The following is a 138,061-nucleotide window of genomic DNA, read 5'->3' on the forward strand; positions in this document are numbered from 1 at the left end:
TGATGCAAAGTCCAAGCTTCCTTCGGTCAAACTACCTTGCTTTAATGGTTCTAGTGATCCAAATGTGTATTTAGATTGGGAGGCTAAGTGTGAACAAATTTTTGAGATCCATGAGATCCAAGATGAGCATAAGCTCAAGCTAGCCACCCTAGAGTTTAGTGATTATGCCATGAAATGGTGGCATGGGATTGTAAAGGACATTATCTATCACAAGGGTCCTCCCGTGGACTCTTGGAACTCTTTAAAGGATCATATGCGCGCTAGGTTTGTGCCCCCACATTTTAGGAAAGACCTCATGTTGAGACTCCAACGGTTTCAACAAGGCACGCTAAATGTGGATGAATATTATAAGGAGCTTGAGACGCTTGTGCTTAAAATTGAATTAGAAGAAAGTGAAGAAGCCATGGTTGCTAGGTTTGTGAGTGGTCTTAGGAAGGATATCCAAGACATTGTTGAGTTACAAGAGTATTCATCATTGGGCTCTTTAGTTCATCTTGCAATGAAGGTGGAAGCCCAACTTGCTAAGAAAAACTCTTTTAAAAATGCTTCCAATAATGGATACTACTCCAAGTCTTGGAGAAACAAAACTTCTTTTTCAAAACATCCTTCCAAAGATTCTTCTTTCAAACCCAAGGAATCTAAGCCATCAACATCTAGACCTAAGTCTCCCACTAGAACATCTAACACTAAATGCTTTAAATGTATGGGTTATGGTCATATTGCTGCAAATTGTCCTTCAAAACGAAGTATGTACATGCATGAGGGCATTGTAGTTAGTGAGCATGATTCGGATTCTTCAAAGCATTCATTGCATTCTCATGCATCTAGTGAGGAAGAGAGTGAATGTCCACTTGAAGGGGACTTGTTAGTTGTGAGAAGACTTCTTGGACAAGTTTCACAACCTTTTGATGAAAGTCAAAGGGAAAATATTTTCCATACAAGATGTCTTATTCAAAACAACATTTGTTCCTTGATAGTGGATGGGGGTAGTTGTGCAAATGTGGCTAGTACAAGAGTAGTAGATAAGCTTGGATTGCCTACTATCTCTCATACAAAGCCCTACAAATTACAATGGCTTAGTGAAGTAGGAGAAATAATTGTTAATAAACAAGTCCTCATCCATTTCTCCATTGGAAAATACAAAGATGAGGTATTATGTGATGTTGTGCCCATGGAAGCCACTCATGTTCTTTTGGGAAGGCCTTGGCAATTTGATAGAAAAGTTTTACATGATGGCTTTACCAACAAATTATCTTTTGAATTCCATGGTCACAAGGTTACTTTAAAATCTCTCTCTCCAAGAGAAGTCCATGAGGACCAAGTTATCATGAAGAAAAAGAGGGAGAGTGAAAAAGATAAAAAAGATAAAAAAGATAAGAGTTCTAAGCCTACACTCCTTGTGTCTAGGCGTGACATTGAAAGGGAAATAGTGGCTCATCATCCTCTTTTTTTAGCCATCCCTAGAACTCTTAGCATAGAAACACTTGTTGATAGTCCTCATTGCTTGGAAAATTTGGTAGAAGAGTTCAAAGATGTGTTTCAAGATCCTCCAAATGGACTTCCACCTTTGAGAGGGATTGAGCACCAAATTGATTTGATACCGGGCTCTTCTTTACCAAATCGTCCCGCATATAGGACCAATCCAAGTGAAACCAAGGAAATTCGCCAACAAGTTGAGGCTTTGATTGAAAAAGGGTGGGTGCAAGATAGCATGAGTCCTTGTGCTATGCCTATCATCTTAGTGCCAAAAAAGGATGGCACATGGCGAATGTGTTCGGATTGTAGGGCCATAAATAACATAACCATTAAGTATAGGCATCCCATACCTAGACTAGATGATTTGTTGGATGAATTACATGGTTCAAAAATCTTTTCAAAGATTGATCTTAAAAGCGGCTACAATCAAATCCGTATCAAACCGGGTGATGAATGGAAGACGGCTTTTAAGACCAACTTTGGTTTATATGAGTGGTTAGTTATGCCTTTTGGTTTAACTAATGCACCAAGTACCTTCATGCGCCTCATGCATCATGTTCTTAGACCTTTCATTGGTAAGTTTGTTGTGGTTTACTTTGATGACATTCTCATTTATAGCTTATCTTTGAATGACCATAGATTGCATGTTAGGCAAGTTTTGGAAACCCTTAGGAAGGAACATTTGTATGCTAACCTTGCTAAATGTATGTTTGCTCTTGATCATATAGAATTCCTAGGGTTTGTTGTGAGTTGTAAAGGGGTCCATGTGGACAAAACCAAGGTGGTGGCCATTCAAAATTGGCCTACACCGAAATCTTTGAATGAGGTCCGAAGTTTTCATGGGCTTGCTTCTTTCTATAGAAGATTTGTCCCAAACTTTGGTACCATTGCCGCACCACTCAATGACATAGTGAAAAAGGATGTGGTCTTTCATTGGGGAGAAGCACAACAAAATGCTTTTGATACTTTGAAAGAAAAATTGACTAATGCTCCCATCTTGGCCCTTCCTAATTTCACTAAGACATTTGAGATTGAGTGTGATGCTTCAAGCATAGGTATTGGGGCTGTTCTCCTTCAAGAGGGCCACCCCATAGCCTATTTTAGTGAGAAATTAAAGGGAAGTCATCTCAACTATTCCACCTATGATAAGGAATTATATGCACTTGTTAGGGCTTTGTTTACTTGGCAACACTATCTTTTTCCCAAAGAGTTTGTGATACATAGTGATCATGAATCTCTTAAATATTTGAAAAGCCAAAACAAACTTAACAAGAGGCATGCTAAGTGGGTGGAATTCATTGAGCAATTTCCTTATGTGATCAAACACAAGCAAGGCAAAATAAATATTGTGGCGGATGCTCTTTCTAGAAGATACACCTTGCTAAATCTTTTAACCTCTCAATATCTTGGTTTTGATCACATTAAGGAACTTTATCATGATGACCTTGATTTTTCTCTCCTCTATCAAGAGTGTCTTAAGGGAGGACACAAAGATTTTTTTATTCAAGATGGCTTTCTTTTTAAAGGAAAACGTCTTTGTGTTCCCCAATGCTCTATTAGATTATCTCTTGTTAGAGAAGCTCATGAGGGGGGCTTAATGGGACATTTTGGGGTTGCTAAAACTTTGGATGTGTTGCATGAACATTTCTTTTGGCCTCATATGCATAAACATGTTCATAGTTTGTGTGATAAATGCATAGCTTGCCGCAAAGCTAAATCTAAAATGCATCCCCATGGTCTTTATACTCCTCTTCCTATCCCTTCAATGCCTTGGGTAGATATATCTATGGATTTCATCTTAGGCTTACCCAAGACATCAAAGGGAAAGGACTCCATTTTTGTGGTAGTGGATCGTTTTTCAAAAATGGCTCACTTTATTCCTTGCCACAAAGTGGATGATGCATGCCACATTGCAAACCTCTTCTTCCAAGAAGTGGTTCGCTTGCATGGGATTCCTAGGTCTATAGTGTCCGATAGAGATCCTAAGTTCTTGAGTCACTTTTGGAAGACCTTGTGGGGCAAGCTTGGAACTAAGCTTTTATTTTCTACCACTTGCCACCCACAAACCGATGGTCAAACCGAGGTGGTAAATAGAACTTTGGGACAACTATTGAGATGCTTTATTTCGGGGAATCCTAGAGTGTGGGAGAATTTACTACCCCATGTTGAGTTTGCATATAACCGAGTAGTAAATTCTACCACCTCCCATTCTCCTTTTGAGGTGGTCTATGGGTTTAATCCCCTAACACCTCTTGATCTTCTTCCTATTCCCCTTCTTGACGATGTCTTGTGCAAAGATGGGGATGAAAAGGCTTCTTTTGTGAAAACTTTGCATAAAGACATCAAGAAGAGAATTGAGAAGAAGGTTGGCAAGTATGCTGAACTTGCCAATAAGAGGAGAAAAGCATTGTTGTTTGATGAGGGCGATTGGGTTTGGCTTCACTTGAGGAAGGATCGTTTTCCTACTCAAAGGAAGTCCAAACTAATGCCTCGAGGGGATGGACCTTTCCAAGTCCTCAAGAGGATTAATGACAATGCTTATGAGTTAGATATGCCTGATACATTCTTAGGTAGTCATACTTTTAATGTCAGCGATCTAACTCCTTTTTCTGTAGGTCTCCAGAATTCGTGGTCGAATTCTCTCCAACTCGGGGAGTATGATGGAGATCAAGCCCAAGAGAACATGGAGGCCACTCATCAAGCTCAAGAAGAGGTGGAGGCACAAATGGAGGATGCCCATGGAGGTCAAAGTCCACCTCAAAGGATTACAAGAAGCATGTTCAAAGCCTTGGGAGCAAGAGGACATTTATTTTCTCTTTTTGTAGTGTCTTTAGTTGAAGGTGCTTAGAGGGAAACCTTAGAAACCTCTTTTGTTATAGCATCTTTTAGGTTTTAAATAGGACCTTTAGGGGGGTGTATTAGTAGATAGGTGTAGGTGTAGTTTTTGGGAGGTGTCATAGTAGAAAAAAGGTCACACCTCCCATGTGACTTGTTTTTGGTGGGAATTTCAAATGAGTTTATTTGAAATTTCCCACCTATTTTTCAGCACCTTAGGCTATAAATAGAGGTGCTTCCTTTGTAAAATTCAGATTTGAATTTTATCTAAAGAAACTATACTCAAAATTGGAGTGAGCATTTGGAGAGCTTTGAGCTTCTTCTCTAGTCTTATCTTGAAGGACCATGGTTTCCTCAAGTGGCGGCTTCCACACTCATCTAGGAGCATCCATTCTTCTAGTGGCGTGATCATCCAACCATTCCTCCATCTTCATGAGCATTCTCTTCTCCTTCCTTTCTTCTTCTTCAATTTGTTCATGTTATCTTGTGTTTTGAGTTGTCTAGCTTTCGGTTTTTCTATTTTCAGCACCTATATTCTGTTTTGTTTTTAAATTCTGTTCGGCTCTTTTGTTTTAAGTTCAATTCTGTTCGGTTTCTTCTTTTCCTTCTCCTTTGTTGATTCAATTTGACAATATTTGGTTCATCCAAATGAGTTTGAGAATTGGTACTTGTTTTGGTGAGTTCTTGATTTTAGAACCATGATCCAACTTCTAAGAAAGTGCCTCTATATTTTCCAGCTCAAGGTGATTCCTCAAAGTGTCAAGAATCTTGTTCTAAGTGGCTATTGGAATCACATCACGAGGTGTGAGGGTGGTTCAAAAAGACCAACATGAAGTTCTCCAAGGACATTTGTATATTTTGAATAACACCAATGATGTTCTTCCTTATATAGATGCACATAAGATGTTGTTAAAGTCAATGAACCCTCGTGGAAATGAGAAATGGTTGTTGACTGAGCACAATAAGACTTTCTTGAAATGGTTTAAAGATAAAATTGGTCAAGAAGATTTTGATATTGAGGAATATAAATGGTTAGCACGAGGACCTAACTTTGATGTGATAACGTGGACTGAGTATGATATTAATATGATGTCTTTTTATAAAAAAAGCTGAAGATGAGAAAAGTACTATGCAGATTGCGGTGTTACCCTTGAGGCAGAGTCTATGCACTTTGCTAGCTCAAAAGACAATAATCCTATGGTGGCTACTCTAAATTACTTTGGAGTAATTGAAGAAATCTAGGAGGTTGACTACATCAAATTCATAGTGCATGTATTTAAGTGTAAATGGGTTGATTGTAACATAGGAGTGCATGTAGATAACTTGGGTTTTACTTGTAGAACATGGAAGCTTTTGATGATCCAAATCTGTGTTGAAGGGTTGATGTTTTGTTGTTTTGGTTGGGGCTTAGTTCTAGGGTATTTAAAATTCTTGTAAAGATCATTCTTAGTCCTGTGCACAAGCTAGATCAATCTGTTTTAAAAGATAAAAAAAATTCAAAGCAAAGAGAAAAACAACCTGTTGAAATCACGATATAATTGGTTGTTTTACACTTAGCTTATTTGAAGGTTTTCAAAACTGTTTTTGACTTGGTTGACTAACTGTCATAACTAATTCAACCGGTTAAAACGACATTTCAACAGCTTTTCAAAAAGCTTATTAAATCTGTTTTCAGTTGAATTAAAATTGATTTGGCTCGTGATTAACTACCTAGAACGGCTAGTTTTAAGAGCTATAAATATGATTTCTCTTTGTATTCAAATATATACAGAAAGTGAGATTGAAATTGTTTTTGAGAAGAGATTTGATACAAAGTTTTACAAGATTGCTAAGTAGTTGTGCATTGGTTCAAGATCTGATCTTAGGAGCTATGTGATTCCTGAATTGCCAATTGTAATTTGTTCCTTTTTTAATCTTGTAATAGTTCTTTTCTATACTTGTAAAAGGTGTGTAAACCTGTATTGTCAGAGGGTGTTCTGACTAAGGTTGTGTGAAAGGCAAGGAGAGTGAGTGTTCTTGTGGTATCAAGATCACCTCTTTGTGGTGTTGTATTGTGTAATTTGTGATTGATTGCTACTGGAAAACCCAATGGTTGTCTTGGGGACTGGATGTAGCTCAGGGTTGAGTGAACCAGTATAAATTGGTTGTGTAATCTCTCTTTCTCTCTCTCTCTCTCACTCATTATAAATTGTTTTATTTGAATTTGTATTGTTGCTGCTATAAACAACCGGTTAAAATGAAGTTTCAACTAATTGATTTTCTGCAAATAGTTTTAATTACTTTGATTGTTTGGCTTCCTTGATTGTTTCTTCTGTGGTTGTTGATAAAATTTCATTTCTATCCAATCTTTGTGAAAATATTTTGTCAAACAATTCACCTTCATCTTGTTTAGGTCATTAATTCTAACATTACTTTGGTTGATCTTACAAAGATAGTGTGGAAGGAAGATCCTTTCACTATGTCTTACCAAGCAAAACAAGTTTTTTATGTGAAAGATCCTTCTAATAAAAGGTTGTCAAATTTCGTACAGGAGAGAACTGAACATGGTATTCATCTACAAGATAACTCAAGGGTCCAATTTGTAGAAAATTCTTCATTCTCAATATAATTACCTCCTTTGAATGATGAAAATGATGTAGATGAAGTACATGCTACACGCCATGATCACAATGAAGGAATATGGGAGAACATTTTAACACTTCCACAATAGAAATCAAGTATTTTTTTATTAGCTTTTCTATTTAAAAATCTGTTTTATTTAATTTAAATACATATCTTAAACATGGTTTTATTCTTTGTAGATCGATCACATGGTTGAATCATCAAGAAGACTAGGGACCTTACACGACTGAGAAACCTTCTGATTAGGCGTATGGGTAATAATAGGGTACCAGTTCAAATAGACCCTCAGACTGGCAGGGTATCAGGCCCTAATCAGACTCAATTTGTAAGTTATTTGTGAGTCTTAGCTCGATCTATGGTCTCTATCTTGATCCCTGACTAGGACCACATATTAAAAATAGACAAGAATCTCATTAGGGAGGATATTTGTGTAAGTTATTTATTTAAATGTTATTAAATAATTTGTCTATTGAATTTATATTTTAATAATTTAATTATTATAATTTGTAAACAAATTTTGAGTTTGAGATTTTGAATTTGTTTCAAAGCAAAATATTATCTTCAATAATTACAAAAGAGGCAATTCAAGATAAATCTGACAACCCATTACCTTTTTTTTAAAATATAAGGGCAAGTGTCTCGTGAAAAATATTCTATAAGACAATTTTAATAAAAAATTTAAAATTTATAACATTATTACTTAAAATTAACCATTTGAGTTTATACGAATGACCGGATAGGAAGTATAATAAAAAAGATAAAAATAGTAATGATTTATATAGTTATTTCATTTACAGGTTCAAATCTAAAGTATAAATAGTTATTTCATTCAGTGGCATAATTTGTATGTTTTGTTCCTTACACTTAGAAAATATTCTTTCTAATCCTTATATTTGCAATTTTAACTCGTGTTAGTTTCAACAAATACATTTCTAATTCGTTTGAATCCATACCATATCAGAGAACAGATACTAAAACAGATTTAAACGTCTATAAGCAGATTAGTATGAGTAATTTTAAATATAGGGACTAAATGAAAAACTGTTTGTGCATGCATAATTAAATAAAAATAATTTTAAAAATAAAACTGTATATGACACAAATTTCTGCAGCCCACGTTGGTTCGATATTATTTTACTGGAAATTTCGTTTTTTTTATGCGTGTTTTTGTTATGATACATTTCTCCATGCTAATCATTTGTGAAATTCTATAAATTCTGAACCCTGGTTATGGAGGATGCATACACACCTTAGCATACTAAATCCAAGTGACTCTAGAAGACATGGCTCTTCAAGTTGAACCATCATCCTCACTTTTAAAGCAATTACCAACCCCTTCCATAGCCATTTTGATCTTCTTCTTAAGCCTCCTTTTTGTGCTTAGTTACAAAAGAAGAAAGAACAAGTTGAATTTGCCTCCTTCCCCACCAAAACTACCCATAATTGGAAACCTTCATCAACTAGGCACTCTCCCACACCGCTCCTTCCAAGCACTCTCTCGCAAGTACGGCCCTCTGTTCTTGCTGCAATTAGGCCAAACTCCAACTCTTCTGGTTTCATCAGTTGATTTGGCCAAAGAAGTATTCAAAACCCACGATGTCGCTTTCTCCGATAAGTCTCAGACCACAGCCATGAAAATCATCATGTATGGATGCACGGACGTGGCTTTTACACACTACGGAGAAGAGTGGAGACAAAAGAGGAAGATATGTGTTCTTGATCTTCTAAGCGTAAAAAGGGTGCGATCCTTTCAGTCCATTCGAGAAGAAGAAGTTTCAGGGATGCTTGGTGCCATACGTGAAGCATGCAGCGAAAGTAAAGGGTCTTCTTGCGTCAACCTGAGTCAGATTCTGATTGAAACCTCGAACAACATAGTATCTAGATGTGTTCTTGGAAAAAGGTATGACAACCCAGATGGTGGAATCAGCTTTGGAGAGCTAGGAAGGAAGATGATGAAACACTTAGCCACTTTCACTGTGGGAGATTTCTTTCCTTTGTTAGGTTGGATTGACGTTCTTACTGGCCAAATACCAGAATTTAAGGCCACTTTCAGGGCATTAGATTCTTTCTTTGATCAGTTAATTGCTGAACGCACGAGAATAGTGAAGAGGGACGGTTACCAACCTCATAATAAAGACTTCCTGGAGACACTCCTTCAAATTCAAGATGGTGCAGGAAAGCAATATTTTCAGCTTACACATGATGACGTCAAGGCAATTCTGATGGTACATATGCTTATTTTCTGCTCTGACATGCTAAGAAAAGGTAGCATAGAGCATCTTCAAATGATGCAATCACGTCACCTAAGATTAAAATATTTCAAAATTTTCTCTTTTTAATGATACAACCTTAATGGATATTCCCACCCACCATCAATTCTTATAAATAATTGCTCTAACAGTAAAATATAATATGCTTAAAATTTATGTTTAAGAATCCATAAACACCTCTACTTAAGGGAAATTTCCATTTTGATAATTTCAGAATATATTTGCTGGAGGAAGTGACACTACTTCAACACTTCTGGAATGGGCATTTGCGGCGCTCTTGAATAGTCCTGATGCCATGAAGAGAGTTCAAGAAGAAGTAAGAAGGGTTGTTGGGTATAAATTAAAAGTGGATGAAAATGATTTAAATCAAATGAATTATCTGAAATGTGTAGTGAAAGAAACTCTGAGACTATATCCACCTGCTCCTCTTTTGACACCCCGAGAAACTTCATCTGATGTAAAAGTGAAAGGCTTTGATATTCCATCCAAAACAAGAGTGTATGTGAATGCATGGGCGATTCAGAGGGACCCTGAAATTTGGACCAGGGCCGAAGAGTTCCTTCCCGAGAGATTTGAAGATCAGCCAGAAGTTGATTTTAAAGGAAATGATTTGCAGTTTATTCCCTTTGGTTCTGGGAGAAGAGGGTGTATTGGAATTTCATTTGCACTTGCTTCCACTGAGTATATGCTTGCTAATCTCCTCTACTGGTTTGATTGGAAAATTCCTGAGACTGGTAAACCAATGCAAGATGTAGACATGAGTGAGGTATGGGGACTCACAGTCATCAAGAGAGTACCACTTCATCTTCAACCTCAACTACACTCATTTGGATATGAACCTTGACATCCATCCTGTGGATTTCTTGGTGTCTTGAATTAATGGTATTTCACTTCGTTTTCTTTTCTATTGTCATTATAAGTTTTTTTTTTCCTTTTTTTTGTTTCGAGTAATGTAATTTGACAAATAAGAAAATAAATAAGTGTAGGCATGACAACAAGTTTAAGGTCAATGTCTTATGTGTATGATATAAATAAAATAAAAATATGAATAATAATGCAGGTGTGTTTGGGTCTCTTTTTGTTGAAGCTGTGATACCGTTTATTAGATTTTGAGAAATGATTTTGTTTCTTGGTATTTTTGGTACCAAAATAAGGTGATGCATAGAGAAGTACTCAAAACATGTTTTCTGTGCTTGACTTAGTTTTTTTTTTCAAAGATATTTTACTGTATAAACATTTGTATTATACTCTTAATATAAATGTTTTTCATGCATAAGAAATAAGAAATTATAAACTTTAAAATAGATAAAATTAGTGAATGAATCAAATCTAATAAATACTATTTTTGTTGGTTATTTATTAAGTACTCTAATATATTTATTCTCTTTTAATCTATTCATTTCATGTTTCCTAAACTTTCTACACAAAGCAAAGTTGTTGTTGTTAGTGTGGTCAACTTTCTTTATTATAGTGGTGATCTATGGATTGCTATGATTTGTCCAAATTTGAGGACTTTAATGTTCAACTCTTCCTTATGAAAGGTCTTCTCAAAGACCAATGAGATGGTTTACAATATGTGTAAACTATTTATGTACATCTACAATTGTCTCTTCGTGTTACAATAATTCTAAAGAGTTCATACTCGTATGAGTGTGTGTTTTTTGGCTCATTATTTTTTGTTTCAAACTAGTCAACCCGTGCTTTTTCAATAAGTTAATTATCTGATATGCTTAGGCATAAAAAACCATTAACAATTACATCCCAAATATCCCGATCAATTGATTATATAAAAATTTTCATTAACTTTCTAGAATTGATAAACATAATGTCATTTTTGTGTAGACATTTTCAAAAGGATTGTCTGAAATGTAAGGCTTGGTTCGAAAAGAAAGGAATGTTTAATACTTATTATGTATGTTTTGAATCAAACTTAACTAAAGTTCCACATAATTCTTGGTGAATTGATTCTGGATGCACAACTCATGGTTCTAATATGATGTAGGGATTCCTTTCAACCCGAACCATAAAACCAAATGAAAAGTTTGTCTTTATGGGGAATAGAGTAAAGGTTCCCATGGAAGCTGTTGGGACTTATCGTTTAATCCTTGACATTGGATTTTATTTAGACTTGATGGATACTTTTTATGTACCTAGTATCTCTAGGAATTTAGTTTCTTTGTCTAAACTTGATGTTGTTGGATACTATTTTAAATTTGGGAATGGTTGTTTCAATTTGTATAAGACTACTTGTTTGATTGGATTTGGTACTCTTTATGATGGTTTATATAAATTGAATCTTGATAATTTATATACTGAAACTCTTATGATCTCACATCATAATGTTGGCATTAAACATAGTTTAGTGGATGAATGTCCTGCTTTCTTGTGGCATAAACGTTTGGGACATATTTCCAAAGAAATGATGCAAAGATTAGTAAAGAATGAAATACTTCCAAATTTAAATTTTACTGATCTGAATGTATGTGTGGATTGTACTAAAGGCAAACAAACAAAACATACAAAGAAGGGATCCATAAGAAGCACTCACCTTATTGAAATTATACACATTAATATGTGAGGACCTTTTGATGTAAATTCTTTCAATAAAGAAATCTATTTTATCACCTTTATTGATGTTTGTCATGTTATGGTTATGTTTATTTACTGCATGAAAAATCTCAAACAGTGAATGCCTTGGAAGTTAATATAAATGAAGTGGAAAGATTATTAGACATAAAGGTGAAAGTTGTCAGGTCAAATAGAGGTGGTGAGTATTATGGAAAGTATGATGAAATTGGACAACACCCTGGTTCATTTGCTAAGTTTCTTGAAAAATGTGGTATTTGTGCTCAATACACAATGTCAGGTACACCACAACAAAATGGTGTGTCAGAAAGGCGTAATTGAACCTTAATAGATATAGTTAGGAATTTGTTAAGTAATTCATCTTTACTTGTATCATTATGGATGTATGCTTTAAAAACTGTCATGTATTGGTTGAATAGAGTTCCTAGTAAGGTAGTTCAAAAGACACCTTTTGAATTGTGGACAGGTAAGGAACCCAGTTTGAGACATTTGCATGTTTGGGGATGTCAGACAAAAATTAGAATATACCATCCGCAAAAAAAAAAAAAAAATTGGATGCAAGAACAATCAGTGGACATTTCATTGGTTATCAACAAATTCAAAAGGGTATATGTTTTACTGTCCTACCCATGGTATAAGAATTGTTGAAACTGGAAATGCACGGTTTATTGAAAATGGTGAAACTAGTGTGAGTGAAGCTTCACAAAATGTGGAGATTAAGGAAGTTAGAGTACAAGTTCCTTTAACTAGTATCTCTAATTCAAGTTCTTGTTCCTAATGCAGTTGAACCACTTAGCGATGAAGAAGAACAACAAATTAATGATCATGGGTTTAACAATGAACTTGTAGTAGAACAACCACGAGAAATAGTATTAAGAAGATCTCAAAGAGAAATAAAGTTTGCTATTTCGAATGATTATGTGGTTTATCTACAAGAGTCAGAAAATGACTTAGGCATTGATAATGACCTAGTTTCATTTTCAGAAGCAATCAATGGTGATAATTCTGATAAGTGGTTAGATGCCATGAAAGATGAGCTTAAATCATTGGCACACAATGATGTATGGGACCTTATGGAATTTCCATAAGTATGTAAAAGAGTTGCGAGTAAATGGGTATTTAAGACTAAACATGACTCTCATGCCAATATCGAACGTTATAAGGCCCGACTTATTGTCAAAGGTTTTACTCAAAAGGATGACATTGATTATAAGGAAACATTTTCACCTATTTCTAAGAAAGATTCCTTAAGAATTATCATGGCATTAGTAGTTCATTATGATCTTAAGTTGCATCAGATGGATGTTAAAACTGCCTTTTTGAATGGGAATTTAGAAGAGGGTGTTTATATGGATCAACCAATAGGGTTCATTGAAGAAGAAAAGGAACACATGGTGTATAAACTTAAGAAATCAATATACGGGCTTATATAGACTTTCAGACAATGGTATCTTAAGTTTAATGATACTATTGTGTCCTTTGGATTTAAGGAGACATTATTGATCAGTTTATATATCTGAATGTTAGTGGGAGCAAGTTTATAATTTTGATTCTTTATGTTGATGATATCTTGCTTGTAACTAATGATTGTGGTCTATTAAGCGAGAGTATAAGAAGTTTCTCTCTAATAATTTTGAAATGAAAGATATGGGTGAGGCATACTATGTGATAGGAATAGAAATATTTTGTGATAAATCACAAGGACTGTTAGGCTTGTCTTAAACATATATTAATAAAGTTTTAGAGAGATTCAGAGTGGATAAATGGTCAACATCTCTTGTTCGAATACAAAAAGGAGACAAATTTAGTCTCATGCAATGTCCAAAGAATGATTTCAAACGGAAACAAATGGAGAATATCTCTTATGCATATGTTGTTGGAAGTTTGATGTATGCTCAAACATGTACAAGACTAGATATTAGCTTTGCAGTTGGTATGCTTGGTAGATACCAAAGTGATCTAGGATTGGATCATTGAAAAAATGCAAAGAAAGTTTTAATATACTTACAAGGGACAAAGAATCATATGCTTATGTATAGGAAATCTGATCATCTTGAGGTGATTGGATATACAAATTCAAATTTCGTTGGTTGTATGGATACAAGAAAATTCACATTTGGTTATGTGTATCTTTAAGCCGGAGGAGCGATTTCATGGAAAAGTGCGAAGTAGTAAGTCATTGTTGCATGCATCATGGAGGCTGAATTTGTGGCATGCTTTGAAGTCACAATTCAGACTAATTGGTTGCAGAATTTTATTTCAGGACATGGAATTGCTGATAGTATTACCAAGCCGCTGAGAATTTATTGTGATAATTCTAAAATTGTCTTCTTTTCTAAATATGACAAGTATTCGAAAGGTGTTAAACATATAGAGTTGAAATACTTTGTTGTTAAAGAGGAAGTTCATAAACATAGAGTATCAATAGAACATATTAGCACTGATCTTATGACTACTAACCCTTTAACAAAAGGGTTATCGTCCAAAACATTTATTGGTCATGTTGAGAATATGGCCATTATGTCTACTAGTGAATGATGAATGTTGTTATTAATGCTTATTTGACACTATGGACACTCTCATCTCATTGATATATGAAAGTTTCTGAAATCTATGTGTTCTACTTTATGTATATGCAAGCAAATTATGGTGTGGAAAACAAATTATGTTATTGTTGATGAAAATGACATTATGTTTGAACCCATTATGGAATTTTCATTATAAAGTCTTATTATAAAATACATGGAAGGAAATGTGTTGATTAAATGACATGTAACCGCCATGACTTTTATTATTTTTGTATCTTTTATTTTGATTGATGATAGAACCAATTTACGTAAGGTCTTTCAATGCGCATTATGATTTATGTAATTATTAAATTATGAAAGTATTATAGTTCATATGAGTCAAGTGGGGGAATGTTAGAAAATTATGTAAATTAATTTTATAATGTGACTTCTGAAATAGATTTTGGACTTTGGGTTTGAATATGATTTAATAAAATAAAAGGCCCATTTGTTAATGTGGGAAGTTATATATATATATATATATATATATATATATATATATATTATGATACCTAATGAAAATCTAATCTGATGAAGATTGAGAAATAATAGAAACGGGTTATATCTCTACAAATGAGGTTGTCTCACTGGTTAACCATCAAGAAAGAACGTGAGAAAAGAAAGGAATTGTAAGAGATAGATTGAGAAAAGATAAAAAGAAATTGCTCACATAGGGACTTTCATGGATCAAGGTAAGTGTCAATCTCTATTATAATTTATGTATGAAATGTGAGAATCATAGTTTTTAAGATCTTAAGATGATGATGTGCATTATTTTTCATTATTGTACGTTTTGATTTTACATATGATACTACATACTTAGCTGCTAAGTTCCACCATGGAATGTCATCCCTCACTCAACCCTCCTTGTTAGCTTCTATTACATTGACCAGTTGATTGAGAATGAATGACTTTGTTAGCAAGTTCAAGAATCAAATGAAAAAGTTGACGTAACTAAAATAGCTAACTAAACACATCAAAGGACTAAACAGTTGGAGTACATCGTTATGTTGATACAATAACTGACTATAATGACGGACAACTTGGTAACAGTTCAATAAGTTCTAGTCAAATCCACCACCAGTATGTTGAAGATTTTGATGACCAATCCTTTACTTGAAATTCATCCACATTGTAAGCTTAATTATTTCATATTTCTTTTTCATGTACTAAAACTTGTATTTATTCTAATTTTTTCCATTGTATTTATTTTGATAGTTTTCCATTGCATTTATTCTAATTGTTTCATTATTTTACAATTACTTTCAAGTCATTATTCAATCTCCTCACTATGTGTAATGAGACACTTTTTTTTGGTAATCTTGTAATTATGTTATTTTTAATTTTAAAACATTATTTGAACCTATTTCTCATGTTATAATTGAATTTAAAATATAATTCATATTGGATATTGGATAGGTTTAAAATCGGATTTAAAATGCTTTTAAATGTAAATTTATTTCTTTATCATTTATAGCATCCTTCTAATCGATGTTTTATATTTTTTTTTTCTTCCACTTAGCATACTAGACCCACTCTAAAATCAAATTGCTTTCTTTTAATAATGTGGAATACACTCGTCTAAACCTTTTACTTTTTTTAATATTTATACTGAAATAAAAATTAATTTTTAGAAATAAAAAATAATTAGTTGTTATAGTGACTAAATTAGAGACTATTTTAGAGATTAAAAAAAATGTTTCTAAATTAATTTTTATTATTGTTAAATAGTTTTTAAATTGATGTCTAATTAGTAACCAAAGTTTTTCTACCAAATTTAGAATCTAAATAATAAGTAGCAAAAACTTTGATCGTTAATTAGACACTAATTTAAAAACCATCTAATAATAATATAAACTAATTTAGAAACTAAAATTTTTTTAGTCTCTATAATAATTTTTAATTTAGTCACTGTAACAACTAATTTTTTTTTAGTGTTAGTATTTACTTAACCTATTCTAACTATATTTTTATGTGTGAACTGATCAACGTAAATCTTTTAATTTATTTTATATTTTATTTAGTTAGCATTGATTTAGCTGCTAACTATATTATTAAATATTGATCATCGATTTTGAGTTTGTTTGGCCAACGCCACTTATAATTCACAAGGAGACACAAAATTCAATAGCTTCCAACCACACAATGTGAATTTTTTAATCAACGCAAGGCAACGCTTTAGCATTGGTTTACTTTTGGTTTGTATCCGTTTTTAACCAACACTAAAATGTAATATTCTTATACTTAACAATTGTTTCCTGCTTTCAAAATAATAATAATAATAATAATAATAATAATAATAATAATAATATCAATCACAAAAGAAAAAAAAATATCTTAAACAATTATTTCTAAAATTTGAAAGAATATAATTATTTCCATAATAAAGACTAAGAAAATAAAATATTGTGTTCATATATAAGAATAGCCTAATATTATTATTTTAAATAAATATTATAAAAAAATAGAATATTTATAAGAAAATAAAAAAGATAAATGATACGTTAACACATTATATGTCGCCTTACCCTTGATTATTTTAAAACTATATAGTAACTTTGATGGAGTTTTAAAAGATACATAAAACTAAAACAAATATTTATCAGCATTCATATAATTATTTACCTTAATTTCATAAGACTAACCATCTTAGATAAATTTAAGGTTGGTTTTAATTTCAACTAGCTAATTTTCTTCCTCTTCGTTTGAAGGATTTTAATTTGTGTCCTTAAAAAAAGAGAATATGATGAACACATGGACCCTTTAAAGATGATAAGGGGAATAAAAGAGAGGTGGATGAAATCTCCTTATTTGAATTATAACTATTATTACAATAATAAAAGAAGATTTTAACGAGGTTATTTGGTGAAGGTTAATATAACCTTAGAAATTGATTTAATTAATGAAAAAAAAATTTAACCTTCGTTAAGTTTCAAAGTTTATTTAAAAATCTTCTTATTTGAATTAGAACTATTATCAATAAAGAAGGTTTTAATGGAGGTTATTTAGCGGAGGTTAATATAATTTTAAGAATTGATTTAATTAATGAAGGTTTTTTTTAACATTCATTAAGTTTCAAATGTTATTTAAAAATCTTAGCAAAATAATGGAGGTTCTTTAAACTTTTGTTAAATTTCAAAGATTTATTCTACAACCTTAGCAAAATAACGGAAGTTTTTTAATCTGCGTTAAATTCCAAAGGTTTTTCTGAAACCTCGGCAAAATAATGAAATTTTTTTAACCTTCGTTAAATTCCAAATATTTATTGTAGAACCTCAATAAAACATTCTAGATTTTTCAATAAATAATTAAAAACTACATAGTTTTAATATATTTTATAACTAAATTCTCTAAAATTTTGAAAGTGTAACTTTACATTACAAATAAGTTTCTAAAGTTTCAAAAATTTATTTTAAAAACTTAGCAAAATAACATTGGATAATAAGTATATCAACAACTAATATTGGATAATAAGTATTTCAACAGTATTTGCATATTTTTTATGATTGATGGTAGTTGGATTATATAATTTATAGTTTTTTTTTGTTACGAGTTCATACTTCAAAAAAACTTGACTTGTTTTGTTTTAGTTTTTGATGTACGTATATTTTAGTTTTAGTTATAATTGTTAATATTTAATTTTCATAATTTTGAAATATTTTAAATTAAGGTCTTTATTTTAAAATGCATCTAATAATTAATTCATTGTGAAAGTGAGAAGTTATAAAGTTAATTCCTCCTCGCAATATGTTTTTGCAATCTTTAGCCAAGAACACACATGGCTTTGAAGCCCACATATGATATATAATGCAATTATTTAGTATATATAAAACAATGATAAACACCAGTTGTTGTCGAGTTAGGTAACAATGGTTTGTGACCCAAGTTGGGACAGTAAGGTGATGGAATAAGCAATATTGGAGTAAGAAGAAGACAATGTCTTATTTAGTGTCTCTTCTCCTTAGATAATAGACATATAAGTGTCCTTGTTAGGACTGTCATTGAGCCTGTGCCAGAGAATAGTGTGTCTACGGTGGAATAGAGAAATCGGAAGGATCATTAAAGATGGTAGAAAACAGGGTTGAAGGTTATTTCAAACGACAAGTCATTTTATGAAAATTTCAAAACCCATGATATTTTATTGAGATTCTTAAACCCATAATATTTAACAGAGATTTTGAAATTTATAATATTTTAATACAAAATATTTTACGAAAATTCTTAAATTTATGATATTTAATCGACGTTCTGAAAAGCTTCTCTTACGAGGTTCTAAGAAGCTTTTCTTGATATTTAGAAAAACCTCAATTTTAATTCTTTCTTAAAAGTGATTTAACCAGAAAAAAATACTATTTAATAAAAAAATTAATTCTAGCCATAAATAATATAAAAACAAACTCCCCGTTAATATAATTTGTTCTTGTAGTATATATATCCCTCTTTTGTCACGATAACACCGAAAGAATTAAATCAGCTCTAAACCAATCTCTTTATGTGTCGGCAAGTACACCTTTCAATATTTCTACACCCTTCTAACATCTAATAAAAAAATTAATATTTTTTCTATTCATCTCAGGAAAATATTTTTTGATGACACCTATATTCACGTTTTTATAATAAAATATTATACTAAAATAATAAATAAAAAATATTATAATAAAATAATAATTTATAGAATTGTAATTTTGATATAGGAAAAAAATGATGATATCAATAAAAGTGTCCTGTAAATAGTGTGAGATTGGTAATTGAGTATGATTACCATTCTGCTGTAAGCATAAAAAAATCAATTTAATAATTTAAAATATAACATTTTAATAATATATATTTTTACTTTTAATTTAAAATTTTAATATATATTATAAAATTTTTAAAGTAATAGGTTATAATGTGGATGTTTAAGTAGTGTGAGAAGTATTCTTTTTTTTTATGATTTTTATCTGTCAATTCTAAGGTTGCTGATAACAAGCACCTCTTTTTCAATGAAACTTCAACCAATAATGTAACTTTACTATGACTTAAGCTATTACCATGTGTATTAACATAATATATGATATAAAAATACTGAAAGAAAAATCCAAAAATAATTCAGATATATATATATATATATATATATATCTATTAAAAAAATTGAAGGATAATTGTGATATGAGAAATATGCCGACTCAAGATGTACAGTTCATTTTCTTTTGGTCTGAGAATGAATATCATCATTGTTCTTGGATGAGGCAAAGTTTCAACACTAAAGATAATCACAAACTTCATTCATCATGCCTCTTTTGAGTACTGCCAAACGCAGTTCTAATCTCCTTTTCAGCTTCATCTCTGCACGCACGTTGCTTTAGAATAAGTAGACAAAAGGAAGGAAACTACATAAAAAAAACATGGCATTGCCGATGCACCGAAACACATAGAATAGTTGAGAAGCACTGTTATAACTTAATCATTCTCTTTAAACACATTTAATAATTCACTAAAAACTATAGATTAGTATATATAAATAAGATTCACATATATATAAGTCATAATTCAGTCAATAATAAAATAAGTATACAAGTATTTAAAAGATATAAACAGATCTTAATAGCATTTCTATATTTTCATAAAAATAATCAGTAATCAAGATGATAACCACTTAAGTTATGAATAAACATGTTCAGTGTAGGTATATATAGTGCTATAGTTCTGCATCAATATGAGTAAGTGATTTAACGAAAGGAAGAATGGCTCTAAATCTACCAAGGTGCGTGAAGCAAGTGACACAAGACCTAAATGCTACCCTTTTCTTGCTGTTTTCCTTCTTCATCAGCATGTTTCTGGTGTTTAAGCTCACAAGAAGAACCAAACACAATCTACCTCCATCCCCTCCAAAACTACCTATAATCGGAAACTACCACCAGTTAGGAACACTTCCCCATCGCTCTTTCCAAACCCTCTCACAAAAATACGGTCCTCTGTTGTTGTTGAAGCTGGGTCAGCTTCCCGTTTTGGTGGTTAACTCGGTAGGTTTAGCCAGAGAAGTTTTGCGAATCCAAGACGAATTTTTCGCGAGTAGGCCACATCTCACAGCCCCGAGAATCTTGCTCTACGGGTGCAAAGACGTTGCGTATTCATCCTACGGTGATGAATGGAGACAGAAAAAGAAACTCTGCGTGGTGGAATTGCTGAGCACGGAAAGGGTTAAAGCCGTTCGGTTCATAAAAGAAGAAGAAGTGGAGGCACTGGTTAGTAACATACGTAAAGCATGCACGGGCAGTGGTTCTTCTGTGAACCTCAGCGAGATGCTTGTTAGGACCCCAAACAACATAGTGTGTAGGTGTATATTCGGAAGGAAATACGATGGTGAAGGTGGAAACTGCAGATTTGGTGAGCTTGCAAGGAAAGCGATGACTCAAATTTCAGATTTCAGTTTCGGAGACATATTTCCATTGTTGAGTTGGGTTGACGTTCTGAGTGGCCAAACCAAAAAGTATAAATCAACTTTTGAAGCATTGAATGCTATCTTCGATCATCTAATTGAAGAGCGTAAGATGGAAAAGGTGGATCCTGAGAAGAAAGACTTCCTTGACACTCTCCTTCAACTTGAAGACAGTGATAGGCAAGAGTTCGAGCTCACATATGATGACGTAAAAGCCCTTATCATGGTATTTCTTTCTATGCTTCTTTCTTCTCTCTGCATGTTTTTGTGACCACAGAAAGAGTTTTGGAATGAAATAAGAAAAAAGAAAAACACAGTAAACGTGATAAGTGAAACACATTTTTCTTGAAACAACATAAGCAGCATGGCCTTAAGCATTGCCATAAAAATGGGCTATTTATTGTTTCCATAATTTCAGGATATGGTTTTGGGAGGAAGTGACACAACTTCAACAACACTAGAATGGGCAATGTCAGAGCTTATAAGAAATCCAGGCACAATGAAGAAAGTGCAGGAGGAGGTAAGAAGAATTGCGAGGGATAAATCAAAGATAGAAGACAATGATATCGATGAAATGAAGTATTTAAAATGTGTAATCAAAGAGACTCTGAGGTTACACCCACCTGCTCCACTTTTGGTCCCTAGAGAAACAACATCCAATGTGAAACTTGGAGGGTATGATATTCCTGAGAAAACAATGGTGATTGTCAACGCATGGGCAATTCAGAGGGACCCTGAATTTTGGGAAAAGCCTGAAGAATTTTTACCAGAGAGATTTGAAAAGGGTGAGTTTAATTTCAATGGTAGAGACTTTCAGTTTATCCCATTCGGTTCTGGGAAGAGAAAATGCCCTGCTATGACATTTGGGCTAGCAACAGTGGAATATGTGCTTGCTAATCTTTTATGTCACTTCGATTGGAAGCTATCTAAAAGTGGTGAGTCTGATTCAGACCTTGACCTGACTGAGAAATATGGCCTCACTACCAGTAGGAAAGAACCTCTGCATCTCGAACCAATACCGATTTCCAATTTCTAAACAACGATTACCCAACTTTATTTCATTTTGTGTTTACAAGTTGTTTTAATGCATGTCATATGTTGCAGTACTATAGTGTGATGTAGTTTCTTTTTGTTTCGTTTTATAATTTGTGTTTGAGAGTTATTGTTAAAGCAGCAGTATTTAACTTTCCTGTTGAATCATATGTCTATGAATAAAATGTCTTTTGTACCTATTTCCATTGAGATATCGAAAAACATATTATACATTTAATTATGTTATCTTCAACAAGTACCAATAGTATGCAAAAAAAAAAAAAAAACACTTAGGAATGAAATTTATACAAGTTAACTTACTAATGGTCCCATCAAGTTTCTCTATACATAAATTATTTTTCCTTATGAATCATAAATTATGATTCATGAAAATTAAATAAAAATTAATTTTAAAGATAAAAAACAATTAATTATTATATTAATTAAATTAAATATTATTTTAAAAATTAAAAGAATTATTAATATTTAAAATAATTTTTATTATTGATAAATAATTTTTAAATTAATATTTAATTTGTTATTAATATTTACATGTCAATTTAAAAATTAATTTATAAATTTCATTAACTATATAAATTATTCTCTGCGAAAACATGGAAAGAGTTGAAGATTGGAGAGGGTCGTGAAATCACTTTCTATACAATAAATTTATATATTAATAACATTTTTAAAATAATATTTAATTTATTAATAGTATAGTAATTAATTATTTTTATGTAAAATTATATTTATTTAATGATTTTTTTATAATAAAAAAATTCAAATACAATGGAAGAATGAAAGAAAGCATAAGATAAACTAAGAGATATTGGAAGACCCTCCAAATTTTGTTTAAGTAACAGCTAAAATTTTACTGAATGAACTCAATTTTATTTCATTAGTAACTACGTATTTAAAATATGATTTTGTATATTTACATCTTGTGTGCTTCTTTTTCTTTCTCATTTTCTTCTTCACAAAAAATGTGGTTTTGTGTTGTTGTCTCTAATAGTGGTCGCAACAAGTGTGTTGAAGGTTCCATGGTGACTCAGAGCGAATGGGTGGGATCTTACCTTCAATTAAGACAGAATTTCATATTACATGGTTCATGATAATGGAGTTTGTAACATGTGTAGTCATGGAGCGAAGTCGGATGAATCTACATCATAGTAGTGGAGAGTGTGAAAAAGGAGTTGATGAGTTTTTGCAATTTGCTCACCAAAACGAAAAACCTATGGGACATATTTTTATCCTTACATTTGTTGTCTAGATCAAATACGTCAAGATTTGGGAAGAATAAGTGATCATCTCGTTTTTTCAATTAAGAATGTCAAATAATAACAAAAATAACTAATAAGGTGTTCACATAAAATGTTGTAATACCTTAATATCTTGGCACGTGAAGTTCTTTTTTGTCTCTTCAACCTCATCCCATGATGGAATGACAATAGAAAAATTTTGTCGAGTTATCAATCCCAAATAGATGCTAAACTTAGCAGCAGCATATGGGTCAAACAGCTTACCCGAACGAGGATCTACGTCAACATGCATCATCTCCTTAATAATCTATCCCATAGTGATTTGAGCCAATCGGGTACATATCTACTTGGTATGTTCTTTCCGCTGCCAGGTCTTAAGTCTTTCATAATCCCAAAAATAACAATCTCAATAAATCATTTCACAAAATATTTGAAAACACTATTAAAAGAAAGGTTTAATGGCAATGGGGGACTACATTAAGAAAAAATATTGTGATAAATATTGGGATGAAAAATTGTTTTCAACCAATAATAAAAGTACGGAAATTAGTAATAGATACACACTTATTAAGAAGCTACATTTTACTATCATTATCTTTCCAATGACATGCATGTTGTTCTCTTTGTTATCTACATCGATAGAAAGTGTTCTTGGTGAGAAAGACGATGTCTTATGCATGTTGAAACAATTTTTTAATTGGTTAAAACTAACCATTTTAATTTTAGATAAAACTATGTTTTTTGTGTTTTCAATAGAACTCGAAGTTTTCAAATTTGATAAGAGAGAATTACTACTTCATGTGAGAGAAAATCTTGAAAGCTCTTGGATCACTTTTGCTGCAGCGAAAAGCTTTTTCTGAGTTTTTCATAACCTGTTTATTCTTCAACAAAACTTAGGTGTAGTTGTTTCATATTTGAATCTTTTTTGTAGTTCTGTGTGAAATTGGATAGGATTTATAATTTTTGTTAAGTATTGTATGGTTGAAAAACACTCTTGTAGGGTTCGAGATTTGTGTTCTTGAGAGTCTTGTGTTGTAAAGATCTTGTGATTTAGTAAAATCTTAATTAGTGTGGTTTGGAAACTGGATGTACCTCTTGTGAAAGAGTGAACCAGTGTAAAAATTATTGTGTGATCATCATCCTCTTCATCCAGTTGGAATTTTCTTATACATAGGTTGGAGTTGGCAGAAGCAAATGGAAGTGATGAGTCAAGGAGAGCTCCATTGGAGCCATGGATTCCTTGGAGTTGTCATGAGGTTTGGGGAGAGAAATTGGTTCAGCCAAATCACCTTGAGAATGATAGAAGACGCCAAAAGATATATATTCTAGAGAAGCTTTACAAGAGAGTGTTAGGCTTACAATTTGACAACATAACACTCATATATTTTATCTACTAATTCATGAGTCAAGCACCTCAATATATAGGAGAAAGGTTTGACCAAGCTACAAGCAATTTGGTGGAAAAAGTAATTAAGTTAGCTTTTTCAAAAAGGAACACAATCGAATCAAAGTAATTTGATTATCACATTAATAAATGAACACAATTAATCGAATGAAAGCAATTCAATTAGTACGTTAAAAAATAAATACAATTAATCGGATGAAAGTAATTCGGTTAACACCTTCGAACATAAACACAATTAATCGAAGCAAATTAATTTAGTTAATATGTTCAATCAAATTAATTCATTGTGTGCTAATGAACAATAACAAAAATTGTAACGGAACTTAGTTTGTAACGTAGTCAAGTTAGTTTTTTCGATTTTAACTTAATTAAAGCAATTTGGCCTTACTATTAACATTTGAAACTTAAGATGCATAGAACACTCATTTCATTAATTTAAAAGTTTACGATATATTTAGTCATTGACTAGTTGACTATTGACGAAATCTTTATTTAAATTAAATACATATACATTGAGAGTCGGAGTGAATTCAGAGTCTAAGTGAAGTGCACGTGTTGGCACATGACCTTCTTAAAGTCTTTCATATATAGCCTTCTAGGCTAGCTTCCGCTTGGCATTCTCAACCTTTATCTCTGATACTCTCTTCTCAATTTTTTCCTTCTCGAGAAGAATAATGCAAGCATTGACCTCCTTCAGCTTATTTATAGCTTACTTCGCACTCTCAAGGCTCCCTTTTTAGAAGCTCTACCTCGACCTCCAATGCTGAGATTTTGCCTTGGCCTTGAGCAATCTCAAATGATTTGGCGAAAAGTTCAAGCTTTGATTTTGCCTTATCCTTTAGTAACTTTTGCTCCAACTCTTGTACCTTAACAATCTTCCCAGCATTGGTTTTCTGCAATTCTTGCATTTTTCTTACCATTTCAACATTTTTAATAGTCGTGCCCTTAAATTTAAATATTAAATTTCTATATTCACAAGTATACATTCCAATTTTAATTGCAATTTCGATTTAAGTATTTTCTATTTTAAGTTTTTTTTAGATTTTGTTCTTCAGGAAATTCTTTTGTTTCTTTTCAATTTTTGTTTCAGCACTTTTACACTATTGTCTTTTATATTTCAATTAGACAGAGAGTTTTACACTAATACAATTATTAGACCAGTCTAGTAGATGATTGTCCATTAGATCTAATGGTTAGTCTTCTTATTTATAAATTCATATGTTTTACATGTTTTTAAAGTTCTAATTGTAGTTTTAATTATTTTTACATTCTCTCATTGTTTTTGTCTATTATAATTCTACTTTTATAGTCTGATACATGCTTTGTTTTTCGTTTTACTATTACAATTTCATTTTTCTGTTATTTTAATTCCAATTTTTTATTATTATTAGTTTTCAATTTCAATTTTTCAAGTTTCCGTTAAGTCCTTAACTCAATTGCATTGTTTTTTATTTCGATTTTTCTTTTCTACTCAATTGCATTATTTTTTATTTCAATTTTTCTTCTTTTTTTTGTTATGCTTTGTTTTTTGTTCTTTACGTTTATTGTTTTTGTGAATTCAATTTCTCCTTGCTTTAATTTGTTCAAAGAAAATATGAAGCAAGGAGTTGTGCAAGATGGATCTTTCGGAATTTAAGATAGGTTAGTCAATATACTACATTAAGGGAACTTAATTTTTGTTTGAAATTCCATATCCAATAATTTATGTTCACATTATAAACAACCGGAAAAAGTAAGAGAAAACAATGGTAGTTTACATACTTGCAAGTGTTTCATATAATAAAAGATACAACACGTGGTTTTCAATCGTGTGATAAGAGAAATTTTTATCTCTTCACTCTATAAGGGCGCACTGGGAGTGTCTCTAACTTCTCTCTAACCACAAGATCCACATAAAGTACATGTCTACATAAAGATAATCTATTGGATAGTTGCATCTTAGAAATTGGCCTAATGAGATTAGGGAGCATCGATCTTATGAGATCTAATGTGAAGTGTGATGTTTTTGTTAATATACCATTTTACTTATTATAACGAAACAAAACTTCTTGGATGGCACTGAGTATAAATTGGCTCTTGCTATAGCAAGTTCAGGTATATGAATTCTTTGATGTTCATTCACAACTACTCTTCTACTAGAGTGTAAGCATTTGATTTGAGATATCCACTACAAAGCAATCACTAGCTGTAGATTAGAGGAAAAATACTCACATCGACTGCTCTATAATTAAGGACCTATTTATTAATATAACTACATATTTCAACCGAGAAATCCATTCAAACACACTTCAACTGTAATGTTCTAAAAAACTAAGTGCAGATGAAGCTCAGAAACCAAGGTTCGTTAGAAGTTGAGGGCAGAAAACGAATTAATTAAAATCAAAATTATTTAAAAGAAAATCTTAATATATAAGTTGAAAAAAACATAATATGTCAAGCAAAATGTTTTCCCAAACATGGAACCGAGGATGAAAATGTATTACAATCAAAAACGATAATCTAATGCACGTAAAGTAAAAGGTAACAGAAGGTGTAAATGCACTAAAAAGACATCATTAATAGTCTAATCCTCATCTTCCTCATCTCCATCTCCACCTGCTGCCTTCTTAGCAGCAGCCCTTTGGTTCCTTCTCTTCACTCTTCCAGGGCGTCCTCCACCAAGGGGACTTGTAAGTGAAAAGTCAATGTGCTTCTGTGAGTCCACCCTCACCAAGAAAGAGGGGATGTTCACCACTTGCCTACCAACCCTGCCGATCCCAAATGACACAATAAAAAGGTCATTCTCCCAACAATATATCAATAACAAATATATCAAACAATTAGTTCTTGCAAAACATTCAGCTCATGAAAAAGAATTTTGTAACACTTGATAGTGTATGAGAGAACTTCCCAAATCGGCTCACAGTATATTCACACTAAAATTAAGATCTTACAACCTTTATAAAATAAATTCACCCTATTACATCTTCAATCATGAAAACAACTTGGTTCCATTTACATATATTACTTCACAAGCAATTATAAAAGAAAAAAAAAGTACAATGAACTATATATTTCTGCAGAGAATTAAGCTAATTTCAATTAACAAAAGAAAAATAATTCATTTTGCTTATGATTACTCAATACATCCAAATATAACCTAATTCACAAACACTAAAGCAATTACTTGTCTATATAACCTCTTCAAGAATAGGAAAGTAAAACACTATAAAAAAATATCAAGAACATTGCATTTGTTTTCCGGTATATGCATTTTTAGTGCTAATCAGAAATAAAACATACAATTTTAAAAAAACGCAAACTCAGGGAAAAATCCTAAATTCAATACTGCATAATTTCCGATAATGAGCAACAACGAAAAAAGAGTGGATTTGGAAGTGGAAAAGGACCTGATGTGCCTCTGCTTGATGAGAACCCTGGCATGGTGGATGGACTTGGCCATGCCGGACTTGAAGACGAGGGTCTGGAGGCGACGCTCTAGGAAGTTCTCGACAGTGAGTGCGAGGACGTAATCGAGTTTGTTCTGGGTCTCGTCTAGGAGACCGTAGCGGAACATGCGGCGGAGGAGAGCCTCGCCCTCAAAGATCCGGCGCGGGTTCTTCTCGTCGAGCGTGAGGAGGTTACGCGCGTTGTTACGGATGCGGCTAAGGGCGTACTGCACCCTCCAGAGCTCCCTCTTGCACCGCAGCCCGTACTCCCCCACCAGCTTCAGCTCCGCGTCCAGACGCTCCTTCTCATACGGACGACGCGGCTTCTTGAACGTCTTTCCATCTGTCATACAAAACAAAAGAGATCAATGGCGTTATTACGGTTGTTGAACATCATAAAACGGCGTTGTGAGGGAGTGTTCATCCATCTCTACTCACAGTTCCTGTAAAACGAAACGTGGACCATGACTGTTGTCTTCTACGGCGGTGCCGTTTTTCCTTCTCCGCTGCTGTCCTCTACTCGCACTTGCGCCTGGATCTTCTGTCTCCCTTTGTTTCGCCTTTTTAAATGAGAAACCCTAAATTTTACCTGCCATCTATTATTTGAGGTTCGCGAAATTAACAAATGGGACTGGGCCCAACTTCTTCACCCATACACACTTTCTTTCTTCCTGCACCCCAAGTTTTCAACCCACCATGGGTAGAAATGTCAATTTCATTCTTAATGAAAAAATTAATAAAAATCTGTTCAATTAATAATTTGAAATAATCACGGACGTGGTACAAGTATATACACATTCATATGAAGATAAAACAAAAAAATAATTATAACATGTGTAGAATGGAATAGTGAAACTCACACCTACACATCTGTTATTGTTCTTTTTATTAAAAAAAATATAATTTTATTATTTCATTACTTTTCTATTTATTAATTTTATAAACACTAAGTTCATTTTCAATGTATTATCAAATATAAATATAATGATAAAGAAAAAAAAAAATATATATATATATATTATTTTTGTAAAAAAACAATATTAGCATTATTATATTTAATTTTTTTTCACAAAGACAATATTAACAGTATTATAGTTGTGTAGAATATTTTTCTTTTAAAAATAAATTCAAACATATTTGATTTGATTGTGCTAGAATGATTATGTAAGAAAAATAAATAAAAATACATAATTTAACATTGACAATTTTTTTAAAAATGTTGTTATATGTCAAAAGTGTGGCTTAAACTTTTCACTTTCTTATGTATTTAGATGTTAGTTTACTTTTAACCTAAAACATACTTATTTTAGATATAAAAAAAATATAAGTCCTTTCTTCCTTCATTTCATAGTTTGGATCTTCTATGAGATGTTGACAAAATTTAGATTGTATATTTTTTTATTGTAATTGTATTATATCATATTCAATATTTATATTTGAATTAAATTTAAAAAGATTTATGGAGATAGAATTGCGTTATAGATTTTTGAATTACACATTATAGATCTAAAAATATATTTTTAAATTTCTGGACTATGTAAAATATATTTTAGAAGTATGTTATAAATTATATAAATTATATAAAAGTATACAATTTATAATATATTTAAATTGTATAATTTAAATATATTTAGATTTTATAATCCAAAATACATTTATGATTTATAAATTTCACAAATCAAACTATATTATAAATTATACCATTTAAGATATTTCTAATTCGATAAATATTTTATTTTATTTTTTCCCATAACTATATACAAAGTGAAACTAAGAGGATGGTGTTTAAAATATTTATAATTAATAGACAATTTGAAATTTTTTCACACAAATAAGAGGATGATTAAAGAAATTGTGTCTAATGAGAATAATGGAAATTTAAATCAATTTATTAATATTTTTACGTAATTTAGCAGTAGTTGAGGCATGAACATAAAAATATATAAAATATTAGTTATGTACTTTTAAAATAAATATTATATTTGAATATATTGTATAAAATATAAAAATAAAACATTCTACTTTTCAAATTTATCATCCCAAAATAAAGTCTTATTTTAATTAAAAAATAAAAATTTAATTAGCTTTTGTAAAAAAACTGTGTTTAGATTTTATTTTTTATTTTATTCTTATATTAATATTTATTTTATCAAATTATTTTGGATTTTTGTTATTTTATTATTATTTTTGAATTTTGATTGCAAGTATTATTGTAATAAATTAAAATATTACACATATAATTATTGTTGAATTTTAATTAACTGTTTTATATTTTATTTATTTAATAAATTTAATAAGATTTATTTTCTTAAAACAAAATTCTAATAAATATACAAATGAAAAATAGTTTTTAATAATGTATCAAATTTCAAATAATTTATGTAGAAAAAAATCTACATACACCCAAAAAAGTTTAAATAGTTTTAAAATTATATTAATTTAAATTTTATTTCTCTAAAATATGTTTTATGAAATACAATAATTATAAAAGAATATTTTTCTAACAAATTAATTTTGAATTAAATAATTATTTTTTATTTAAACATCACTTTCAAACAGAAATTCTGTTAACATATAGTATATTAATGTATATCTAATTTTTTTTTAAAAATAAGATGAACTAGTTTTTCGAAATAAAATTAAAAATGGAAAATTTTTAGTATATACTTAAATATGTCAATTTTATCTTAAATTTTTATTTTTCAAAAGATAAATAATGATAAATTAATTAATTAAAAAAATTAATTAAATAGATATATATCTATTATAACTTTAACTGTTTTGTATGTTATTTATTTAATACATTAAAAAAACAAATTAATGTGAATTTTTTATTTTTAAATATTTACAATTTTGAAATATATTTGTAAAATATAAATACCACATATATATATATATAATATTGATATTTCAAAATTTCATAAACATATTGTACATAACTATCCATTTTTTACTTCTTCATTTAAAACATTACTGATCACTGATTTAGATTGATAAGGAGAAAAAATTTTAAGAAAAAAATACGAAGAAAATAAGATTACTTGGATTGGAATATATTAGAATAAATTTATAAAAAAAAATTATTTAAATTTATGAGTGATGTGATAGAATAAAAAAAAATTAACAGATATAAAACGTAAATTTATAAATTTATCTTAATTTTTTAAAATATTTAAAAAAATAATAATAAGACGAAATTAATTTATTTATTGCAAGAAAGATTCCTATTTAGATATAGTAATATGTGAAGAAAAATAAGTCTCCAAAGGTGAAGAAATTGAAAAAGTCTTCTTCACTTTCTATGTAAGAAACATACTATATCTAAATAGGAAACAAAGGAAGCATACAAGACTTATTTTTATCAATCAAGAAGCTTTAAAGCAAAAATTGAATTCTGCTTTACTTTTTACTTACCACTTCTCAACTAGTTTCTTTATCAGATTTTGATAAAAACATAATTACTGGAACCTTAGTAGATATTTGTAGTTTACTAACACTTTACTACTGGTTGCAAAAACTTCTTTTGAAAGTGACATGATAACTTCGTAAAAAAAAATTAAAAAGTAAATAAATCACCAACCTGAGGATCATTATTAGACAAGTTTATCATAGATAAAGTTGTTATCATCCACACTCCTCACACCCTCGTCATCATCCTGTTAATTTAATTAAAACACAAAACTTCAATAAAGTGGAGAACACAAACCCTATATTCACAAATAATAATATATATGGTAATAAGTTTAACATATTTATTATATATAACACTTCTAATTTAAATCACTGGAAAAATAATCACTTTAATGATCACTTAAATCGTTTGTTAAAAGTATTTCAGTCAATCGCTAAGTACATTTGCAACTGAAATAGACACCAAATTAAAATGAAAGTAAAGTAAAAGGTGATAACGACCAATTTTTTAGATCGAATTAGCAACCAATTTTTTATACTAAATCGATCGGTGAAGTAAAAGGTGATAACGACTACCGTTTTTTGTCGCTAATAAGTTTAAATAATTAATTAAAAATAAATAAATTGTGGTGGTTAATTTAACGACTAAATTGGAGATCTATAACTACCAAATTTATTTCAATGGTTAATTTGGTGGCTAAACTAGAGATCTATAGTGACCAAATTTATTTCGGTAGCTAAATATTTTTTTTTAATTATAGGGAGCAATTCTATTCCGGTCGCTAAATAATGACAGTTTAGAATCAACAACCAAATTAGTTTTTGTGGCTATTTTTATATGTATTATTAATACCTATAACCTATTTATAAACAATTTTCAAATTTGCTTATAAATACTTAAAATTCAATCAAGTTAAACAAGAATGAACTACAATACATAATTTAAGAAAAAGTTATATACAAATTAAAAGTAAACCATATTACACAACGCAAATTATTATAAACAAGTTAAAAGTGTCAAATTTGTTATATAATTCAACAGACAAAGTAGTAGGATCTGAAGGACCTGACATGGGATTATTCATTAAATGTGTTGTAAGATGAGTTGTATCTGCTTTTGTTTTTTGCGCATGTGTTCACTTTGTTGTTCATGATTTTTCATCAATCGCTCAATCTTTTCTTCTAGTGTCCGCTCCTTGACATCTTTTGCCACAAGTTCAGCATTTAGCTTTTGAATAGTCTCATATTTGATGGACTACTGAAGCTTGGCTTCTAGCAGAGTGAGCAATTGTGGAACTATTAAACCTTTTGCTCAATACACCAAGTCCATAAACATTTCCTTTTTTATTTCCACCTCCAACAACATTAATGTATATTTCGTTGTCATCCATGGAGGCAACATGAGAGTTTTGCAAAGATAAGTCTTCAAGCATCTGCTATTCTTGGGCTTCTTCTTGGTGTTTCTTATATTTCTATTGAAAATTAAGTCAAATTGATTATTATGAAGAAAACATATAGTAAAAATTAAATTATAACTTAAAGTTTAAACATACAGCAAGGTCGCGGGTCTTAACCCATTATCCAATCTTCAATTTCTTCATTCTCTCTACAATATTCTCCTAAACAGTTGGTTGTTGTTCAAGCTCCTTAGTCTACATAGATTTAATGAAAAGATATAATTGAATAACTAAGTATAATATATTGTATTTAAATTAAATATAGAAAAACACAAAAATATAATAATATTACCATTTTTTCAAAGTGAGCTATTGTAGATATAGAACCACCACAGTAGGCTGAGGCTCCCTTCTCAACAGTCTGATTCGCGCCTTGGTAATGGCACTTTGTTCTGGAATTCTATAGAACTCCAATGTTGGTCCAAGGTTGCTCGAACAAGTGGCAGAATCCATGTCCCCTTATCTTGACCATTTCTATCTTTATTCATAGCATTCGAACAAGTGGAGGATTGTCGTTTTTTGCTCTATGTTTCATTGAGGTGCATGATGACCTAACTTTCCACCGACAAACCAATTTTCCTTTTTCTTGAAGGTGGAGTTAGTTCCATTGGAACGAGAAAATTTATTATATTTCATTTTATGATTAGGTTTTTCCTCGTATCTTTATGGAGCTAGTTTGTCTTCTACCATTGTTGCAGACAAAGTTTTGGCCTTTGCAGTAGCACACTCCTTTCTATTTGTGTCTTCAATGATGATGTGGGTGATCAGATCTGGTAGTAACATTTGTTTGTGCTTGTGTTTCAATTGTTGTTTGAAATCAGTCCAAGATTGCGAAAGCTTTTCGATCAGTAGTTTGAACACGAATTCATTTGGAAAGGCTATGCTCTCTACTTTGACATCTTCAAGCAGCTTGTGGTATTCATTTATCTGAACTTTTGTGTCCTTGTATTAAATCATCTCCCAACGATAATAGTTTTTTTATCACGAACTTTGTTTAACGACGTCTTCAACAGTGTATTTGAGGATAAGGGAATACCAAATATCTTTTGCTTCCTTGTAAGAGTAATAAACATCGAACAAATTGTTAGATAACGCACTGAGGAAGGTGTGACAACCTACATTATTTGCATGGATCCAAACATCAAATTGTTTCGTAGGCGTGCTTGAGTCGAGTTTAGAAGTCGTAAGTGCAAAAGCAACTTCGTACATGTCCAACAGGGTGGACACACGTTCTTGTCAATGTCGAAAATTCTGACCGGCGAAAACTTCAATTTTTGAGACGTCCAGAAATGGTCTCGCAAAAATGGTTTGAGTTGCAAAAATAGCGTTTGCCATCTTGGATGTAGAGTTATTGTTGTTGTCTGTATTGTCAACCTTAAGTCCTTACGATTGTAGTAAATTAAAGCTGAAAACACGAAAATATTGGTTTCCTGAGGCGTGGGTAAACACGGTTCATGAGGACTTATCCGCGATATATTGTGCAAGTCCCCAAGAATACAATAGAAACTTATCAGATAATACAAGGATCAGAACTAGAAAGTAATCACCTCTAGAGTATGAACCCAAAATACCGGAAAATTTGAAAGTAAGAGAAAAAGAATAAATGAGTGAAAAAAGAAGAGAGGAAGGCGTGAGTGGGATGATTTTGGAGCAAAGGGGACACATATTTATAGATGGAGAAAGAGCAACAAACCACTGTGAAGATATGAAACTGCTCCATATCCAACGAATAAGAAAACATAATTGTCCCAAGTTCTAACCTCCAAAAGCAGAAGAGATCACTATAAAAGTGGGGAAGACTTGCGAGAAAGTAGGAACGCAGAGAAAGGAGAGGCGTGAACCTTCCCCGCTGTGGCGGCCGCAGTCTTGAGTGGAGAAAGGCAACGTCACGCATCAACATCGGAGCATATCCAGTCTCCTCTACATGTTCCAAGATCCCCTCCAACACCACCAAAAAAATCACTCACTTCCACAAGGTTTTTTGCACACAAACTGTTTTCCTCTTGTAATATTCGTTTATATGGTTTTACAACAAAAATGAAGTACAAAAGTGAAAAAAAAAATATCTTTGCACTAGGGAATGTTGAATACAACGAATCTTCTCGCCAACCTTCTCACACATGCTCAAATAATGGAATTGTTCTCTCAAACATTGCTCAAACATTGTGATTGGAGAAAAATGAAAGTATCGTGGTTTGAAAGGACGTATGTGAGTGAAAGAAGTATTGGTGCAACTATTGGAGTTACTTAAAAGTGATTTTATACTTTATTTAGAATTATTTAAAAAATTAAAAAAAGTTAAAATTACAATTAGTATAAAAATGAAGGAAGAAGGTGAGTGAAGTTCCAATTAGGCCAAATAAACAATAAACTAAACTTATTATTTGCATTTACATTTAAAAAAAATCTACAAAATACAAGTCGATATAATAAAAATAAATAATAGTATTTTATTTTATCATACTCCTTTTAACTCTATGAAATAATATATTTCAATTCTTTTAATTCTTCCTCAATCATTGAAAATAAATATTTAATTATATAAAAACTAATTCCACATTAATATAATTTTGTTTGTTTTACTTTACCAAAATATATTTAAATAGAAAAATAGTATTTTAGTCATAACCCTTCACAAAATATATGACAAATTCATTCTTTAAGCTACTAAAAAATTTAGGGGTGACAATGCGGGCTAGCTCGCCCCGCTCTTGGTCCGCAAAAAGCGGGCCAAGGCTGGCTACGCATAGAATTTGCGAGCTGATTTTTCTAGCCCGCCCCGCAAAAGGGTTGGCTCGCTGACAAGTGTCTAATTTCAGTAATATTTCATATTAAAATATAGACACTTATGAGAATTTATTGCTAATTTACATATAAAATACCTTTTTACATTTTTATGATCTTTATTTAAATAAGAGTATTTTATTATCAAATTTGGTATTAATTGCAGATTTTTAGGGACGATTGAAGATTTGGAATAAAGGAGAATAATTTGAGCTAAAAAGATAAAGTTGGAAGGTCCCAGAATGAAAAAAGATGCAAATAAAGATTGGGTCTTTTTTTTATGTTTTATCACTTAGCCCATTAGTGCGACACACCAAGCCACCTAACCCTAGAAAATTATGATAAATAGGGGGTTAGAGGTTCAACCCTAGTGTGCCAGATTGAGAGGAAAACACCATAGAGTGAATTGTAACCCAATTGGGAGAATGGAAGGTGCTAAAAGTATGCGTGGCTAATTCTACCCTTTGGGGTTGGGAGTAATCTGCTCAAAGTCTTATGTATTGAGGTGATATCTTATATATTAATATTCAGTTCTGGGTTGATTATTGGTATTGTTGTTTTACTTTTAACTTTCTGTGACAAATTGAGAATCTTAAATCTGACCGGGAGGTATTTTTAGGGTTCAGACCTAAACAACAATACTTAAAATATTTGAGTGCTAGGAATAGACTTGAAATGTTAATTGTTATTAAACGTCTGAGCTTCGTTCTAAGTTGTTCTTATAATTATGCGAGGGATTGATAGTTAGGGGACATTCTTAAGGATTTTATATGCGAGGAATCCATATAAATGATTTTTATATGGGCATCAATTTCAATCAAAGAACTTAATATTGACATGCTAATGAAAATACTTGAGAGTTACTTGAGAGTGAGAGAGATGAAACTAATCCTTATTTTTCCAATTGTTGTTCTGTTTTTATATTTAGCGATTATTGTACTCGATAATTCACCGATCCTTGTGGGATCGATATCTGTCTCTAAAAATATGCAATTAACACCAAATTTGAGAATAAAATCTCTTATTCAAATAAATATCATAAAAATGTAAAAAAGTATAAATTCATAAATTAGGGATTATTTTATATGTAAATTAGCAATAAATTCTCAGAAGTGTCTATATTTTAATATGAAATATTACTGAAATTAGACACTTATCAGCGAGCCAACCCTTTTGCGGGGCGGACTAGAAAAATCAGCTCGCAAATTCTATGCGTGGCCAGCCTTGGCCCGCTTTTTGCGGACCAAGAACGGGGCGAGCTAGCCCGCATTGTCACCCCTAAATTTTTTAGTAGCTTAAAGAATAAATTTGTCATATATTTTGTGAAGGGTTATAAAAAATATTTATTAAAAAAATAATTTTTTTAAATAATATTTTTGAATTTTTTTTATTTAGATGCATTAAGTAAATGGTCTCATAATATTATTTTCATGAAACATGCGTAGTAAGATGTTATTAAAAAATTTCAGAATGTAAAATACGAGGCTACATGAAGAAAATATGGGGTGTAGAAAAAAAAATTTACACTTTAAAGTTATGCGGAGCCGGCCTAAGCGGGTTGAAATAAGCAACCTGTCCCGCGTTTTTTTCAATGGGCTATGGGCCGGCCCACACGGCCCGCCCCACTTTGCCACCCCTAAAAAAATTTATCTTTCAACAAAAATATGAAAATTCCTAATTATTACTATAAGAATTATTTGTCTAAGATTTCTCCTAACTTATCTTCTTAGAACATCATATTTGTGAGAGAGAAATGATAACTTTGGGGGTAACATTCGAAATAAGATTTTTTTTTTAAAGTAATTCCAAATATTAGATCATGTAAACCTACTTTTGAAAAACAAAAAATACAAAAAACCAAAAATAAGTAATTTAGTACATTTTGTCACCCTTCATATACTTGACTTTCAATATTGATTACACAACCACTAATATAAAAAGTATTTTTGAATATAACAACAATATAATTATATTTTAATGTTATGTATATTATTTTAATTTAAAAAATAAAAATACAAAAATATAAAAAAGTATAGAAAAACAAATTTATTTCATTTCAACAGTTGTAATGCGATTTACAAAAAGTTTTCAATATAACATTTTTGTTTTCTTTTTACACATTTTTTTATATATGGTCTCTTAAACGGAACCCTATCATCTTCTACACTTCTTTTTCTTTCTTATGTCTTCAAATAGGATACTGTTATTGAATATAGGTCGACTCTGCAATTACAAAACATAAATTGACATAAACATAATTTTTTCGTAAAGAAGAAAGATAAAAAATGAACTGGTCATAGAACAAAAAATACGCACAAAGATAAAAATATTTTTTTAAATTTTTTTTATTATAAATATTAATATTTTGTTGTGAGTGTAAAATGGAGGATTACCCTTTCGATAGCTAAAAAAAACAACTTAGACATTTAAAACACTACATGACGAGCATCAAATTCAATCGTGCATTACTTACCCACTTGTCAACCAACTCCTTGGCTAGTTTTCTGTTTAGCCTGGTTTCTTCGTCGGATTTTGATAAAAACATAATCACCTGTGAACACAATAAAAAAAAGTCGAAATTATTAATAGATTAGACATATTTGAGGGTATTTTATGAGGTATTAGAAAAGAAAATTACTGGCATGATAAAGAAACCCTACCCTTCCAAGGCCACTCTTCTTCAGTTGTTCTCTCCTATCGCACTGCTCTAGGTCTATAGGAAACTGCATAACAAGACAAATAAATGTTAAATCTTTCTTGGTAAAATTAATCAGCTAAAATGCTATAGGAGTGTAATCTTGTATTACCTCATTCAAAATCCTCAAGATTTCCATGCGTATATTTATATTAGGCAAACTTCCATCAGGAAGTGGCTCAAGCCAATTCTTCAACAATGTTAGAATTCCATGATCTAAAAACTCTAACTGAAGTTGTTTCCTGCCAAATTGTTGCAAAAAGCATTAAAATAAGGACAAAGTAATATAGAATATTAAAGAAATATGAATGTTAGTAAAGTAAGGACATACTTGGAAAGGACTTGTGTGAGAAGAGGTAACTGCTTGAGTTTATTAATGGCAGGTTTCCCCTGTCTATTAAGATCAGCATCCTCTTGGGCTGTAACCTCAAGCCCAGCCATGACATTCGCCACTAGTAATGCTATTTCAGCAGGACTCCTCTCGTTCTTCTTCCTTTTCTTCCCTATTTTAAAAACATCCTTCATTTCTGAATCCTCTTAACCGTCCTCTTCGCGATACCTGAAAGCAAATTGATCAAAGAAAACGAGTGAATCAAACAAAGAAAAATCCTAACGCAGGTCTAATTCAAGAAAGAAAAAAAAAACAGAAACGCACCGAATATTGTCTTCGTAACCCATGGCTGATGCAGTGTGTGTTGGAAATTGGAAAAGATTATTAGAAAAGATTTGGAGGTGAGATATGCGCGAGCGATAATCAAGGTATGAAATGCAAAAGTAACAGATTTATTTTACGGAAATGAAAAGGAACAGCTACTCAGATTTTATAGTGTGTTATTGGAGGTGATAATTTCCAAAATAAAGATAAGATAAAATATTATTACAGATAAGATAAAATAATTTCAAAAATAAAAACTACATTTACCCTAAAATATTATTACAGAAAAGATAAAATAATTTCGAAAATAAAAACTACATTTACCCTAAAATATTACTACAGAAAAGATAAAATAATTTCAATAAAAACTACATTTACCCTAAAATATTATTAGAGAAAAGATAAAATAATTTCAGAAATAAAAATTACATTTACCGTAAAATATTATTACTGAAAAGATAAAATAAAGATATGATACTTCAATCTAAAACGGAAAATTTACTAAAATAACTTTATTATTTTTCTAGAGATATGAGTGAAACTGAAATATAAAATATCAATGTATTAAAATATATAAATTTATTTGCACAGTGAATCTTAATTAATTTGTACTTAATTTTTTTTAACTGCGACAAAGTATGATGTATGTATTAACTTTATTTATTATTTATAATTAATTTTTGTAAACTATATCTTTCATTATTTTTAGTGTTTTCTTAATCTTTTTTTTTTTAAATGATGAGAGTTCAATCACTACAAGAAGAAAATTGAATTTGGCGATCAATTTTTTTATCTGCATTTTTTTTATTGTTTGCATAATTATTTTATTTTGTGTATTTAAGTTTTGTTTTCTCCTTATTAGTTTTTATTTATTTATTTATTATAATATAAAAAATAAGATATTTAGGATATTTTTTTATTTTATTTTATCTCTTTATATCTATTATCTTTATCTTTATCTTGTTTTTATTTTATTTTATTTCTTTATATTTTTTTATCTTAATTTTATTTTGATTTCCTTTATTTTATATCTTTTCTGTTTTTAATTATTATTCTTTATATCTTTTATCTTAATTTTATTTTGATTTCCTTTATTTTATATTTTGATTTCCTTTATTTTATATTTTTCAGTTTTTAATTATTATTTTTCTACAGATATGAGTGAAACTGAAATACAAAATATAAAGATATCAATGTATTTAAAGATATAAATTTATTTGCACAGTGAATCTTAATTAATTTGTACTTAATTTGTTTAACTGCTACAAAGTATGATATATGTATTAACTTTATTTATTATTTATAATTAATTTTTGCAAACTATATCTTTCATTATTTATAGTGTTTTCTTAATCTATTTTTTTTTTCTTTTTTAAATACTAAGCATTACAAGAAAAAATAGTTTTAATGACTAATATAGACTTTTTTTAACTGATTTCATAAGACTGTTTTTGTCTATAAAAAAACACACATATTACAACACAATAAAAATTGAAAATTTATAACTATTAATAAAAAATAATTATATATATATATTTTTAATATATCAGTTTTCCACAAAATCAATATCTTGATACAAAATTTTAATTATCATCAAAACAATACACCACTGTTGTTATCAATTTTCTTACAATTTTTATTTTATGTTCACAACAGTTTTTTATTCCAAAATATATCTTTATTAAATTATTTTGATTATAAAATTGTAAAAATAAGTATTTAATTTTTTTTTTACATCTTATAACTAATCTCACATATATATATTATTTATAATGTATTGTAATTTTAAGATGTATTCAAAAGTTAATTTTAGTGTTTATATTTTTTTTACTTTAAAAGTATAATAAGACTAAAATAAAAATATTATGTATATCATAGCAATAAATGTACATTATCTTATTTAAAAAAAATTCTTTCCTCTTTAAATTCCACTTTACATCCATATAACAACCATAATTATAATTTTTTCAAAAGTTTTGTTTATTCCATTAGTTATTGTTAAAATAAAGTTGGATGAAGAACCTTAAACATTTTCTTATGTAAAAGATAAATTTTTAATTTTTTATGTTTCATTGTAACCATTGTGATTAAATTTTAAATAAGAATGAAATTTGAAAATGATGATAACACTCTTCTAAAACCAATTTTTTTAATGGTTTAAATTTATTTAAAACTACATACTCGAGATAGAAAATAATTAAATAGAATTTGAGTTTCATATTTTTAATATAGTTATTATTTTTCCCGAGTTTAATAGATTACATAACCAACATAAATTTGAAGACTAAATGTTGGAAATAGAAAGGAAAAATGAATACACGAAAAAAAACTTATAGAAAAATAAAAAAACAACATTATTCATATGACAAATATTGTTTCAGAAATGAGATTGACATTTGACTGAATCAATAAAAAATGCAGTTAACAAAAATGTTATTACTTTTCCATATTATGATTTTATTTTTATTGGTGATAATCTGCATTGTAAAAATTTATTTAATTTGATTAACATTTATATTTAATCAAAATAAACTAAATTGAATTATCGGTAAATTTATCATGTATTACTATTATGTTAGCTATGAATTGATAAAATTTATAAATAAATTGATAGTATATTTTTCATCTTTTATTAATAGTTATAAATTTTCAATTTTTATTGTGTTGTAATGAGTTTTTTTATAGACAAAAAGAGTCTTAAAAATAAGTTAAAGAAAGTCTTTTATAATGTTATTATTTGCATTTAAAATTGATTAAAATTTATGTTTACATATATAAATTTTAAGATAATTACTTTCTTTACAAATAATTATATTAACATAATATATAAATATAGTTATTAATGAAAGAGATATACAAAATTATTTATAATATGTACGCTTTTTCAGATTTTTAATATTTATAAATGTAATTATCAATAATATTTATATATATTAATTATAAATTATTATTTTTTTAAGAAAAATAAATACGGTATAAGATTTGTTTTATTAAAGTGAATTAAATCATATTATATTCTTTTCGGTAATGCTTATAAATATATCAATTATAATCTTTTATTATTTAAATGTTATAATTTAAAATTAATCTTGAAAATATGATCAACAAATATACAAAACAACACTTCAATAATATTTACAGAAACAATTCCACGGTAATTTGACTATAATAATTTTCATAACATTTCAGCATAATATAAATACTGAAAATCTCTAATATTATGATTATAATGAATTATAAAAATAAAATATATAGCAACTGTATAATAGAATCTCATTCACTATTATAGAAGTAAGATATTTAAAAGTTGCAAATTAAAAAAATTATTATTCTCAAAGTCATTTCCATTTGATAACACATTTTACTTTATCCAAATCTAAAATGAAAAATGGAATCTCAAATAAGTAAATCAAACAAAATACTTTTATTCATTTCAAAATCATGTCTATAAGAAGAGCCATTAGATTTTATTTCGTGTACTCACATAAATATAATAATCACGAAAAAAACAAAAAAATATTAAAAGAAAGTACTTAAAAACATTATGTTAAAGAAATTGTACATGTATTCAGAGTATATATGTGACCCTATAATATCAAAACTTTTAAACTATTGTATATAAAATAAACACATATCACTTCCATCATTGATGTTTGACACATTATACATTTTCTTCTACGTTGGTGCAAATCATTTGCACATCTTGAACATGTTTCACATTTGCAAGACAAATACAACATGTCAACCTTTCACATTCATTTTTCCGTAATCAATAATAAAGAGAAACACTTACCATATGCCTTCAACAGCGACATCGAAAGTTATCGTGCAAGTCCTTGGTGTTATAATTTCTAATTCTATTATCCGAAAATAGCCAAGATCTTTCATGGCAATTATCAAGAATATGAATTAAAATACCTAGATCCATAGTGATGATCGTCGATTGTTGCAAAATCTCTACGACAATCAAGAACAGGAGGTTTGTGGTCTTCCTCAACCAAATAACATAATTCCTCTATGGGACCTTAGTCTTCTTGATGGGGAGAAGAACGTGTGTTTTTATTTGGTGTGTTGGAGACCATAACCAATAGCTTATATTTATATTGCTAATTAGGGTTCCCATAATCCCCTTAATTAGGCAATATTGGTATCTACTCATTTAATCCACATTAATAAGGTAAATAGGAAATATAATTGTATATTGTAACCCATTAATAGGAAATCTGTTATTTTCCTTACAATCTCCCACTTGGGTTATATATTACCCTGAACACAATTATATCACAATTCTTTAGGCGCGCATCCGTATCCTATTTATTTTAATTTTCTTTATGAACAATTTGGTCCATCTAATACAAAGATAAGGAAATTACCGTGATATTTATCACAATCAATCTGTGACAAGACCACGACAATCACCACATATCAATATACCAAACGACATAAATCTAATGTGGATGAGTAGCATGGGAATTTCGTAAAGTGTTATCTCAAAGTAACGACAATTTCCAACTGATCCTACTTTATTCTTTAGTGAGATCATTCCAAAATCTTTATACACAATTAAAATTGTTTAATAAAGAACATAGTGAATTCAATCATAGACATATAAATCATCAACTTTATTATGTAGAAATATAATAAGCAATAGAATATCCAAAACAAAACATAGAACAAGAACACTCCCACTAAACCAATGTATCATCATGAATAACACCCATATGAGCAGTGTGCTTATGAAAGACCTTAGGTAGCAATCCCTTGGTTAATGGATCAACTAGCATAGAATTTGTTCCTATATGTTCTATAGAAATTTGTCTATTTTGAACTCTTTCTTTCACAACTAGAAACTTAATGTCAATAAACTTTGACTTCGTTGAGCTTCTATTGTTGTTGGAATAAAGGACTGTAGAGTTGTTGTCATAATAAATCTTTAGCGGTCTTTCGATTTCGTCTACAACTCGTAATCCCGTAACAAAATTTTGAAGCCACATACCGTGGTTGGATGCCTCACAACAAGCTACAAACTCTGTTGCCATAGTTGAAGAAGCTATAAGAGTTTGTTTTACAGACTTCCACGATATGGCTCCTCCAGCTAATATGTAGACATAACCCGATGTGAGCGCTTGCTATCTTGACATCCCGCAAAATCAGAGTCAGAGTACCCAATGATCTCCAAATTCTTTGACCTCCGATAAGTGAGCACGTAGTCTTTTGTTTTCTTCAAATAACGCAACACGCGTTTGGCTGCTGTCCAATGTTGTAATCCCGGATTACTTAAGTATCTGCCCAATACTCCCACAATGAATGTTATATCAGGACGAGTACAAACTTGTGCATACATTAGACTCCCTATAACAGATGCATAAGGAATCTTCTGCATTTCTTTTTTTTCAAGATCATTTTGGGGCATTGTTTGAGACTAAATTTGTCTCCTTTAGCTACTGGTGTATCTCCTGACTTACTATCTTTCATGGGGAATCTACTCAGAATTTTATCAATATAGGTCTTTTGTGACAATCCAAGAATACCTCGAGGGCGATCTCTAAGTATTTGAATCCCCAATACAAAAGATGAATTACCAAGATCTTTCATTTCGAAATTCTTCGTAAAAAATTTATTGGTTTCATGCAATAATCCTACATCACTACTAGCAAGTAGAATATCATCGACATATAACACCAGAAAGATATATTTACTCCCACTGAACTTGTGGTACACATAATCATCAACAACATTTGCCTCGAAACCGTATGAGGTAATGACTTGATGAAACTTTTGATACCATTGACGGAAAGCTTGCTTGAGTCCGTAGATGGATTTCTTGAGCTTGCACACCATAGATTTTGGATCACCCGATACAAAATTTTCTGGTTACAACATATAAATCGTCTCATCAATGTCACCATTGAGAAACGTGGTCTTGACATCCATCTGGTGTAACTTCAAGTCAAAATGCGCTACCAATGCCATAATTATTCTAAAAGAATCTTTCGAAGAGACGGGAGAGAAAGTTTCTTTATAGTCAATATCTTTCTTTTGAGTAAAGCCTTTAGCGACTAGACGTGACTTATATCTCTCAATATTGCCATTTGAATCCCCTCGGTTTTAAATATCCATTTGCAACCAATGGGTTTCGAGCCTTTAGGCAATTCAACGAGATCCAAAACGTCGTTGTCATTCATAGACTTCATCTCTTCATTCATGGCATCGATCCATTTAGAAGCGTCTGAACTACGCATGGCTTGATAGAAGTTGATAGGATCTTCCTCTGTTAAACCAATTGCATCCTCATGTTCTTGCAGAAATACGATGTAATCATCCGAAATCACATTTCTTTTTTCTCTAATGGATCTTCTTAATGGCAATTCTTGAGGTTGTTGAGTTTGATCATTAGGTGGTCGTGAGGAAGAACTTCATTGTCGTTTTGTTGTACAAAAATGTTAGGAATAGGAGCCTCAACATCGTTGTTGAGTTATGGAGTTGTGTCATGAAAAACAACAAGTACAATGACCTTGTCATTTTGAACAACAAACTCTTCATCAAAACCGACATTCCTTAAATCTTCTTCCCTCCCAAACTCAATTCCCTCAAGAAGTCTTGCATTTTCTGTTTCAAAAATAGATCTTGATGTGGGATCAAAAAACTTGTAGCCTCGAGAGCGTTCAGCGTACCCAAAAAAATAACAGCTAACCGTTCTTGAGTCTAGTTTTGCTTTGTGCGGCTTATAAGGGCGCGCTTCAGCTGGACAACCCCAAATGTGCAAGTGCCTAATGCTAGGTTTCTTGCCTGTCCACAACTCATAAGGGGTTTTGGAAACTGCCTTACTTGGTACTCTGTTAAGGATATAAACTGCGGTCTTTAATGCTTCTCCCCAAAGTGATTCTGGTAAAGAAGAATGAGCAATCATACTCCTAACCATGTCTTTAAGAGTTCGATTTCTTCGTTCTGCAACACCATTCATACTGGGTTTGCCCGACATTGTGTATTGCGGAACGATTCCACACTCATTGAGGAAAAGAGCGAATGGCCCCGAACGTTGTTCTCCTGATCCATCATATCAACCGTAGTACTCACCACCACGATCAGATTTGATAGCCTTAATTTTCTTTCCAAGTTGAAGCTCAACTTCAGCTTTGAAAGATTTAAAAACGTTACGGGGTTGAGACTTCTCATGTATCAAATATAGGTAACTGTATCTAGAATAACCGTCTATAATCGTAATAAAATATCGTTGTCCATTCCGAGAAGTTGTAGGGAATGAGCCACATATATCAGTACGTATTAGTTCTAAGACGTTTGAAGCTCTTTCAGCACCTAATTTTCTTTTGTTTGTTCGTTTTCCTTTGATACACTCAACACAAACTTGAAATTCTATTAGATCTAAGGGTTCAAGGATTCCATCCGACACAGGTCTCTGAATTCTCTGTTTAGAGATATAACCTAAACGCTTGTGCCATAAGGTAGCAGAATCCTCATTTAATTTTCGCTTTGTACCACGCGAACTTGTTTGCAGTATTTCATTATAAAAACTAACAATATCAAACATATATAGATTATCATTCAAATAAACAGATCCAATAAGATTTGAATTTTCGTAGAGACTAACTTTATTATTTCCAAATGAACAAGAAAAACCAGATTTGTCCAAACTAGAAATTGAAATTAAATTCCGTCGAAAAGACGGTGCAACAAAAGTCTCAAATAAATCCAAATAAACTCCGATCTTTAATAATAATCTAAAATCTCCTATAGCCTCCACCGCAACTTTATTGCCATCGCCCAAAAAAATGAATCTTTCAGCATCACTTGGCGGTCGGCTCCACAGGCAACTCTGCATAGACATACTTATGTGAGTAGTAGCACCAGAATCTACCCACCAAGTATCCTTAGGTACATAAGCTAAATTAACTTCAGAAGAAACTAAAGTTAGAAGCAAACCTTTCTTTACACGCCAATCAATGTATTTGGGACATTGCCTCTTCATGTGTCCCGGCTTCTTACAGAAATGGCGAATGAATTCACCATTATGCATCTTTGGTTTCTTCTTTTGATAAGTTCCCTCCGCAGTATCCTTAGCTCTCCTTTTCATCTTATTCTTCGAGGTCGAAGCCAAATGAGCACTATCAGCCTTATCTCGTTGTTGTCTCTCTTCCTCTTGCACACAATGAGAAATAAGCTCATTTAAGGACCATTTATCCTTTTGAGTGTTATAACTCACCTTAAATTGACCAAAGTGTGCATGCAGAGAGATTAAAACCAAGTGCACAAGCAAGTCCTCAGATAGCTCTAACTTAAGTGACTTGAGTTTTGATGCGAGATTAGACATCTCCATGATGTACTCTCTTATGTTTCCTTTGCCCTGATACTTCATGGAGACGAGCTTACCCAAAAGGTTACTCGCTTCCGATTTTTCATTCTTGGCAAAGTATTGTTCAATTCCTTAAAGGAACTTTTTGGCATCCCCACTCTTAGAAATAGAGCCCCAAAACGCTTCCGGAATGGAACGTTTCATGATGATCAGACACATTCGGTTAGAGCGAGCCCACTTCTCAATTTTAACCTCATTTGGGTTATCCAAAGTAGGAGTGGGTCGTTCCACCCTAAGTGCCAGATCCAAATCCATACAACCAAGAACATTTTCCACGATTTCTTTCCAAAATTTAAAGTTTGTCCCGCTAAGTATAGGGATATTATTGGCTTGAGCAGAAAAATCCGGAGCAGTAGCAACAGAAATTGAATTTAGAACAAAAGAAAATTCAATAAAGCTCACATAAGTGTTAGAATATATGACCTTAAACGGGGTGAATTGTTTAAAGGGGGTTTTCAAAAACTTTTTAAGCTAGAACAAAATCCTTTGTATGAAACTCAATCAGAAATTTAGTTAGCCAAGATATAAAGCACAAAACAGCAAAACACCAGAAAAACAATCGGTTGTTTCTTCGAAACAATCGGTTGTTTATACCAACAAATCAATAACAACTGAATTTAAATGAGTTTAAGAGAAGAAAGAGATGCACAAACAGTTTATACTGGTTCACTCTTAAACCAAGAATTACATCCAGTCCCCAGAATCCACTGGGCAATCCACTAAGCAATCAAATACAATTACACACAAAACAACCAAAGAAGTGACCTTGAACCCTTCAAGAAACACACTTCCTTTGGCACAACACACACCAAGAATGTTGATCTTCACAACCTCAATAGCACACAACACTCCTTGGCTTACAACACCAAAAAATACAAAGTATTCAGAACGAATTACACTTGTTTACAGAATAAACTAAAATCAATACAGATGTAATCATATTTCACTCTCTCTTGAGAAAACCAAAACTGAAAAGTGAATGTTCAAAACTTGAAAACAATCTCTCACAACTGAAAAACTCAAATATGTTTTTCTTGTTTGTTATAAAACATAAACAAACTATTTATAGCTTTCAGTTGAAAATCATTTAAAGCACACTCAACTAACATAATTCTGTTAGGATTTTCAAACAAACAATCGATTGAAAACACGAAACAATCGATTGTTTTGGTTTGACAATAAGTCAACCAACCAAAACAGTTTTCAACATTTTCAAAAACACCTAAGAGTAAAACAATCGGTTGTTTCGACAAAACAACATGTTGTTTTTTTACTTAGTTTGAAAAACACTTTAATCTTAAAAGATTTAAAAAACACTTTAGCTTTAGATTCAACAAAGAGTGGATTACACAGATAAACTACCCACATCCTATGCTAAACTGCAACTTCAGCCTTGCATCAAACACTTGGATTTGGATTCTTCAAAGCCTTTGATCACTCTTGATTCAACAATAAATTTAGAAAATCATAAAATTAAATAAAGGTAACCCATCCAAAGATATCGGGGACTCCACTAACATTTTATCTTTGGACAAAATACTAATTTGTAAATGACATCTTGGTGTTGTAATCAAAATGATGACAACAATAACATGTTAAATAATAAATCTTCCTTTGGTCCGATTTAAAATTCACTTGTAAACTAAATAGTCATCACTCATTCTATCACAACAACCGTTCACGTAATTTCATTAAAATTCACCTTCTTTTGGGCCGATAAATAATTACAAAATTACATGTACGAAAACATCTATAATTCAAAACAAAATAATATCAAAAAAAGGTCACTTTGGCGACATATTGATTCAATTAAATCGTTTTAATTACAGACTTACCAATATTTAATTATAAATAATAAAACCGTAAAATTAAAAGTAAACCATATGAGAATTAAACTTATGGGATCCTTCTGCTTAATAAACCGTATGACAATCACGACAAAGTTCCACCAGTATTGATTTATAACACTGACAAATTAACAATGATTTGATGGATCCAAAGTACGTATCACAAAAATGATCAAATTTCATTAGTGATGGCCAAATGATTTAAATAATCACAATAACAACAATAAAGAATTGTCAAGCTTTAATAAAATTTATCAAAGAACTGATTATGCCATATATATCTTTTGACATGTAGATTGAATTAAAAAAAATATCAATCAAAATAAATGCACAGAGCGCATGATTTCAGGAGGAAAAAAATTTGGCGAAAGCTTTCTTTAAAGCGCATTCCACAAAAAACAAAAGCAATAGCATAATCAATAGTCCACTGGATCCACCGAAACATTAGTCCACAAAGAGTGTTATGAATTTATTTTATCAGTATATACACAACCATCAAAATACAGTGGTTGGATCCATCCACCGAGAAAAAAATAATAATAAACCAATGAAAGAATATGAGGAATTACATATTACATAATAAACCAAAAAATGGATCCATAGTCACCAAATGAGAAGACCCTTAATATTGAATGTTGATTGTAAAGAGGCATATCCATAACTCAAACCAAATAAAAAAATAATAATTAGGATTAAATATGATAAATTAAATATGTCTCTAATTCATCAAAACCATTCTTAATCCATGATGATGATCGCGATTGTTGCAGAATCTCTCGGAAATCAAGAACAAAAGATTTGTGGTATTCCTTAACCAAATAACCTAATTCCTCTCTGGGACCTTAGTCTTTCTTCTTGATGGAGAGAAAAACGTGTGTTTTTATTTGGTGTGTTGGGATCATAACCAATAACCTATATTTATATTGCTAATTAGGGTTCCCATAATTCCCTTAATTAGGCAATATTGGTATCTACTCATTTAATGCAAGTTAATAAGGTAAATAGAAAATATAATTGTATATTATAACCCATTAATAGGAAATCCGTTATTTTCCTTACACTTGGCTCAAGTCATAAACATTTAGAGTAACCATGTGACAACCAAATATTAAATTTTAAATGTTAAGGAGAAACAAAAAAGTTATGAAAACAGACACATCAAAAATACATAATGGTAAAGTTCATATATTTTAGAAAACAACTAACCCTTGCCATCTTTCTTTGTCAGTGCATCGAAAATCACCTGAGAAAAAAAAAACGTCAAATATCATCAAAATAACTAAAAATTATAAATTATTATAGTTTAAATCAACTCATTGGTTTTTTTTTGAATTTGCCTCCGTTTTAACACAAAATAAAATTAATAAAATATTATATTTACATTTATAAAATTTAAATGACACATAAAAGAAAGTAGTGAAGTATAAAATGAATTTCAGATAAGTAATATTGGTGGGTACTATAACTTTGAGAGAAGAAGTAATTTCTCGATTGACCAACAAAATAAATGAATGGTCCTAGTGAAGGAAACTAGTTATTTTTTAGTTAATAAAGAAGAAAATTAATTTAAAACAGAAAAGTAACATACCATTATCACTAGAATGTAACGTACTTATCTCTCCAACCAATTGAGTAACAGTTAAAATAAAAACTGATTTATTAACATCTAAAATTATAAAATATTCAAATAACCAAAAATAAAATATTAAATAAAGATAAAATAGATAAAAAGAAATAGAAACAGTATATATACATATATATATATATAAATATAACTCCGTTTGAATCTTTTTACAGATAGTTGAAAAACTTAAATTGTATATTTTTTATTTCGTAATTGTATTATATCAGATTCAATAATATATTTAAAAAAAAGAAAGACATGGGATACAAAAATAAATATTTTATGTTCTATCCAACCAAAAAAACAAAAATAAATATTTCATGTCAAGGTAGATAAGATATTGCTCATACTATTTCTAAAAAAATAAACTATTTAAACTTTGTACAAGACAGGTAAAGAGTTTAGAAAATTTATTTACAGTTAAAAAAATTAAAAGTATGCATTTTATCTTCAAAATCTATAACATATATAAGTATTTTACCGTAACATAAAAATATATAAAATATTAATTGTGTACTCTTAAAATAAATATTATATTTTAATATATTGTATAAAATATTAAAATAAAACATTTTACTTCTTAATTTTATCATCAGAAAAAAATATAAAATAAATTATTATTTTAATATATATATATATAATATTATAACTATAAATTATTATTATTAATACATTTTCTAATGCGATTTAAAAAATATTATAAAAATATTCAAAATTGATTTTGTTGTTTTGATGTGATTATTGATTTTTTTTTTTTTTATGTAAAATTAGTTTCCAGTTTTTTGTCACGTAATTTTCTTTTGAACAATATACTTATCATAATTATCATAATGAATATAATATTAATTTTATTATTAAAAAAAAAATTCTATATTATCATGTCACTACAGAAATATTAATTTTATTATTACAAAGTTTTTGAGTTGCAATAAAATTAGTAGGAAAATATCTATGTTTCAATGATTTTTTTGGAGTTAAATAAGTTTTTAAAATCAACAGAAAAAATATAAAAAATAAATATAAATTTAATTAAAAATATTTTGTAAATTACTATATCGGGGAGGAGAGGAGAGTTTTGTAAATCTGTATATACAAATTCCGTTTATAGATAATAAGTGTGGCCTTCCTTTTTATAATATGGGTTCAATAAAAGAATAACATAAATATGTTTTTTTCTTATCTATTCATTTCTTTATTCACGGTTTTACATGACCCAATTTTAGCTAATAATGCAAAAAAATCATAAAAGAACGTTAGGAAAATAATTTTACTCTTTGATATGCAAAAACTTGTTAATTTCAAAAGTTCCATTTTTGAGAGGTTCTTTAAATACAATGTAAAGATCTAATGCCTAAAATTAGAATAAATACAACTTATCATATTTACAAATATTTGACCATACCACGACCTTCCACACTCAGTTTTGTAGCCTGGAGCTGCCTCTTTTTTGGTGCCCTCAATTGCTGCAATTTCTTATTCATCTGCAATTACCAGTTTACATGTCAAATTAGTTCATATCTCAAGAAACTATCATCAGAGTCATAATTTTTTAACCCACAATTTTGGAAATTATAAAAGTAACAACCTTCATACGCTGTTGATCTTGGGCAGCTTGCTTTGCCCGGGCTCTAATCTCGTCGGGATCAATTTTAGATTGGGGTCGTATAACAAAATCTAAAGGTGTTGCTTCCGGCCTCGAAGCATGCTGCCTAGAAGAAGATTGTCCAGCCGTAGTAGGCCTGCATTACCGTCAGAAAAATTACAATTTAATATATTTTAGAAATTACTCAATTCAGTACTTAAAAAAGAGTTTTACAGGTCTTACTGTGAAATTTCCAAATCAAGATCACTATCTCTCGATATTCCTGCAACTTTATTAGTTGGCCTGTAAGAAATCAACAAAATTATATAAATTGCACATGATGGTAGAAGTATTGACCAAGAGAAAAGTGTAGTACTTTTTAACAGATGGTCTCCTATAAGTAACCCTATCATCTTCTACATTTCTCATGTCTTCAAATCGGGTACTCTTATTAAATATAGGCCGGCTCTGCAATTACAACACATAACATAAGCATAATTACAGAATCGGTCATTTTCAGTAAATAGTATCACAAATAGGACTAAAAACAATTTAGACATTTAAAACACTTCATGACGAGCACCAAATAGAAGTCTATGATGGAACAATAATTCAATCGTACATTACTTACCCACTTGTCAACCAACTCCTTGGCTAGTTTTCTATTTACACTGATTTCTTCGTCAGATTTTGATAAAAACATAATCACCTGTCAACACAATAAAAAAGTCCAAATTATTAATAGATTACACATATTTGAGGGTATTTTATGACCTATTAGAAAAGAAAAACCCTACCTTTCCAAGGCCACTCTTTTTCAGTTGTTCTCTCCTATCGTACTGCTCTAGGTCTATAGGAAACTGCATAACCAGACAAATAAACGTGATTCTAAATCTTTCTTTCTTGGTAAAAATAATAAATAATAAGCTAAAATGCTATATATAGTAGTGTAAACTCGTATTACCTCATTCAAAATCCTCAATATTTCCATGCGTATATTTATATTAGGCAAACTTCCATCAGGAAGTGGCTCAAGCCAATTCTTCAATAATGTTAGAACTCCATGATCTAAAAACTCTAATTGAAGTTGTTTTCTGCCAAAAAGATGCAAAAATTATTAAAACATAAAGTAACTAGACAATATTAAAGAAACATCAATGTTAGTAAAGTAACCACCACATACTTCGAGAGGACTTCTGTGAGAAGAGTCAGTTTCTTGAGTTTATTAATAGCAGGTTTCCCCTGTCTATTAAGATCAGCATCCTCTTCAGCTGTAACCTCAAGCTCAGCCATGACATTCTCCACTAGTAATGCTATTTCAGCAGGACTTCTCTCGTTCTTCTTCCTTTTCTTCCCTATTTTAAAAAGATCCTTCATTTCTGAATCCTCTTCACCTTCTTCTGCCTACAGATTCCATGTAACAGACTAAAATGTATCACAAAGACCATTTGAGAAACATGTCCTAAAATTAACTTCTCAAACTAAGGCAAAATCAACACAGCTTAATAGCTCAATTTCTTATCCTCAATAAACATTGAACATTATTATATATAGTATTTCTAGTTTACCAACACTCTAATAAGTTATCTAACACAGTGAATCTAATGGCAGGATAACTTAGTAAAAAAAAATTAAAAAAGGATAAATCACCAACCTGAGGAGCATCACCAGGAGAACGTGGTTCATCACTACCATAATAAGCAGGTTCCACTCCAGTGTCATCTATAAAGTTGTCATCATCCAGATCCCTGACACCATCGTGATCATCCTATTAATGTAAACAAAAAGTAGCGATCAGATACAATAACGACAAAATACTCGCCATTATAAAAAAGAGAGCAAACAATAATTATGATCAGTTTCACACATTTATTATCCCCAATCCCACAAACAGGAAATTTTCAACGTAAATGTTCACTTGTTTAATACAAGAATTCATTGAGTTAGGAGTTTAAGCTTTTGCGGTGGAGAACTTTTTTTATTCTAAATCCAAACATGATTCGATTTACTTCAAATTAATTATAATGAAAACAGCTTTACAAAACCAATTTCATCATTCAAAAATCAATTGTAAAAACCAGTTTCGTTCAATAAATTGTGAGAACCAGCTTCATTCAAGATTATTCAAAACCAATATCAATTTAAATCATTTCCGCCCAATCAATCAAGAAAAATCGCAAAGGCGGTATAAAAAATGCGGCAGATACCTCAGAATCTCCCCCAGCAATTGTATCCCACATCTCCTTAACTTCACCATCATGATCCTTCCCAGCCTTACCACCAAAACCTTTTTTCGAACCCCCAAATTTGGATCCATCGCCACTACCGAACCTCTGTTCCCCCTTCAGCCTTTTCTCCTTCTTCCCACTCCCAACTTCCTTTCCCTTCTTCCTCTTTCTTCCATCTTCCTCGTCAAACCTCGCCTCTGGAACATACCCCTCCTCCTCCTCATCCTCGAGCTCCGCCGCCACCGACTGCTTCCCAGCGACGCTCTTCTTGATCAGCCTCTTCCGCGGCTTCGATCGCGCTGCATCGTTGTCGTACACCGGCGTCTGCGACCGATCCCGGCCGCGCCACTCGTCGTTGACATCGTCCTCGTAATCGTCGAGCTGGTGACGCGGCTCCGGGGAGGGCTCGCGGTCGGATTGAACGTCGTCGTAGTCCATCAAGGGCTCACCGTCCTCGTCGCGATACCTGAAAGCAAATTGATAAAAGAAAACGAGTGAATCAAACAAAGAAAAATCCTAACACAGGTCTAATTCAAGAAAAAAAAAAACAAAAAAAAACAGAAACGCACGGATTGTCTTCGTAACCCATGGTTGATGCGGTGTGTGTTGGAAATTGGAAAAGATTATTAGAAAAAATTGGCGGTGAGAGGGTTAGGATTTGTATTATCAATGTATGAAATGCAAAAGGAACAGAGTTGTTTGATACTAAGGGAGAGTGTTGTACAAAAATAAAACAGACAGGGAAGAGCTACTCAGATTTTATAGTGTGTTATTGGATGTGATAATTTCGAAAATAAAGACTACAAACACATTACCGTAAAATATTATTACAGATCAGATAAAATAATTTCCATAATAAAAACTACATTTACCCTAAAATATTATTACAGAAAAGATTAAATAATTTCAAAAATAAAAAATACATTTACCGTAAAATTTTATTACAGAAAAGATAAAATAAAGATATGGTACTTCAATCTAAAACGGAAAATCTACCAAAATAACTTTATTATTTTTCTAGAGATATGAGTGAAACTGAAATATAAAGATATTAATGTATTAAAAGATATAAATTTATTTGCACAGTGAATCTTAATTAATTTGTACTTAATTTTTTTAACTGCGACAAAGTATGATATATGTATTAACTTTATTTATTATTTAGAATTAATTTTTGTAAACTACATGCTTCATTATTTTTAGTGTTTTCTTAATATTTTTTTCTTTTTAAATGCTGAGAGTTCCATCTTTAAAAGTAAATTTTTATTATTATAAAAAAAAGTGAACATCGAAACTTTAAATTCACTAATAATAAAAAAAACCTACATGGACCCAAAATGTACAATAAATAATATATGTAATTATCTTATTTTCATATAATAAATAAAATTACATAGAATTAAAATAAGTGTCTCCAGTTAAATCCAACTAGATCGCCATTTTTTTCTTAATTATTTAACTTCCTTAACATTTATGTCTTTAAAATAGATACAAATATTCGTAGATACAAAGTTTAGTTTCATTCTAATTCTAATTAATCTTCGAACTTCGTTTCCTTTTTTTTTTTTCAAGTAAATTACTTAAACACCTTGATTTTGATTTCATATTTAACTAATTCTCAAAAATTATTATTTATAACTATTTTCTTATATTCAATATTCATAGTGTTGTTCTTCTTAACTTAGACACACTAATATATCATGTCATTTATTTCCTTTTCTAACAGAAAAAGTTAAATAAAATAAAAGTTTAAAGTTTCTTAAATTAACATTATGTTTTTAAAATCGTTAGCCCTTAAACTAACAAAAGAACTAAACATATGTTGATCAATATCTTTTCAAAATTGGAGTAATTTGATCAATATCTTTTCAGAGACTTATTTACATTTTATTTAGTTCAGAAACTAATGTAACATCATTCAGTTACAATACTTATTAAACATATATTTTTTTGAATAGTTAAATTTGGAAAGAGGTAAAAAAGATGTGCTATTGTTTTTATTGAGTAGAGGTGATTACATTTCATTGAAACTATGCAAGCCTATATAACACTGTATTATTATTTCTGTAATAGTCAAACTATATATTGCTGTCAAAATTGAAAAGGGAAACCATCTATCGGTTCACCTTCAAGCTATAAATCAAAAGTACACCTTCCAGATATAAACCAAAGTTGTTCCCGTTTGTGCCACGCACCAATGATAATTCGGAGTCCAGTATTCCTGAATGTTATCTCCGTCTGTGATCTTTCAGAAAATGTTCTTTGGGTCGAGTGGACACGTTATAACTCAAACACTAGTATTTTCTCCTTCGAAACTAATCTTCATGAAAATGATGTTTCCTCCTTCTGCAGCGATCAACATACCAAGTGGCATGCTTCTGTAAGCCCATGCCAATAAGGACCTTGAGGCTTGTAAGCATAACATAGGTCATTGCTGAAAAAAGCAGAATCCAGAAAAGCCTCCATGGAAGGGGATTGTTAGGAAGGTTTGCAGAATATACTGGAGTGAGAACTCGTATAACCTAAGAATCAGTTATAAAAGTAAAAAAGTGCACAGATAAACTAAAAAAACAGAAAAACCAAATGGACATTTAAAATCTTATATACTTACCACGCATGCTGGGGCAAGGGGGACAAAAGTCAGGTTTTTCTTTGCGCCCTCAGTTTGCATATTTAAAGTCTACAGAATGGAACAGTCAATGTCAGGCGTATATTCTTTGGAAAGCTCCATCAAAGACAAGGAACAAAATATTGTCATAATATGACTTAAAGTTATACATCACTCTTGTCAAAGTCATAAGTATCTCTCAAGTATATTGCTGTAACAAAACAGCTTATCTACCTTTTCCCATCAAAGCATGTATTCCCAGGATTTCGAAAAGGCAATTATGGTAGAATCACGGAGAGTCTTTGTGCACTCAGTTGTGTTGCTCATAAATTCACTCAAGTTTTCAGCTTTAAGTTGAGATTTGAATGAAAATATATCAAAATGGTTCCAGTTTTTCACACCTTAGTAGTAAACAACCAGCATACTAAATATCCAAAAACATGAAGTCAGATGATAATACCTGTTTACAAAGATCTTCAAGGAACTCAGAGTATGCAATGGGCTTAATGTCATTGAATTTCGCAATGAATGAATGCTTGATAATATCAATAACCATTTCACATACATAAACCAAGAGGATATTCTGCACCATCCAAAATATGAGTCAGGAACAGGATTAACAAAACTTCTTTCATTAATATTATGAGCTAAAGTATTTCCAGACTTACAATGAGAAAACTTTGAAACCAAGGACCCTCTGCCTCCAGAATATTTTGAGCCAAGACGAATAAGATAAATGATGAAATGTGGAATCTCTCTACGGAATCTGCTTGTCACCATAAGGAAAGGGAGGAATACAATATAGTAAGAGGTTACAGGAAAAATGAGAAAAAAGAAATTATAAATAATGCAATTGTCAAATGCAGAACAAATATCTTGACTCTCGCTCATAATCATAAAAAGAATTGGATAAAGAATAATCAGGAGCTAATATTAGATAAACATTATTATATAGAAAATTTACACTAATATAACTTTTACAAAATTATTTTACCAACGAGCTATTTGGTCCAGGGGGTGGGGGTATCCAATCCTCCTAACAGAGGCTAAAATAAATGGAGATGTTTCTTTCCTTTCATTTTCATTTTCCTGTTCTGAACCAAACACAAGTTTTATTAAAATCCCTCTCCTCTCCTCTCTCCTCATAGCCCACACCCAACAGTAAAATAAATTGCAAAACCTACATACAAACAATATTACTTTTAATGTAGAAAGTAGAGCAAATCCCCAGAAAATAACAAAAAAATAATCATAGCTATTGCAGAAAATTGCAAAGAAAAACAAGAGCGGAAAAAAAATTGAGGTGTAAGTTACACAGATGAGAACTATAAAATATCTATTATAATTTTAAGTAACCAATAGGATGCCTTAAAGTTATGGCTTTAAATAAAATAGTTTAATTTCTATAATTTAAAAAAGTTTTTGTTACATCACATTTTAAAGAAATTCATACATTTTTTCACACGTCCAAATATGATTTTAAACCTGCTAGTGTAAACATTTAATAAGGTGATAGTGCAGCAAATCCTTGTCTAAATTCAAACTAAAAAGAACTCAAAAGATAGACAAACAAGTTTATGCACAAACCATGTTTGGTACAGGGGAATCACAACTAATTCTTTATTATGCAAAAGACTTAAACGGCATATCCATAATTTTCTAGCCGCTAGGAACTAGCAAACGATTCCATCCATATACCTCAAGTAGAAATTATATGGAGCAAAGTAAAAGGGAAAATGTGTTTTTAGTCAATATCCTTTCGGACAAAACTTGGTTTGATCCCTATACTTTCAAATAGATGAATTAGTCCTCAAAATTTAAAAAAATATGAATTTAATCCCTCCGCCAACTTTGTGGCTGTGAACAACCACCCTCTAAATGCTATATTTAAGAGTATGAAGAACTAATTTCGCATATTTTTAAAAGACAAGGACAACTTCACTGATTTGGCAAAAAATATATGGACCAACATATTTATCCTAAAGTTAAAGTTCATTCCTGTGTACAAATTTTCATTTTAATTCAAAAGACATCACATCGGACTCTTGTTTGAGTAACAAAATATCCATATCAATTAAATCAAACTATTAAAAGCAAAGCTTTCTCCTTAACATATTTATGTGGCACAGGGGTAAGGTGCCAAAGAAGGAAAAAAAGGGATACACGTACACCCTATTGATTGAAATACCACCGTTCAAAATAAAAACCACTCACTTCAAAATTCAATCATCAAAACAATTTTACTTGGTTGACATTATCAATAAAGTGAGGCATATAACCCTGAACAAATCAACTATTGTCAAAACTATCACATATAATATTCTGAAAATGAGACCATACAGGGCTGCTTCCACATGTGAATGAAGAAGTAAACAACAGCATCCCAAGTAAGCTGGAATCCAGAAGAAAAAAAAAACATTATAGGAAAGATAACTTACCAAAGTAAACTAAACTGTGAACATTATCCATGCTGTACCGCTTAAACACATTGCTTTTGATCTCAGCAAAATTATTTGACACCAGCAATGCCAACAGAGCGTTGTTGTGAGCAACTATACAGGTTGACAAAGTGATTGCCTGAGCTAGTAAGATAAAAGAATGAACAAGTAAGACCAGTCAAGGAATCAAATCACCGACCATTTCTTAATTTGCCTTCACAGAAGAAAAAAGTTAACCAAACAACTGGGGGAAAAAACAAAGATGAAGGATATTTGAAGCAACCACAGCTAAAGCTTGGTCCGAAACAAATCTCCAAATCCAGAATCTAATGCTTTCATGGGGGCAATTTGCAAGTCCTTCAGCAGAAAGAAATAATGTTTGCAACACATCCCCATTAAAACTTTGACATAGTTTATCAAATATCTGCAAGAAGTTGACAAATTAACAGTATAAGTAACATTTTCAGCATTATGATTCACAACACTTATGCAATCACTAGGGAACTAAAAAGAAAATGTTATAACATTATGTTTAAATACCAGAAGGCTACTTTCAAAAAGCTATTAAAAAATCATTTACACAACATCCATCCTACTACTTTCATCACATTTTCATTATCTCATCTAGGCCTCTGCTATTTGAGGAGATAGTAAAATTTTCAAATACAGCAATATTTTATCTCATCTGATGTCAGAGTTTCACGGTATACAAATTAACTACAAAGCAAAATTTTATCATTCCATATTCTTTGAAATTCCTTTACTTTGTCACCATACGATCTTGCTCCCACAAACCTTATATAATATATTTTTTTTATCAGCACCTTATATAATATATGATATAAATATAAATAAAACTTAATTAGAATGCACTGAGATTTTTACACTTTCATCCAACTATGGATTACTGCATATGGTAAAGATTATTTACTTCTGAAATGATTACTTTAGGGTGGTTTTTAATTAGTTGATAGTCTAAAAATTATATCCTAATAATGAATCAAAATTAAACTCAATAACACATAAATATTCACGTTGGTTGATATCTGGCAGTTTGGAGAGCTATTTATTCACCATAACCCAGACTAATAAATTTATGCTCACCTCTAAAACATTGTAGACCACATATAACTTTATTGTTCCTTGACCACGGATCATATGATATATTAAACTGATATCTGTTGCAGCACATTTGGAAAGATAAATAAAACAAATTAGCAAAATATTAAACTTGAACAATACAAAAAAGAAATGATATTACATATACTCATGGAAGCAGAAACCACTTTACCTGTCCGCTGCAAAAGAACCACTCCACAGGTCATAATAAGAAAACATCCAAAATCTGAAATTTCCATTGTTGACAACCTCTTGAACTGCCTGTCATACGCAAGATTAGTCCACATTGTAATACTACGTAAACCATGATATACTTGCACAAATTTTAAAACATTAGTTGAACTAAAAAAGATAGTACAAAGTCAAAGCACAAGAACATGTAGATTCTGTAGGAGAGATTGGTCTAACTTATTCAGCTAACTTCGAATCAGGGACTAACAGAACCCAGATACAAATTAGCAACTAAGACCTATATCACATAGAATGTCAGCTGAACCTACTGCTAATTTGGAAGGGTGTGGTTCATGTAAAATCACTTTGTTCTGTCATCAAAGATTTATGACGACATCTGAAGCACTCTAAGATTGTAGTACTATACAAGCACTGCTTTGTGCTTACATCACAAATCTAAACTAAGGAAACAGGTGCTGTAAGATTAATCTATCACCGTATTCCCCACATGCATTCCCAACGAAATTTTTATTACAAGGGAAGAAATTAAGGAAATGTGACTAACCTTGTCTTTAGAAGCCTCCAAATGGCCATCATGATCCTTGCAGGCATAACAGTTAATAATGAAAGAAATGAATCGAAGCAGACAAAGAAGCCAACATCTATAAGCTGCAATTGCGTTCCACGTTCATGATACAAAACAAATGTAGAATGCCTTAATAGAAATACACAAATAGATTGGCTACTATAAATTAGGTAGAAGGTTTAACTTTACTTTTCTTTCCCAAAAACCTGTGAACTTATACTGGTTATTTTGAAAGTAAATACAAGCAGCTCAACCTGGAGTATCCATAGATAATAACATCACAAAAATATAACCAGAGTACTTTTTATTTCTCTCCTTTTTGATAAAGAAAGGAAGTATACCAATTCACATCTCCAGGGCAGGCGGAAGATAGTATCATAAACTCTTTCTCGTTCTTTTTCATTCCCAAGAGTTGTTGTGCTCCGTAAAGAATTTCCATTGTACATTTCCTCCAAAAAGTATGTTACAGGAGACTTTTCCACTGAAAGCAGGCCTGACATCAAAACACACCACCGCAAGGTTAATTTGGCAGAAAAGAAGAAAACATGGCACAGGTAAAAAAAATGACAGGGTAAGAAAATCAGGCAACATATCACTTCAGGTCAAAAGAACTACGCAAACCGTTTACCTAGTTCTCATTCATAAATTAGCAGCTGAAGCCTAATAAGAAAAAAGATTAAACTTATATTCTTGATTAAACTGCCCATCTATTTTCACTATCAGGCAAGATTTCAAAAAACTGTCCGGCACTGCAATTTCAGCAATAATTTTAAGGTTTTTTGCATCTCCGGAATTGCAAATGTTGTCACATTTGTCTGGAATTTTCTATACTGTTAAATTTTTTAGGGTCTCTATTACTGAAATTGTGGCCGCATTTGTTCTTAAATTTCTACACTTCAGAGATTTCAACAAAGCCTAACTTAAAATCTTAATGTATGAATTATTCAGTCAACGTTTGCAGTATCCGATTAGCCATGCCACCAATTCCATAACAAGTAGGGACACAGAACCAACCCCACGTCTATTTTTCCAGCCATTTCCCCTTCGAAGTCGATGCATAATTTTGTTGCAACACATTTGGTAGCATTTTTTGTAGGGTCAATTTTTCGAAAAATTATCGCAATTATAATCATGAGATGCATGCACAGCAAGGACCATTGTACCACTCACAATTCGGATCTTCCGCCATGATACGCTTCCAGTCCAACGACTCCACGGTCTCCAATTTCGTAGCCACATTCCTATCAGGCTCGTTCGTCGGTTTCTCCACCGGACTCCCCTTCACACTACCCTCCTCCTTCTCATCGCGCACCACCGAAAACGCCAAATCATCGGAACTCCCACAACTGAAGTTCCTCTGCCTCAATTTCCCAAAATTAAACCCCTCGATGCCACCGCGCACCGCCGTCGGAACCTCGCTCTCCGACTCACGCGCCTCCACCACCGCGCACACAGTCGCCTCACGCACCTCCTCGTAGACGACGCTCCCTCCGCCAGCGCAGTACCTATCAGCGTCGAGCTCGATTCCGTTGCAGGCTCCTCCGTTTTCCAGAGGCGTCATATGCGGATCGACGCAATCCGCGCGATCAAGAAGCTTCTTCTTGCGCTTGGAAGCTCGGTGCCTGCGCTTCCTGCGGCCGTGTTCGCTTGGATCCGATTCGCCATCGACACCGAGAACCTCGAACGAAATTTTTCTGCTGCCGTTTCGCAGCGCCATGGCAGAACGAAACGGAATTCGCAAATCGAAGATTGCGAATGACAAAAATGGTTATTGTTTCTCTACATGTCACGAATTGGGTGGTGAAATTGCGTTGTTCGCCTGCGCGATTCAATCGTCTCTGCAAAAAGTGCAAACAAACCACTGTCTTTGTTTGTTTCTTGTAGTACTCCAGCTTTTGTTCGCGCTCTCATCTCACTCCACCACTGCTTCTTTTATTCATCACCCTATCACTGGCAGTTAATCTTTTCAATCACAAATATATTCACTTTTTTTTTATTCTTACTATAAAACTGCTTTCATTTATATTTACATCACATTAAATTATCTATACACTAGTATATGTAACCCTTTTCAAACGCCACTCTATTTTAATCTTTTTTTTTTCTACCCTAATAACTATTATATCAATAAATTTTTAATTCTATTAATTATTTTTTATTACCATACAAAAATGAACACACACGTGTAATAACGTCTCTGTCTCTATATATTGACCTTTCTCATTCAATTAATAAATTATAATCCTTACTTGCAGAAATGGAAGAGAGATACTACTCTGTGATGTGTTCAATTTTTAAATTGTGTACAATAAAGTTAATATAAATTTTTAAATTTTAACTTACTAAAATAAAATTAGATAAATAATTACACTATAAATGTTGTTGTGCCTCTTTTTTTTACATATCTCTACTGTAACTTGTTTCTTTTTAACTAATTTTGTTTCCTTATTATGTTAATCATTATTCTAATTAGGTAATTTACACTAATATAAAAAGAGATTAAAAAATTGTAATTTTTTTACAATTTTATCCTTACTCATTTTGATAATTACTTCTTTTCTTAAAAAACTGCTTTTTATTTATTTTGGTAACTATCTTTTCAACCTATAAAGCAAGAAACGTATCAAGGAAAACGTTCCAGAAACTACAAGTTTTGAATTTTATTTTTTTATGTTAATGGTAGCATTTACTAGGTAAACATTTAGGGTGTGTTTGGATTGAGGAGTAAATATGTGAAAATTTGAAGGAATGAATGTGTGAGGATGTGAGAAGAAAGTACGAAAAAAGTGAGATTGTTTGGATTTGGTATATTAGAATGAATGTCTGAAGAAAGTTTATAGAAGTTTTGTGAGTGATATGAAGATTATGAGAAAATTTTAATTTTTTTTTAAATTGTTAAATGTTATTTTACAAATTTCTCCCTGTCTATTAAAATTTGTTAATAATGAAATGAGTTATTTTAATTTAAAAATAAACAACTTTCACATATTTCGTGGATTTAAAAATTAAAATTAGAAAATAAATATATATTAAATATAAATATATATAATTTAAAAATTATAATAAGAAAAAAATGTATTCAACAAATTAAATAAAAACAAAACTTCAAATAATTTTTTAAAATATTAAACATGCATTATAAAATTAAAAAATAAATCAGAAAATAAATCAGATCTTATATAAATAAAAGATGATATTTTTTATTATTAAAAATCCTATAATAATGAAAATAAATAGAAATTTCTAAAAAAAATTATAACGTAACTAACAATAAAAAATAATTTAATAAAAAACTATTATCAAATAAATTACTAACTCATAAACATAATAATTATGAAAAAAATATATTAATATAAACGCAACAACAAATTAAATAAAAAGATAACTTCAAATAATTTTTTAAAAATATTAAATATATACTATAAAATTAGAAAATAAACCACATCTTATATAAATAAAAAAAAATACTATTTTTTAATATTAAAAACCCTTGCAGATGAATGAGGGTAAATTCAGAAATAACACACGATGTGGTTTTCCCTCTACATCTCTTGATTTTGAGGGAAGAGGATATTATATCCCCTCCTCTTCTTCCCTGCAAAACCTTGGATCCAAACCACTTATATTTTCTCACCTTTTTTCTTTGTGAACAGTACATTCATACAAACAAACAAAGCCTTAATGGGTAAAAAAACAATAAGTGCTCCAAAAATTTAATAATAATCTATACATATATCTATACCTATATATAAATGGGATTCCCCACTTTAACTACTCTAAATATTTTTCTATTTTATCCTTGTTTAATATTTTATTTTATTAATTTATTTTGGTTATTTAGACATTTTATAATTTTAGAAGTTAATAAAGCAATTTTTTAATTTGTTAATTTTATTTTATTTGTTCTCACTTAACTAACTGTGGAAAGATTGGTACATTAATTTTATTGTGTTGTCACCTAACTAGCAAGAGAGTGGAGAGATTCGTTACTTTTTTGTTTATTTGTGGTCACTTAACGGGACGAAGAGTGGAGAGATTGATTCTTCTATTTTAAAAGACTTACCATAAGCAATTTTGAATGTAAAACAATTTTTTAATTTTTTATCTCTTATTTTATCTCTCTCTTTCCTCAAATCTCTTGAAACTCAATAACATATCTCTCATACACATAAATTTATAACACAAATACACTTAAAATATCCATCAAACCACAACATATAAAAAATTACAAAGCATGGATTCAATATAGGATTACATCAAGTTTGTTTCCCTTCGTTATGTGGCTTCTATTGGAACCCAAGGCCATTGTTTTATATGCAACAATGGACTTTCTATTGAAGAAGAGCTTTGATGACTCCAAATCTCCATGTACTGCTTGAAGGAGTTGCTTGTAGCTTAGTTGGGTGTGTTCTGGGGTAATTTGAATTTGTTAATTCACTCTTAGTTTGAATCCAAAAGCGGGTTTAACTCAAATATTTTCAAAAGAGTGTTTTATATATGAAGAAGCAGAAAACAACCAGTTGTTTTATCATTTCAATTGATTGTTTCATACTTAAGGTTTTTTAAACTGGTTTTGGCATATTTGAACTTGGTTGACTTTGCTGTCAAACCAATTCAATCGGTTGTTTCGACAAAACAACCGACTGTTTTTTTAACTACCTTAACAAAATTTTGTTAAGTTTGTTAAATCTGCTTTAAATGTTTTCAAACTGATTTGTGTTGAATAATAAATGCTTTTAACTGCTAATTGAAAATGTATTGTTATACGCTCATAGCAAAATGTTACAATATCAGTTTTTTGAAATCAAGTTTTCTCCAAGATTGGTTAAGGCTTTGGATTTTTCTCTAAGAGTGAAGTAGGACTTGCTGGGTACTTTGATTTGATTTGTATCAGGTGTGATCAATCATATTTCTTCCTTCAATTGTATTTCTGTAAGGACTTGTGTTCACATAGTCAGAGGGTGTTCTTATATGTGGTGTGATTGTGTGTGCCAAAGGAAGTGTGTGTTCTTGAGGGGATCAAGATCACCTTTTTAGTGGTTGTGTGTTTGTAATTTGGTTTTTGATTGCTTAGTGGATACCAAAGGTTTTTGGGAACTAGATGTAACTCTTGGTATAAGAGTGAACCAGTATAAAATTAAACAACCGATTGAATCGCAAAGCAAAAACAACCGGTTGAATTTCTGGAATTCAACTAAAACTGTTTTCTACCTTGCATTCTTTGATTCCTTTGGTTGTGATTCTTCTTTGATTCTCTTCATACCTTCAAAACTTTCGAAAAATGTTCAAAAACAATTCACCCCCTTTTGTTTAAGGCCTACAATTCTAATAATTGTCATCAAGAGGTAGGTTCTTGAAAGATATTCAAGTTGATCAAATTTTCTGAATTGATGGCGGATAAACTACCTTTGGGGAATGTGCTTCTATAAACAGACAACCACTGTGTTGTGGTGTGAATTACCAATTTTGTAAGGTATGAATGAAAATCTTTGTTGAATATATTGATAAAGGCATTTGGAATGCAATTAAAAATGGACCTTTTATTCCTATGGTTGAAGATGAAAAAGTTATTTCTAAAAAAATCTTGGTCTCAATGGACTGAGCAAGAGAGTAAGAAAACTCAATATGATTGCATTGCTAAGAATATTATCACATCTGCTTTAAGTTCTGATGAGTTTTTCAGGTATCTCAATGTGAGTTTGCAAAGAAAATGTAGGACACTTTTGAGGTGACTCATGAAGGAACAAATCATGTGAAGAGAGCAAGAAAACACACATCTTATACAAGAGTATGAGATGTTTAGAATGCAGAAGGGTGAAACCATTGTTGAAGTGCAAAAACGGTTCACTCACACTCACACAGTAAATCATCTTTTGAGTCTTGGAAATTCTTTTGACAAAGAAGAATTCAACATATGAAAAGAAGAAGTCAAATCTATGTCAATGAAAACTTTAACGTAGAAATCTCTAGATATCTGCATAATGCTGTCATCCAAAGTCAAAGATGTGCCAACGCCCCTGACTCTAGATTTCTGCATAATGTTGTCATCCAAAGCCCAAGTTGTGCCAATGCCCCTGACTATAGAGAAGATGACTTTAGATTGTCAATACTCCAAAGACGGTCCATGGATCTTAACTCAAGTATGTGCTTTAGTGATCTTCGTAGTTGAAGAGACAAAATTCTTAGACCAAGCAATAACCCTTGAGAATCCAGGTGAGAATTGGCAAGAACCTACATCTAATACCCTTCTCATATCCTCAAGGAAGGCAAATTCGAATTCATAAGGGTTCATTTTCCACTATCCAAGAGAGCTTCAAGCAAGATTCAACTTCTTTCATAGATCCAAGTGAGTAATCGCCTAATCACCTTTAGCCAAGATATCCCTCCATGAAGGTGGTTATTTCAAGCTTCAAGACTAACAAAAGCAATCTCTATTAAGACCAGGTTACCCTTGATACAAGGAGATAAAAGTTGAGACAAGGGAATATCTTGGAACCCAGCAGATGCAGCAGACATCCTGTTAAAAATCAAAAATCAAGAAAAGCACATGGAAAATCATAAAACAAAAACGTGCACCCACAAAAGACACACCAGCAGCGGTGCCTTCCAACAAAAATTCACCCCAGGTCACCCAGCAAGCAGTGTCTATGCACAATAGGATGAGATAATAACTTCCATGATAATGATAAGATGATTCTGATGGTATATAGATCCATATTTGACATGATTGATATTTTTTGTTATCTATAATTTCATTAATTTTATATTTTATGTATGTTGTTTTACTTCTTTAACTATTATTATAATTATTATTTATCTTTTCCAATGTTATTGTATTTTCTAAATCGCTTTCATAATCTTATAATACACCATACCACAAATCATTGTTTTTATTATGTCCCCACAATTATTATTATTATTATTATTTTAAATATAGAGAGGTCAGGATAGCCTTTGAACATGTTTACACTAATTATATGAGGAATGAATGTATAGATTTGGTGGAGATTACTCAAATTCAATACTATTGCGTATATATTTATTTCACTTTCTATTTATTTCCATGTAAAGGGAATAATTTTAGAATTTATTTTGTGTGTGAAAGTAGGCGAGCATGTTCCAGGAGAATGAGCGAGAGTTGTGAATGTACTAACGTGCTTATTTATTATTTAATGTATAATAATAGCTTAACACCAGTTCTATATGTCGGACAACTAAGCCGGAACAACTCATTCTATTGGCGTTGCGTTTTGCAGCTTCTGCGTTTTCAACAACCACTTAATCTGTACGTCCCTCTAATCCCTCTCTCACCTTATTTCGCTGTCCCAAACCAACTTCTTCCTTCTTTCTTTCTTTCAAAAAAGCAATTCATTTTCTTAATCCAATTTGGGGCTTTTGGGTATCTCAATCTCCAAAGCTATGTCTAATAGATTATCCAGTGCTGCCTCACATTTATTCAAAGTCTAGATTGTTAAGTAAACATTCTTCTACTAAAATTTAATCCAATGCACAAAAATGGATTCAACATTATGGCTAAACCAAAATCCTTGAGGCAATGTACTCAATATAGCCATTTTTACCAGCTGGTTTTCCTGTTATAGCTGAATTGTGCTTAACTGTGGCGTTTTTTTCTTGAGACATTGCAAATAATGCTGTTAAGGTTGAACCTTAATCTAATACCATATACAATTACGGGATAACCGGAAATAAAATCCATGGTTTGATGACTTTGTTGCAGTTAGCAGATAATAAGAATTCAAAATACAATTATTCAAATTCAAATTTTTGCTTCTGCGACAATAACCTATTTTTGTTTCTTATACCGCAGTTTCTCCTGAATTATGTGGTGACGAACCCTAATTCGTTGAATTGAAAAGCTTATCTCTGTTTCCTTCGTCGTATTTTTTAGCCACTAACCTTTTTTCATCTTTCCAAAACTCAGAGTAAGTTCTGAAACTCCCCTTCCTAATCATCCTCAGGAGTTGGGACCTCAACTTTGCTTTGCATTCATGCAAATGGGAAAGAAAAGAGAGCTTGTTCATCTCATATGCCTGTTGCTTTGGCTTTCATTCATTAGAGTCATTGGCCCTATGCAAGGGGGAGGGGGATGAAACTACTCTTGTTTTGATAAGAAAATGTCAGGATTCAGATAATTTAAAACAAGCCAAGTTAGCAACCCAAAAACACGCTTGTTTTTTGTTTGTTCTGTGTATTTTCTCTCTTCTAATTCTCTGAATGATTTCTGAGGCTGAGAAGGAGATAACCTTTTCCTGTTTGTGTGACCTTAGATAAGATTGCTCTTGGAATGCCTACTTTGATCACTTTAAATGTTGAATGTATATGACAGGGTCAGGTAGAGAGACATGGTGCTTTCTTCTAATGGACTTGCTACTACACAGCCACTTTTTTCTTTTGGAGTGATTTCTGATGTCCAATATGCTGATATTCCTGATGGTCGCTCATTCCTTGGTGTTCCACGGTATTATAGGCACAGTATTCTTGTGTTGCAGAGAGCAGTTAAAGAATGGAACACTGATCAGAAGCATAAGTTTGTGATTAATTTTGGAGATATTGTTGATGGGTTTTGTCCGAAAGATCAATCTCTTAGTACTGTACAGAAAGTTGTGGACGAATTTGAGGTGTTCAGGGGGGGACCTGTTTATCATATGATTGGCAATCACTGCCTATACAATCTCCCTCGCAGCAAGTTACTTTCGTTATTGAAGATCCAAACTCTTGATGGCCGTGCATACTATGATTTCTCACCAGTGCCTGAATATAGGTTTGTAGTTCTGGATGGTTATGACATCAGTGCCATTGGTTGGCCCCAAGATCATCCAAAAGCATTGGAGGCCTTGAAAATCCTGAGGGAGAAGAATCCAAATGAAAATAAAAATAGTCCAACAGATTTGGAGGGGCTTGAAAGAAGGTTTCTCATGTTCAACGGAGCCATTGGAAATGAACAGATGGAATGGCTGGATGGTGTTCTCATGGAGGCAACAAAAAAGAAGCAGAAGGTGGTTGTTTGTTGCCATCTGCCTTTAGATCCTGGTGCAGCAAGTGAGAAGGGACTGTTGTGGAACTATGATGAAGTAATGAACTTGATACATAGATACAACTGTGTTAAGGTATGTCTTGCTGGACATTATCATAAAGGAGGGTACTCTATTGATTCTCATGGGATACACCATAGAATTCTTGAAGCTGCTTTGGAATGTCCTCCTGCTACAAATGCATTTGGAAACATGGAGGTCTATGATGACCGGATATCTCTTGTGGGAACTGACAGAATGAAAAGTACAGACATGCATTTTTGTCCTACAAGTTAGTTTCTATGACTTGATGTTTTGATGCCTTGGAAGAAGAATGATTCTAAATCATCCTTCAACATCTTTTAATTGGTCCTTCTTTGCTTATACTTTGTTTATAAAGAACTAGGAAGATTCCTAAGAAGATATAACATTACTATTGGAAGAATACATATTATCTTTTATTAATCATTGGTACAGTACCTATGATCTTGCTCTATTCTACCCAAAAGAAGTTTCAGTTTGAAGTAACTTAGTTGAGCTGGTATACTGGTGATTTGCAGGAATCAACCAGGGTTTGTGCTCAACATGTTCCTTTCTTTTGAGAGAGGCAAGGATGCAGGCTTTACATGTGGATTGTGATTGATTTTATAAAACTATTGTGTGCCTTTGCTTCATTTCCCATTTCTCTTATTTTCAACTTCTTTTTCCATTTCTATATTATTTTCAACTACATTTTTATTCTTTTTCCATAATTTCTATTACTGCATTATTAACTATTTCAAGAAAATCATGTTTTATGGAGAAATTAAAAAAAAAGGATTTAATATTTTATAGAAAATTAAGAGTGTCCCGTAATTATTTTGGTACCTTAGTGTTAACAAGATATTATAAAAAATAATTATTATATATATATATATATGATTTAGAAAGATATATAATAATGTGATTCTTTTATACATATATATATATATATATATTAAAACACTCTAAATAAATAAAAAAGTAATTCATAAAGTGAGACTCAATAAAGAATCTATCTAACAACCTCATAAATATAGATATTAAAATGTACAAAAACACATATATAACCTTTATTTTACATCTTTCCATACATGCTTTTAGACATAATTTCAAGTCTACACCTGAATATATTCGTGTACCTAATACATTAATACCAAGATATCACATAGACAATGATCACAGGTCACAGGTATACACTGTTGAAAAAATCTATAAGAAACTCATAATTCTAAATTTATGCAATTTAACAGTGAATCACATAAATCCTTCCATTCTTTGCGATATATATATATATATATATATATATATATATATATATATATATATATATATATATATATATATATATATATATATATCACAAGAATCCATGTTATCAAGATATTCATCAAGGAATAACTACAAACATCTTTTAAAACACTTATATTAGTATTTCCCTCCAGAGATTTAACACCTAACACTTTTAACACCTTAGGTATGCAACCTCGACTACATGAATAATGGTAGGTTTAAAGTATATCCTTACCTAGACCTAAACATGTGTTTCAATTCACTCCCTCATACTCCAATATGTGATATGACGATACGATAAATCCTTTTAACTTCTCACCATTAGATATCTTAGTCTATGTAATTTGGACCACTAATGAAGCTAAAGAATCTTTGTTACAATATAAATCTTTGTTTTATACACATGAACAATCATGGTTCACATATCATCCCAGATTTTTTACCTCAAAATCACACCTCATACATAAGTATGTCATTTTATGTATGTATGTATATATTTATATATGTCACCATGATTGAAGTAAAACAATAATCACCCAAACATATAATTAAACATTTCTACATAAAACACAACTATATACAAAAAATACAATCAGACAAGCCAAGTAAAGATCACTTAATTAGAGATATTAGACAATATTTTTGCTTGAGCAAAAATAGTTCCACTAAGCGAGGGTATCAAATGAAGCACTTAATAGAGTGAATTAGACTATACTTCAATTAATCACATTTGTCTTTGTTGGAGCAAGATCATCAAACATTAATCTCATCAAAGCGATTTAGACACAATTGTCTCAATATTAACACCTTGATACTTAAACGTAACTATCTCCTTACATTTTTCTAAATATACTTCGATCTCAATTCACTGCTCTTTCTTTCAAAGTTGAGAATTGATTTTACATACGTCTCAATACTCGATGGAGGTTTGGATTTAGACATATAAAGGTAAACCCTAGTTATACAAATAAAAACGAAGGTTTTAAAATTGACACGATCATGGGAAGCATCAGATGCACACGAAAATGATGTTGTTCGAATTCCACATGCTTATTGGAAACGTTAGATACACATGCAAAAGACGTTATTTAAATCTACATGCAACTGAAGAACATCAGACACATATGCAACCAATGTCCTTTAAATTCCTCAGGTTACTAGATAATGTTAGATGCAAATGCAATTGGTATTCTTCAGTTCTTCGTTGAAGAAATTTACTCTTACATGCAACCCAGAACTTCATACCCAACATGCAACTCACAAATTCAAACTTAGCAAGCAAAGAAAGATCATGCTACAATAATATTTGCATAGAAAAGACTCTATTTTTAAAAATTATTAATTAAGACTTAACTAAGGTAGCTTCCCTTACCTAAAATTTATGTTCTTGAGCTACTAAATCGGGTGAGAAAATGTCCAACGCCTAGAGGCTATATCGATGATCTTATTCAGTCAAGATGATTTCTAAAATCTTCCAACTCTTGTCAGGCTGATTCTCCCTGTACCATATTAATTCTAATGTGCACCCAACATAAAATTTAAAACTCGAAAGTGTTCTTGTCATTTTTGTTTTAAAAAAAAAGGCTGCAGAAGAGGTGTTTTACTGTGGTAGAGCATTTTAAGTGGAGGTGGTGGTGGTGTAATGGGTTGTTGTGGTGGTCGAGCGAAGTCATTACTCTTAAGTGAGGTGCAGTTATCTTCTGAGGTAAGGAAAACCATTTTCATTTTGCTTTTTCAGTTGTAAATGGTCTTTCGATCTTACCGAATATCGAGATCTGGAATGTCATTTACGTTTGCTTACAGATGAAGAAATCCATAAGTAGTTATTGTGTACTCTGAATTTCCAAATTTGGAATGAGGTCATTGGCTTCTGAATGTCGGCGTCCGGAAGGTCATTTATGTTGTCTAGCTAAGCTTCCGGATGACCTTATCTGGAAGTGACTTATATTAGTTTTGGACTTGCACATCCAGAACTCAATGATTTGGCTTACAAATATGGATATCCGGAAGACAAAGGTTGCCAATATGTGTTTTTTTTATGCAGTTGTGGCAATGGATACCATGGATTCATACATGAGAATTTCAGGGGAGATTGATCTGGAGGATGAATTAGATGATGTTGATCTCGAGTAGTCAATAACTTATAACGCGTTAGATAATGAACATAGGGCACAAGAGAGTAGTGATTCGTTTACTACAAATGAGGTAAGGTAAATTTTAAGCGTGTGAATTGTAGTTTATGAATGATATATAAGTTTGGCATATGTTATTGTAGGTATTTCGTAATCGAGATTAGTTGTTAGAGTGGGCAAGAAGGGTTGGCTATAGTTATGGATTTGTTATTGTTATATTAAGGTTAGATACATAGACGGGGCAACAAGGAAGGATGACATACGTATTATTAGGTTGTGAGAGAGAAGGTAAATACAAACAATATAAAGAAGATGTACATATCAGTTGAAGTAGAACTAGGAAATGTGAGTGTCCTTTCAAATTGTGAGGAAAATTGGTAAAAGGTGGTGAAAAGTGAATGGTTGAATTAATTTGTGGTTCTCACAATCATGATTTGATAGAGATATTGGTGGATCATCTGTATATTGCAAGGTTAAGTGTTGATGAAAAGGCTATGGTTAAGGATATGACTAAGACTTTAGTAAAACCAAGAAATATTTTACTAACCATGAAAGAGAGAAATGAGAAGAATGTGGTGACGATAAAGCAAGTTTATAATGCAATGAGTGTTCACTAAAGATCACAACGAGGTCACATAATAGAAATGCAATATTTGATGTTGTTACTGGAGCGAGACAAGTATGTGCATTGGTGTAGGTTTGAAAAGGTAACGATTTTCGTGCAAGATATATTTTGGACACACCCAGATTCAATAAAACTAGTGTCCTTTAACATTGTCATATTGATGGATAATATGTACAAAACGAACAAATACAGGATGTCGTTACTTGAGGTTGTTGGGATTACATCAATTGGTTTGACCTTTTTCGTTGCATTTTGTTTACTAGCAGCTGAAAAGGAAAACAATTTTGTGTGGGCCTTTGACAAACTTAAATGGTTGTATTTTAGAGTTGATGCATACCCTAGGGTGGTGGTTTGTGATAAAGATATTGCCTTAATCAATGCAATCAGAATTGTGTTTTCTGAAGCTTGTAATTTGCTCTATCAATTTCACATTGATAAAAATGTGAAAGCAAAATCTAAAATGTTAGTGCATCCAAGATAGGCATGAGATCAAGTAATGCAAGCTTGGGGATCTGTTGTGAATTATGATATTATTGACGCCTTTGAAATCGTGTCAATGTTTTTCAAGTTCTATGTTCTCCATGGCCTATATTTGTTGGCTATGTGATCGGTACATGGTTATGTCCACATAAAGAAAAAAATTTCAAGGCATGGGCGGATAAGGTGATGCACTTAGGAAACACAACAAGTAATAGGGTTGAAGCGACACATTGGAGCTTAAAGAGAATTCTTTAAAACTTCATGGGGGATTTATGTTTCTGTTAGGATTTGATCAACAAGATGATTATTTTACAACATAATGCAATCAAAGCTTCATTTCAAAAGAGTATGCATGTGGTCAGACATTGGTTTAAGGTTACAACATACAAAAAATTGGTAGGTTTTATGTCTAAATATGCTTTAAGCCTTATTGCCAAAGAGCTTGTTAGTGTTAAATCTATGGGTTTTGATAAAAATAGTTGTGGTGGATGTACTCATGGCCTTCCGTGTGTGTGTCAATTGACTTCATTAGGTGTAGGTAGCATGCCACTTAAATCAGTGCATGTCTTATGAACTCGATTAAGCTTTAAAGATATTATAACTCAACATTGCACATCTAAGTTATCAATTGAGAAAGAGTTTGAGGTCATCTCAAAGTGTTTTAAAGAGCTCGATATTTCATGTAAGGTTAACATCAAAACTAAATTGCAAGAGATTGCCTTTCTAGAGAAGACATCTATCTACGCACCATATGATAAGGTCAAAACAAAAGGTGCTGTAAAGGCTTATCCTACCAAATTCATGAGATCAACTAAGCGAATCCTTTCTTATTTTAAATATGTGGATTTCATACACTCACAATATAATAGTTGTGCAAGTAAAAAATGTAGTGAAAGACACATTCCACAAATTCTACCAGCACAATCCATTCATTTGCTAAACCAATTCCTTGTATACATTCTTGATGTTGTCGATGTTAAGGTTGATGATCATTGTGGATACCGTGTTATTGCTGCCGAATTGGGTATGGGAGAGGAGTTATGGACTGTTGTTTGAATGAATTTGTTAAAAGAACTAAATGAATGGAGGTAAGAATATGTTGAACTGCTAGGTGGTGATGAATGAATATTTGAAGAAGTCACTTCTTGTTGCCCACATGAGTTTATTTTATTTTTCTTATAATAATAATAATAAAATATTGCGTTACTTTTTTAGACATAGATTTATGAGTAGCTTTAGTGGTTGTATTATTAGGTATTCTTCTTCTTCTTTTGCCTGGCATGGGTTTAAAGATTGGATTCATGTTGTTTAGGATAATTTTATATGGTTTTTGGATGATGTTTAACAATCAATTTTTGAACTGATAAATGGTGCTCAGGCATCTCAAGTTGTTAATAAATTGTTGGATGATGTGTTATATTAAATCAAAGGTGATTTAGGTGTGGGATGGGAATTTGGAAGATTCCTAGTCAGGTTTTTGGATAATTTTCTGGTTTACAAGATATTTTAAAGAATTATTCTCTCAATATATTTTAATCCTTTGGCTTTGTAAATTTTCAAAAGATTGAGATTCAATTATGTTCTTCTTGTTGTTTATGTTCTTTGGGTGCACGACTCACCATCTTTTCTTTGGGTGCACGATGACGCTGCACCTTTGGAACTGGTTTCAAGACACGTTTAATTGTTTACTTGATAATAGTTTTATTGTTTTTTCTTTGCAGGTTCTTAATAGTTTTGGCACTACGCAAGTTCAAGACATTCGCTTGGCAGCTTTATTTATGTTATGGGACATTTGAAAAATAAGAAATTCTAAAATATTCAGTAAACTTTTTGTTCCGGTCGGAGTCGGATAATAACATGATGTTTCACGTGTTTCAATACAATAAAAAATATTAATAAGGTTAAATTGTATAAAAGATTATGTAAAGAGAATTGAAGGTAGTGAACAAGGAACCACGGAAGAAAATAGAGTTCGACCAAAGCGAAATACTGAATTGTTTAACCAAAGATTCTCTCAGTTCTTCTGTACAAAAAACACTTATTAATAACATGGCTGTCTCTATAAAGAATCTTATTAATAACATGGCTGAGAATGATTAAAAATACTTCTAAGAATAATATTGAAGAATTTGTGCTATTGAAGACGTGAATATTCATGTTTATACAGTTCCTAAAATTGTGATGGTTGTTTGGAAGTCTCTCTTGGTTGATTATGTTAAATATAATATGGACGGGATTGCTTATGATAATCTGATTTTGCCGATTGTGCAAGTATTTTCATAGATGGTAAGAAAAATATATGGGAGATTTTTCTTCTTATCTTGCTATCGATACAACTTTGAAGGTTGAGATTCTTGGTGCTATGCTTGCTGACAAAGGTAAGAGGTTGAAACTCTTTATGATTGGAAAGTGATTTCATATTAATGGTTTCTTCTTTTAAGAATCATAATAGTGTTCCTTGGTGTTATCCAGGTAGATAGAATTGTTGCATTGACATAAATAAATGTTTTAATTTTAAAGCTTCACATATTTAGATAAACAAAGTAAATGTGTAGACAATTTAGCCAGGATGTATATGAAGAATATTTTTTTTAATTTGATAGTTTTCCTTCTTGTTTTACTTCCAAAAATAGATTTAGATTTGGGTTGCCTGAATATAAATATTTTCTTACAGTTTTGTTTTTCTTTTAATAAATATTAATAGGAAGCATATGATTGATTGTTGAAATATAAGGTATCACTCTAATTTATGCCTTAAAAATAAATAAATAATGAGTTAAAATTTAATTTTATTATATCTTAATTTTTTAAATCATTTAAATTTATTTGATTTTTAAAATGTTATACACAATGTAAAGTGTAAATAAATTGAATTAAAAAAGTCATCCAATTTTTTTTTAAAATATAAACGTGGAGTCATATGTAACTTTAATTTCATTTTTAATTAAAATCTATATTTTTAACTAAAAATTATGATGAAAATGTTGAATTTTTTAAGAGTATTATATTTATATGTTGCAAAATAAGTTAAACAAAATATAGAAGAAAGTGATATATATATATATGATAGAATTTAGAAACAAATAATTATTAATAACAACTTTTCCAAATCTTACAATGTGTCACTTTCGTTTAATACTTTTGTTTATACTTTTGTTTAATTGTAGTGACACTATAATTGAGAACGAATGAGAGGGTGTCACTTTCGTTTAAATTCAGAGCAAAGATGAAGGTGAGGGAGAGGGGAAGAAAAAGTTGAGTGACTGAGTGACCTTCTGAAAGTTGAAGAGAAAAGAGAGATGAGTGAAGAAAAAATCACGTCATAATATATGAAATATCATTGTGCCCTCCCTTTTTCTTTACATTTTTTTGAATTAATTAATTTTATAGTGCACCAATGCCATGCAAGACACCATAGTTTTCCATTTCAGAGATTCCTGACCTTGGCACAAAAAATCTCTTTGACCACCATGAACATGATGAATGCCCAGTCTCAGAGTTGTTAGCTCATAAATAATGTTTAAACACTAACATTTCATTCAAATAGACTTTTGCACTTTTGCATTGCTTAAGTGGTTGAAAATTATATGTCTACAATTTTATTTTTTAATTAAAAATGATACCCTTTATCTATATTTTTTAAAATTATAAGAAAATATTGAAAAATGAGAGCATATTAAATAAAGTCAAGCAAACTGATAGAGAAGAGCCCAATGTCCCAAGAGTGGATGAGGGACTTCATAATGAACTAGGGTAATGCTAATAGTAAATGTTAATGGGCTCAGGTAAAAGCCAAAACCTAAACATCACTATATATTGGCTGCTTCTTCCTGCACCTCCATACCTTCTTGTGCCACCCCTATAAGACTTTTGTATTCCAAAAATACCCTTTTTAATATTCCGGATTACGTAATCCGAAAGTCTTTTCTAGATCCAGAATTAGCTTTTGGATTGTGTAATCCGGAAGTCTTTTTCGATTTGCTTCCGGATTACATAATTTGAAAGTCTTTTCTATACATAATATTAGCTTCCAGATTATGTAATTTGGAAGTCTTTTTTAAATGTGTGATTAGATTTCGGATTACATAATTCAAAAGTCTTTTCTAAATATGAGATTGACTTCTGAATTATGTAATATATCCGGATTATATAATTCATAGACTTATTTCAAATCCAAAAAGGTGACAAAAAAAAAGGATAAAACAATATTTTCACATTTAATATAAGGTGGCCGAAAAAGATACGGGATGTAGAGTCATATATATATTATATATATACATATATAAGTGATTTAAAGCAGAAAACCTTTTACCCTAATATTAATTCCCCGAGTATAGCCCTAACACAAACGGACACAGAAAAAAAATTTCCCGTTGACGCACCTGGTCATTGAAGATTATTTGTTTTAAAATGCTTTAAGATCGATGGTAGAGGTAGAGTACCGTTCCTAACCTTGACGCTATTGCTGCCCCTCTGTTTTCAACAAAATATTTTGGCGTTTCAAATTATTTAACACTGGTACGTCCCTCTATTTCACTGTTCGATTCTCTTTATGTTGCCCTGAACCCAGGCCAATTGTTTCTTTATTAGTGTTCGCCAAACGTACTTATCAAGATTCTTACCAATTTGGGCTTTTAGGAAAACTGAATTTCTGATGTGATGCCAAATAAAGTGAGGTTCTAATTAATTCAACAACTGATCTTTTTAATTCGAGTTTGCTCATCAGCTGGTGTTCTTGTTGTCATCGGCGAATTAAGCTTAAGATCTGCTAGGTTTTCAAATATGTTTCATGAGTCACAAGGCTGTCAATAATTCATATGTGATTGTGATTCGTGATGGTAGATTCTACAGGGTGTTTTTTTCTTAATGGATTGCTGGTATGTATTTTATATATCCCGTGCCTCTGATCTGCTGATAATGATTTCAAATTGCGGTTGCTGTTGGTGCACTTTAGTTCTGCGAATTTATTCTATGGTTGCACTAAATATAATTCATCATGACATCAATCATTTTGAACATTCTACATGTCTTGTCCTCCCTCCCAAATTTCACCAATCCCTTCTAGAGTCTATGTGAATAAACATTTTCAACAGAAACACTTCTAGAAAAACTAAATAAGAAGAAAAAAATAAAATATTTTTTCTATGAACTAAAGTTAACTTGTGCGTTAGTTAAAAATAATCTTTTTGGAAAAACAAGAAAGTTTTTATAAACTAACTTATATATATATATATATATATATATATATCAATTTATGAAGAAATTTTCATTTTTCTTTTTATTTTCTTCTATTACAAGTGCTTGTAATCAGGTTTATCTAATCAGAAACCTTAGATATCTAACCCTTTAATCAAAATTCCCTGTAAATCTACAAAATAAAGAAAGAGGAGGAATGAAAAACGAATTGTGTGTGAAGATGAGGAATGGAAACTGCATTTTCTAATCTTGGACTGATGAACTAGACCACATGAAGACTGTTATACAAGTGAGAGGGGTTTGGAACTACTTTTGATAAGAAAATGTTAAGAGCAGATAATTTGAACATAGGCGAAGTTAGCAACTCAACATTTTGCTTGTTTTTGTTTGCGATATGTATTCTTTACCTTCTGATTCTCTCAATAGTTGTTGAGGTGGAGAATGAGATGACGGGTTCCTGTTTATGTAAATTTAGATCAGATTTCTCTCGGAAAGTACTGCTTTGTTGAGTTTATAAATGTTTAATGTGTAATAGGGGCACGTAGAGATAGACGCCATGTTTTCTTCTAATGGACTAGCTACTACGCAACCGCTTTTTTCTTTTGGATTGATTGCGGATGTCCAATATGCTGATATTCCTGATGGTCGCTCATTCCTTGGTGTTCCACGGTATTATAGGCACAGTATTCTTGTGTTGCAGAGAGCAGTTAATGAATGGAATACTCATCAGAAGCATATGTTTGTGATTAATCTTGGAGATATTGTTGATGGGTTTTGTCCCAAAGATCAATCTCTTGGTACTGTACAGAAAGTTGTGGACGAATTTGAGATGTTCAGGGGGGGACCTGTGTATCATATGATTGGCAATCACTGCCTATACAATCTCCCTCGCAGCAAGTTACTTCCATTATTGAAGATCCAAACTCTTGATGGCCGTGCATACTATGATTTCTCACCAGTGCCTGAATATAGATTTGTAGTTCTGGATGGCTATGACATCAGTGCCATTGGTTGGCCACAAGATCATCCAAAAACTTTGGAGGCCATGAAAATCCTCAGGGAGAAGAATCCAAATGAAAATAAGAACAGTCCCGATAATTTGGAGGGGCCTGAAAGAAGGTTTGTTATGTTTAATGGAGGTCTTGGAAAGGAACAGATGGAGTGGTTAGATGGTGTTCTCCTGGATGCGACAAAATTGAAACAGAAGGTGATTGTCTGTTGCCATTTGCCTCTAGATCCTGGTGCGGCAAATATGGATACACTGTTGTGGAATTATGATGAAGTAATGAATTTGATGCATAGATACAATTGCGTTAAGGCCTGCCTTGCAGGGCATGATCATATAGGGGGATATTCCATTGATTCTCATGGGATACACCATAGAGTTTTTGAAGCCGCTTTGGAATGTCCCCCTGGTACCAATGCATTTGGATACATTGATGTGTACGATGACAGGATATCACTAATCGGAACCGACAGAATGGAAAGTACAGACATGCATTTTAGCCCCCCAAGTTAATTTGTATTACAGGATGTGTTCTTGTTTATAGAAGTGCCTATTATCTTTTATTAATAGTAGAAGAGTACCTATGATCTTGTTCTAGTCTTACCTAGAGGAGTTTGTCTTTAAAGTTGGAATAACTTAATTGAGTTGGTACTGGTAATTTGCAAGTTCATATGAATTAACCAATATGTACTTAAGATGTCCCTTTCTTTTGAGAGGCACGGATGCAACATTGCTGATGCATGATGCTTTGGGTCAGTATTGTTATTTATCTTGTTGCACAACTTCCTCAATTGCTTGACATAAATTCATTATAGTACCAACTTGCTTCATTGCTTGACATAAATTCGTTCTGATACTAACTATGAAAACAAATGAAATATCCACTCAATTAGAATTGATATGATGAGTTCATATAGTCACTCAATTGCTCTCCACAAGTTACTTAAACCCTAATCTCTTAGTATAATGAACTAAATTTCTTTATTAAGAGTTAATTCCTTGAACACTTAATAAGCAAACTTGCATTTATAGCAAGGGTTTAAGACAAGTAATGAGTCATTAGGTATTTTGTTTTGGTTCTAGATTACAAAAGATATTTTTTAATACCCAATGAATCAAATATCAAGCTATGAATGCTCAAACCACAACAAGCATTAAGCATAGAAACAAAATACTAACATTGAATAAAAAGAAACACACGTATAAATAGTACCAAATACAAGAGAGTTTAGTTGCTTACATCTAAACCTAACAAAATAAGTTTAACTCTTCATTGTCATGAAAGCCTAAAAAGAAAAGATAAACTATAGAGGAAGATGGAGAACTAAGAAGGAGAATGGGGGACTTTAAGGAAACCAACCCATCTTAAAACTAGCGAGAATCTTTTTTTCTAGGAAAAAGAAATAAGCTAAAAGTGTCATGCCATCGAAAATGTCTCCTAATGCTAGATATTCCACATTGGGCACATGCATGCAGAAGCAACAAATGTATCAAGTGACGCTAAATACAAGTCGTGTGGCACTTAGCGTGATATGAGTGGTGCTCATCTCTAGTAACAAAAAATCCTCTTTGATTTTATGGGGATGAACATGAACCAGGTGATTCCTAAGCAAGCTATCTTTTAGAGTTCTTGTATTAGACTTCCTTCTACATTTTAATGGATTTCCCTCTTAATTGGCTAGACTCAAGGGTTTCTTGTTCAATCGCTTGACAACAAATAATGGGAATTAATGGTATAATTAGATGAGAGTAATCAATATCTAATTATTTACAAAATAAAACCAAAAGGGGACTAAGTAAGTTAAAAGCTAAAGAAGAGTTGGTTTTTAATGTAAAATGACTAATAATAATGGTGAAAATTAACATTATCAACAAATGCACTATCAGGTAAGTTTTCTTAAGAATCGCGTGTGAAAAATTGTCAAATGTAACTTCAAGTAAACAGACACACTTTTTAAAATATTTTTTAAGCATGTTTTCACAAAAATCTCCTTCATAGTCAGGTTGCATATTAATAGCATGCAATATAAAAATATAAGAGTTGAGAGAGATTTACACGATACTTTTACATTGGTTCATTTGAAAACCCATAGTACATTCAATTCTTGAGCAACATGATCAAGTTCCACTAACACAATCTAACGCTGCAAGATACAAGACAAATCTTATTGGACCTAGCCACTTCTGGTTAAACATCGAGTATTATTTGGACTCAACCACTCCTGGTTAAACACAAAGTATTGTTTGCAACACAACTACTCTTGGGCTAAGATCGAGTATTATTTGGAACATAGTCAATCCTGGATAAGACTTAGTATTCTTTGGAGCACAATCACTCTTGGATAAGATCGAATATTCTTTGGAACATAGTCACTCCTTGCTAAATAACTGTATATTCTTTGAGTTCAACCACTTTTGGCTAAACACTTTATTAAAAAAAGAAGTGTGATCTAAAATATCAAAGGATTTTTTGAAAACACAAGAGCATTAAGAGTTTTTGCATTAGTGTCATCAATCTTTCTTCTTCACAAGATCTTCTTTATATAGGTGATGAAAATAAAAGAGTCGTTGAAAATTGTTTAAGAGTAGTTGTGAGATCTTGTGTTGTTCTTTTTCTTCATCTTGCGTCTATCCATGTTTAAACTCGTAGATGCATTAAATGTGTTTCATGCAACATTAAATGTGTATTGCTTCTTTATGTAACTTTCTAATACACTACATCACCTATCAAGCCTAGGCCAGGTAATTTTCTTCCAAACTTGAGTAAAGAGTGGAGCCTAACGCGATTGACTGCCTCACAGGATTGACATTTCGCCTTTTCAAAAAATTTGTTTGACTGAAGCAAATTTAGGTGTGCTCTTTTAGAAATTTTGATGTAGATACTTCAATGTGAGACCCTATTGTAAAAAATAAACATTCTCTATAAGCATAAAATAAAAATTTATGAATATTCAACATGTACCATGAAGTGCTTCAGGATACTTTAGGCTTATCTCTATTAGACGAAGTATACTTATTATCTGTCAAAACAAAAACTTATCAAACAAAGTAAGCAAACTTGTGTCTATCAAAAGCTTATCAAATGAAGTAATCATGTTTGTGTTTGTTAAAAGCTTATCAGACGAAATACACATATCGTTTGTCCAAGCAAAAACTTATTAGACGAAGTAAATAAGCAAAACAAATGTTTTTGTTCAACTAGACATGTTGGACTTGAAGAGTAAAGTCAAGTCTTAAAGAATTTATTTTGGTAATGATGTTTGAAAAAGGTGATTTGTATTTCTTGCTATAATTGTCATTTCAACTGTTGCACACAAACAATTTTAGTTTAATACACAACCTAATTTTAGCCTTAATAATAAAACTTGTTTTTAAAAGGTTAAAATATGTTGAATGCTTTTAAAGTTTTTTTTAATTGATTAAGGTTTTATGTAATTGATTAATTTGTTATTGACATGTTTCCATAAAAGGATAATCAATTATCAGTTTTGATATGGATTAAAACAAAGAACAAACAAGTGTGTTTTTAATTGATCTATAAGAATAATCGACTCATTTAAATAATAAATTAAAAATGTTTTGAATTTTTCCTGAAATGTTAAAGAACAAAATAAACGATTAATTGAGAATATAATCGACTAAAACAGATAACTTATTTATTTGAAAATCATTTTTTTTAGAATAATTGATTAAATGTATCAAAATAAGTTTTTAAATAGTTTTTGGAAAGTTCTATAAATTGAATCGTTGATGCACAACAAAATATCAAAATTTACAAAGCTTGATTAATCTTTTTAGAGATCAAACTAAGCCAACTTTATTTACTCCAAGAGTTCGTCTAAGAATTTTCAAGAAATCCTTCAAGTCTCTTTTGGTTTGTCAATGTGTTATAAATGTTGTGTACTTATATTGAATCCATCTTGTGATTATTTTTGTTGTGCATCAGGTACTAACCACTACACTAACCACAACTCGGTCTTCTTGACCGAACTGACCGAGACCTGCACAGACGGGTAGGCCGACCAACACACTTAATCCATTTAACGTTTAAACCAAGGTTAATGAAGCTAAACTACCATTAAGAATTAGGTAATACGCCCTTAAGTGTGATTCATTCCACTAATCAGACCCAATCAGGTAAACCCATTAAAATAATATAAATAACGCACATTCTAAAAAGAAAGGTATGTCATTATCACTATACACCCCGAATGTCGAATATAATTTTTTATTGACTTGAGCGTTAGAGTATCTTCTGCAGGTACCTTTCCCATTTGGCATTCACCTGATACCGACAGACCGAGGCTAGAAGGATTCCCGTAAAATCCTGACAACCTGCTTGAAAGAAAGAAGGAGATGAAACCTTCATTAATTTTCTACATCCATCTCCCTGGCACGATCAAAATCAAATAAATTTGTGAATGAAATATTTAATTTAATCTACTTTTTACCACGTATATGGAGTAACACTTTTTTGTGGAATTTACAAGCCAACTTATGATTATCTTATAATACTTTTTGAGTTTCTAAAATAATTTTAGAATTGTGTGTGGAAGTAGGTGAGCATGTTGGAGGGAGCATAAGAGAGTTGTAATTGTTCTAACGTGCTTATTTATTGTTTATTGTATAATGATAGCGTACCGCCAGTTCTGTAAGTGGGACAACTAAGCCTGAACAGCTCAATTCTATTGGCGTTGGCGTCTCGCGTTTTCCAGCTTCTCCGTTTTCAACAAGCACTACGTCCCTCTAATCCCGTTTTCTTCAGATCCTCATTTTCTCGTAGCCCTAATAGCGTGTTCTAGTCATATTTCCAATGAAGCCCTTGTCTGATGCCAACGAACTCGTATGAAGCTCTGAAGCTATAAACTCTCAGTCCCGCTGATGCACCTGTCAACACCGTTTTCCGAAACCCTATGAAGCTCTCAATCGAGGTAACCTTTCATGTTGGATTATTTTGTTCATTTGCTTTAACAATGATTTTGTTCCAAGTCTTAGACTGCAATTTTATTATCGCTGCTTGATCTCTTATTGTAATTTGTTTTGTTTATTTGGTTTTGGAATTGGATAAAACCTTTGCTGCTTTGAAATTTCTGAAATGAAATGCATCAGGTGGGGCAAGCCAAGGAAGGTTGGGGCGGAGGGAATAGCATTGTGGGGTTCATTTGTACCTCAAAATTTATGTTTCTCTGGACTGTGTGCATTGTGATGTTATGTCTGCATAATCTTGAAATTGAATTGACCCTGAACCAGATTAAACTAGTGTAGAACCCTTTATTTTTACATGTGAGTGAATGTGAACTGGTTTTAAAGTGTGCGAAGCCCATAAAATGGACTAATATAAGAATTTAATTGATGACAAGTAGAATTTAAAATGCTAAATAGTTTAGATGAGATGCATTTCATATTTTAACCTGAAGTTCTTAAAATATCACAGTTTAAGACGTTCTTAAAGTGACTTTTCATTTTCTACATTCTTTTAACAAGCAAACTACTTATTGTTGTCAAAATGGACATTGGTGGGGGACTCACCTTCTTTTGAGATTTTGGAGCAGCACATGAATTAAGTAACGAAGTCTGAGGTTGATCAGTAAAATAATACTATGAATATTAATTAAACAATAAAATGGTCATGAAGAAAAAAAGGATATCTCTCACCATATACATCAGGTTAGGAAGGTATTATCCATCTCTTTCTTTTCTGAAAAAGAAAAAAGAAAAAACATTAAAAGAAATTATCAACAAAATTGCATACTGCTATCAAAGCATCAAGCCCTTCCATTACTGGAGATTTAGTATTTTCCTTGTCAACTCATAATAAATGGAATAATTAAAGGCATTGGAAAGAATGAAAACTCAATAGTACAAAGTATTGTGAATTTAGACTAAAGGGAAACTTGTCTGTTTGAAGTATCAGGATCAGCATATTTTCTCAGGACTGCTGACTCTGTAAATATTGCATAAAATTTGGATTTGTAAGACTTGAGTAATAAAACATCAATGAAGTTTCTTTCACACACTCACACATATTAGTTAATTAATTCAACTATGCAGTCACAAGCTTTTGTACAAAATGTGCAATTTGTAAGGGTTTATGCCTGAACTATTTCGATTCCCATAATCGATTATGTCCTACACCATAATAGATTATGCAAGGAACCATAATTTGTTATGGGACTCAATCTGCATATTTTGCGCCCACAACATGCAAATTATTGCAAAAATTCTTCCCATGCAGGAGAAAAGGGGGTAAACTCCCTAACCCACCATCCAATTTCTCTCATTTCCTCACATGTGAGAGGGGCACATCTTCTCCCATCCTTGCCTTGTAGATTTTCGCTAATCAGCTATTCCATATACGAACAGTGCACCAACTTTCTCGGCTCACAATTTTACCTGCAACACTGAATGAGTCCTTCCAAACATACCGTTAGAGCTGGAGTGAGGTTATTTCCTCATTTACCAACTGCCTATGTTTTTCACGTGCTTGTTAGTTATTTTGTCCTCGCGCATGACTGGAAATTCATTCCCGAAAGTTTTACTTCATAATAAATACTGGTCTTATATCCTGCATATGTTCATCTAAGATGAGAATGGAAACTGCATTTTCTAATCTTAGATTGATGAACTTGACCACATGAAGACTGTTATACAAGTGAGAGGGGGATGAAACTACTTTGATAAGAAAATATTAGAAGCAGATAATTTGAACACAGGCTGTTAGCAACTCAACATTTTGCTTGTTTTTATTTGTGATATGTATTCTTTACCTTCTCTGAATGGTTGCTGAAGTGGAGAATGAGATGACTGGTTCCTATTTGTGTAATTTTAGATCCTATTGCTCTTGGAAAGTACTGCTTTGTTGACTTTATAAATGTTTAATGTGTGATAGGGGCATTTAGAGAGAGACGCCATGGTTTCTTCTAATGGACTAGCTACTACTACTACGCAACCACGTTTTTCTTTTGGATTGATTTCTGATGTCCAATATGCTGACATTTCTGATGGTCGCTCGTTCCTTGGTGTTCCACGGTATTATAGGCACAGTATTCTTGTGTTGCAGAGAGCAGTTAAAGAATGGAACACTTATCAGAAGCACATGTTTGTGATCAATTTTGGAGATATTGTTGATGGGTTTTGTCCCAAAGATCAATCTCTTGACAGTGTACGAAAAGTTGTGGACGAATTTGAGATGTTCAAGGGGGGACCCGTGTATCATATGATTGGCAATCACTGCCTATACAATCTCCCTCGCAGCAAGTTGCTTCCATTATTGAAGATCCAAACTCTTGATGGCCGTGCATACTATGATTTCTCACCAGTGCCTGAATATAGATTTGTAGTTCTGGATGCCTATGACATCAGTACCATTGGTTGGCCACAAGATCATCCAAAAACATTGGAGGCCATGAAAATCCTAAGGGAGAAGAATCCAAATGAAGATAAGAACAGTCCAGATAATTTGGAGGGGCCTGAAAGAAGGTTTGTCATGTTTAATGGAGCTCTTGGAAAGGAACAGATGGAATGGTTAGATGGTGTTCTCCTGGATGCAACAAAATTGAAACAGAAGGTGATTGTCTGTTGCCATTTGCCTCTAGATCCTGGTGCGGCAAGTAAAGCGACACTGTTGTGGAATTATGATGAGGTAATGAATTTGATACACAGATACAATTGCGTTAAGGCCTGTCTTGCAGGGCATGATCATAAAGGGGGATACTCCATTGACTCTCATGGGATACACCATAGAGTTTTTGAAGCTGCTTTGGAATGTCCTCCTGGTACCAATGCATTTGGATATATTGATGTCTACGACGACAGGATATCACTAGTCGGAACTGACAGAATGGAAAGTACAGACATGACTTTTGGCCCCCTAAGTTAATTTGTATGTCAGGATGTGTTCCTGTTAATAAAAAATGCCTATTATCTTTTTTATTAATAATTGATAAAGTACCTATGATCTGGTTCTCGTCCAACCGACAGGGAAGTTAGTATTTGAAGTTGGAAATAAAAGGATACTTTTACGTTTTTGGTAACACCTAAGGTAAAAGGCAGCAAGATCAAATGACCCATGTTGAAACTAGTTTTATTTATTTTTTGACAGAAATTAGTATTATTTGATTTGTACCATTGTTGACGTTTAGAAGAGAATGAAAATTAGTAACATGAATTGTGAATGTGACCCTTGAGCATGCTAAGTGGGCATCCTAAGGTGACACCACATGGTGATGGAGTTTCATTTGGAGGGATTTATTTTTTATTATATGATTGTCTCTTTTTCTTTATTAATTTTTTTACAATAAATGACACTAAATGCATTGTGATTTTAGTGCTAGGGGGTGATTTAGCCGATAGTTAAACTCTCTTTAAGTTAAACGGATTAAATCTCTTCATTTTTTATTTTTTTTTTATTTGAATTAAGTCCATTATAATTAGTTTTTGACCCTTAATTCGGCTACTCAGTTAGTTATGTCGACTGTAAATTTTGATAAGGATAAGTTGAAAATAAGTAAGTTATGACCAACAATAGGTAATCTATTTCATAGTCTACTAGGGATCGAGGGATGATATTATTGGAAACAACAACAAAATAGTAAAAAAAATCAATCTATTATTATCTACAAATACTATATAATCAGTTTTCTGAATTAATGTTCTAAAATAACACCAAACAGAGAAATAGTAAAAAAGCTAGGAGATAAAAGAATAAATGGAAGCCAATGCAAAGGAGAAATAAGCATACAGGAGAATAATGAACAAAGAATGTGTCGGTGCCTTATGAATGCTTGAATCTTGAAGCAACTAGACACCGATGATACTCATTCTAGGGCAACAATGGGAAATTTCACATACTTTAATTATAATTAATTGAAAAAAAAAAGATGTTATATATACTCACATTGTAAAACAATTTTACACCAGTCACTCACTATTATTACATATATAAATTTGTTGACTTTTTCAATAAATACTTTTAAAACTATGTCAACAAACAAGAATGATTTGTAATTACAATTATGGTGTGAAGCTATTTGACATTCTTAATATTTTACCATGATCATACAATTTCAAATGCTCACAAAATCAAACGTTGGGAGAGAATACCTTGTTCTATTTATTTGGAGGGAAAATTTTAATTTTAATTTTTATAGTCTGGTTTATTTTCTATTTTTAAGTTTTAAACAATAAATAGTGAAAATAATTATAATTTTTTACTATCTTTATAAATATTTAAAAAATACTGTAACATTTTCATAATTAAAATAAAATTAATTTTCCTAATTTAATTGATTTTTTCTATTTTGTTTCATTTGATGACTAAATTGAGTACAGTAATCGACCAATTAATGGGCGTTAAAGAAAATTTAGATTTTTTATATTATTTATTTTATTTTGTTCTATATTATTGGGTTTTTCATTTGTCCGTGGCTTGGATTAAAAGGGCCTAAAGTTTCCTTTGAAAAATTGTGAGTGAAACTCATTCTGGAACTTTGGTTCCACGCCATTGCATTCTGCACTCCCTTGGTTTGAACTTCTATCTCCATTGTTTGAAGTTGCACCCGTATGAAGTGGTAAAATATCAAAAATATTGTTGAGATTTATAAAGTAACCATATTTTGGATTGGGTGATCTAGAAAGGTTCCAAATTGTACAATGCATAACCTATTTTGAATTTCTGGAGATTCTAGAATACAATTTTGAATATGAAAATATATTGCGAAATGTAGCACATTCCAAAATGTATTTCTAAATACAAAAATATATTCTAAATATATTTTAGAATGCACAATTCAAAATATATATTTTTGAATGATAAAATTAATAATTCAATTTTTATGAGGATGCAACATTAATATGAGAGTACAATTTAAATTTTTGGGTTTTCAATTTTAAAATTGGTAGATGTTCAAATTAATCATATTTTGATCAAAATCAACCTAATAATCTAAAGTATGTTATGTGAGATTTGATTAACAATTGACTTTGACAATACAAAATTTTGGAAAAAAAAAGTAGACTTTAATAATACAAGGTTTTGTAAAAAAAGTTATGTAATGATAAAGTTGACATTTTTACCATAGAACTAGTTATGGTGAAGATTTGTGTGTTAAGTTTCGTATTTTTTTGGGTTTGTTGGAGATAACACATTAACTAGAGATAAAGACATTTCAAAGTATATGAGTTGGTGAAAATCTCACCTTATAAGCCGATTTTATAAGATTGAATTGATTTTATAGTTCATTTCTTTAATAAGGTTTGTGTTCATTCCCAAATTCAAAAAAAAATCACAAAACCATCCTGGAACCTTCCAAACCATACACTCAATTTTTTGCCTCTCTCTAAAAGGTATAAATACCTTTTTGGTCCCTACATTTGGGGTCAAAATTCAATTTAATATAATGGTTTTAAAAAAAATCAATTTGATTCCAAGGGCTTTCAAAAAGGTTCAATTTGGTTCATTATATTAAGTTTCCACCAACGACGTTAACGGTTGATGATGTGACGACAAAATGACATTGGTTTGCACATGTGACAGTACGAATTTTATGATTTGAAAATTGGGAAAAGAAGATTGAAGGAGAGGGAGGCGGAGACAGAGATGATTATGGTGGTGGAGCCAAGGGAGGGGCACGACTAGGTCTAAAAGTGTCATAATATTTTGTTTATTATTAGAATTATTTTCAGTTCAAAAGTAAAATGGTTGTTGATATATGGTCTTTGGCATTTGCCTAAAGAGAACTAAAACACTTCTTAAAGAATTGAGTACTTCATCTCATGATTCGAAAGACTTTTATTTTCCTTCAAAATACTTAACTTCCTTCTTCACCTAATGCATGTCTTGCTTATGAAAACAACATTGGACTTATTGGCGCAATTCTTAGTACACTGTCCTAAGATTTCCATTTCCACTATTGTAGTTGTTTTTCTTGGAAGCATGTTTTGAAACCTAGGCTCCAAAATGTAAGATCAAACAAGAAACAAGATATTTTCAATGCCATGGGTTGCATGTATGTTGTTGTTGTCCTTCTTGGTACTAAGAATTTTAATGCAGCACAGTAAGTAGTTGCTGTTGAGCAGACAATCTTTCGAGGAAAAAGAGCGTTCGTCCCTTGACTCCACCATGCGTCGCCTCTACCTTCCTCTCTCTCAATCTTCTTTTTCCAATTTTCAAACCCTAAAATTTCGTTTCAGTCCACGTGTGCAAACCAATGTCACTATGTGCGCCACGTCATCAATAATTAATGTCGTTGGTAAAAACATAATGAAAAGGACTAAATTGAACTTTTTTAAAATCCTAGAAACCAAATAAATTTTTTTAAAAACCACTGTATCTTGAACATTAAGTCCAAATATAAAAGAAAAAAATAATTATACCTCTCTAAAACAGTCTTGGATGGATCAAGTATGAGAGTTCCATAAAGGAGAATGGACTTCCGAAAGTGGTCTTCGAGTTAACCAACAATAGGTTCCTCAATTTCTTTGGTACCTTTGAATCCAATTTCATATGATAGGGTAAGATTACTAGAGATGTGAATTAACTTAGTTGAATTAAGTTCCCACTATATGTTTCATCCTTTGAAGGGATCTAACTTACACCAATCTCCTTTCACTGTGGTCCATACCTATCATGAAGACTGGACCTCTAGAGAGACACACGTTGCAAGTTTAACTATTGTTTTTTCTCGGAACCAACAACAACATTTTTTGGAGCAAACTTCACTATCACAATAAATTTATCTTAAACTTACTGTTTAATAATCTCTTTTTAATAATTTGTTGCAAAAGGTGGAGATATGTAGTTAAATGTCTCATAGCATAGACTTTTGAATTCCAACACATAGCATATATATTATAGCAGTGACTGTGAAGCAAGAATGGTTAGTAAGAGCGAAATTACCATGCAACCCTCACTCTCATCAAATTTTTTTACAATATCTTGGTGTGATAGCAATTAGTGGAAAAACCAATAACATTAAAAAGGTTATGGAGATATTACCATTACTGTGCATTAAAATATAAGCTCTTTTTTTTTTCAAACAATAATTTAATATTGGCTTGTGTTACCGGTAATTAATCTCTTACTCAAAATGTCCAATTCATCATATAATAATTGTGTTAAAAATTTTATACTAATTACAAATTATATTAACTTGTGTCATATAAGTAGATAAAAATATTATATTTATAAATTAATATTGTATAATTGATTTATATGTAAACCTTTAATAATAGCAACTTCGTGTTATAATATGAGTTAAAATAAAAAGCATATAAGATTCTACTGTAGAACTCTATAAAGTGAAAAAATATTAATTAAAAAATGAGAATGTTGCAACTTGGCATGAGGCTAATTTCAATGGAGAGTGATATCTGAAAAGCACCCCATAAGTTCCAAAATCAACTTAAAATGATTGGAGAGCATCCCAAAAAGAGCAACTAGTTGCTGAAAAGAGCTTCACCCCAACTTCAAATTTGTTACAACAATTGTTATTAACTCAAAAAGTAAGTTTATCTAGCTTTTCAATAATAGATGCTGGTTTTGAAAAGATAATCAAAGTTAGGATAAAATTGAAGTCAATTGGATTGCTTTGAAAAATAAAGATTTTGTATAAGAAAAAAAAACTACATATCTCTTCTTATGAAAAATATTGGTTCTCAACAAGATAATAAAAGACATTAAAAGAAGTGCCATAAATTTGATGACCAATTTGATAATGATGATAAGCTTACCCTTTAGCAAAGGATTTATAAGAAAATCAAAATTTTGGAAGACGTGAAATTGCACTTGAAAAAGATATTATAAAATAAAGCAACTAACCATAAGGAAAAAAGCCACTGGAAAAGTTTGTGGATGCATATCAACTCAACCATTTAAAAGGAAACGCTTTAGATCATTTAGGATCACAATCAACCCATGTTCCAAGACTGATCCCATCCCAAAAATTAAAAAACCCTAATTTAGGCTTCGAATTAGATTTTAATTTTTCTTTTCTTATAAAAGATCTGTGTTCGATATTTTAGATGATTGATATATTTTCCTATACTTGCTTATTGTTTAATCCTAATTATTTATAATATTGTTGCTGTTATTTTTTCTTTTTAAATCTCTCACACACACATATAATATATATATATATATATATATATATATTAAATAATGACATTATAACTCATCTTCTTCTCTCACCTATCACTTAAACTTTCTCACCTTCTCAATAGCTCTTCTAGATAAGTAGTTAATTCCATTTTTTTCTTCTATTTTATATATTTTCGAATTTTCTATTTTTCTTAAGAACTGATTAATTTATTTTTTTATAAATCAGACGATAATGGAAATCCAATTTCTAAATCAGATCAAGGATTTATAAATCCATTCTACTTATTCTTTTTTAACAATAACTTATTATCAAAACTAAACCTTTATTCAATAAAAAACTATATCCTAATTAATTAACAGTTAACAGATAACTTTCAATATGGTCAAATTCAATCTCAACTTCATAGATTTAGAAAAATAATGGTTAAAAGAAGTATGTAATTTAAATATTCATCATAATGTGAAGAGATTAGTTTGTAATTTTTTTGATTAAAACCCTAATTTGAATTGAATAAGTAGAATGATAGTAAGTTCTCCATTGGTGTAGACATGTATATGAGCATCACCAAACATCCATTGTTCACGGGAAGTGAGTCACATGCAAGAGGTTTTGATGGGTAAATAGAGACATTGAGTTGAATAATGTATTGGCTATATTTATGTTATACTTAAGGTTTACATAAGGTGCAGCTTCTCATAATTTAAAACATATACATAGCTCTGTTCTCAAGATGAGATGAAGAGAGAGAATTTGCAAAGCAGTAGATGACAGATGTAGATAGACGTGGACGCATGCAGAATTATTGGGCATGTGTCTGTGATTCAATCCATTTTGTCCATTATGCACAATTGTTCAACCCCAGCTGTAACTAAACCTCTCTCTGGCCCCACCACCCTTCTCTCTCTCTCACTCTCTCTCTTTCAACTCTCAAACCAATCTCAATCTTCATCAACATTGCATTTTTTCCACACCCTTTCCAAATCTTGGAAGTCTTTGGGTTGATGATATGAAAAAACAATAATATTACCATTATTTTGACTACTCAACCTTCCAAGCATATAGAAACAAGCAAAATTCTGATGACTCGTTCACACTAAACCCCTCCAAGGATCCAGAACTCCCCGTTTGAGTGGATAATGGTGTGGATGTGGAGGACAACGATAAAGGTGGCGAAGAGGATGAAATTGAATGCGATGATGATGACATAGACATAGACATGGACATGGATGATAAAACAGGCTTAAAAATAAACAAAGCGTGTTTCAAACCAGGACTAAAGAGCCAATCGTGCACATCCCAATACACTTCCACTCTCATCTTGTTCAGATGGATGGACTCGTTCCCTCTGAACTTCCATTGCAAGTGCTTCACGTGGATCACCACGTGCCCGTCCAATCTAATCTCCATCTCTGGCTGAACTTCAACCCCACTTGATGCCGATTCCCCTCCAATGTTGCTTTTGTTCTTGCACTCAATTGAGATCTCGTGGCACCTACCCTTCTCGTGAAACTTCGCTCTTGTTGAGAACTTTCTCTTCCCAAATATGTGCTCTTTTTTCGAAACCAGAATCGGGTCGATAAGTGCTGGTCGGCACCCGGTTCTTCTGTACGCTTCTTTTCTCAAATCACCGACCAGGAGCACCACCTCTTGCTCGCACACCACCGCAACGTAGTACTCCGAAATTGGCTCCGTCTCGCCGTTGAATTTCGCAGCCTTGAGGTCCCAGAAAACGTCAACAGCTTTGTTACCGTGTACGAGGAAGCGCTTGGAACCTTGTTTTCTCCAAAAGTACCACGGTTTGAGCTCGACCTTGCAGCTGTATTGGGCCTCTCCTTCTGGGCCTTCCACTGCGACTGAGAGGCCATGGAGCATCAGGTTTTTGCACCATGTGATGGTGATCAAGCGGCAGTGATCAGCAATCTTTGTTCTGTACACGGACATGTGAACGCTCTGGCCTGAACGGGTGACGGTCGTGTGATCATCACTTGATTTCAAGGCAGAAGAGAAGCAAGCTGGAATCCCAATTGCGTCTTGCATTGTTGTTGACGATCAACTCTTTGATCCCAGGTATCTTCTGATGAAACAATCTTGATGGAACAAGTGATAAAATGTTGGTGATGAACAATGTGAATGTGAAGGGTGAGTGGTTATTAGATAAAAAAATTGAAAAAGTGAAAGGAGGTGTTTGGTGGTGTGTGAGGAGAGATCTGAGTGAGAAAGTGTGTGAAAGGAAGGTGGTGACACAAGTGTTTAATGGAGTTTGGAAAGAAAATCATATATTCCAAACTGGCTGGCATATGGACTGGCAGTGAGTGAGAGTTAAAGGGAACAACCCTTTTAATATTCTGCACAACTGTCAATAATCTCTCTTACCTGTTTCCTCTTCAAATTTTTATTTTGCTTCCAACCTCCACAATACATACTAAACAAAATGCCTCATTCACTACTTTTAAAACATTTCAAATTTTCACATTTCATAAAACACTTCAAAATTCAAAACAAAATATACCTAAGTATTATTAATGCAGCTGATATTTGTAGTTTTCAGAGATTATAGTAAATTTTTACATCATAAAAATTCAATACCATCTAAATATTCCTCCAATATTTATTTTATTTTGTAAACCTATTTCAGCGGCGTTGTACAAATTTTAAAACCGATTAGAAAAGGAAAAGTTCAAGGACAAATTTAAATATTTTCAAAGAGTTCACCAACAAAATTAATTTTTGTTAAACCGAGGTGATTTTGATTCGTTATATTCACAGTGTTTGCTTATAGGCTGAGTTAGAAGCAAAGGTGTTTTTTTTTTTCATCATATTCAGGCTATGGATGTTTACAAACCCAGAACAGTACTTGACTATATTCATGAAAAGGGACTTTTTATTTTATTCTTACTGTTTAAATTGAATGCCTACTGAAACAAAGATTTGTTTTCCTACTTTAGAAACAGTTTGAAAAACTAAAATGCTCTGTCGTTAAGTCAAGCTCAATTTTTTATATTTAAATATACATTTTTTTTTTCTCTTCAAAAGTTTTTAATGGATAGAAAACTTAAATAACTAAAATATTTGTTAAGTATGGTTGATTTTGAAAGTCATGTTTGATATTTATATTTTTTATTTGTTTACAGTTTATGTTTTGAGCTTTTAATTTTATTATGGACTTTTTTTATGCTTTATTTGTTACGAAATTTAAGTGCTTCTTCTTCCTTGAATTCTTTATGTTGTTTTTCCTTTTTCTTTTTAAAGTCATGAAAATGGTAATAACTATCATTTGTGGAGTCGTGTGATGAAAAGGACTATGCTCTCGAAGAACAAGTTCATGTTTGTGATTTATTGGATATTGACACACAGATCGCTCGAGGAGATGCTTACACAGGTGGGACTCGAAGTCCAGTCCCTTGAAGAATGTCCATAAAAGCTTTAACCATTACACCAATCAAGTTTTGTTGTCATATTATGATTATTATTATACTTATGAGTGTGATTATCAATATTAATATAATTAATAAAATAAAAATTAATAACATTATTCATATATTTAATATCATTATTATTATTAAATATTATAAGTATTATTAAATATTATTAATATTATTAAATATTATTAATTTTATAAATATTTTTATTAATAATATTTATATTATTAATGTTATTATTACTAATATTATTAATTTTGTTATATTATTAATATCAATAATACTATTATTATTATTAATATTATTCATATTATTAACATAATACTAATTATATTATTATATTAATATTATTAATTTTATAATATTAATAATAGGTATACTTATTAGTTATGGTTATTATTATTTATGAATATTAATTATGATTTTATAATTCTTCATATTATAATAATATTTTTAATATTATGCATATAATTATTATGATAATAGTTGGTAGGTAATAGAGATTTGTGGGTGATAATTCGTTGGTAATAGAGATTCGTGAATAATAGTTGGTAGGTAGTAGAGATCCGTAGATAAAAGTTGGTAGGTAATAAGATCTGTAGGTAATAGTTGGTAGGTAATGCTGAATTTACCTACGGATTCAGAATTTGTGGGTAATGTCCGTAGGTAATATTGTTCGTAGGTAATGCTGAATTTACCTATGAACTCATATCCGTGGGTAAAAATCCGTAAATAATACTGATTTTTTTTTGTAGTGACATATTACCTTTTCCATTAAGAAAAAACACATGTAATAATTCCTTTGATCTTATACACATTGATATATATTTGGATTCCTTTTAGTATCTCCTCTATCCATGGTCACATATATTTCCTAAAAATTGTAAATGATCACTTTAGATTACTTGGGTATATTTGATTAAAAGTAAAAATGAAATGTGTAGTCTTTTATGCAATTTTGTTACCTTGGTTAAAAATCAGTTTAATAAAGGAATTAAAAATATTAAAACAGATAATGGAAAAGAGTTTCATTGGAAAGAGTTTTATGAAAAGTATGGTATTATTCACCAAACCACTTATCTTAAGACACCACAACAAAATTCCGTGGTGGAACGTAAGCATCAACATATCTTAAATGTAACCAGGTGCCTCATGTTTCTTCCAAGCTTCCTAAGGTTTTTTGGTCTTACACTATAATTCATGTTGTGTATCGTATAAATAGAATTCATTCACCAATTATTTCAAATAAGTGTCCTTATGAAAAATTATGTTTTGATGTGTCTGATATAGGTAGCCTTCGTATCTTTAGATGTTTGTGTTTTACATCTACTTTTGAAAACAACAGAAGTAAACTAGATTCTAGAGCCAGAAAATGTATCTTTCTGGTTTTAAAGCAGAGATAAAAGGCTATGTGGTTATTGATACACCAAACCAGAGATATATTCGTCTCCAAAAATGTGCTTTTCTACGAACAAAACTTTTGTCAAGTCACTAGTAAAAGTGAACAAAATGAGATAGGCTATGATGAGAATTTAGTGCATCATATGTACGACTTCCTCCCACAGGACAGTAATCACAAAGGCAATGTAGATGAAGGAATATTGAACCAAGAGATACTGAAAATCTCATAAGATCAAAAAACGACCAAAGGAGCCCTATATACTTAGAAGATTGTCATCACCAACTGCTAACATCTTCACAGAGGGTAAGAAATGTTAACAAAGCAAGGTACACACTCAACTCAATTTTATCATATAATAATTTATCTAATGAGCATTTTAACTAACTTATGAGGAAACAATTAAATCTGATAAATGGAAAGCAACCATGAGCAATGAAATTAAATCTCTTGAGATCAACAACACTTGGAAGTTGGTGGATCTTCCAAAATACAAGACTCCATCTGGTACAAGCGAGTGTATAAAATTAAAAGAAGAGCAGATGGAAATATTGAAAGGTACAAAGCACGTTAGTGGCAAAAGGCTACACACATAGAGAAGGAATTGATTTCATCAAAACATACTCTCCAGTAGAAAAATTGACAATCACTCGTATAATCCTTACCATTGTTGTGGTCAAAGAGTGGTATCTTGAACAACTAGATGTGGATAATGCATTCCTATATGGTGAGCTCACTGAAGAAGTTTACATGGAAGTTCCTCCTGAAGTCACCAATCCAAGGCAAAACCAAGTTTGTCATCTAACAAAGTCCTTGTAATGCTTGAAACAAGTCATCCAGCAGTGTTACGAAAAACTTGCTTCATATCCCTTGACCATAGGTTTCATCTAATCTCAAGCTGATCATTTTCTCTTTATCATAAAAACACAAAAATCTTTTGTTGCATTATTAGTATGCAGATGATGTAATTTAAGGTGGTGATGATTTGAATGAGATAACTTATGTCGAGAACTTGTTGAGTGCAACATTCAAAATCAAAGACCTAGGCAAATTAAAATACTTTCTTAGCTTGGAGATAGCACGAACACAAGAAGATATGCATCTTTGTCAAAATAAATATGCACTAGAGATCTTTGATGATACAGGGATGTTGGGTGCCAAACCTGTAGCCACACCCTCGCATAAAAAGGCAGAGAACATGTTTGAAGATAGTGAAATTCATGAACCTTCAAGTTATAGAAGACTCATTGGACGTATTCTATATTTGGTAAACACTAGACCAGATATATGCTTGCAGTTCAATATCTGAGTCAATTCGTGCAGAAACCTACGATCTACCATCATCGTGTTCAACACGTTCTACGTTACATAAAAGTTGCGCCTGCACAAGGTTTGTTTTATTCAAAGAATTCTATCTTGCATTTAAAACAACTTTCATAATCAGCCAAACACATAGCTCTTAACAATAGCTTTCACGAACGTACCAAACACATAGACATTGATTGTCATGTGGTTCGTGAAAGGCTTCAACAGAATTTATTCCATCTTCTACCCATTCGATTTGCGAAGCAACCTGCCGATGTTCTAACAAAGGCCCTCGAGCAAGACAACTTTCAGAAACTTATAAACAAATTTGGAGTTATTTGCATACATACTCCAACTTGAAGAAGGGTTTTACACTTTCGTTTTAGGCCTTTGGTTTTCTTATGCGTTTTTCTTTATGTTTGCTCTATTACGAAGTCCAAAGTGTTTCTCTCCTCTATATTTTGTATAAAACTTTATTGTTGTGCATACATGTTGAAAAACACAAATTGAGAGTTTATTTCTTATGGAAAAGTCTTTCTTCTTCCTTGCACTCTTTCTATTATTTTCCCTTCCTCTTAAAAGTCATGAAAATCTTTATATTTAAAAACCTTTTAGCTGTTTAACTTTTATAAATAGTTTAAGTCAAATTTTCACATCGGAGCTAATTTCTAATTATATATTATAACTTAAACTAATTATTCACACATATTGACATATTTATTGATTTAAAATATACTCTATTTAAGTTTAAAAACAAAAAAATACTTAATTAATATAAAAGACATAAACAAAAACATTCGTTTTCAAACTATAACACTAAATAAAACTAACAAACTAAACTAAAACAAAAAGGATATTCAAATAAATAACATTACCTCTTCAAATATGTGAATGAAACTAATGAGTTAATGGAAATTAAAAATTAAGAAACAACTTGGTAAAAAAACACGAGTTAAATTGAATTGAAGAAATGAGAAAATAAGAAAAGCAATACCAGATTAATTATAAAAAAATTATAGATGTAAATTAATTGTAAGTAAAACATTTTTACACATTGAATACATCTAGTAACAGGTGATAAAGGTAATTAAAGTTCAACAAATTCTTCTATTGGTAGGTAAAAAAGTACAATTATAACATAATGATAAAATTAAATATATTTTAAAGTCCTTTTTGGCCAATTATGTTGTAAGTGTAAAGTATCCATTGATTTTATTAATAACTAATATCTATTTTAAAAATTATGACTGATTATATTTAGTACAATATTGTAATTCAACCATACTTCAATAAGAAGTTACTTAAAAGATATGAATCTAAACGCTGATATATAATTATAAATTTGGATATAGTCATTTTCAAAATATTATAATTATTTTTATTTTGTAATGATAAAATAGTTAGTTATTTGTATTAGTTAAATCAAACACGAGGCAATAAATTTAACATGGTTATTGAACTAAGAGGGAAGAAGTACTAGAGTTATAATAGAAGGGAGATTATAAAAAGAAATATCTTAAGGTGTAGATACACTATAAATAAATAAATATAATGAATGATGTGTTAGGAAAATAATTATAAAATGTAAATATAACTTACTTTTTTTTTTAAAATGTGGTCACTTTTTTTTTAAAAATGTGGTCCCTTAAACAAGATAAAAACATGAATATGCCTTAGAATAAATCTTAGAAGGAGATGAGTAGACAAATTAGCATTGAAAGACATGATGTGCCAATCAAAACTTTTCAATGATTTCCTCTTGTTACAACTATAACATGATTGAAATACGATTTACATACTAATTCTACTAATAATTTAATTAACATTTTAATTAAATAGCTTAATTTAATATTTTATTATTATTTAGAGTTGATAAATGGTTGTAAAGGAGAATGCATGGTGTATAAAAATAGTCTTTTCCTATAGTCCTTTATAGTTTTGACTCCTCTTTCTAATTACAACTTAATATAAATCAGAAAATGAAAATATTACATCTGAATTTTCGTAGTAGAAAAGTTTATTAATAATTTTACATTGCAATTATAAAATGAATAATATATATATATATATATATATATATATATATAATTTGTAAGTAATTATACATCTAATTTAACAGAAACTCTTATTACTTTTACTCATATTTTGTTAAAATATAAAAAAAAATAGCTTAATAGCGCAATAATTAAACTATATAGTATGATATTAACAAAATTAACCTAGTATACAAGGAACTTTTATTAATATATTGAAAATAAATATGAAAGAAAAGTTAACTAAACATATAAAAATATTACATTGATTTGATTTTTTAAAATTTGATTTAAATTCAATTCAGATATAATAAAATAGATTTTAAGATCCATTTTAATTAGATTAAATTAATTTAGAAATTAGTTGTTATTTAATAATTCTTTTATTATATTAAAAAATAACGTGATATTATTTTTATAATTAACTAACATGCGATATTAGTTATAATAGGAATGGATTAATATTGTGTAATATGTAATAGAATGTGGTATTTAGAGTTAAAAATAGTTGAGGATTAAAATTTTGATAATTAATATTAAATATCAATTTAAAAATTATTTAAATTTTTATTTATTTTATTTTAATATTATGTAAAATAATATTTAACTTAATTAACCTAATAATTAATTATTTGAATTTAGTTATAATTTAATGATTCTTCTTATTTAATAATTTTTTTATAATATAATAACAGTTCCAGTATAACTAACTGATATAACATGATGGAATAATATTTTTACAAAGGTGAACGACTAAAAAAATAATAAATCAATTTGATTTTATTTATATTTTAAATACGTCATGTCACATTACTGACTATAAATATAACGTCTCTTTTTTCAAAGAGGTTATTTTCATTATTTCCTCTCCAATGCGAAATTTGTTTATCTCTTTAAATTATTCTTATATAATAAAATAAAATAAAACATTATTGTAAAATTATTTATCTAACTCCTGTGAATGGAATCTCCACTCAAATAAGTATTGATTGAATAAAAATAGTTAACTTCGTATTACAAATTAGACTTTTAACCTAATTCAATCCTATAAAATCGATTTACGAGATGAGGTTTGTACCCATTTATATATAATGAAATGTCTTAATCTCTATTTGATGTGAGATCTCCAACACACCTTCCTCATGTTGAGGTCGGATAGCGAGTGACCTGATAAGTCCAACAAACACTTGCTAGGATAAGTTCGAAATAACTTTGATACCATATTATGAAATAGAAGAGAGATGAATAAAAGATAACAAAGATGAACAAAAAAGTAAAAGAAGGTAAAGGATATGAGAATGAATATATCTTTTTTCTTGTTATTGAAATCAAAATAAATGGTCTGAATATATACAAACAATACACTCATTTTAGGTTAACTAAAGAATCCATAATTAAATACTAGAATCATAAAATAAAGGTTATTCACCTCTATAAAAAGAAATAATTAAAAAAGACACTTAATTAATATTAAAATCCTTCTATAACTCTAGTATATGTGTTCTTTAATAGTTCATGAAACAAGACAGTTATTTGAATCTCAATTATTAATTTTGAATCATGTCCAAAGATTTATTCTATTTTTCTTGTTTGAAATGAACATTTTTTTTAATCTGTAGAAATTAAGCACATGTGGAAGAGTTTTGAACCACCCATACCTGATGAAGCATGCAGCAAGAGAGTTAGAGGTGTTTGAGAAATGGAGATTTATTTAATATTTGTTTTTGGGAATTGGGTGTGAAATGTGTTAGTAGGAAGAGCCCATTAAGTGTTCCTGAAATAGGCCCACCTAATTCAGAAATTGAAAATGGGTTCCAGCCAAGTTGGGATCTCCCCAAAGATAAAAGGCCATGTTTGGGACCACTGTTATGGGCCACATGTAGCCTGATTTGTTCAGGATTATGTCTCAGAAGATTCTTTTCAGTCTTCAACTTATGTGAAGAGACTAATATATGCCTTTTCACTAAGGGACAAATGCTGCTTCAATCAAATTTTCATAATACTACTACCTCACCTTAGAAGTATTTCTTTCATTTAAATTTCCATATTTTCATAACACTTTTGTTCAGATTTCACTTCATCTTTAGTTGTATAATTTTCCAAAACAAATTATTATATAGTTGCCAAATATTTATGTTAAATCTTATCAATATTAAATAATAATAATAAAATATCAAATGATTATATTTTAATATATTTATATATATACATAGATTATGTATAATTTAATTTATATAAATAAATTAAATAAAATAACTTTATATCAATATAAAGTTGTATATATAGCATTGATACCAGAGAAATTTTCAATTTAATCATGATTTAATTAATAGTTATAGTCTGTTAGGAAGAAATAATGTTGATAACAACAGCAACACCTCCTCAATTATCTTGTAGGTACATCACTTATTTCGTGATGGAACTCAAGTGGGTTAAATCACATATAAATTGTAACATTTTAATTGTTAGGTTATTAAGTATTAAATGTCATAATACTTTTCCTAGTTCCTAACCAACTTTTAGACTTGAATTTATTTTCAAAGATCCAATAAAATCATGTATAAGCAATAATTAAATTTAAATTATGTTTAAGTTACAATTTATTTAAGGGCTAAATAATTGTAGATTTCCATGAGTAATTTTTGTTTTAAATAATTTTTTTTTTCCTTAAATTGGGTACCTAATAAATTAAAAAATTTGATCTAAGTCTATTATTTTATCTTCATCAATCTGAGGCTTCTTCTTCCTACACCCCTATGTTTTTCTTTCAGCACCCCCATAATTTTATAAATCCCAAAACTGATCTTCACTTTTTATTTGAAATCGGGATCTGGGAGTGTGCTATGGATTCATCAATCCAGAAATGAATCATGTTGCTTTTCGGATGAGGGAGTGTTTTGGAAGTAAAGTTTGCATAAATTGTTGATTTCCGAAAGTTTGAATTCGAGAACCTAATTTCTATTACAAATTGGTTGATCCATAATGTTTTTTTCAATTATGGATTTCTGAATCTGGAATGCATATTTTGAATTACAGATTGGTGGATCCGAAATGAATGTTCTGCATTTTATTTACTCATTGTTCATCAAAGAGACAATCCATTATAAAATCAATTACTCATCAATTTACCACCTTTTCCTATTTATTTTCTAATAATTTAGAATAAGATTTCTTGAATTTAAATTTCAAAAGTTCGGATTCCAATAATATTAAAAATAATATTTACAACTTTCATTGGCTTTGTGATGAAATGGGTTAGATAACATAAAGCAACCAAATTTTTTGGCATTAGTGAAAACAGTATTTGTATTACTGTCAATCTTTTTTGGCATTAGTGAAAACAGTATTTGTATTACTGTCAATTTGCAGATTAATTGAGGGCTTCTTCATTCAGTTTTTTAACTTTTTTTCCTTAAATCGTAGCATGTTTGTGCTTACAATGAATGAATTTCCCTTTTAACCCGTTTTTGCATGAACCCTAACTTTTATTCCTTTTTCTTTTAATTTCTCACATGATTGAAGCATAGCTTTTACAAGATTGAGGAGTGACATTTTTTTGGATTATCATTGTCATTCATGTACTACTGAAAGCCCACCAATCCGGGAGGTTATCGGACGCGCCAATTTGAAATTTTACTGGAAGTCTCAATCTAAAATGTTACCATATTTCATAATCCGGAATGCAAAAAAATAAATATGGAGTCTTTATTCCGTAAAATTGTCGGACTGCATTGTGCAGAATTATACGTATGAATTGCGGGGCAATTTTGAATAGGGACAATTTTGTCTTTGCAAAACATTGTAGGGGTGCAAAAAGAAAAATGTAGGGGTGTGGGAAGAAACTACCTCAATTCTATTGCTTGTATGTAGGGGTGACAAAACAAATTAGCTCGATGCGTTTTGGGTCAAACTCATTGACCCACAAAAAAGGGACAATTCAGGCTTACTCGCGTAGGATATATGGACTGAAATTTGTAATTTGTCTCGTTATAAGATGGATTGGCGAGTTTGTGGACTGGTCTGCCATTTTTTCAATATTTTTTTTTAAAAAAAAACAATATTTTTGCAACTTTTCCATTTTTTGATTTTGGGCCTATTTATCTACTTGTAGTCACTGATATAATTTTTTAGAAAATAAAAATACAAGGAACACCAATGAAATGGAATCAAACTTTACTATTATAATCAAACAAAGGTTTAATGTCTAACAAAACAAGGTAAACATGAACAATACTCCAATAAATCATAAATTACAATAAAATTTAGCCATCAACAATTCAAAACAACATACTTTAGCCAAATGAAACATAAAGCAAAATAAAGTTAAAGTATCAACAACAGTCAAAATTAAACATGAAACTAATTAAAGTTAAAGTCATCAAAACTAGACATAAAAATAGTCATAAAGCAATAAGACGACATTTCACGATTATTAGAGGCACCCTTAGAACAAGTCATTTCCACTCTTCCATCTTTGTCACTTTCTTCATCATCTTCAATATCACATGAAAATGAAGAACATGTTAGAATATAAAAAAAAATGTTTATCAAAATAAAAAAACTTAATTATATTTAAATTACACAAATTACCATAAAAAATATGCTTCCAATTGGACGTACAAATAATTGCATTCACAATATCTGACAAAAGATGACTTTTAATTTCTAATATGATAACCCAAAAAAAATTCATTTAACTAAAAAATAATATTTGAATTAGTAACAAAGTAAATAACTTACATAAAAAGGCTTGACTTGGAGGGAGTGGATGAAGATAAAAGATCAATATGCTTAGATTTAGAGTATTTGAAGTTGAACCCTTGGTACAATATTGAGAAAAAAACCATGTGCAAATTTTCCTTTATTTTCTATCACTTTACTTCCCAACAAAGAGGATAAACCCTTTCATAGTAGAATCTCAATGTTTTCCATTTTTCCTCATATGGACAATACTTGTAATTCTCATCAACTAGGTGTAAGCTTCCAAAAACACATTGGAATTTAAGAGCACTTTGAAGCATAACAAAATTTAAGTTCCACATTGTAGAAACATCTAAACACTACCCACTTATTTAAATTTAATCATTCTACTCTCATAACCCCCATCATACCTCATGCTCTCCCTAATTTGATCTAAAACATCATCAAGTACCTCCAATCCTTCTTGAACAATCAAATTTAAAGTGTGTTCACAAAAATGTACATGAAAGAACTCACCATTACAAAGTGATAGAAATGATTCTTTTTTTCATTTCCCCAATCATGCAAAAATTCATTTATCTTCTTAGACAACTCAAATCCAGCATGAGGTGGAGGAAAATGAAAAAGGTTAAGATTTTTTGTACTTAACTTCCAACTTGAACCAACGTGTTGTCAAACTTATATAACCCATGGAATGCAAGATATCTATAAATCATAAGTTAAAACAAATCCTACTTATAATTTATTCAACTTTTCCTTCATTCTACTTTTTTCTTTCATAAATATTCTTAATATCTCATTCTTAATAGTATTTCTAGAAACTAGAATCGCATCAGGATTCAAATAACTTATCCAAGTATTAAGTTTTTTATACTCGAAAAAATTCAATGGTAAGCCATGTCGAATAATTAAATTAGCACACAATTCACGAAACACTGTATGATCAATTTTTTTTGCCTTCAACTTTTCTTGCATGTCCAAATCATTTGACTTACATCTTCATTGTTTTTTTACTACACCTTTCAATATAACACTTTAAATGGGAAGAGTCATATTTTTTTACCACCAATTACATATTTTTTGTTATAGCCATTAGACTCTGCCCTCTCTTTCCCATCATCACAAATCGTAGTAAAGAATTTTCAATAACCGAATGTTGTAGAGTTATCTTTTTTTCTTATTAGGTCCAACACTTTTAGATTCATTCTCAAAAATATCTTGAGCCCCATTCCCAGTTACATGATCGTCATAGACATTAACATCACAAAAAGTTTTACTAATTGACTCATCCATTATTTTTAATGTTCAATCATGTTTCTAATTAAAAAGTGATCTCAATTTCTATGTAATTAAAAGACAAAGAGAACGATAATAGTTCACATAATAAATCAATATTAAGTCAAATAAGAAGAAATATAAGGAAATCAAAACAAAAGAAAAAAACATTTTTAACCATACCATAACTACTCCAGCAAGCCGGAATCAATTTCAAGTAATAGTATGACAACACAACTTGATAAGTGTTTCATTGGTTTGAGATTTGCTTTTTTGTCTCACTTTTTTACCTTTCTGTAACATAAAACTAAGCTTCAAAAAATTAACAAAAATATATAAAAGATCGAACATATAACAACATATTCTAAACAATGAATTAATACTAAATTACAGTAATAAAGGAAAGACATGATTGCCTTTCTATTTTGATTGATTTAAATATTTAGTTTAAATTATGGTTATAGAGATCCAAAGTTGAATATGGAAAAATTTAGAAAAAATAACTCTTCAATCACATGGTTGAATTTTTTAAGTCTAGTACTTTTCAGTCTTTAATTTACTAATTTTTTCATACTTTATTGGAATAAACAAATTAAAATAATAAGAATCTATAAGTACTAAATTGTATCATGACTTACAAGAACATTAATTAATTCTTATTCTTATACAACAATGTACAAAAATTACTATCTCTTTATTATTGGCAAGAAAAAGTGGGGACACCAAAAATTCAAAACAAAACACTTCATAGACAGTTCCTCCTAAAATTCCAGATGAAATAAATATCAAAACAAGGTTAGAAAATAATAAGAAAAACATCAACATGATAGTAAACTAATTACACGACACCATTCAACCTATAGAAACTCTTGAACACTTTGATTTTGAGAATTTACATTAAAGTTCTATAACCAAAGGTAATAAAATGGAGAAAAAAAAACATACTATAAAATTCATCCAAAAAAAATTAATGGTAACTAATAAAAAAGTGCATTTCAGAATTTAGAATTGTATATAGGAATAATAGGGTCCATTTTGAAATTCTAAAGATTGAGAGTGATACGCTTTAGATTTAATAATAAAATTGCAAAAACAAAGTTGAATTGTGAAAACATATTAATGTATGAGGTCAACAATACTTCAAACCTTAACATAGAGAATCATTAAGCTACATTTGTTAGTTTGTTTGTAGGTGATATGATCCACACTAAAATTCCTATTTCCATGCGCAAAACATGATAACAAGGTTATACAAAAATATGTGAGGGTAAAGTACCTAACAATAATGGCAGCAAGGGAATCAATAGGGAGAATGAAATAATAAAGGTAAATGGTAGGGAGAGAGTTGTCGAAGTCATTGAAATAGGTGCAAGGGGGAGGCATGACAAGGGTCGAGAATTGAATTGGCCTAATGGAGTTGGTCCCTAAATCCTAATTTTTCCCAAATCAGAAGAGCGAAAAATACTAGAAAAGGAGCGAAAGAATAATGTAATCCGTCTAGAGAAAGAATAATATATACACGAGTTGGCCCGCTTCGTCCCGCCTGTGACCCAATGGGTTGATAGGTTAGGCTAATGCGAATTGGCGGGTTCAAAATGTTGGTTCGTCCCACCTAAATGACATTGGGCTAATGGAGGGTAAGAATAAAAATTAAGGTAGGTAATGGAAATAAAAGCTTAAGAGTTAAGTTAAGCATTTTGTTTTGGGCTTTTAAGTTAAGCATAGATTTTAATCTAGAACCAAAAAGATGAAGAGGGGGAGTAAGCTTACTCTCATGCACTACAAATAACAAGTTTTAATATTTTATGAAGTTAATAAAAGCTTAAGAGTTTCCTTATTCATCCTATTTCACACTCTTCTCCATCCTCTCATCCTTCTCTCAAGAACATAACATATATTGTCCCTTTTTACCACTTTTTCAAATTCATGGTAGCTAAAAGATAAGCTAGAACATACATATTGATTGTTGCCTTGAATAATCTCTTTCCTTTCATCACTTCCATTTTCTTACCCTATGAGAAACATGCATGCAAAGTGGTATTGGGAATTTTTTTTTATTTGGTATGTTTGAACTTATTAAGGTTGGATCAATTTAGCTGATCAATAAGTCCTTTTTGGTGTTTTGGTTTTTCTTCCTCTACTTTCCTTAAATACTAGGAACTTATGTTACGAGAAAATTTTCATTCTCTTTGATGAATTTAAATATGTCTAGAAAATGTTTTAGATGAAATACATTGTATAATAGTATGAAGGTATTTACCTAGGTGAAAAATTGATTTGGTTTGAGTATAGTGTGAATATTGAGTTATGAAACTATCATGGGAATAAGATATTCAAGTTTTACTAATAATATGAATCTTTTAGATAAATGTATTATGTGATAAAAAAAATAATGGAAGTTCATATACAACACTTTGTAAAATTTGTATAATAAAATATCCTAATTTGATGTGAGTGAGTTATAATATTTAACAAGTAAATTTTGATTATGTGTCAAAAGTGTTAATCTAAAGTGAAATATGTTATGATGTGATTCTTTGGTGACTTTTGTTAAAAGCGAGAAATATACACTATTGAAAAATTAGAAACAAATTTTAGAGACTAGAAATAATTAGTTGTTATGTTGACTAAATTAGATATATTTTAGGTACTAAAAAATATTGGTTTCTAAATTAGTTTATATTATTGTAACTAGTTTCTAAATTGGTATTTAATTATCTACCAAAGTTTTGGCTACTAATTATTTAGATTCTAAAGTTGATAGTTAAAACATTGGTAGTTAATTAAATATCAATTTAGAAACTATTTATAAATAATAGAAACTAATTTAGATACCAATAATTTTTTTATTCTCTAAAATTGGTTTCTATTTAATAAATGTTTTTTCTTATAGTGATAATTAATAAGATTATGAATGATTTTGTATTATATTAACATATTTTATTTAAAGAAACTATATGTATTGGTTCTTTTCAACTAGTTTAGCTTGTGTGTTATGTTGCTATTGGGATGATCATATACGTTGACATACAACCAGGTGATGTTACGTGTTAAAAAGTCAAAAGGACCAAAGTAGGGATTACTTGTATATGTCGTATGAAGAAACTTTATTCTAATGTTTTGAAATACTTGTTTCTGTAAATTTTAATATCTTTTATCAATAATCTATTTTTGGTAATTTGTATGTATAAATATATGTTTGTATTTTATTTTTTCATTCTTATTTATTATTAAGTTATATTTTAGGGATTATATTTATCAATGCTCTAGATTAGTTTCTTTTATAAAATACCTTAAAAAATTATAAAGTGTTGTCTTTTGCTTTCATGTATGATTAAGGAAGTTTACGTTTCCAATGATGAAATTTTTTAGTATGAATATAAGGGGGGTTAGGAGGTAGTATTAAGAGAAAGTACGTTAGAGATTTAATAAGTAAAGAGCAAGTAGATATGATCTGTTTACAAGAGACAAAATGTTTCAATTAGTAGAGAGAATTGTTGTTTCATCTAATGTTCTAATGATATTGAGTGGATTGAAAATGGTGCTTGCAATTATGCAGGGGAGATTATTACTATGTAGAGGAGGAACCGCTTTCAACTTACACGTTCCTTTAACGGGAAGAATTTTTCTATTATCGTAGGGGTGTGGAAGGTGGGTGTCGGGGTTCAGATTACTATTGTGAACGTCTATAGCTTTGGTTCATTGAAGGAAAAGAAATTAATTTGGGAAGAGATTAGTGTGATCAGAAGAAATCATAACAACAGGGTTTGGTGCGTGTTAGGGGATTTTAATTCTATTCGGGCTAGAAGGAGAGAAGAAACAGGTACTCAATGTCAGATTACATCAAAGAAATGAGAGAGTTTAATGACTTTATTGATAAATAGAAATTGGTCTATATCCCGATGGTGGGTAGAAAGTTTACTTAGTACAAACCAAATGGGTCTGTTAAGAGTATAATTGATAGGGTGCTGGTTTCCAGTGAGTGGTTGAATTTATGGCCGGATAGTAAACAATTTGTCCTCAGCAGGTCAGTTTCTTATCATTGCACATTAATTCTAAAACAATCGATTGTGGATTGGTGTCCAAAATTATATAGATGCTTGGATGTCAGGCAAAGAGATGGTAGGAAAAACTGGAAAAGCTAAATGCTAACTTAAAAAGTTGGAACAAAGATATTTTTGGGAATGTCAATCAGATTGGGGAAGATTTTAAAAAGAAAATTCAAGAGTTGGACGCACGTGACGACGAGAGTGAGTTAGACGAGCAAGGTTGTGAATAAAAGAGGTTTTTGCTAGCACAACAAAACAGGAACTTTTTCAAACAAGAAACGATTTTGCACCACGTCAAAAGTGAGTGAAACAGGGTGATCTCAATACTAGGTTCTTCCATTCAGTTATTAAATGGATGAGGGATAGGAATGTGCTAAACGGGGTTTTTGATAATGGTCAGTGGTGTGAGGATAAGGAGGTGGTTAAGGACAAGGTCAGAGATTTTTGAAGCTAGATTTGACAAATTTGAAGGGATTTCTATAAGACTGGACAATGTTAGCTTTAGTTCAATTTCAGATGAAGATAATAGTATGATGGTAGGAGTTTTTTCTGAAGAGGAAGTTAAATCAGTTGTTTGGAGTTGTGATAGTTATAAGAGTTCTGGCCATGACGACTTTAATTTCGGTTTTATTAAATTCGGTTGGGAGTTCTTAAAAGAGGATATTCTTTCGGTAGTTAACGAGTTCGCGGGTAGAGGTAGATAGCCCAGGGGGTCTAATGCGTCGTTCATTTGTTTGTTACCCAAGGTTGATAATCCCCAACAACTTTGTGATTTTAGACCTATCTCTTTGGTTGGTTGTTTATTAAAATGTATCAAAGCTCCTGTCACTAAGGTTGAAAAAAGTAATAACCAAAGTCATATATCCTAGACAGACAACTTTTCTTGAAGGAAAGGGGTTATTGGACAGTGTTCTCGTGGCTAATGAGGTCTTAGAGGAGATTAGAAAGAAGAAGAAAAGTTGGGTTTCCTTAAAGTTGATTACGAGAAGGTCTATGACTCTGTTAGTTGGGATTTCATCTTTTACATGTTAGGTAGGTTGGGTTTCTGTGAAAAATGGATTAGGTGGATCAAAGCCTGCTTGGAATCTTATTCTATCTCGGAGTTAGTAAATGGCAATCCAGCTAAGAAATTTCATCCACATAAGGGTCTTTGTCAAAGTGATCCTCTTGCGCCTTTTTTGTTCCTTATCATGGCTAATGTTTTGGCAAGGGTGTCAAGGAAAGTAGTTGAGCTGAACTTGGTTGAAAGTTTGGAGATCGGGGTTAAGGTAAAGGTAAAGGTAAATATGCTTCAATTTGTTGATGACACTTTGTTCTTTTGTGAAGCCAATACTAAAAGCGTGTTCACTAGTAAAGTAATGTTGAATTGCTTTAAGTTAACATATGGCCTTAAGGTTAATTTCTTTAAAAGTATGATTGGTGGGTTGGGAGTGGATAAGTTAATGATCCAACGTTTTATTGCGTTACTCAATTGTGATGTGATGAATACTCCATTTAAGTATTTGGGATTGCTCGTGGGGAGTTGTCATAAGAGATGTGCATTTTGGGTCACCGTATAGAAAGGATTAAAAGCAAAATGGGTAGGTGGAAAGGTAGATTCATGTCGTTGGCAAGAAGACTTTAATTTATTAAGTCTATTATCTCTTCCATTTCGTTGTTGTACGTTTATTTGTTTAAGTTGCCTTCTTTGGTGTTGAAGGAAATCGTGAAATTACAGAGGAATTTTTTGTGGGGTTAAGGTCTGGTTGGGAAGAAGAATGCTTGGGTTTCTTGGAGAAAGGTTTGTGAGCCGGGAAGCTGGTGGTCTTGGTATTTTGGATCTACGGTTATTCAATGTGGCTATGTTGGGAAAATGAATTTGGCAATTGGGTTCTGACAAGGGAGGGCTTTGGAAAGAGGTTATTGAATCAAAATACGACAGTTGGAGGAGTCTGAAAAAGAATAAGAGTTCTTACAATGAGTCTCTATGGTGGAGAGATCTGAAGGGATTTAGAGGATGAAGGAGTGGGGAAGGAATTTTAAGGGTTGCCTTGAGTGGACACTCGGTAATAGAAATAATATTCTGTTTTGGGATGATGTGTGGTTGGGTTCTGAAGCTTTGAAGAGTAGGTTTCCAAGATTTTTCTATTTATGTATTAGCAAAGATGCTTTCTTGGATTCTTTTGGAGAATGGGCCTCCAACTCTTGGAATTTGGTTATTAAGTGGAGAAGAGGTTTGTTCGATTGGGAAAAGACTCAGGAATTTCAGCTTATCCAGGAGCTTCAAGGCTCGTGTCTTGTCTTGAATAAGGAAGATAGCTAGGAGTGGAAGGATGACGTGAATTCGAGATACTCGATCAGTTCGGCCAACAGTATTTTAAGGAAGTCTTGCGTCAGTAAAAGTTCATCCCTACTCGAAGGTTTTTGGAAGATTAAAGTGTTACCTTTTGCTCTCTTTACTGCTTTGAGGGTGTTGGGTAATTCCATTGCTTCTAAGGCCAATTTGGTTAGGCGAGGGGTTACAGTTGATTGCATCTCTTGTTGTTTGTGTCGGGAAGAAGTTAGACTACAAGACACTTGTTTTTTAATGCATAATAGCTTGGTTAGTTTGGAATCAATGTTATGCTTGGCTTGGGGTGGCATCGGTAGATCATATTGATTATGGTTCACATTTCTTACACTTTATTTTATGCAATGTTCCAGACTATGTAAATGTTACTTGAGGAAGTGTTTGGGTTACAATCATTGGTGAGATTTTGAGACACCGGAATAATCACATTTTTAAGGGCGAAGCGATTGATCATTTTGAAATCTTTTCTTTGACTCAATTAAAGACTTGGTCTTGCATTACTTCTTTTTTTTTATAAAAAGTTTTTCATGTTAGGCATCATTATACTACTTGAAATCTCAGCTAGGCTGACACCTCAAGTAACAACAATCATTTGTCATCACATGAAAAAAATATTATTATAAAAAGAAAAAGAAAGAAAATACAAAAAATATGAGGGGACTAAACCAAAACTCATATGTTAACAAAAACGATACATAGGTAGACTATACCAATTAATAAAAAATTCTAAGAACAAACTAGATGGAAGCAAAAGATTCTCTATGAATAAATCCTAAATTAGCCAACTTATCAGCACACACTTTCCCTTCACGAAAAATATGAGTAATCCTAAACTGATTTTTCCACAGTAATTAAGACAAGTATTCCATCGATTACGAAGCATCCAAGGAACATTTGTCCTAGCAGTAAACATAGCACAAACCAAGGCAGAGCCACATTCCAACCAGACATTAGTAAGTCCCAACTTTTGAGTTTTCTCCAAAACATATATAAATCCATAAATTCAGCAACCAAAGCAGTCTGGACGTCAAGAAACGCAGAGAAAACTCCAATAAACCCTCATACTCCCACGGAAAATACTTCTACAAGCGGTAAGACCTGCATAACCCCTAACAGCCCCATCAATGTTAATTTTAACCCAGTCTGGTGAAGAAAACTCTCATCTAACAGGAAGAGGACAAAGAACTTTACCAGTACGAGTATTAAGACCAAAAAACTTAATCACACTGAAATCCATCATATCATTCTTCATTGAAGTTTTAGACGACTTTCCCACTAGACAAGTTAAATCTTTAATAACTGAAATAGCCCTAGAAACCTCAATCTTATCCTGAAAACGAGCATAATTCATCATACGCCATAACATCCAAATAGAAAAAGTTATCACAGCAAGCTTAATCAATTTAACCAAAAGATTACTTCTTATTTTGCTTCTGCTTGTTTTTTTTTTCTTCTGATTGGTGTCTTGATCTGTTAACTTGTTTGCTTTCGATTTGAAGTCCCTGTTAGTTTTTGTTTGTGTATGAATGTTTGATGGTTTTTTTTTTTTTTTTGTGTTTTCATTGGTTTTGAGTTGACTGATTTTAGAAAGGTTATGAGATCTTTCGTTTGAGTAGAGTAGTTGGTATGTATACGGGTTGGATCACTTCTTAAGTGATTCATATTTTTTTTTACTGATAAAAAAAGTAAGTTTAAATTTAAGTTTATGCATATATGCAGGATTATTATCTGTCTTTCATGCCAAAAAAAAAATTCAAAAGGATTTTAAAAAGTATTTTAAAACATAGTAATTAATTATGTTAAAATAAAATTGATTATTTTGTAATAAACAAAATTAATTATTTTGTGATACACAAAATTATGTTTGTGCAATTAATTAATTATCTTATGCAAGAATCGATTATTATAAGTAAAATAATCAATTATATTAATTTCATTATCTGAAACTTAGAATACAAGGTTGGCAAATAATTGATGAGAACTATAGATAATTAATTACATTATTTATTTACTTTCTATATTCAGGTAAGAATAAATAATGTATTATTACTTATAATATGATCGAATAACTGAGTTTTTTAAAATTACTTATATAAATTTTTTTTCCAAAATTTCATAGCAGAACATGTTTCATAAAATTTCAAATCATTCTTGTTTATTTCTATTGTTATTCAAGAACTCTTCAATATCATCATATTGTAATTGGTTATAAACAATCTTTTGAAGTTTTTACTTAAAGGCATAAAATGATAACATTACATAACAATATGCTTTTAACAATATTTTTGGATAATCCATCAGATCAAGTAATATCTTTCCATATACTTTCTGAATTCTAGAGTGAATTTTTGTACACCTAAAGTTTCGTGCTTTATGAAGTAGGTTTCTACACGTGTAGTTTATATTTTTAATAGGTTGTTGACTTTCTTACAAACACTTGTTAGTAGTTTTTTAAAAATAAGAAGGTCAAATCCATATGAGTTTGAGATAATACTAAAAACTATACTACTAGACTTAAAATAATTAATAATGAAATGATATTAAATAAAAAGAACTTAAAATAAAGTTAAAACTAAACACTGTAATATTTTTAATATTTTTTAAATAAGAAAGTCAAATTAAATAGAAATATATAGTTTATAAATTTTGGAATTAGACTTCACCATCTGTTACATTAAGCTCGTTGAATAAGATTTTTCTACTTATCACAAAAACTTATAACTTATTAGCATTCATGCCTATTTTTAGACACAAACTGATATTATTATTTAATAAATGTTAGATTTTTCTTTTTATTTTTGTGTGAACTCATCAACTCTAATTGACAAGTTATGCATTCATAGGGTGCATCTACTAAGATGTTGTTATACATTATTAAGACCAAAACCTTTTACTTTTTCATATATCAACTTGTTCATTTTTTCGATTTCTTATTTCATTTGTGTATTTTTATTTTTCTTCTATCTATAGATAGATATAGATAATTTATTATAGTTTATTCACTAAGTTCGTTGAAATTTAATAGAATTTCAGCACGTATATTGTCAATCATGAAAAAGTAAATGCTGACAACTTTAAGAGATTCCTATACAATTCAAGCGACTAGTTCGAATTTATTCCATAACGTGACACTAAACACTATCATTTGGAAACATACTTAATTCAACATTCTAAAAACGAAAAATAACACTTTTCATAATTAAAATAACTATTTAACAACTATATTAATAATATAATAACACAAATTGATAATAGATTAATTAAATAAAATTGGTGCTCACTGTCTACCTTTCCATGTTGCTTTAGAATGGAAATCACAGACGAAATTTTCGTTTATTTTTCTAAAAACAATTCTTAGATTAAATATTATTATAAAACTTCACTATTAATATTCATCTATCACTACATAAAAAAAATATTATTAAAAAATAATATAAATAAATATAAAAATTGGACTAAAACTCGTATATAAATTCATTTATCTTCCACGTAATGTCGTACAGCAGTTGCAACAACATATTCTACTTCTACAGTAGATTGAGCTATGATTTCCTACCTCTTCAAAAGTCATGAAAAAATTCAGAACCAAAGTTAAAATGATAACCTAAAGTACTTTTCATATCAACACATTCAGTCCAATCACTATCAGAGTAGCCAAGAAGACTAGATTTTTTAACATAATGATATCTTACTCCAAAATCAATTGTACCCTTAAGATATTTAAGAACTTTCTTTATTGGGTGAAAATGAATTTTAATATTGTTAAGGCAAAAGTCCAACGCCTTAAGATTTTGACTAAGGGTTAAAACAATAAAATATAAAACATGGTCATACTTCGCCTATAAAAATGTTTCATCTGATATATAATATTGTGATGTCTTTTCTCATGTCTGCTAAGGCACATAGAAGATGAGATGAAACGTTCATAAAACATCAGACGATATGCATATAGACTAAGCTAATCACGTACGTCAATAAATATCAATATGCTTATTCTATGTTGTTGGGAATGTCCAACTACTAAAGATATTCATTGAAAGCATAAGTTAAAGTCAACAACAAAAGATCTCTTAGAGCTCAAGGTAAAATTGCTTCTTCTCTGCAAATTCCCTAGACTAAACATTGAAAACTTTGAAAGGGATATCTACCACATACAACTACCACAAGTAGAAAAAATTAAGCCAAGACACACTGCCTAAGGAAAGATAACTTGATCCAGTTATTGACAAGATTACGTAAATAATAAAAGAGCATTTAATGCTATTTGAAGTGCACTTAATGCATTCCAATCAAGCAAGCTCATGAGACGAAATAACTACACTAAGAAAAACTAAAGTTGATTCAATGAATACAAATATATTCATAACAATCATTTCTTCTGAGCCTACATAAACCATCTTGAAGAGAGGAAGAAAGAGAGAGACCACATTGTAAAGTGTTTAAACACTACTCAGATTTTTTGTTCCTATTTAAAGCTTCAAAGATAGCATTATTGGTGTTCAATAAGCTAACTGAGAGAAAGAGTGATTAAATTTTACATACATTTTCAAACGATTATTCTCTCGGACAAGCTTCAATGTGACCAATTGATTACCATGTATACAATTTCTTCATCTTAGCCAGGAGTGACTTGAGTAAAAAATACTCAATTAAGCCTTGAATGACTTGTGTCAATAATACTCAATGAGTTAGCCATGAATAACTACGAGACAAAGAATACTCACTTAAGTTAAAAGAGGTTTGTGTCAATAATACTCAAGGGGGTTAGTCAAGAATGTCACGTGCACAAAGAATAGTCAACATGTACTTTGCCAAAGTAGTTTGCTTAATGGAACTCAATTAGATGATTAAGAATTGGACATAATCTCTTTGATGAGACGAACTAATATAAAAATTACAAATTGTATTCTCTCTTTGTCTCTATACTTTGTATATTAATATTATCATCTATATTAACAAAGGAGAGTCACAACAATATAGGATTAGGATTAAAAGATAGTGAATTATAGGATTATTATTTTTTAATTCATTATATGAGAAATGATGCTATATATAAATAATTAATAATATGGTAAAAAAACAATTTAAATTTTAAAAAATATTTTATAAATATTGTAAGTATGAAAAAATAATAGTAAATATAACATAAAACTAAAGAATATAATAGAAGACCTAATAGGGAAGATATCTTCAATCGAGGCAACACATGAATATAAATGAACATACGGCACTAGTTAGTATTGTTTTTAACTTTATCTTAGGTTCTATTAAGTTTTTGTCGCACAAGTTTAAAATTTATTAATTTAGTTTATATAATTTAAGAAATATTTGTTTTTGTCTCTCTACCTTAATTACATTAAATATTTTACTTATATAATTAATAATTACAAGTTATTTATATATTGCAATTTTATAGTGAACATTCTATTGTTGCATAGTATTCATTTCAATAATGTTTAGACAGATAGTTTAAGATAAACTTTTTTCTAACTTAAGAAACCAAACATTAACTTTGTGTTTGAAGGACTGATAAATTTAGCTCAAATTGAAAATATTTTCTATTTTTAAATTGAGTTTGATTGTAAGAAAATGTCAAAAGCTTAAAACTAAAGTATGTAATTGGCCAAAATTTCTCAACCTAGAGACAGTAAAAGTAAAAAATAAAAAAAAAATATGATAGTTTTACTTAAGCTTATGAAATCTTATTAATAATTTTTTATATTTTTAATGATAATTAAAAAAAATGTAATATTATGTTACTTGCTTATCAAGCTAAGTGATGAATAAAAAACAAAAATGAGTAGTAGTAGCCAACGAACTTATAAATGCTATTTGACTTGGCCAGCCTAAGATATTAACAGCATGTTAGTTGCGTCTCCTTGAACCTACACTGCACCTGCACGCACCCTCCTCTTCCTCCTCCTCCTCCAAGGCCATAACGGAAACGGAGCGTTTCAATCCAAAGCACCCTACCATTTTATTTGCAGTTTTTACCCTGCCAATAACCACAACCACAACCAGAAGCAGAACCAGAGCTAGCATTGTTTTCTTGCGTTCTTCAAAATTCCAATAACAACACCCATAATTCTTGTTCCTCTTCACTTTTCCCCCATTTTCTTCCTAGCTAGGGTTTCCGCCAATGCCGACGGATTCCTCGGAGCAAGACCTCGACGATCCTGACATCGAATTCGTCGAGGTTGATCCCTCTGGTCGTTATGGTCGGGTCAGTTTCACTTCTTCCTCAATGCCGATCCTTCATGCATTCCTTTATACCCCTTCGTTTACCTTGCTGTTTAATCTAATTCTATTAATTATCGATTGATTAGTATTGCGACGTATTTTAAAACGGTACGCTTGATCTGATTTGCTTTGCTGGATTATTCTGCAGTACAAGGAAGTTTTAGGGAAAGGGGCTTTCAAGAAAGTGTATCCTTTTTCTGTTGCTGATTTTTTCCACGCTTGATTAAAATAATTAATATGCATGGATTCGTTTTGGGGGTGGGGGGATTTTTGTTTGGCCTTAACAGTGAAATGAAAATGTAGATATCGAGCGTTTGATGAATTGGAAGGTATTGAAGTGGCTTGGAATCAGATTAAGCTGGCGGATGTGTTGCGTAACTCGGAAGATTTCGAGCGACTTTATTCGGAGGTTCATTTGCTCAAGACTTTGAAGCATAAGAATATAATTAAGTTTTACAACTCATGGATTGACTCCAAGAGCGAGAACGTCAACTTCATTACTGAAATTTTCACCTCAGGAACGTTGCGCCAGTGAGTCTCTTTCCGCTTCTGTGTTGCTTTTATTTTGTGACCTTGGTGAGCTTTTTGTGTCTATGTCTGACTTTATTAATTTAGATACCGGAAGAAACATAAGCATGTTGATTTGAGAGCAGTGAAGAAATGGTCTAAGCAGATTCTGGAAGGCCTTTTCTATCTTCACAGTAATAATCCTCCGATCATTCATCGTGATCTGAAGTGTGATAACATTTTTGTCAATGGGAATCAAGGGGAGGTAAAAATTGGTGATTTAGGATTGGCGGCTATCCTCCAGCAGGCCAATTCAGCTCATAGTGTCATAGGTAACATTTCCTGTGAAATTGTTATACTCCTTATTTTTTGTTTTTCTATTGTGAACTGCTGTGGGAATCTTGTTACTGAAAGCGTCTGTAATTCTCATTATGAGCCTAGGAACTCCGGAGTTCATGGCCCCAGAACTTTACGAAGAGGAATACAACGAGCTTGTTGACATCTATGCTTTTGGTATGTGCTTGCTAGAGTTGGTAACAGTTGAGTACCCGTATGTTGAATGTGCCAATGCTGCCCAAATATACAAGAAAGTGACATCTGTGAGTTTAGCTCTTTCATCAAAATGTTGGAACTATTTTACCTTACATGTGATGCAACGCTGGTATTAGAATTGTTCATTTCGTCTAAAAGGAGATGGATGTAGTATTCAAAGCAATGAAAGCTCTTAATTTTGAGAGATTGTTGAATTTGCACGCATACAACTTAAAAACAAATATCATAGAATATTTGATATGGTATTTTTTCTTCTTCTCCAGTTCTCGAACCTGAATTTTAATTGGTTTCTAAGGAATTAGAAATGCTATTAGCACATTCTTTTGAACACACTCTATGCTATTAGCTGAAATTTGTTAGAAATCACATAATTCTATGGATCTCACTTTTTGGTTAATGAGTCTTGCTCGTGATTTTGTAACTATCAAATTTAACCAATAGCAGAGTGTGGGTACTAACGCTCCTCTTTAGGGAATAATGGTTAACACATCTTCAATAAGAATCGTGGTAGGTTTTAGCTTTGTAGGAAATTGCTAGACATCTAATCTAGATGTTTGAAGTGTACTTCAGATGTGGTTGGCATCGTTTAATGTTTAAAAATGTCGTGGAAAAAAAAACATCATTCTGAAATTTGTTTAACTCAACATTGAAAATGTTTTCTGTCTCCATAGTCTTATTCATGTTCTGTGAAAGAATCAAATAACTGTCCGTAGTCATCAGTTGAAGGGTACTCGTGATATTTTAGGGGCTTGCTTGGTTCAAGGAAACATTTTCCATCGCTATTTTCTGCTTTTCACTAATAACTATAAAAATGTTAAATTGTTTCACCTTCTCTTGTCAAAATCTTTGAAAACAGGAAACAAAGCAGAAAAAAAAAACCGTTTTTTCAATTATTAGTGAAAATAGAATCGGAAACCATTTTCTCAAACCAGCCCTTATTCTCATTTATCATCTTTATGTTTATTATTGTTGTTTCCATTCCTGGTAGGGAATAAAGCCAGCATCGTTGGCAAAAGTGATAGATCCTGAAGTTAAAGCATTTATTGAAAAGTGTATTGCTCATGTATCTGAGCGCTTGTCTGCGAAGGACCTCTTGACGGATCCCTTCCTTCAGTCAGATTATGATAATGAAAGTGTAGGCCGATCTTCAAGATCTCAAACCCATCATTCAGGTAATTATATACATTGCATCTAAATTCCCCAATTAACTATCTTATTTTGTTTACCATCTGATGTATCAAATGCAGGAAATGTTTCTCATAATCAAGCTATTGCTGTGGATACTTCTACAGAGGCAAGTAGGGAATTCACAGTGGAAGGTCAGAGGAGAGATGATAATACAATATTTTTAAAATTGAGAATTGCAGATTCCTCAGGTATTCTCTCAATTTTCTCATCTTATTTTTATCTAAAGTTTCTATTTTCTTTTTAATTGGTTCTGATGTTCATTTCCATGTAGGTCATATTCGCAATATCCACTTTCCTTTTGATACTGAAGCAGACACTTCAACCTCTGTTGCTAGTGAAATGGTTGAGGAGTTGGAACTTACTGATCAAGATGTTACAACTATTGCTAGGATGATTGACTCTGAAATTCGGTATCACATTCCTAGCTGGAATGTTAGTGAAATTCCTGTTGACAGTTATAGTCAAGATTCAGGCTATACCTCTGAAAGTAAGCCAGAGGCCTCTCCTATGAAACTCGATTCCATTTCTTCTCCTGGCAGTCTCGCATTAGAAGTATTACCTTCAGGTCGAAAGTTCTGGTCGGACTCACCAAGGGGAGTTGGTGGAAACTCTCCATTTCGTGCTGGTAGTTCAAAATTTGGTTTTGCTGCAGATGCAAACGCTGAGGAAGGCAGCCTGGCCTCGAATGGTGATATTTCAGCTGATGATCGTGTTGGTGATTGTAGTGATGAGATTGTTGATTCCCCTTCCAGTGAGAGAAGTATTAAATCAGGAGCAATCGGTGAAAAAGGTCCTCTGAAAAAAATATCTGGAAGCGTGAAAGATTCGGAAACAGAATACATCAATTTCATGGCAGCAAAACTGGAGAAGTTGTTGGATAAACAAAGAGAGGAGTTAGATGAACTAAAGAGGAAGCACGAATTAGCTGTCTCGGATCTTTTGAAGGAACTTTCTCCAGAAATTAGCCAGAAGGTTCTAAGTATATGCAACCTAGAGATGCCTCGCAGTGAAATGTAGGGCGAGGCTTGCCCTTCCTTCATCTAAATGCCCCTTTTGTGAAGTTTATGGTAGTCCCGGGTTCTTCATTTAGAAAAAGCCAAAGCTCAATTTTTAGGAGTGAAATTAAGAAGTAGATATCTTGCTTGTTGCTTGGAACTTGTAGACTGTTAATCGTTTGGTTTTCATAATTGATGCTTAAGAGAGGGTAACTTTTTAATGGTTTAAGTGTTCTTGGTATGTGATGTGAAGAATAAATGCAGCTGAAGTTGGTTGATAACTAGGGAGTGATCTTTGCAGGAGAGATTTCCTTGAGGAATGGCTTAACGTGGTCTCCAGCTTGAAGGACTCAATTCAATTGCTGTATTTACCCAACAAACACAGGGTTAAAGTAAGAAATTAGGTTTTTATAGGTCATGAAACAGGATTATATCAATTTAATATCTCATCTGTAAATAGTCTGATACAAGTAATTAAACTATAGAAAATGTATACTTGTACATATATATCTGGCTGTCGTTTCCATTTACATGCAGGTCTTTCTGGGCTTGGAGGTCAAGTACTGGAAACTTGGAATCCTTTGTTTACCCTGCCAATATATATAAACTTCATTTTAATTTTTTTTATTCTATGAAATTGATTTTTGTTACAATTAAATTTCAAGTTAAGTGTGATTATTTGATGTTTTATTTTAAAAGTAAGTTTATAGAAAAATAATATTTCTATAACAAATAAATTTTGTTTTTCACTTCTATTCTAATGTGGGTTTGAGAGTAAATCCGCTTTTATTGGAGATTGTTACGTTTCTGGTTTCAAAATGCCGAATGTGTGAATGTGTATTCTTGCTTTCTCCATCACAGTAAAATGCAATAATTCAAATAAGAACTTTATCCTCCTTTTTTATTGATAGAAAGAACTTTGAGTTAAACTATTTGATTCTGAACATTTTTAGTGTATAAATAATTAGATTATTTTTGCTACATGAAATTATTTATATAAGAAAGTAATGAGTAGACTATTGCTCAAGAAACATCAACCACTGCTATTTATTTCAATTAATATTTTTATTTAGTTGTTATTAGATAACTTTTTAAAAATATTAAAAATTACGAGGAATAAACGTAATGAAAATATTGTTAAAACTAATTCAATTAAATCTGTTTAGAGTAAAAGTACACTTTCCTTTATATTCCAAAAAAAGTACATTTAAGTATAGTTTTTATATTTCAAGGTCCTATAAATACCAGGTGAAATAGGAGAGGACAAAAGATCAAGTAAGTGGGCAATGACTAATAAAAATTATGACTTATTTTGACAAAATTATCAAAGCCATAAATTTGAATTTAAATTATAAATCATTAAAATCAATAGCTTTTTTAAACCTATGAAAATGAAATTTTAAGTTTTGCATATTGACTTTTAAGTCGCTGTTTGGTTGATTACATTTAGAAAAGACAGAATAGTCTTTCAACGAGTGAAATTTAAGGAGAATGAAAAGAGATGCATCATTTAATTATATATGTGTGTTAAGTAAAAAGAAACTCAAATGAGGAAGAAAAAAAAGAAACTAACAAAGAATTCAAATATTAAGTTAAATATTTTATTTTAATTAATGTAATATTTTTTACAAGATTTCTGTCTTTCTTTTTAATCCTCTAAATAATGTATATCTTATTTTTCTATTTCTTTTTAAAATTCTATTTTACTTTTAATAGAATTAAACGATGTAGACAGAAGCAACTGGTCTTGTTGTGGTGGATATAGGTTCCAGCAAGTGTACTTAATGTAGAGACATGAATAAAATAGCCGTCGCAATCAAAGAGTAATGAACGAAGCTGTGAAAAGGCCACGTGGAGGTCTACTTTCTCAATTGGTTATTTAACAAATCACCTCAAATAAAGACAAAAACCTGTGGTCAGGCTTCTCTACGTAACAAGTGTAATAATAGGATTAAATATATATTTTTTAAATATTATAATGTAAAATTGATTTTTTTTAAACTAAACTTTAGATCTTATAAATATTTGTAATGAAAAAATTATTGTGTACTGATAGGGTAAAACCGAGAGGTTCATGCCGAGAACTACATAGTGTAGCAATTAAGATGATTAAGTTAAAACCGAGAGGTTTTGACCGAAAGCAATAAAGACAAGAATAAAACAAATATAAAAGTTGTAAAAGCCCAATCAGATAAAAACTTGCAAGAGGGGTGCACAAATAATAAAAAAGGTGCAGAAAGAAAGCCCAAGAGTAAAGGGAAAGCCCATTAAAGAAACTCTATAAATAGGAGTTCAGAGATAGAAAGAGGTAAGAGTGATTTTATCTGATGAACGTAAAACCTTTGCTGACTTTGGCATCAGAGCGACTTGCAGGTACCCCCCACCTGTTGTGAGGAGAAGCCGAGAGCACCAGCCGAGAGCACCAGCCGAGAGGAGAAGCCGAGGGCACCAGCCGAGAGGAGAAGCCGAGGGCACCAGCCGAGAGGAGAAGCCGAGAGCACCAGCCGAGAGGAAAAGCAAAGAGTTTCCATCAAGGAGTACCCGGCCCAAGATAGTATTCAGCCCAAGATTGAAGGATTAGTCTTGATTAACCCATTTCAAGTGTTCTTGGTCCTTGTTGTAAGAACATTTTGGCGCCCACCGTGGGGCCGAGGGTCAATTGAGAAGGGTTAAAGACAAGATGAGTCAAGGAGGAGAACAAGGTGGAGATCGGGAAGACAATGTTAACATGCCAATGGCAATGTTGGTCCAATTACAAAAAGAATTCGAGATGTTAAAAAAGAATAATGAAGAAGAATTGAGTATGTTAAGGGCCGAAAACGCACACATGAGGAGAAAGTTACAAGAGGAAACGGCTTTGAATTCATCTTTCGAAACTGTCCAACCGGGGATACAAGTGAACGAGAGGATATATAATGAAAATTCTCAAACCAGAAGAAGATGGCTTGAAAACTCTGGGGTTTGTGCAGGAACATCTTCCAGAAAACATCCGTTTTATGATGTTATAGTCGATACTCCGTTGCCTGACAACTGGAAGAACTTAACCATTGACAAATATGATGGAAGTACGGATCCTGATGAGCATATTGCAATATATACTACTCAAATCAGCTTGTATACATGGAATGATGATGTTATGTGCAGAGTATTTCCTACAACTCTGAAAGGGGCAGCATTGAGTTGGTTTACACGCCTCCCACCTTTGAGTATAGATTGTTTTGATACGTTGATAGAAAAGTTCGGTGCTCAATTTGCAACTAGTCGTCCCCATCATTTAACGTCAATCGCCTTAGTGAACATAAGACAAGAGAAAGGAGAGTCTTTAAGAATGTTCATGGAACGTTTTGGGAAGGTTGCTTTGGGAATCCGAAATCTTAGTCCAGAGGTCACCATGCATCATATGATAACGGCATTAAAACCGGGACCATTTGCCGATAGTCTTTGCAAGAAACCTGCGATCAATCTGGATGAACTAAGGCAACGGGCATCAAAATTTATGCAAATGGAAGAATTAAGGGAGTTTCGAAATCAAGTAAGGGTTGATGGAGGCGAGAAGAGGGTGACAGAAAAAGAACACCCGCCTGTTGCAAGAAGAGCCCGAGAAGAATTCAGAAGCCGAAAATTCCAACAATACACACCTTTGAATGCAAACAGAGCTAGAGTTTTACAAGAAGCTATGGCAACAGAAATAATACCACCACTACGAAAAGCACGAACACCAGAAAGAGCAGATCATACCAAGCATTACGAGTATCATAAAAATCATGGCCATCATACAGAAGAATGCATCGGGTTGAAGGATAGAATAGAAGAATTAATTCAAGCTGGACAGTTGAAACGCTTCGTCCAAGGAGGAAATGTGAGAATAAGGTTAAGTCCTGAGAGAGGATCGAGAGGGGGAGAAATGGGCCAGAGAAGAGTAGAAAGATTTGAAAGAAGAGTTGAAAAAAGAAGTGATAGAAGAGATGGAAGGCTAGAAAGAAGAAGTGATAGGGATCATCAAAACACTCAGTCAGTAAGGCAGAGTAGGGAACGAAGTCTGGGTAGGCCGGTCAGAGGATTTATAAACACAATTTCAGGAGATTTTTCAGGAAAGGAATCCTCATCAGCAAGAAAACAACATTGGAGAAGCATCAGAACAATTAATCATATTTTCAAAAGAAGAACCTTGCCACCAATGCTTTTCACAGATGAAGATTTTCAAGAGATTGATCCCAATCACGATGACCCTATGGTGATAACGGTAGAAATAGCCGAATATGCTGTTATGAAAACCTTAGTTGATCAGGGGAGTTCAGTTGATATCTTGTTTTGGGATACTTTCAAAAGATTACATTTAAGAGAAGAGGATATAGTACCTTTCCGAGAGCAGATCATTGGCTTCTCGGGAGAAAGAGTTAACACTAAGGGGTACATTGATTTGATGACCACGTTTGGAAGAGGCAATAAAACTAAAAAAATCAAAATCAGATATTTGGTGGTGGATGCTACTACATCATATAATGTGTTGTTAGGACGATCCTCTTTGAATAAACTGGGAGCAATAGTTTCAACACCGCATTTGGCTATGAAGTTCCCAACAGAAAAAGGTGAGATAGCAACGGTTTATGTCAATCAAAAGGATGCTCGGGAGTGTTATGCAACAGGTTTAAAGATGAATTTAAGAGCAAACCATGATACTGAAAGAATGGTGGCAATGGCCGACTTGGACCCAAGAATAAATGACGAAAGGATAGAGCCAAAAGAAGAGACCACAGCTGTGGTATTGGGTCAAGACGAGAAGCAATGTACTTATGTAAGTGGAAGTTTGCCAAAAGAGTTGTTAAGTAAATTCATCAGTGTTACGTAACAACAAGGATTTATTTGCTTGGAAACCATCTGATATACCTGGGATTGATCCGAAAGTAGTTTGTCATAAATTGTCTGTATGTCAAGAAGCAAGACCGGTCTCTCAAAAAAGAAGAAAGTTAGGAGAAGAAAGACGAAAAGCGGCAATAGAAGAAACCGAGAAGTTAATGCAAGCTGGTTTCATAAAAGAGGCTCAATACACAACATGGTTATCCAATGTAGTGCTTGTCAAAAAACCAAATGGAAAGTGGAGAATGTGCACAGACTATACAGACTTAAACAAAGCTTGCCCGAAAGATACATACCCACTACCCAACATAGACCGGCTAGTGGATGGGGCGTCTGGACAAGAGATGATGAGCTTTCTTGATGCCTATTCAGGGTATAATCAAATACAAATGTATGAGCCAGATGTTCCAAAAACGGCTTTCACCACAGACACTGCGAATTATTGTTATAAAGTCATGCCTTTTGGTTTGAAGAATGCTGAAGCAACATATCAAAGGTTGATGGACAAGGTGTTTAAGGATCAGATTGGAAAAAATATGGAGGTGTATGTTGATGATATGGTTGTGAAATCAGGGGAGATAGAGAAACACTTGGAAGACCTTGAGGAGGTGTTTGCACAGATAAGAAAATACGAAATTCGGCTTAATCCAGAAAAATGCGTTTTTGGGGTAAGAGGTGGAAAATTTCTAGGTTTTATGTTGACAAACAGAGGCATTGAAGCAAACCCCGACAAGTGCGAAGCAATAATGAAGATGGGAAGCCCAAAGAATTTGAAGGAGGTACAAAGACTAGTGGGAAAACTCAACTCATTATCGAGATTTCTACCAGTTCTTGCCGAAAAAACCAAACCAATAGTAAACTTGCTAAAAAAATCTGAAACCTTTGAGTGGGATGAGCGGTGTGAGCGAGCCTTTTCTCAAATCAAAACTATAGTGGCCGAACCACCAATCTTGGTTAAACCAGTGTCAACCCAACCCATCATAGTCTACCTAGCCACCTCAGCTGAAGCCATAGGAGCAGCCTTGATTCAAGAAACCCCAGAGCAAAAACCAATATATTTTGTGAGTAGATCCCTACAGAGTGCCGAAACTAGATATCCCAAAATTGAAAAAGTAGCCTTAACCCTGGTGTATACTGCGAGACGTCTTCGGCCATATTTTCAGAATCATCAGATAATTGTGAGAACAGATTACCCAATATCCAAAATTTTGAGAAAACCCGAACTTGCAGGTAGGATGGTGACGTGGACGATGGAGCTATCAGAATATGGAATCAAGTACGAGCCAAGAGGACCTATCAAAGCCCAATCCCTTGCGGATTTCATTATTCAAATGCCGACAACAACACAGCAGGAGCACTGGACATTGTATGTAGATGGAGCATCAAGCAAAAGAGGCAGCGGAGCAGGAATAGTGCTTGAAGGACCAGACAACTTCCAGGTGGAGATGGCACTAAGATTTGAGTTCAGAACATCCAACAACCAAGCCGAATATGAAGCTCTTGTTGCAGGGTTACTATTGGCCAGAGACATGGGAGTTGAAAACGTCATTTGCAAAAGTGACTCTCAACTTTCGGTGGGACAGGTGCAGGGACAGTATCAGGTAAAAGATCCATTACTGATGAAATATTGTCATAAAGTGTTAAATATTATGCAATGTTTTAATAAGGCCGAAATGAAATATATTCCAAGAGAACTAAACATGAAAGCAGACTCATTATCCAAGTTAGCAAGTCAACAACGACAGGGCCAACACAACTCCATCATACAGCAAACTCTTAGTCAGCCAACAGTGAGTGTGGAAGAATGCTTGAACATTGCAACCTCAAAAGATGAATGGATGAAGACTTACGTAGAAGTAATAAAGAGCCAAGAACAAGGTGTTGAACCGGATGCAAGAATGGCAAAGAAAGCAGCTAGTTTTGTGTTGATTGGTGAAGAATTATACAAAAGAGGATACTCTGTGCCTTTGTTAAAATGTCTTTCAAATGAACAAGCTGAATATGTAATTAAAGAGCTTCATGAAGGAATTTGTGGGCTACATTGCGGAGCTCGAACAATGGCAACAAAGGTTTGTAGAGCCGGTTACTATTGACCGACAATCCGAGAAGATTGTGAATTTTATGTCAAGGCATGCAAAAAATGTCAAGAATTTGGAAGTCTAAATCACATACCAGCACAAGAGTTGCACGAAATCGTTTCCCCATGGCCATTTGCAAAATGGGGAATGGATATACTTGGACCATTCCCACTTGGACGAGGACAAACTAAGTTCATGATAGTAGCTGTCGACTACTTTACAAAGTGGATAGAAGCAGAAGCGTTAACTAAGATAACAGCTCAACAGGTCCAATCGTTTGTATGGAAAAATATAATATGTCGATTCGGAATCCCGCACACCATTATAACTGACAATGGCAGACAATTCATTGACAAAAAACTTATGGAATTTTATGCAGATTTGGGGATCAAAGCAACGAGCACGTCAGTTGAGCACCCACAAACAAATGGACAAGCTGAAGTCGCGAACAAAGTTATTCTCGGACAGTTAAAGAAGAGGTTAGGAAGTGCTAAAGGACTATGGGCTGAGAAGTTGCCAGAAATATTATGGGCATACATATGCACACCGCAAACATCAACAGGAGAAACACCATTTAATCTTACATACGGAACAGATGCAATGTTACCAGTAGAAGTTACCGAACCAACATTACGAAGGCAAATGGAAGATTGGAATATCAACAATGAATGCTTAAGAACTGACCTTGATCTTATTGAAGAACTCAGAGAATGAGCAAAAATAAAGGAAGCAGCAGTAAAAAGAAGAGCAATGAAAAGGTTTAATGCGAAAGTAAAGTTCAGGGATTTTAAGGAAGGAGATTTGGTCTGGAGAATGCGTACTGATGCTCGAAAAGATCCACGACATGGAAAGTTGGCAGCCAACTGGGAAGGACCATTCAGGATAATGGAAAACTTACACAACGGAGCTTATAGATTAGAAACTCTAGAAGAAAAAGTGATACCGAATACATGGAATGCGAGTCATTTAAAGTTCTATTTTAGTTGAAACAGATGTAAGCCAGAAACTTGTATACATATCGATTATCTAATCAAGAAGAATTATCCAGTAACATCATCTTATTAGACTCATGCTTTTCTTTTCGGTCTTGGACGCTTTTCACTTCAGGTGAAATCCCTCCCGAAAAAATAGAACACCATTCTTTTTGGGCTTGGATGATTTCACTTCAGGTGAAATCCCTCCCGACAAAATTAGACATAATTCTTTTCGGTCTTGGATGCTTTCACTCCAGGTGAAATCCCTCCCGAAAAAGGTGGTCTTCGATTCTTTTTTCAATTGGTTCACAAGACATCTCCAAGCAATAGATATAAAACCGAGAGGTTCATGGCGTTTTCACTCAAACGTTGGCAACTAAAGGCAAAAGTTACATCTATCCACGCACGTCTACATTTTTGGTTACTTTAAAAGTAATACAAACTGAAAAGTAGCAACAATACCAAGGCAATACAAAACTGAAAAATAAACCTTAATGGTTAATAATAAAAACCAAATAATACTCTTGTCACGTTTCTAAATTAAATATTTAACAGCGTTTAACTAAAATAGTTCAAAGTACAGTCCTCACATCGTTCGACCAAAAGGTTTATCATACAACCAAGAAGACCAAACCGATAAGTTCTAAACATTTAGCACAGAGCCGAACGTAGGAATCAACAAATAATACCAAGTAAATAACAAATAACTTAAGGAATAATATTCGTTAGTTTCTAATAAGATTCCATGGAGACATTACAAAAAGGATTCAAAACTTCCACATATACGTTCGACATTTCAACACCAAAACAGCCTCCTCATATAAACTAAGGCACTATAAACAAAACATTAACATCTACATCTGCCTAGTTTTCGATATTGATATCTTCGGCATCATTATCCGGAATTTCATTCGCAGGAATTAGTTCACCATTATAAAAATCCTTTTTAACATCAAAATTCCCTTCATCAATAGGAATCTTATAGAAATATTTTGCTTGTTGAAGATCCTTTTCGAAGCCCAGCTTATGTTGTTCAAAGATAAAGCTTTCGGCTTCAAAAACATTGGTCCTCAGCTGATGTATCTCCTCATCCATAGCTTTGATGGTGTTTTTGTCGGAATCATTTGCAGAAGATAAAGCCGATACCTTATCATTCAAACCTTGATTTTCTTTACACAGTCGAACATTCTCTTCAACAGATTTAAAGTTCTCGTTCTCCAAATCAGAAATTTTCTTCTCAAGACCTTCTATTTCAACTTCTCGTTCCATTTTCTGCTTTTTAATCTCTTCTAACTGCACCGATAAAGAGCTCATTTTTTCTCTATACTCAGCAAAATCATTCTTCAATTTGTCAAACTCAGATAACGCCACACAGTTCCCATTCTTCTCCTTCAACATCTTTCCAATCAAAAGATTTCTGCTTGACAATTCAATAACAGAATCTGCCAAAGAAGCAACATCCATAGTCTTCAGCATGTTATAAGACGATTCACCAAAAGATGTCTGAACAAACTTCGCATACTTCGTTGTAGCACTAAATATCATTTCCGAGAGAGGTTCGGAAGAAACATGTTCACTCTGACGATGGCGCCGAGAAGACGAATGCGACCTCTTGTTATTCCTATCACGCTTTTTTGATTTCTTTGAAGGACCAGCAGCCTCAACATGGCTTACCGGATCAACTGCTTCCACATTCACAATAGGTTCCACGACTTCTTCCACCACAGGGTTCACCACATTTTCACGACGGGGAGTTACATCACCCACCTTGTTCAGCAATTTCGAAAAATACGAGCGAGCTTTCGGATTAGTGCTCGCCATCAAAGCTGAAAATCAATAAAACATTTAGCTAAGTTAAAAGTTTTATCCTAAAAAGAGCAAAAATGTGGAACAACCACATACCAATCAGATCTTCTCGAGGATTTGGTGAAGTATACAGTTGTAGCAAGGCGCGAGTGGGAACCTGGTACGAGAGCCGACTAAAAACCTCAATAACATGACGATCGGCAACACCCATTGAATGAAACGAAATAGAGTTAAACTTCACAGGATCTTTTGTCCAATACAGGGGGAACCTTGGAGAATCTCCATCAAAAAAATACTCTCTTCCTACAGGCTCTATTAGAATCTTAAAAAAACTGCCCTTAAAATCTTTATATGACGATGTAAAAGGTTTAAGAAAACAAACATTGGATTTACTAATAAGGGATAACCACCCTGGCCGCTTCCCAGGCCGAGAGCTATAATAATAGAAGAAGGAAGCAGGACTAGGAGAAAGTGATAATAATTTACACAAAATACTAAATGCTTGCATCGCAGCCCAACCATTCGGATGAAGCTGAGTAGGCGCGACATTAAGGAACTTAAGGACACCTATTTGAAAGTTGTTCAAAGGCAACCGAATATGAAGATCTCTAAAAAAGCAAGCATAAAAATAAAAAAACTCATGACTATCACCCTCTCGACCATGACAAACATTGTCGGCATCTCCAACACGCCGAAAAGAAATAATATCATTGTCAATGTCAGAATAATAAATCTGGGAATGGGAAAGGAAACTACGAAGTTCGATAGCAGAACGATATTTGGACAAATACTCTCGGACTTTAGGATTAACCCATTGGTAACCTGGACGAAGATTTCTCTGAGGCAATACAATGCCGAATTCTTGAGGAGCATCAACAGCCGGTGCTCCATTTGAATCATTCATACAAGAAGGGGTAGCAGATGAAGACTTGGAGTCTTGGCGATCCTCTTCTCGCACCACTCGCCCAGTTGATTCACCACCCGCGCTTGAAAAATCATCAGAAGCAGAAAAACTTGAAAGAGACATTACCTTTGCACGAACTGGTTACAGATTGAAAGAAAGCTGCTTTTCTCAATACACAACGAAACACATTCGTAAAAATTTAGAAGAAGACCCTATTTATAACCCAAAGTTACACCCTAGAATTTGAAACGTTGCAAGCAATCTGAAACCGTTCAAAAAGGTATAATCTAACGGTTGCAACAAGAAGTTCACGTCAAATCGCCTTAACTCAGCAAGTTAAGGCACAAAAACCGAGGCATTCAATATCAAATCAAATCAAATGTCAAATATACTATAATTTATTAAGACATGAATATTTTACAAGACCTTAAAATATTTCTGTCTTGGGGGGCTAGTGTACTGATAGGGTAAAACCGAGAGGTTCATGCCGAGAACTACATAGTGTAGCAATTAAGATGATTAAGTTAAAACCGAGAGGTTTTGACCGAAAGCAATAAAGACAAGAATAAAACAAATATAAAAGTTGTAAAAGCCCAATCAGATAAAAACTTGCAAGAGGGGTGCACAAATAATAAAAAAGGTGCAGAAAGAAAGCCCAAGAGTAAAGGGAAAGCCCATTAAAGAAACTCTATAAATAGGAGTTCAGAGATAGAAAGAGGTAAGAGTGATTTTATCTGATGAACGTAAAACCTTTGCTGACTTTGGCATCGGAGCGACTTGCAGGTACCCCCCACCTGTTGTGAGGAGAAGCCGAGAGCACCAGCCGAGAGGAGAAGCCGAGAGCACCAGCCGAGAGGAGAAGCCGAGGGCACCAGCCGAGAGGAGAAGCCGAGAGCACCAGCCGAGAGGAAAAGCAAAGAGTTTCCATCAAGGAGTACCCGACCCAAGATAGTATTCAGCCCAAGATTGAAGGATTAGTCTTGATTAACCCATTTCAAGTGTTCTTGGTCCTTGTTGTAAGAACATATTGAAATGGATTTTTTTTTTTAAATTTAACAATAATTTATTTCAATAATTTTTTTACCTGAATTTTAACATAAAGTTTAATCCGGATATCTTATTAAATATTTATAAATAATTTAATAGTACTCTAATAATAAAATTTTCTGTTATAAGCAATTTTAAGACTAAAACGTAATATGCTAAATCATAAAAGAGAATCTTCCCTTCTTTTTTATGAATAGTTTCTTAAGGATAGAGGAATATCTATATCAAGCTTTTTTTACCTTTCATTTGATTTTTAAAATCTTCAGTGAATACTAAGGAGTATAAGAAGAATAGAGGAGAAAGAGCGAGTATGAGAAGAATGAAGGAGGAACAATTGAGAAATTAAAGACAATTGTTATTACTAGTTTTAGGGATTATTTAGGTTATTTCAGTTTATTTGAATACAATACATTTTATATATATATATATATTATCATCTTGACCATATTAGTTTTATTATATTTTTATTTTTTTAAATATATATAAGTTTCCATTCACTTTTAAACATTATATATCTGCAATGAATAGTAAGGATAAATGAGTAATCTCAACACCACCCTCCAATCATAGTTGTTTAAAAGATTTACGTATAACTCTCTTCGTGTCATTCTTTACTACTCTTTCCATGCACTTGACAATGATTATTTTCGAGTAAAATTTATCTCTACATTATCCATCAACTTCCATGTTAGTTGTCGTTCCACATCCAAATTAAAATAATTCTAGTGTAGATTGTTTAATGCAATGTTAAACCGTCTAATGCAGTGTTAGACCGTCTAATACAATGTTGGACTATCTAACACTTAAAAAGATGATAATATGAATAAGGTTAGTTGATCTTAAGTTGTCTCCCAATGAATTCAAGTGTAAATAGTTAAATAGTGTTTGAAACTTATATGCAAGCAATAAAAGTTAGAAATAACAGTAAAATAAAGGAGGGTTGTGATTGTTTGGGCAGAAAAAATAAAAGACATAGAAAAATGATAAAGATAGCATGTTGACTCTCAAGTTCATTCACTACTGAATTCGTCATTGGTTATCCTAAGATTATCATTATTTCAATTCTCACACAGAGTTAAACTTAATCAAACACACGTAAATCAAATTCAACAAAATTTTATCAGCAAAACAAGTATATATTAACATATTCAGTATCTCACTCGTTTCCAAACGTTTACTCATGAGATGTTTATCTTATACCTTTTAAATTAAGAAAACAAGAAATTGATTAAAATTAAGCAAGCTAACCAAAAACTTCAATTAAAGAAAAGAACTAAATTCTCAACATGCATTAAAAAATAATTCCTTTAACAAAAACTAGAATTCAAAAAGATCATATCGTCTAGCACAATTTGGTACAACAAATTGAAGAATAAAACTTTATTGAATAGAAAGCTCACAATTCATTAAAAAATTACAAGAGAATCACCCCGAAAAGTTTAGTCTTCCATGCAGACAAAAACAATAAAATTATAGAAAGGAAATGAATCTAGGTCTAAAGTGTATTTTTTTCCCTCTGAAAATCTATTTATAGGTCTCTTTTCTTCATGGATTTGAGATCCAAATGTTGTCCCATATATTTTCTTTCAATCCTTTAATACAATTTATTTCCTTCTTTGTTACATATTATCTTGAAGATATGTTATTTCCAATTGTTTCAAATTTTGTTCTCACTTATCTTGCATATATGCAATTTGGATTTTCATTAATTAGGCCTAACATAATCGAATTTGTTGCAAGAGAAGAGATAGTGCAAATTTGCTTTGAAGGAAATTTGCTTTATATCAACTAAGAATTGCAGATGATTATCTTTGTAAAAATTCTGAAGAATATCTACGCAATAGATTTGATCAAATTGGGAATTTGTTTCTTCAAAAAGTAAGAGAATCATATAATCCATGTCTTTCCTCTGAGTTGTAGATAGGATTTTCTAATGAAACCGTCTAGGAAGATCATGAAGTCAAGTTTAACCAATAAGCTCAAGTAAAGTCCAATTATTCGTGATTGGATAAATCTTATTTAGAACCATGTATTTATATTCTCCATTACA

General features: G+C 31.7%; 14 protein-coding genes and 1 long non-coding RNA gene across 20 annotated transcripts; 9 read left to right on the plus strand and 6 right to left on the minus strand.

Annotated features, from left to right (window-relative positions):
* Positions 1-8,122: 8,122 nt before the first annotated feature.
* On the plus strand, positions 8,123-10,175 carry LOC137822875 (cytochrome P450 71A1-like). The gene is made up of 2 exons (XM_068627890.1): positions 8,123-9,158; positions 9,418-10,175. The coding sequence occupies exons 1-2, from the start codon at positions 8,217-8,219 to the stop codon at positions 10,045-10,047; spliced, it is 1,572 nt and encodes a 523-aa protein (XP_068483991.1). The 5' UTR covers positions 8,123-8,216; the 3' UTR covers positions 10,048-10,175.
* Positions 10,176-11,253: 1,078 nt separating this feature from the next.
* Positions 11,254-13,222, plus strand: LOC137822329 (uncharacterized). Its single transcript, XM_068627214.1, has 4 exons — positions 11,254-11,695; positions 11,890-12,069; positions 12,573-12,850; positions 12,953-13,222. The coding sequence occupies exons 1-4, from the start codon at positions 11,254-11,256 to the stop codon at positions 13,220-13,222; spliced, it is 1,170 nt and encodes a 389-aa protein (XP_068483315.1).
* A 6,818-nt stretch (positions 13,223-20,040) lies between these two features.
* On the plus strand, positions 20,041-22,006 carry LOC137822586 (phenylacetaldehyde oxime monooxygenase CYP71AN24-like). The gene is made up of 2 exons (XM_068627496.1): positions 20,041-21,000; positions 21,193-22,006. Exons 1-2 carry the CDS (start codon positions 20,080-20,082, stop codon positions 21,808-21,810), a joined length of 1,539 nt encoding a protein of 512 aa, XP_068483597.1. The 5' UTR covers positions 20,041-20,079; the 3' UTR covers positions 21,811-22,006.
* Positions 22,007-26,855: 4,849 nt separating this feature from the next.
* On the minus strand, positions 26,856-28,496 carry LOC137821789 (small ribosomal subunit protein uS4y-like). The gene is made up of 3 exons (XM_068626542.1): positions 28,337-28,496; positions 27,860-28,241; positions 26,856-27,217 (listed from the first exon to the last, which is right to left on the minus strand). The coding sequence occupies exons 1-3, from the start codon at positions 28,362-28,364 to the stop codon at positions 27,034-27,036; spliced, it is 594 nt and encodes a 197-aa protein (XP_068482643.1). The 5' UTR covers positions 28,365-28,496; the 3' UTR covers positions 26,856-27,033.
* On the minus strand, positions 28,456-39,019 carry LOC137821790 (protein IWS1 homolog 1-like). 2 transcript variants are annotated; one of them, XM_068626544.1, is made up of 7 exons: positions 38,901-39,019; positions 38,577-38,804; positions 38,358-38,487; positions 38,211-38,273; positions 38,024-38,101; positions 31,479-31,554; positions 28,456-28,569 (listed from the first exon to the last, which is right to left on the minus strand). In XM_068626544.1, the coding sequence occupies exons 2-6, from the start codon at positions 38,768-38,770 to the stop codon at positions 31,492-31,494; spliced, it is 528 nt and encodes a 175-aa protein (XP_068482645.1). In that variant the 5' UTR covers positions 38,771-38,804; positions 38,901-39,019; the 3' UTR covers positions 28,456-28,569; positions 31,479-31,491. The 2 variants fall into 2 exon arrangements, with proteins under 2 accessions (XP_068482645.1, XP_068482644.1); XM_068626543.1 differs by lacking the exons at positions 28,456-28,569; positions 31,479-31,554 and adding an exon at positions 37,582-37,773.
* Positions 39,020-51,995: 12,976 nt separating this feature from the next.
* Positions 51,996-55,318, minus strand: LOC137821652 (protein IWS1 homolog 1-like). 3 transcript variants are annotated; one of them, XR_011082855.1, is made up of 11 exons: positions 55,122-55,283; positions 54,532-55,018; positions 53,979-54,092; positions 53,508-53,728; positions 53,289-53,418; positions 53,122-53,184; positions 52,956-53,033; positions 52,701-52,792; positions 52,568-52,607; positions 52,328-52,481; positions 51,996-52,223 (listed from the first exon to the last, which is right to left on the minus strand). XR_011082855.1 is itself a non-coding variant. In XM_068626352.1 (11 exons), exons 1-11 carry the CDS (start codon positions 55,139-55,141, stop codon positions 52,125-52,127), a joined length of 1,518 nt encoding a protein of 505 aa, XP_068482453.1. In that variant the 5' UTR covers positions 55,142-55,318; the 3' UTR covers positions 51,996-52,124. The 3 variants fall into 3 exon arrangements, 1 of the variants encoding a protein (XP_068482453.1); XR_011082854.1 differs by having other exon boundaries at positions 52,568-52,613; XM_068626352.1 differs by having other exon boundaries at positions 52,568-52,627; positions 55,122-55,318.
* Positions 55,319-56,527: 1,209 nt separating this feature from the next.
* Positions 56,528-63,448, minus strand: LOC137820933 (protein POLLEN DEFECTIVE IN GUIDANCE 1). The gene is made up of 11 exons (XM_068625275.1): positions 62,645-63,448; positions 61,816-61,967; positions 61,454-61,557; positions 60,890-60,978; positions 60,703-60,776; positions 59,872-60,022; positions 59,599-59,766; positions 57,829-57,926; positions 57,621-57,743; positions 57,164-57,232; positions 56,528-57,074 (listed from the first exon to the last, which is right to left on the minus strand). The coding sequence occupies exons 1-11, from the start codon at positions 63,189-63,191 to the stop codon at positions 56,868-56,870; spliced, it is 1,782 nt and encodes a 593-aa protein (XP_068481376.1). The 5' UTR covers positions 63,192-63,448; the 3' UTR covers positions 56,528-56,867.
* A 3,637-nt stretch (positions 63,449-67,085) lies between these two features.
* On the minus strand, positions 67,086-68,189 carry LOC137822050 (uncharacterized). Its single transcript, XR_011082915.1, has 2 exons — positions 68,066-68,189; positions 67,086-67,991 (listed from the first exon to the last, which is right to left on the minus strand). It is a non-coding gene; the product is annotated as an uncharacterized lncRNA (long non-coding RNA).
* A 311-nt stretch (positions 68,190-68,500) lies between these two features.
* LOC137822049 (manganese-dependent ADP-ribose/CDP-alcohol diphosphatase-like) lies at positions 68,501-71,180 on the plus strand. Its single transcript, XM_068626945.1, has 2 exons — positions 68,501-68,759; positions 69,822-71,180. Exon 2 carries the CDS (start codon positions 69,838-69,840, stop codon positions 70,801-70,803), a length of 966 nt encoding a protein of 321 aa, XP_068483046.1. The 5' UTR covers positions 68,501-68,759; positions 69,822-69,837; the 3' UTR covers positions 70,804-71,180.
* Positions 71,181-79,348: 8,168 nt separating this feature from the next.
* LOC137821610 (manganese-dependent ADP-ribose/CDP-alcohol diphosphatase-like) lies at positions 79,349-82,047 on the plus strand. 2 transcript variants are annotated; one of them, XM_068626290.1, is made up of 3 exons: positions 79,401-79,572; positions 79,693-79,931; positions 80,786-82,047. In XM_068626290.1, the coding sequence occupies exons 2-3, from the start codon at positions 79,890-79,892 to the stop codon at positions 81,767-81,769; spliced, it is 1,026 nt and encodes a 341-aa protein (XP_068482391.1). In that variant the 5' UTR covers positions 79,401-79,572; positions 79,693-79,889; the 3' UTR covers positions 81,770-82,047. The 2 variants fall into 2 exon arrangements, with proteins under 2 accessions (XP_068482392.1, XP_068482391.1); XM_068626291.1 differs by lacking the exon at positions 79,693-79,931 and having other exon boundaries at positions 79,349-79,572.
* Positions 82,048-85,795: 3,748 nt separating this feature from the next.
* On the plus strand, positions 85,796-89,435 carry LOC137821672 (manganese-dependent ADP-ribose/CDP-alcohol diphosphatase-like). Of its 2 annotated transcripts, XM_068626382.1 has the most exons (3): positions 85,896-86,187; positions 87,492-87,699; positions 88,146-89,435. In XM_068626382.1, the coding sequence occupies exon 3, from the start codon at positions 88,167-88,169 to the stop codon at positions 89,133-89,135; it is 969 nt and encodes a 322-aa protein (XP_068482483.1). In that variant the 5' UTR covers positions 85,896-86,187; positions 87,492-87,699; positions 88,146-88,166; the 3' UTR covers positions 89,136-89,435. The 2 variants fall into 2 exon arrangements, with proteins under 2 accessions (XP_068482482.1, XP_068482483.1); XM_068626381.1 differs by lacking the exon at positions 87,492-87,699 and having other exon boundaries at positions 85,796-86,187.
* A 5,552-nt stretch (positions 89,436-94,987) lies between these two features.
* Positions 94,988-96,767, minus strand: LOC137821805 (uncharacterized). The gene has a single exon (XM_068626561.1). It carries the CDS (start codon positions 96,388-96,390, stop codon positions 95,392-95,394), a length of 999 nt encoding a protein of 332 aa, XP_068482662.1. The 5' UTR covers positions 96,391-96,767; the 3' UTR covers positions 94,988-95,391.
* Positions 96,768-112,926: 16,159 nt separating this feature from the next.
* On the plus strand, positions 112,927-114,390 carry LOC137822330 (uncharacterized). Its single transcript, XM_068627215.1, has 3 exons — positions 112,927-113,230; positions 113,567-113,814; positions 114,274-114,390. The coding sequence occupies exons 1-3, from the start codon at positions 112,927-112,929 to the stop codon at positions 114,388-114,390; spliced, it is 669 nt and encodes a 222-aa protein (XP_068483316.1).
* Positions 114,391-120,675: 6,285 nt separating this feature from the next.
* Positions 120,676-124,972, plus strand: LOC137821335 (probable serine/threonine-protein kinase WNK3). The gene is made up of 8 exons (XM_068625883.1): positions 120,676-121,086; positions 121,252-121,289; positions 121,407-121,634; positions 121,719-121,942; positions 122,052-122,209; positions 123,151-123,334; positions 123,410-123,538; positions 123,622-124,972. Exons 1-8 carry the CDS (start codon positions 121,003-121,005, stop codon positions 124,365-124,367), a joined length of 1,791 nt encoding a protein of 596 aa, XP_068481984.1. The 5' UTR covers positions 120,676-121,002; the 3' UTR covers positions 124,368-124,972.
* A 2,053-nt stretch (positions 124,973-127,025) lies between these two features.
* Positions 127,026-129,194, plus strand: LOC137822331 (uncharacterized). Its single transcript, XM_068627216.1, has one exon. It carries the CDS (start codon positions 127,026-127,028, stop codon positions 129,192-129,194), a length of 2,169 nt encoding a protein of 722 aa, XP_068483317.1.
* The last annotated feature ends 8,867 nt before the right edge of the window (positions 129,195-138,061 follow it).

The sequence above is a fragment of the Phaseolus vulgaris genome, chromosome 9 (assembly GCF_000499845.2).
Source record: "Phaseolus vulgaris cultivar G19833 chromosome 9, P. vulgaris v2.0, whole genome shotgun sequence".
Classification (NCBI taxonomy): Eukaryota; Viridiplantae; Streptophyta; class Magnoliopsida; order Fabales; family Fabaceae; genus Phaseolus; species Phaseolus vulgaris.

Bases quoted from the DNA above. Each gene is read 5' to 3' on its own strand.
- LOC137822875 (XM_068627890.1), top strand. From the start codon at position 8,217: ATGGCTCTTCAAGTTGAACCATCATCCTCACTTTTAAAGCAATTACCA. The intron at 9,159-9,417 runs GTACATATGCTT...TGATAATTTCAG, and splicing joins ACGTCAAGGCAATTCTGATG to AATATATTTGCTGGAGGAAG.
- LOC137822329 (XM_068627214.1), top strand. From the start codon at position 11,254: ATGGGGAATAGAGTAAAGGTTCCCATGGAAGCTGTTGGGACTTATCGT. The intron at 11,696-11,889 runs GTACTAAAGGCA...AATCTCAAACAG, and splicing joins TCTGAATGTATGTGTGGATT to TGAATGCCTTGGAAGTTAAT. The intron at 12,851-12,952 runs GTATGGGACCTT...GAACGTTATAAG, and splicing joins AATCATTGGCACACAATGAT to GCCCGACTTATTGTCAAAGG.
- LOC137822586 (XM_068627496.1), top strand. From the start codon at position 20,080: ATGGCTCTAAATCTACCAAGGTGCGTGAAGCAAGTGACACAAGACCTA. The intron at 21,001-21,192 runs GTATTTCTTTCT...CCATAATTTCAG, and splicing joins ACGTAAAAGCCCTTATCATG to GATATGGTTTTGGGAGGAAG.
- LOC137821789 (XM_068626542.1), bottom strand. From the start codon at position 28,364: ATGGTCCACGTTTCGTTTTACAGGAACT. The intron at 28,242-28,336 runs GTGAGTAGAGAT...TTTGTATGACAG, and splicing joins CGTTTCGTTTTACAGGAACT to ATGGAAAGACGTTCAAGAAG. The intron at 27,218-27,859 runs GTCCTTTTCCAC...TGGGATCGGCAG, and splicing joins ATCAAGCAGAGGCACATCAG to GGTTGGTAGGCAAGTGGTGA.
- LOC137821790 (XM_068626543.1), bottom strand. From the start codon at position 38,770: ATGAAGGATGTTTTTAAAATAGGGAAGAAAAGGAAGAAGAACGAGAGG. The intron at 38,102-38,210 runs GTAGGGTTTCTT...TTGTGTTCACAG, and splicing joins AGAAGAGTGGCCTTGGAAGG to GTGATTATGTTTTTATCAAA. The intron at 37,774-38,023 runs GTAAGTAATGCA...TTGTAATTGCAG, and splicing joins AGGAGTTGGTTGACAAGTGG to AGTCGACCTATATTCAATAA.
- LOC137821652 (XM_068626352.1), bottom strand. From the start codon at position 55,141: ATGGGTTACGAAGACAATCC. The intron at 52,793-52,955 runs GTAAGTAATGTA...TTGTAATTGCAG, and splicing joins AGGAGTTGGTTGACAAGTGG to AGCCGGCCTATATTTAATAA. The intron at 52,482-52,567 runs GTAAGACCTGTA...ACGGTAATGCAG, and splicing joins CTTGATTTGGAAATTTCACA to GCCTACTACGGCTGGACAAT.
- LOC137820933 (XM_068625275.1), bottom strand. From the start codon at position 63,191: ATGGCGCTGCGAAACGGCAGCAGAAAAATTTCGTTCGAGGTTCTCGGT. The intron at 60,979-61,453 runs GTTAGTCACATT...TGCGTATGACAG, and splicing joins TGGAGGCTTCTAAAGACAAG to GCAGTTCAAGAGGTTGTCAA. The intron at 60,777-60,889 runs GTAAAGTGGTTT...GTGCTGCAACAG, and splicing joins GGTTCTTTTGCAGCGGACAG to ATATCAGTTTAATATATCAT.
- LOC137822049 (XM_068626945.1), top strand. From the start codon at position 69,838: ATGGTGCTTTCTTCTAATGGACTTGCTACTACACAGCCACTTTTTTCT.
- LOC137821610 (XM_068626290.1), top strand. From the start codon at position 79,890: ATGGTAGATTCTACAGGGTGTTTTTTTCTTAATGGATTGCTG. The intron at 79,932-80,785 runs GTATGTATTTTA...AATGTGTAATAG, and splicing joins TTTTTCTTAATGGATTGCTG to GGGCACGTAGAGATAGACGC.
- LOC137821805 (XM_068626561.1), bottom strand. From the start codon at position 96,390: ATGCAAGACGCAATTGGGATTCCAGCTTGCTTCTCTTCTGCCTTGAAA.
- LOC137822330 (XM_068627215.1), top strand. From the start codon at position 112,927: ATGGTCAGTGGTGTGAGGATAAGGAGGTGGTTAAGGACAAGGTCAGAG. The intron at 113,231-113,566 runs GTAGATAGCCCA...TTTACATGTTAG, and splicing joins TAACGAGTTCGCGGGTAGAG to GTAGGTTGGGTTTCTGTGAA. The intron at 113,815-114,273 runs GTAAATATGCTT...TGTGGGGTTAAG, and splicing joins GGGTTAAGGTAAAGGTAAAG to GTCTGGTTGGGAAGAAGAAT.
- LOC137821335 (XM_068625883.1), top strand. From the start codon at position 121,003: ATGCCGACGGATTCCTCGGAGCAAGACCTCGACGATCCTGACATCGAA. The intron at 121,290-121,406 runs GTATCCTTTTTC...ATGAAAATGTAG, and splicing joins AAAGGGGCTTTCAAGAAAGT to ATATCGAGCGTTTGATGAAT. The intron at 123,539-123,621 runs GTATTCTCTCAA...ATTTCCATGTAG, and splicing joins GAGAATTGCAGATTCCTCAG to GTCATATTCGCAATATCCAC.
- LOC137822331 (XM_068627216.1), top strand. From the start codon at position 127,026: ATGAGTCAAGGAGGAGAACAAGGTGGAGATCGGGAAGACAATGTTAAC.